At 37.2% G+C, this 144179-nt stretch overlaps 5 protein-coding genes across 11 annotated transcripts; 2 read left to right on the top strand and 3 right to left on the bottom strand.

The window, feature by feature from the left end:
- Positions 1-7956: 7956 nt before the first annotated feature.
- LOC131352425 (WD repeat-containing protein 49-like) lies at positions 7957-53594 on the bottom strand. Its single transcript, XM_058388564.1, has 20 exons — positions 53368-53594; positions 49872-49997; positions 48478-48918; positions 47266-47442; positions 46091-46262; positions 37789-37956; positions 35536-35684; positions 34792-35025; positions 34475-34639; positions 32654-32769; positions 29187-29317; positions 27088-27180; positions 25426-25542; positions 25050-25237; positions 19690-19887; positions 18487-18674; positions 15859-15977; positions 15346-15492; positions 13344-13473; positions 7957-12420 (listed from the first exon to the last, which is right to left on the bottom strand). Exons 2-20 carry the CDS (start codon positions 49950-49952, stop codon positions 12378-12380), a joined length of 3057 nt encoding a protein of 1018 aa, XP_058244547.1. The 5' UTR covers positions 49953-49997; positions 53368-53594; the 3' UTR covers positions 7957-12377.
- A 7385-nt stretch (positions 53595-60979) lies between these two features.
- Positions 60980-76971, bottom strand: LOC131352100 (programmed cell death protein 10-like). 4 transcript variants are annotated; one of them, XM_058387994.1, is made up of 8 exons: positions 76799-76971; positions 70038-70207; positions 67961-68014; positions 67703-67820; positions 65599-65725; positions 64364-64442; positions 63867-63949; positions 60980-61151 (listed from the first exon to the last, which is right to left on the bottom strand). In XM_058387994.1, the coding sequence occupies exons 2-8, from the start codon at positions 70125-70127 to the stop codon at positions 61070-61072; spliced, it is 633 nt and encodes a 210-aa protein (XP_058243977.1). In that variant the 5' UTR covers positions 70128-70207; positions 76799-76971; the 3' UTR covers positions 60980-61069. The 4 variants fall into 4 exon arrangements, with proteins under 4 accessions (XP_058243977.1, XP_058243976.1, XP_058243978.1 ...); XM_058387993.1 differs by having other exon boundaries at positions 70038-70206; positions 76793-76970; XM_058387995.1 differs by lacking the exon at positions 76799-76971 and adding an exon at positions 75850-76070 and having other exon boundaries at positions 70038-70206.
- Positions 76972-77317: 346 nt separating this feature from the next.
- serpini1 (serpin peptidase inhibitor, clade I (neuroserpin), member 1) lies at positions 77318-97335 on the top strand. Its single transcript, XM_058387991.1, has 9 exons — positions 77318-77475; positions 88664-88941; positions 89089-89319; positions 89499-89693; positions 91169-91373; positions 94388-94497; positions 94804-94890; positions 96039-96128; positions 96653-97335. Exons 1-9 carry the CDS (start codon positions 77414-77416, stop codon positions 96727-96729), a joined length of 1335 nt encoding a protein of 444 aa, XP_058243974.1. The 5' UTR covers positions 77318-77413; the 3' UTR covers positions 96730-97335.
- A 4342-nt stretch (positions 97336-101677) lies between these two features.
- LOC131351732 (protein tilB homolog) lies at positions 101678-109023 on the top strand. The gene is made up of 7 exons (XM_058387243.1): positions 101678-101872; positions 103736-103865; positions 105127-105220; positions 105932-106059; positions 107166-107308; positions 107841-108038; positions 108742-109023. Exons 1-7 carry the CDS (start codon positions 101862-101864, stop codon positions 108851-108853), a joined length of 816 nt encoding a protein of 271 aa, XP_058243226.1. The 5' UTR covers positions 101678-101861; the 3' UTR covers positions 108854-109023.
- A 3415-nt stretch (positions 109024-112438) lies between these two features.
- Positions 112439-140814, bottom strand: golim4a (golgi integral membrane protein 4a). Of its 4 annotated transcripts, XM_058387402.1 has the most exons (17): positions 140666-140814; positions 140162-140527; positions 133395-133469; positions 130009-130058; positions 128674-128727; positions 127665-127815; positions 126598-126680; positions 125107-125190; positions 124014-124139; positions 121126-121320; positions 120555-120880; positions 119844-119896; positions 118814-118878; positions 118487-118672; positions 117723-117791; positions 117423-117509; positions 112439-115185 (listed from the first exon to the last, which is right to left on the bottom strand). In XM_058387402.1, exons 2-17 carry the CDS (start codon positions 140364-140366, stop codon positions 115057-115059), a joined length of 1938 nt encoding a protein of 645 aa, XP_058243385.1. In that variant the 5' UTR covers positions 140367-140527; positions 140666-140814; the 3' UTR covers positions 112439-115056. The 4 variants fall into 4 exon arrangements, with proteins under 4 accessions (XP_058243385.1, XP_058243386.1, XP_058243387.1 ...); XM_058387403.1 differs by lacking the exon at positions 125107-125190; XM_058387404.1 differs by lacking the exon at positions 121126-121320.
- Between the last annotated feature and the right edge of the window lie 3365 nt (positions 140815-144179).

Raw genomic sequence — 144179 nt, forward strand, 5'->3', positions numbered from 1 at the left:
AAAGACAGACTGTATTACTGGGAGCAATTTAGAACTGCATATGAGTCCTGAATCAACACAAATGCAGGGGAACAAAGTGAACTAAACATGCCATCTGCTGAGAGATATGAGCTGATGAACTGAGCCACAAGGCACAATTAAATACAACCAGTCCTGCTACTGCACCATCCATTGCGGTAGCTAGCTTGGCCTATATCACTACAAATGCTGAAGCAAATGAGCTAGATGCTAATACACATGATTTACCAGCAACTAGTCTACAGCAGAAACATGCATGTAATTTAGAGGGGAGATTCAGAGCAATTCAGGGAATTAATGGAATTAATGGAAATGAGAACATATCAGCACTACAACAAATTGAGAGGAAACTGCAGTCAATATTTTGGAACGTTGGTGTTAGTTCTCCAATTGTCCCTAATTTTACTGACTACCAGCTCTCTTTTTCAAACTGCCAAAGATTAAACATGAGCTTAGTTCAACAATGGCTCAGAACAGGCTATATTCATAAGCTCATTCTTATATAGAAACTGCCTATATACATAGACAGATATAGACACTCAAAAGTTGGAGTGTATGTTAGTTACATTGCATCATTGATGCTACTGTTGCTGTTTTTGTTGAAGATGGTTATTATTTAAATAATCAAAGGTTTCTACAAATCTCTGTGGGATTATGTGCTAAACAACTCACAATTTCACTTGCCTACAGCCTTCACCTGGTTTCAGTGAAACACTGCACAAAGGCCAATATACTGTAGGTCCTTTCAGGATTAGCACACTAGCACAAATATGTGTTTGTTTCTTGGTTTTTTTTTTCTGAGCATGTCTGTCACCATGATATATAATATTTAGCATACCAAGAATGTGGCAACACGAAAATGTATGATCCATAGCCAGTGTAAAGATTAATTTATATTCCTGTGTTTCTGACTCCACAGCGGTTTTAATGATATTGTGTAGGATGATAAATTTGTTACATTCCTCTTTGCCATAATTGCCATAATCTTCAACTCAGGCATGTGTTTTTTACTTCTGGAAAAGGTCCATTATGTGCCAGTTCAAGCCAGGCATATGTGGTGACGTTTGGCTGCGTAGCCCAATGAGACATTTTGTCTGCAGTCTCTATTCTTGGTCTGAAAGGAAATGGGAACCTCATGATTTGATATCCCACAGTCAATAAAATGTGATACTTAACATTAAAATATTAGCTCAGTGATATCTCAGTTAATTAGATTTAGTTGCTTGAATAAGCCAAGATTCATAATTAATCATAGTAATCATACTTAAAATATGTTTGTATTGTTTGTATTTTTTATAACTGGTGAAATAAATTCGGTTCTCAGTTCTGGATACTGACCTTCGGGACTGACTGCAAATCCTTTCTGTAAAATATGTCAGACAACACACTATCACTTTAAGATCATGTGACAGGTGGTCATCAGCATTATTCTCTGTACGTCAGACCCTCTCCCAGCTGTCAGAGTGATGGAAATACCTGGTGCTAGGTTTTGTGTGTGTGTGTGTGCAGCATCCACTCCATTACCATGTAAAAGGCATGATGGACAGCTGTCAGGAAAGGTAAATGGGCTGATGGAGAAGAAAGGGAGTTTTGTGTGTGTGTGTGTGTGTGTGTCATTATATTGTGTGTTGTTGTAATGAGCCCTCTGAGGCTGACCAGAGGGCTCCTTTTAGAGGCATTGCATCATTAGAAAGCTGTGGATTCCCTGTAGAAAACATGCATATGACAAATAATACACAGTCACATATGCACACACTTTCCATATATATTCATGTTATTATTCTTGTAAAGACCATTGACATAATTAATAACACAAATAATAACAGAATTAATTGAATCCTACACCTAAATCTAACCCTAAGCTCAGTAAACTAAAGAAAACCATTTGGATAGGTTTGTTTTGTTAAAAGCTTATTTTTAGAAATATATATAAAGCAGCTTTCCTTTATGGGGAGCATCCAAATTTACCCACAATGTCAAGAAAATCATATATTTCAATTTTTGTGGGGACATTTGATACAAGATTTAAACACTACACAAACATTAACACAACTTCTGACGGACCATATACACTGATTTCGAAATACCAGCATACTGTGTGTGTGTGTGTGTGTGTGTGTGTGTGCGTGTGTGTCTGTGTATTAGACTACCCATCATTTTCCATTGGAGCAGACACTGAGGAGCAAGAATTTCAGGTATGTGTGACAAAACTGACCAGGTGTTATAGAAAAACATACAATTTTCCATTCCAATATACAATAATCCTCATTTATTAAGCCGGATACAAACAGATTTGTTTGTAAATTGTTTGTACGCACATTTACCTATGAAATTTAGTATTGTTAAAATTCTTGATTTTCTTAATTTTTTTAAAAACTTTCATATCCTACTCATGCTTCTGAGTGGGAGTAAATTTATGCATAACAAAACTAATTAATGTAAACTCTTATTTCCAGTTCATATCGGTCATTTATATTATTGCCATTAATTAAAGAACTTGAAGAAAGAAATGAGTTCTGTTTGCCACATCTTTTTTTAACTCTTTGCAACTTTAGAAATTCAGCTGAAACACTTTCCTGTATGATGTGCTCGGTGTGCATGATCAACTAAGTGCCATGTATTTCTATTTTTCACCTTAACTTACCAACCATGTTATAAGAAACACCTGTATACCTGCCAAGTTTTTTAGTCAGCCAATGTGCCAGCTGCACAATGTATAAAATCATTCAGACACAGGTGGAAGGCATTAGTTTATTTTCACATCAGACTTCAGATTGGGGAAAAATCACTGTGACTTTAACTCTGGCATGGCTGTTGGTGCCAGATTGGTTGGTTTGAGTATTTCTCAAAAACCAATACTACTGACCTCCTAGGAATTTCACACACAACGTCACTTGAATATACAGAGAATGGTGCAAAAAAAACATCAAATCAATTCAAATAAACCTTCTGCATGAGGGCTAATCTGCAGGCTAAACATCTTGTTGCTGAAAGCAAACAGAGGAGAAAGACCAGATCAGTCTGAGCTAAATGGAAGCCTAGTAACTATTGTAACTCAAATAAGCACTCTTTACAAGAGAATCACCTCAGAATTCAGAATATATATCAGACCTTGAGACCACATCAGGATCTACTCCTGTCAGCCAAGAACAATGATCTGAGACTATCAAGGGCACTCACCAAACTGGACAGTTGAAAACTGGAAAAAGTAAAGGCGATATTTTTTCTTATCTCCAACTAGTCTAGTTCATGTGAGCCTGTGCACATTATACCCTCAGTTCATGAGTGTCACCCACAGAACTGACACTCACACATTTTTTGCACCATTCTGAGTAAACTCTAGTGACTGTTGTGTGTGAAATTCCCAGGAGACCAGCAGTTTCTGAAATGCTCACACCATCCCATCTGGCCCTAACAACCATGCCACAGCTATACCAAAATTTTCCCCATTCTGATGATTGATTAACTAAAGCTCTTGGCCTGTATCTGCATGATTGTATGAACTGTGCTTCTGCCACATGATGTTTTAAGAAATACTAAGTATATTAGACTATTCAAAAAATTTCCACTTGATTATTTTACAGTAGAGAGAGGGAGAAAGAGACAATGATAGAGAGAGATTTAATGGTATCTCCTGCACTGAATAAGAGAAGTCTGATTATCACTTGCCCACAAGCACCCACACATACATAAACACATAACCTACAGGAAAAGTCACACTAGTGGACCAAAGAAGTTTGAGAACACTGTTGAATGAGTGAAAGTGGAATGACAGATGAGAAACAAAAAGAAAAGACAGCGCATTAGCAAGGCGTCAGGAGAGACGTGTTGTTCCCACCTCTTGTCATTGCTGCTGAGTGGAAGTAATGAGATCTGAGGGCTTCTCCAGTCCCTCTTTAAGCATTTTTCTCCTCTCTCTCTCTTTATCGGCTGAGATAAATGAAGGATCCTGGTGCTTCAAAGAAATAAACACTCTGAAAGCAAATTGGATCTGAAGAGAAATTCGTTCAGGAGGCTTTAGTGTGGAAGAAGGGGGTATGTCAAGTGCACTCCTGTACTCTCCTGTCTACATCTCAATGCAGAAGAATGAGAGGATTGGGCTGTAGTTACTGGCTATAAGAATAAAACCAAAAGTAAATTACTTCCCCAACGGAGTTTTCAGGATAAATGTGTTCACTATTCTTTTCAGTGCTGTTATGTCCCTTTGCCCGAGGCTCTCTCTTTAAATTTCATAGCATCATACTGCAATATTCATATCAGAATACCAAATCTAGCTGCCCTTTATATTGTTGGAAATTGAGGAAATTAAATTATACTCACATAAGTGGTTCTGATTGTTTACAAATTCCAGTTATTTTTTTGAAGAAACTTTTTTTATTTCATCTTGTTACTTTGAATGAAAGGTTACCTAAGCATTATTCATGCTTCATAAATATGATCTTGATTGTGGTCATAAGAGCCATGCCTCTCAAAGTGGGGTAAAGCATACAGTGTTGGTTGTTGTTGTTGTTGTTGTTGTTGTTGTTTATAGTGGTGGAAATCACAATCTATCATTATCCATTTTATCCCAGCATTGATCATTAATTATACAATATATGGCCAAAAGAATGTGGACAACTAACTATCCAGGCCTTCCTTAAACTGTTGCCTCAAAGATAGAAGCACATAATTGTCTAGTATGTCTTTGTATGTTGTAGATTTCCCTTCACTGGAACAAAGGAAAGAACAAAAGTGCTTGACATCAGTAATGCTCTTTGGTATGAATGGACAAATCCCAACAGCCAGGTTCCAAAATCTTGTGGAAAGCCTTTGCAGAAGAGTACAGGCTGTTATGGCAGCAAAGGTTTATCAGCTCAATATTAATATTCATTAAGGAATGTGATGTTCAGAAAAAACTTATAGATATGATGGTCATGCGTCTGCATACTTATATACTTACAGACCATACAATGTATAGCAGCACTTCTGAACCTAGGGGATGAAACTCTGTGGTGGTTGCAAAGCAGTAGCAGGGAGGGCTCAGGAAAACTTTTATAAAAACGCTCACCTAATGGCAACACTTACCGGCAACATGATATAACTTATTATTTGCTGTTTGAAAGATATCATGTGGACTTAGAAATTCATGGTTTATAGTCATCGTTGCTGGACTGCTCATTTCGTGTCATGATTTCACACTGATTTCAGTGATTTTGTATCAAGAACAAGTTTAGTGCCAGACTCATGGTTGCAAAAAGTTATCCTCAGCTCTACATAGTCACGAATGAACTGCCTCGCATCCTCTCTCCAAGGCCAACAATCCCACTGAGTGAGTATTCCAAAACACTGAAGTTACAGTTATTAATCTATATTTGATTAATGTTTGAAAATATTTGAAAATGAGTCACCAGGAAAAGAATTGATGTTTGAGGATGATTAATAGGCTGTCCTTGAGTTTTCAGTATTTTTACTGAACTGGAGGTAAATTAATAAAGTGAAATAGTACATCTCACTTGTAAAGGACATTTTAAGAACAAACAAGTATATTTATATATCTTGGCATGTGATCACAAATCGCACAAAGGATATTGACAATGTTGCCAGTTTTCTTACTGAGCTGAGCTATTTTTTACTTGTTGCTGTGGGAGTTTTTGTTCCTCCAACTTGTGACATACTGGATACATTGCGTAAATATCTTATTGTTTTGTGCCTTTTGTAAACAGTAAATGTTAATTATACATGTGTGTAGGTTGTGATAAATAAATTGTAGTAAATCCACAAGTAATATAAAAATAATTGCCAATTGGGTGTTCATGTTGTGCATCAGTAAATTGGTTCACTCATTCTCAGGTATCCTAGGCATTCATTTGTGACGGTATATGTAATTTGAGACAATTTGATGAAAGAGGAAATGATTTGGAAAAATTCAGGGTTTGGCAACACTGCTTTGGTAAAAATGTATGATGTTGATTTGTATGTGAATATATCCTAACGAGATAACAGGAGTCTCAAATTCATTCAACAATATGCAGCATAGCATGCTGCCAACTGAAAGGTGCTCCAAAATGCAGGTGTATCACCTAGAGCATTTTCACTGAAGTAAAAATGTGACTCTTCATTTTCAGTAATTCCCTGCAATCTTCACTGATTTACTCCAAAGAAAATATTTCAGCTGTTAGTTCTTAACACAGTTTTCTCTCCATGTGTGAAGGACATGGACAAGGCTGGTTAAGTGGAGGAACTAAGTTGAAAAGAAAGATGAGGAGAAAGTGCCCAGATCATTCATAAAACCACTGAAAGAGTAAATATTACACAAATAAATGATGGCTGGCTTCACTGCTTTTTTAAAAGTGAAGGGCATTCTGTTTCGTGTTTGTTGTTGCTTCTTGCAAACTTTCTCTTAGATGGCACCAAAAGTCTTAAAGTTGTAGCAAATCATAATAGTTGCAACTGATTGTCCTTTGTAATTACAGTTTATAGTAATAATTGCACTATTTTACTGCTGGTGTCTGCAGGAGATCCAAAAGATGAATGTCAGTGATACATAAGAACACTTGCAAAAAAGCCCCTTTTATTAAGCTGGAGAAAAGCATCAAACTGTATGTTATGCCATAAATGCATTACTTTGAATGGTATATGAACAGAAATGGACACCCAAGCAAATGTGTTATAGCCATGAACAGCAAGTAGCCCACTGTGTAGAACACAAAAATAGAATTATTTCTTAGATAACTTTTATATATGATACTTTTAGTATTCTTAAATTACTATTCTTAATTAGTTTCTCAAATACTCTAAATTAAAAGCTTTTGGGAGCATTTGCACTTTGGGGTTTGCTATCAGGGTTAAAATTTGCCCTTGGAAGGTAGAAAGACCATCACATACACTGACTGTCCATTTTATTGGAAGCATCTATACTGCACATTCATGCAGATTTCTTATTTTGTATTAATCGCTATACAAATTTAATTGATTGAATTATGCATTTTCCAGCTGTCACATGATCACATTAGATAACTGCAGAAATAAAAAGTACATGTGTTCCTATTTAAGTGGAAGGTAAGCATGTATATGCATGTGCAGTACAATCTTTACACCATTAGTTTCTTGCAGGGGGAAAATAGCTTTAATCCATTAATCAAGCTGAATGCAGCTTTCCTCTTTTCTGTATGTATGTGTGTGTCTGAGTGTGTTTTTTCTCCAAATGCAATCTGCATAAATTTCAGTCACCCCTGCTTTCCCTTTCTAATTTAAACCAAAATTCAATTAAACTTGTGTAATACCAACAACAATAGCATCATATCTGCCTTTGCTAAGAAGGAGGAGAGAGAGTGAGAGAAAAACAGGGAGAGGGGAATAGAGAAACGGAGAGTGAGGGAATTAAAATCATATTTCATTTCAGCTTCACTTATTAATCTCTGAAAACATGAAATCTCATTTTAGTTTGTGCTAAAATGCAGCAACTCTGTGTGGCTTGCAGAATTAAGGAGCTGCTTGTGTAACACAAAGTTTACATACAGTATTTATCATTGATGATCTAAAATGAGCCATGGCTGTTCATCGCTTCAGGTTGTGAACTGGTGATCAGTTTTTAACCTTTAATCCTGTTCAATTCTGTGTTTATTCTGTTTCATGTCTTAATTATAAATCTCTCTGGATAAACAATATATGAAATTGTTTCAAATGCAAATGTGAACATATTAAAATCTTTAATTGCACATTTCTGTGTTTACCTATTATCAGTATAATTAAAATAGGTTTCTAATAACAGTTTTTAGGAATTAGGCTCAATCAAAATGTTTCAATAATGACAGTGGAAATAACAATGACAGTGTCTCTCATCAAGAAGGTGTATTACATTTATTTATTTCATTTCATGTTATTTCATGTGTATCAAGATACTGTTATTACTTCATATTACATTACATTATATTATAATAAAATTACTATTCCCTTCTCGTATAGTGCACCAACCAAACAAGAAGAGTGAAGCAATTGCATAAATTTGTAAAGCCAGTCACTGCATCTTCTGAGGTGAATACTGACTATTTGGCCTGTCACACAAACACTGATGGTTGGCTAACATGTCTTTAAAACAACAAGAAACAAAAACTGTCATTCATCTAATCCAGACACCCTATGCATCCTTGGAAGTCTTAAAAAGTTGAAAAATGTTTTTCATAATAGCTTAGAATATAAAAACTACTACTGTTTGCTTAATACCTCACAAATATCATAATTAAGTTATGCAGATAGAAGCTTAAGAGAAAATGAGCAATTATAATATTTTGAGAAAGAATGTGAATTTCTATTTCTTTCTTTCTTTCTTTCTTTCTTTCTTTTACATTTTATGATATTTACAGAGCACAAAGTACCTTGTTGAAATTGCATAAACGTATCTTTTTTGAATTATCTTTTAACAAATGAAAATAACACAATGTGTATCACATAACTGTACAAAGAAGTATCTACAATGGAACCAGAAAGTCTATGCATATCTGTTGTCTCCATTTTTCTGATGTAAAAATGATTAAGTAAGATAAATACTGAGATCAAGAGACCTATGGCACCAGTAAAGGAGCTGTAGGAATATCGGGCAGGTACTGTGTCGATCACTAGCTGCTTGAGACAACAATCTCTTGTATTCTTCTCTTGTAATTCTTTACATGACTGGACTATGGGGTAGGGAGGCTAAAATAAAACACCATATACCCACAATGAAGCATGGGGGTGGCAGAATCTGGCTATGGAGCTGCTTTTCTTTAGCTGGGGTTAGGGATTAGTCAAGATAGAGTGAATTATGGATAGGGTTGCAAAATTCCGGGAATTTCACGGCTGGAAACCTTCCATGGGAATTAACAGGAATATATGGGAATTAATGGGAATATATGGGAATTAACGGGAATATATGGGAATTAACGGGAATATATGGGAGTAAACTGTTAATTTGCAAAATTGCAGGTTAGCTTATAACGGAACTTAAATGTAGTTGAAAAAAATATCTTGCAGCATAATCTTGTTTAAAACATCCAGATAAAACAACACTGTAAATTCCTCCATCACATGCACACAGGGCTATTGAGGCCACATCTCCACATGCACTGTGCATTCCTCCATAACATGCACTGATCATTTCTTGAATCCTGCACACAAAATAATTTCAAAACATGTCCATCTTGGTGGGTAGTCATGTTAATTACCTAAATATTACATACATTTATATATAAAACAAAATTTTATTATTATAAAAACAAATACACTGACTGAACAAACATTTAGGTGAGATAATTAAAAAAAACTGTCTAAAAAAGACCATCCTACACACACACACACAAACACCAAATTTCTAAATAATTTAAATAAATTCCCATCAATTCCTGTAAATTCCCATCAATTCCTCTTAAGTTTCCAACTTGGAATATTTTTCCAAAATTCCCAAGATGAAGTTTCCATGGAAATTTTCCAATATTTTCCAGGAAACTTTTCATGCCCCTTTGCAACCCAAAACCCACAAAACCCACAGGCCTCTGTTAGACAGCTGAAGATGAATGAAAATTCTACCAGTATGATTACAACCCAAAGCACAAATAAAAAGTCACAAAGGAATTGCTAAACATTTTTTAAAGAAAACCTGTGGAACAACTGGAAGAGGGCTGTGCACAGATGATCCCTCTGTAAGGAAGAGTGAAATAAAAATTGCAAGAATAGCCAGTAAGGCTCTAAGTTGGTAGATTCTAACCCGAATAGACTATTCCTAATCTAAAGGGTAAACAACAACTACAACAATAATAATTATAATAATAATCATCATCATCATAATCATCATCATCATAATCATCATCATCATAATCATCATCATCATAATCATCATCATCATAATCGTCATCATCATTTCTCACTGTACTTACCTTTTAATGGGGTTTGGTTTCAAGGTATTCTAAGATCCTGACCTTTTCAACTAGCATGAAGCTGTGTTTTTGAGTTAATGGGCTAGCTGAGATGTAAATAGACACAAGTCTACAGAGCAGCATGCTAAGATGCAAGTAGCACAATGTCAATAGAGCAAAAGTGAGGTTTTAAACCTTAACCTTGTATTCCATAACTGTGGCACTCGCATTATTATTCTCACTTCTGTAATACTGATTAAATGACAACAGATAAGTATTCTTTGACTCATGAATACCTGGGGTCATCCCAAACGGCATAGTTAACTGTGTTTGTAACAGTTTGTAAGTACATTGTGGGTGTCAGTACAAATTAGGCACACTACTGTACTTATCATGTATTATGATGTTTGGGACACTGGCCAGAATGAAATGCCCACTATTTGTAAGAGAATACTAGTGAAAGTATTCTCATCAGAAAGCCAAAAATAATTACTGTAAGCTTAGCCTATAAACACATCATAAATAAAAAAAAAAATAGCAGCTGCAGAAGCAATTCTGCTTGTTTAACCATATGCCATAATTTAAAATTTTATTAAAGAACAGAACAGAACAAGCTTAAGGGCACACATGCTACAATAACAAAACAGTCTTTCGACTAAATTAAATTTTTTATTTCTTGTGAAGCAGCGTGCAGCACATTCTACTCAGCAATGCCTAGGAAGAATTTCAAGTAAGGGGTGTATTATTTCATTTATTTATTTATTTGTGTTTCTTGATGAGGATGGCACTGCTATTTGAGGCTCAGCAGGAGGCTCAGCACATCAGATTTTATTAACGATAATCACGTTTCACTCACCCATTAGCATCCATTGATGAGATTAGTTAGGTTGTTTGAGGAGAATTGCAGACAATCTTTAAACAAAATCACCATTTCTTTCCTTCTACGTCATCAGTACACAAAAAAAAAAAACCCAGAGTCAGGATATACACACTACGTCTCTTTATTAGAGTATAGAGTAGATTTTTGTTGTTGCTAATTACTTCATTATTCAATTGTGAACAAAAATAGCAGTGCTTCAGTAGTAAGGAAGAGAGGGGGGACAAAGGATTTACAGTTTCACACATGGCTTCAACTGACATACCAAACTGATTACTTAATTAAATCTTTAACAAAATCTATAGCAGCTGCCCAGTTATTAATTGTTCGAGGCGTTGCTGTGGCACGTTTCAAAATGAAAATATCTAAAAATTAGGAATGCTAGACAGATGACAGGTGAATATGTGGATCGGCATATAATTTTTTTTTAGTATTATTAATGAAATATTTAGCCCATGCAGATTCCTTTTGCATTAAAACTTTCTAACACCCAAATATAACTTTGCAGGTTCTGTAAAACTAATATATTGGTAATATATTTTGTTATAAGCATTTAAATAAATTTAGAGTTACAAAAATTATGGCAGGAGAGATTCAGAAGTAGAGGTTTCTTCATGCAGCATTAGACAAGATGATTGCCATCAGATAATTTAATGTGACATAAAATTGGTTTTCTGCTTTTCATCAGCCTTTCTCTAATTAATCAACCTTTGTGTCTAAAATAACTCCTCCAGCTTCCATGGCAACAAGATTTGCAGGTTTGATAGTAAGCCGTTCAGCACACATGTAAATTCTCATCTCCTGTTTATCAAATTTGATTTCTCTTCTCATAAAGTTAATTTTGAAACATCTTTGATGAAAGAAATAAACATAGCACTTAGGCAGATTATCATGGAGCACATAATGGCCTTATTTTTACGTTTTATATACACTTCAGTTAAGTTGTCAACAAGGTGTGAACAGTTGTGCTTTTCCATCAGCTACTGTTCTGTTGAATACTCTGAAGATTAGTGACAAGATTACATCAAGGAATGTCAACACAACCCGCAGCTGTGGAGAGACTGGAACACATACTCATTAACAGTGACAGCTTGTCGTGATATGAAATGGGAGGGTTAAAATCTAATATGGCTTGACAACAAAACCATTATCACAAGTCAATAATGCCCAACTGGATTATGCTGTGTTGCAGCTGAATACCAACTATATATAAATATACTGAATTCCCTTACATTCAACCTTTCAGTTCTGTTATTTGTCCTTTTGTGTCATTTGTATTCTAATTAGACAGTAAAACCTACTTTTAGTTTCTCCTCTGAAGAGAAACTTTTGGGGGTAAAAGTTTGGGGGTAAAATGGATGATTGACCATGTTCATGTTCATTATACCTACAAAATATTAGTATATTTAGAGACCATGTCACTCCCTGTAATCACTTGACATATGTCACTGATGAACCAGCATTTACACTTTTTATTTTACTTGTTGGTTGCTATATCACAATAAAGGTGGAAAAAGACATGATTTGTGTTGGTTATATTTTTACATTACAAAAACCTGCATTTTTTCATTTGTAGTAATAATAATACACAGTAAGAACCATTAGTGAAAGAATCTTCATTTGGCTTTGTTGACTCCAGAGGTACTGGCTTTGGCTTTCCTGTTATAACAAGAACATGAAAAGGGATCTTAAGCATATTTACTGACAATCTGAGATGGTTAACACTTATGAGCATTTGTTAGAAGAACATATGGGTTATCACTTTATCCTCAAATATGAAATATTGAGTTGCAAACTGCTAAATAATCTCACAGCATATGGCCAATCAACCGAATCCATGCACTTGCATTTGATTAGGGAAAGTACATAGCCCTTCAATGGTTTAACTGGTTATTTACCTGGGTTTGTGGTACATCAGAATCACTGGTGCTAACATCAACATTTTAGCCTTAAAATCTTTGAGCACTTTGATATCGGAGACACCTGAAAAAAGTCTAGTAACATTCACTTTCACTTAATCCTGGATTGGTCTTAGAGGTAAACTGTGAATTAGCAAACACTGGTCTTGTGAGCCTGTAGAAAAGAAGAAGGTGGGACTGTTGTCTCTTTAGTTAGTTAAAAACGGAGGAACTGATAATTATAATATAAGTAGTAAATTATTATGTCACATTTGTGTGTATCTGTATCAGAGTTGGAAAGTAAATATGGAAAGATTTGCACTTATGAACATGAATTCTGTACTAATTGCAATAAGTAAGCATATATACTTAGTTTGCTGCTTATAAATCCAGTCATAAATATCAGTTCTGCAGATTTCAGTAAAATATCAGATTAACCACATAAAGATTTATTATTTATGTTGTTATCATTAAGCTGCTATCATTCTGTCCACTGGCATATGCTAGTGTTTTTGCTCAAAAATTCTTTTGTCCCCCCTCTGTCTGCTAACATTTTCTTTTTAATAAGGTTGGCACCTCTGCAAATTAATTTTGATGCAGAGTAAATTGCATTTGCATGCTGCCTTCCACACATTAAAAATCTGCATCCAGCCTGAAAGAGTAAAGAGAAAGTTAAACACACACCCCATACTTCTGATGGCTCTCCCATAGTTTCTCATCATGGTAACTTTCTGTGTGTAATGCCGGGGCTTGTCCACCTGCTCCAGCACTTCTTTAGGAAACAAACTCTTTTCATCAAATGGTGCTTTTAAACCTGTTAGAGAGGAAGGGAAGTCCAAATCTGATTTTTGTGTGATTTAGTTTTTAAAGGTTTTTTTTTTTTTAGTTCTTTTTCTTTCGTCAACTCTCATAACCCTGCCTCTTTCCCTGCTACAAAGCCTAACAAAGAACTCATGCATCTGTGAGTTGCCATGACTACTCTGGGGCAAATGTACAGCTTTTCTACTTTCATATTTTCATTTACACCATCAAAGTTACTAATCTTTACAGTCTCCTGTCACCCGAGCAGAGACTAGACAACATAAAACAATCAACTGTGCTCAGTTTTGTATACAAACTTTTCAGTTTTAAGTATTCAGTCTGGTTGTTCAATCTAGAAATAAAGGATCAAGAACTGTGTGAAGAAGACATGAACACCATGTAATGTTGAGGTATGTTCATTTTTGCAAATTATGTCACTAATTTGCTAACATTAACTTGCTATATTTAATAATTCTATCTGTTTTCTTTGCTATTGTTCATTTAAACCAGCATCAATTCCAGTAGCTGACATAACTGTCTAGGCAGTAAGTTAAACTGTAGTAAATAGTATTTATGTATTTGGTTTAAAACATAAATCATCTGCAAGACTTCTCATGTTTCACATGAAAACATTAACTTAATTTCATCACATGAAAACGTTTATTATTTTAAATGCTGAATAGATTTAAAAGTAGCTTTATTAGCTTTTTAAGAAACATTCCCTTTTAATTGAGTAAACTTTTGACACGTTATCTATACTTTCACTTTCTCAGTACTTTGTATTGTACTATCTTACAAGTAGTCCCGCTAATCACAGTTGAAATAACAACGTTGAAAAACACTACAAATACAGATTTTGATCAGATCTATCATTTTTCAGATTTCTGGATTAATTGCATCTAAAAATGTCATCTCTGAAATTGTAGTACGTAAATACTAAGTAAATAAAATAAATAAATAAATAAATAAATAGATAGAGAAAAAAAAACCTTAAACTGTTTTAGTCTACTCTTGACTACAGCATTAATGGAAACTATAAGAGAGGAAATGGAAGAAGCTCTGCCTACTTGAGATTTACTGTACTATCATTTACTTCCTGTTATGTACAATTTATGATACCATATAGTGCCATATAGACCTGAGATGCTGATGTGCATGTAATTTTCTTTAGTCAACTTTTCTTTTATAACTTACAAGAGTGGAAATACATTAAGCCACATTATGTTTTAAAAAAGTTTTTTTCTATATTCAAAACCAAAAATCACCTTTTTTAAATGACTTGCATTCAAAAATTATTACATATTCATTTTTCCAAGTGACTGATGTGTTTCCACTTGAGTACTGAATTTATATTGAAAATAAATATTTGATTTTATACTGTAAAACAGCATTAATTATTTTCAATAACAGTACACCATATTTTCTTGATGACACTTCAACTTTTATTTCTCTTGAGAGTGATTTCACATTTAAGTAATTATTTTAATTCTAGCAACAATACGAGATTTGGTTTGTTAAATAAGCTAATTTATTTTAAGCATATTTAATAATATGAAGTCTCATTTGCTAAGATTGGTGCAAATAAATAAAAAAAAAACTGTACTCCAAAAAAACACTTATAATATCAACAATCAAATGGCTAAGATTGATTGTCGTATCTATTGTTTGTTGTTGCCATGTTTTTGCCTAGTTGTTGTTGATTATAATATCATATTCACCAGTAGGATCTTGCCTTAAATAGCTTTGTTTTTGGATTCTGTCTCACTTGTAAGTTGCCATAGATTAAAAAAGTCAGCCAAATAAATAAATAATTTGAATTGAAATGTAGATTAAACAAATTAAAGCACTGGTTAATTGTGTGTGTGTGTGTGTGTGTGTGTCCTACTTTCTCTAATCACAGGAAGAGGTGGAGGAGTTGGAGACGATGAATCCCACATTTTCCCAAAATATAAATGAGGATTGATGATGAAGTCAGGTTTGTTCAGCTCTTCTAGTGAGGCCAGTTCCTCCACTCTTAGTTTGCTGAATATTCCTGCAGATGTACAGAGTAATATTTAGGCAAGTATTACATGAGAAAGAAAGAAAACAATAAATCTCAGTAAATCTTTAAGCTCTCTTAATTAACTCAGTGTAAGAAAGGAAATCATTATCAATGGCCTAATAATAAACATAGATTATTAATTACAGTCTGATTGATGATTAATAGTTTATATTATTTATATTAACTGAATTCTATTTTATATTGCTAATCAAATAAATCTGGTCATCTTTGTGGAAGCAATTGTACTTCAAATGAATCCAACTACTATTTCAGCATTTATACAGTAATGAATGGGAAGTATGCTGAGTGTAACAATGCAAACAGAAAAAAAAAAACTGAGAATAAATTGTGACTGACCAGTACTGCAGACACTGTTAACGTTTTGATGCTGTGTGCTTTCATTGTGGTGCCTCAAAGCTCTGTGAATTCTTCTGGATCTCTGTCTTGTGGTGTCATCATCAAGGGTATGAAGTTGTCTAAAACACAAGATATAAGATGATAAAGAGCTGGTGGTGCATTCCATTAAATTTGACTGCTACTTTGACCATGGACTATTCTGAGCCGCAACTGCCCTCACTGGGATGCCAGTCCATAACAGGGCTCTACAAAACACAATTTCACACACTGATTCACACCTAGGTGCAATTTTTAATAGGTGAAAAGAAACCTGGAGGAATCCCACATGGACATGGGGAGGATATGCACAACTCCAGGATTATAACTGAACACAGTATTGTATTTTAGACTGCGATTTAATATAATTATTTCCTGATACTTTCGTATGCCTGTTAAAGACAAGCAAAAACAAACACACTTTTGAAGGCCATATTTATTATGACTTACATACATCATGTTATAATGCATTTAAAAGAAATTATACACATTATAACTATTTATGAAAAGGCATTACAGTTTGTAGTATTGTTTATTATTTGTTACAAAAAATATATAAGTATTACATGTAACACCTTATGCTTTACGTATTTGTTGCTTGGTGACTTTTAATGCATCCTGTTAAATATTAATAATTGTATAATAAGAAAATAGGCATAATTAATTATAACAATGCATATTATGCCTTATGAATGTATTATAACATGATATTAACATAGCACCACATGTCTGAAGCTACTTTTACTGTAATATTTAGCTCCATTAAGTTATGCAAATTTATGTCTTTCATGACAAGTTCAATTTAAAGTAATCCACAGTCTTGACTATTGTGAGTTTAAAAAGAAAGGTTATTTTCAGGTTGAAATTATTCATATTTTTAGGCAGTACATGACCTTTCATTTTACCATCTTGAAATGTTGTTGGATATGATTATCATCAGGTCAGATGATGCCCAAAATTTAAAGAAGAAACTTTAGAGTTTCATTTTAGAGTTTAGAGTTTTCAAGAAGTTCATTTTCAGGTAGGTTTAAAAGGGTAGGATTGCTATTATAAAATATATAGTATCAGATAAAATGGTTTTCTGTAGTGTAAAAAAAATGATCAAAACATTAGAATGCAAAAGGGGTGTAATAGATGATTAATGTTGAATTATTAAGCAGTAGCCTGGCTGATACATTTTTTATAATGACATGACACTGTGTAGCACTGAAGCCAAATTATCTGGGCTTAATTCTGCCAAAATGGCATGAGGCTACTGAGTTCATGAAACAAAAGATGGGACAAAGTGCTGAATTTCGAATACTTATTAAAGTTCTGAAGCTGAAGTAATACATTTGGCTGGTAATTCTAAACTTAACTTCCAGCTGCTTTATTAAAGAACATGGCAGCTTTCCATCAGAGAGTTTAGCCAATGTGCAGCAAAGAGATTATAGTGATCTTCTGTTTATCGCTAAGAACATGTTATGAAATAGATAATTAATCACACTCAATCAAGTACTTCAAAAGATGGGCGGAAAATTAATGAAACTCCTATTATGTCAATTTTTTTTAGAAAAGCGCATGTTAAAAACATTGACAGTAATGTCAGTTTTGAGCAGATGAGTGTGAAACCGTGAATGGAATTACACACATGCAAACACACAGATTTTTGATTGGATTTTCCATAACCAGCATCAACTCTGCACTAATCAAACCAGAACTGATGCTAACAGTGACAGACAGAGAAGGAAAGACTACTTTATTTCCTTTATCAATCACCCAGATGTGAAAACATTAATGAGCTTGCAGGGGAATCATGGAATAAAAGCTCTCAAGTGGAAATGAGCCATCTGCTGGCATTTACCCAACATCTGTCCTCGTCCAATTTATTCAGTATTAAATAAAAGAAAGGATAGAGTGAGAACTTGCTGGCTGGATAGTAAATGAGATAAAGAGAAATTAAGGTATGAGGGAGGGAGAAAGAAAGGTAGAGGAAACAGAAAAGGAGAAATAGAGCAGAGAGAAGGATAAACATTAAGAAGCAGTGAGGAAAGAGCCAGGAGAGGTAGAAACTAACATCACATAGATAGATGGATAGACTATGTGGAAGACACGATACTGGAAAGAGATAAAAGAGATAAAGGAAAGTATAGAGAGATAAAGAGGTATAGAAAAGAAAAAAAAATTAAAGACAGTAGGAAGAGATGAAATCAGGAGAGATATAGAGCCAGGGTACAAAGAAACAAATGGATAAATGGACAGATTGAAATGAAGGTGAAATGTGACAAGGACAGGAAAAGAAGGAGACAGAGAGAGAAGAGCAAACCACTGAGAAAAGGGATACATGGGGAAAGACAGGAAATAAGGAAGGACACAACTAAAGAAAAAGATGAAACTGAAATGTGAGAGTGCAGAGATGACGAATAAATGGATAGGGAGATGGAAAAAAAAGAAAGAAGGAGGTGCATGAGCAAGAGAAAAACTGGAGGGGTGCAGGGAAGAAAAGAACGGAGAGAAAGACATGGAGAGATGATTATGCTGTTGTTGGATTATACACTTCTTGTCACTACACAATCAACTACAAACACACACACACACACACACCTCACTCACAGTGTGTATTCTTTCTCTTCCTCAGCCTGTGCACTGCTCTCTGATCTCTCAGCATGTTGAGAGCTATGTTCAGGCTGTGTTTCCTGCAGATTTGTTTCTGTCCTGCTCTCTGTGGCAACCTCTGTGCTCACTTCCTGGTCTTTCTTCACAAACACTTCACTGATTCCTGCTAGGTTCCAGTGCACTTCCTGAAAGGAAACATGTCTGCATTAATACAAATTGTATTCATGTCACCAACAGGACTTAATATCCTAACAGTGGTCTCTTTGACCATAGATTATATTATAATGTCTATCTCATCTCTATAAGGTACAATAGAAAGGTACATTTTCAAATACTTGGTTGGTTTGTAAAGATCTTTTCTATTTCTTTTTTTTTTAAAGTACAAATAAACTCAACCAAAAGAAATTGAGCTGGTGGTATTTTCCTGAATGTATAAAAATATTTTAAAATCCATGTTGTTCCTGAACATTTTATTATGAACTGATATGGCAAACCAGTACAGTAGACCTGAACAGTACTTGTTTTGTGCCCTTACCTCTTTTTGTTGCTGGAGCATGCAGTATGTTCATCCTGGGTGATGATTGGCTGACAGATAGTAACTTAGAAAACTCACTTCTGAGTTCTAAGTTAATTTTGAAATTGAACACTTCATGAAAATAATGTCTTCCCCCATGATGAAGTTTATGCGGTTTTTATTTTCAACCAAAATGCTAGACAGAACCTTATTATACAGAATTCACCATAGCAAGAAACCAATAGCTAAGTAACTTAAGTTATTAAGATATTATTAAGATATAAGATTATGTAAATTATTTTAAAATAATTAAGAAGTGCTAGGAAAAGTTTAGTTTGGCAAAGTTCGGACAAGGTGACCCGTTTTTCCCATGCTTTCTGATATTTCCCAAAGTACTTTTCATGTTTCTTTGGTGTTTCAGACCGCAGTCTAAAGCCGTTGTAGGCTGATTGATATCTCTAAATTGTCTGTAGTTTGTGTGTGAGAGAGTGCGTGTCATGCGCCCCATCCAGGTTGTCCCCTGATTTGTGCCTTGAGTCCCCTGGGATGCTCCTGTGACCATGTGTACAATAATCAATAGAGGAAATGGATGAATGGATCTAGTTAATGTTAACTTACAACATGCCCCCTTTACTGGTACTGACAAATACGAAGGCTGTGCTTCTTTCGTACACAGTGAAACTAACCTGTCCAAATGTCCCTATAGTTCCTCCAGGCAGGAAGCTAAGAGCCAGACTGCAATCAGCCGAGGCGCTGAGGAGAAAGAGACGGCCACTGTGGACACATGTTTCCAAGTGAGTGATGCGATCAACATGAGGTTGGAGGCTCGATAGCATCTCTGGTGCCTGATTGATTACACTCTCAGATGGATGGAGACAATATTCCTGAAACAAAAAAAGAACCAGGAGAGATGTTTTTCATTACTGTTTTCAACACAATGTCTTTGACGTTAACTGGGTTCAAGTTAATTTGTATCATCTTTGTCATCCAAATCTGAAGAAGAGTGTGGAGTGCACTCTCAAAATCTGTAGGTAGAACAAATCTGAAGGGATTGCATCTCATGTATACACCCTCAGACTGACAAAAAATGTACACGCTGATTTAACAAGAGCTAAGATTGATTCTTTCATATGAGCAAAAAAAAAACCGTCTGTTTCATGTGTTTGTACTCCTAAATATGCAGTTGGGGTGTGCTACTAAATATGGCGTGTTCTGACCTAAAGGTGCAAAAACCTATGCAGATGGATTAATTTAGCACCTGTGATGTGATGTGAAAATTTGGCAGAAGCCAGTTTCTTTCAGTTGCAGACAAGATTGTACCATTTTAAGGTTTAATCATAAGAAAGACTGTTAGAATTTAATATAAAAAAAATAAATAAATACATTTTTTCTTAAATGTATGAATGGATTTTGGTAAAATTAGGGACTCAGTTTCTTCATGTTCTGCATGTAGCCAGCTCGCTAACCCACAAGCATGATAAAATAATGCAGCTCAATCTCCTGTCATGTATTGATTAATGTACAGTATATGAATTCAAAGACACATCCTACTAATGTGGCTAAGCAGTACCTGATGTTCAAATACATAAAATGATGCTTCAGTTTTTTTCATAGATATCCTGTCAGGTTACTCTTACCCAAGTGGCACATATTATCAGGAAAAATTATGAACAGTTATAAACTTGTCTTTAAAATCCACACTTGTCAACTTGAAACTTGTCAGGTTAGCCTACGTTAGCTATATGCCTAACAATGTATGAAAGCTGAAAACATGAAAGCTCATTATTTATTTTAAGACCAATTATGGACTGAAATTAAAAAAAAAAAAAAAGTGTGGCCTTGGAGGAATAAAAACTAAATCTGAACACAACTCAGAGTTAGAGTTTTGGAATATTACGTTATAAACAGCTTGCCATTTTGAAAAAGCAATTGCATCAGACTAAACCAATGACTTCTGGCAGTCTTGCCATGTGTATGTATTTTCCTGCATAGTTTGTTGTGGGATGGGCATTCTGAATACATTTAATGAATTATATCTGTATATTAAAACATATTTCCTTTGAAGTAGAACATGGCAAATCGTATACTATTACCGGCAATTACATCACATTTTAGATTGCATTTTTGTCTACCATTGTCATACCTATTCTATATTTATTACAATATATAACAAATCTAATCAGAGGTCAGAAGACGTTAATTTATTTCCTTTAACATGACTATGAAAATAGACCTGGATATTAAAAAAAAGCCTGCATATCACTGTTAAAATTGCAGGCTTCTGTGCTTTTCAAAAAAATAATAACAGTTTTTCCACATTCATTACCAGTCTCATTGAAACTCATGTGAAAAGTAATTATCAAGTCACCAGTGAAGCGATTCTGATTAACCCCAATTTAAACTTGTGTAAGATCTTTTTGATTTCACCTAACTGCTGAAGCCATGGTCCACTGGGAGCTTACAAAGCATATAAAGGATCTTAGTGGGGTATCAATCAGGAGAGGGGTACAAAAAATTTCCAAAAGATTATCAATCAACAAGTGGAGAAAATGGAGCACCACACTGAAACAACATAGAACAGGTTTGTCCCCTCCAAAAAAAAAAAAAATCACAGATGCTTCCAAGAGACCTGTGGCAACCTTACAGGAGCTGCAAGAATATCCAGCATGTACTGGTCACTCAATGCATGTAAAAACAATCTCTCATATTCTTCACATGTCTGGGGTATGGGATAGGGGCGGCTAGACAGAAGCTGTTTCTCATTAAAAAATGCCCACCTCAAATTGTGTTATGTACTGAAGAATCAAAGGTAGACCTTTTTCATCATAATTCTAAAAGCTATGTTTGGCACACAAAACAAGAGAGCTTATCAACCAAAGAACACTATACCCATGGTGAAGCATGGTGGTGGCAGTGTTGTCCTATGAGGCTGCTTCCTTTTAGCTAGGACTGAGGCTCTTCTCAAGAAAGAGGGAATCATGAATAGCACCAGATTCTAAATATCTATTTTTGAACAAAATGTGCAGGCTTCTGTTAGACAGCTGAAGATGCACAAAAAGCACAAATCCATGTTAACAACAAAATGGCTTCAGTTGGTTGCTATATCATATCAAAGGTGGACGGAAATCTTACATGATTTATCTTGGTCTAGGTTTTTTGGGGGTTTTTTTTTACATCACAAAAACCTGCAAAGGGTTTGTTGACTTTATCCACTGTGAACAGTTATTTCTGTACACATTTCTGTACCGAATGCAGCTAATAAATAATGTTAATATAAATGAATGAATGATAAAAAATGTGAATTAAAATTCACAAGCATTCTGCAAAGAGGCATTTATTTGACATTTCTAGAAGGAGTTTCCAATGTCAGTATTTTGTTTTCTGCCAAAAGAAAGTCTTCAGGACTTTGTGCTTCCCAGTTTCTCAGTAACATAAGCTGATGATTTGTGTATAAAAACTCACATTGTAACCCTTTAATTCCTTTAAACCCGATTAGCAATCTTCTCACTGAAGGTTTTAGTACATTCACAGTTAAAACAAATCAGTAGTTTGTGTCACAGCCACAGAGACAACATGTCAGCCTGTAAAGCAATTATATCTGACGAGCAGGCCCAAATGTGAGGCTACAAAATATCACGAGCTATTGAAGCAGTAAAATGAAAGCGAACACGTGATTTATCCTCATTGAGAAGAGCTGTTATACTTCATAGAAAGTTATGAGGAGTTGACAAACACCCTGCTCTCCCTTCATCAATCACGCTGGTTCTGCTGACAGGCTCCATTTGTGGCTCAAGGACAGAAACTTGTGTCCTTCAGACATGATGACTAGAGGAGGGAATGTTTCTCCTGCACAAAACATCACTGATGAATGTGCTATTAATATATATGTGTATAAATTTGCTATTAGAGATGTCTGCATGAAAGCTGAATCCGTGATTGCTCTCTAATGAGGTCAGTCTAGGACTTGTGGTTGTAATTTGGAGATACACAGTCTGAATAATTGTTGACTTTGTATCATCAGAATTTCTTCCCTTTCAAGTGGACTGGTTAATCTAGGGTCAGGCTTGTGTAAGCTTTTCTCATACAATTCACAAAGCTGGCATTTCCTGTGCCTCCAACATTGACAGAAAAACATAAATATTTCACCAAATCAATGTGGGAATGTTCTCATTTCATTTTTAATCTTTTCTAGGCCATGTTCTTGTAAAGATCACACTGAGTAAGAAACCAGAGGTGATAAAATGGTCATTCTATCTAAAGATGTGAAAACCCTTGATAGTTAAGTGTGATGTCCTCAGACATTGAACGTTTGGCTTTGATCACATTATTGGAGAGTTACTTGCTACATACATACAAGTTAGTTTGGAATCCTCAAAATGTCCATGATCCTGCACCTCAGTAAGGTTAGGATATTTCCAAATACACATATGCTTTTAATTTCAACCAATTTCTGGCACATTCACCTTGTTGATATAGTTCTTTTGGTAAGGTGTGAACACAGCAATCATACTCAGGTGCCAACCAAAATAATGAGAGAGTCAGTGTTGTCAATTTAGCTACTTTTCCACTAGTTTTGGTGAACTTACTAAGCGACTGTCAGTCCACAGCACAGCTGCTGGTTATACCAGTTATCACTTACCACCATTGTGTAAAGCCAACGGCCAATCACTGATCATCATTGTTCATCTCCTCCACACACTTCTTTGTTCTTCATTTTAAATACCATTCTTGGCTAAATTTATAGTCATAAAAACTTAGAAATGAGTAATAAAAGAGTGCTTCTATTTGTAACTATGTTCCTTCATGTGCATTTCTCATTGAACGAATTATTCATTCCCACTGCTTAATTGTCTGTGTTCTTAATAAAAATAGTAGCATTCTTTAATATTTATTTAATTTGTGATGCTAACTTCTTTCTGTAAAAGTTACAATTTATTATTTGCTATATGGTTAGTCTGTTCACTTTTATTCTAATTTGAGTGCCAGAAAATCTTCCTCAGATAACACGTTTCAATATGCAAATGGTCATGACAAATCAATGAACATGCAAATTAGTTGGCATTAGATGGCATTATCTAGTGACTTCTAGTGACTTTTGAATATAGCTGGGAACACTAATTTTGGTCTGCTTCCAAGTGAACCGTATTTTAATCATTTACTTAGCTCTGACTCCATGTTCTTCATGCCTAGTTGTTTTCCGTGCCAAAGATTTGTTATTTATTGTTATATTTCAAAGTACATTTTCAGTCCCACTCTGTCCAACATGACCCTCAGGAAATGTTATTTTTTGTTTGCTTTTTGTTTAATTAAGGGCCAAATTGCATCAAATCAAATACTGTATAAGCCACCATTTCAATCTGGTTTAAATTAAACAAACTCAGAATGCATGCTTTAATATTGTCATATTGTTCGAGTATGAGAAATGGTGAATACACACCCAGACAATTCATTAAGTTTTTGATTAAAAATGAAATTATACTAAACATACAGAATACATAAATTTTTAATATTTAATGCTATATTTCCTGGGACATTTGAGGTATAGCATATAATTGACTGCTATATTGCTTTCCTCTAAAGTCCAGCTTGACATTTCAGTTCAAAGACATAGGCCATAGGGTCAACTTTCTTGATTGCCACTCAGATAAAACTCATCACCACAGGCATGGTGAAGCAGCAAAGGTCAGAGGTCACCCCAGCTCTGATTTACTTTCAACATTTTGAAGGATTGCTAGAGCTGAGGGAGTTATTGCAAGATATTAAGTTCCATAATCATTCATACATCTTATGTAATGCTGCACTTATTTTATCAGCTATTCATACAATGCATTCTTTGAGAGCAAAGTATTTAAAAATGACAAATCATTTTAGTAGCCTTAATTGTAATGGTTGGGTTATTATTGACTAACACTCAGTATTGATAAACTCATTTGATATCATCCCTCATGCTTTGAGTCTGTAAGAACAAAATATTTTAATCGTTCTAGTGACCTGTATCAGTGTTCAATATCTCACTGAACAAAATTATTTTTGGAAATGCTCTAACCTTGATGTCCCACACTTTCAGCACTCCACCCATATCTGCTGTGATCAGGTAACAACCGGTGCCATCAACAGTCATTATAATGGAGTTTGATCCTTCATGTGCCAGAAACTTGCCAACTAATCGAGCATTTACTGTATTCCAGAAGCAAACAATGCCTGAACCACCACACGACACCACATCAGCTCCACCTCGAAGAAAATACACAACAAACATGTTTATTTATTATAATTATGCACAGGCCTGTTTAATATTTGTCTATTTGTTTGCTTGTTTCACTTTGTATTCATGTTGCATTTTGTAAGACATTCATTCTGTGTATTTAGGAGAGATTACTGCAATAAAAGATTTGTGAAAGATTTCCCTCTCTTTCCATTACCTGATGCAGCAACAATTTTTCGTCCTTCAAGAAAGGCCAGTCCGGTCACATCATAACTCTCCAAGTCATTTTCACTGGAATTTACACTTGCTTGTTTAGTGCTGCTACTAGTGTTATCTGTGACGAAGGACAATGACAGTTCAGTCTTACAGACATGAGAATAACTCATTCATCAGTCTATACATCTTCATATACTTCATATATATATATATATATATATATATATATATATATATATATATATATATATATATATATATAAACAGTTTAGCCAGTAAATGCGTACATTTGTATTTGTATATAATTGTCACATCAGCCAGGGGCATTACGCATCCCTATCAGCAGATATCCCATTCCCTGAGTTCTGAATAGTCTTTTCCAATGACATTTTCTTATTATCTGGACAAAAGACACCTATCTAATGTCTGTACAAAATTGTGTCCATTTGCATTGTACTGCCAATGCATACTATAGTTCCATCTGGACAGCAAATCTCAACAAATGATGAATAACTGCCGCAACCATTTTCTCCCTCAGATGTATGTTGCCGATAATTTTGAGCATTTTGTCCCTGTATTCATAAATCAGATTAATAGTAATGTATTTCAGCAGAAATGCATGTCACTGGATGCTGCTTTTCACACTCAAATGAATGTTCAATGTGCCCTCTTACACATGCAGTACAGTAGACTGAGACAGTGATAGCTCAAGTGGTTAAGTCTCTGAGCTGTTGGGGGGGAGGTCAGGGTTCAAGCCTCAGCCCTTAAGCCAATCCCTTAAATCTCTCTGCTCCAGGGGGGCTGTATCATGGCTGACCCTGTGCTACTTTAGTTCTTTTCTTTGTTGCTTAAATTACACTGCTGTAGTTTGCCCGAGCCTTACCTAATCATTTCATTGTACAAACTGTCACTGACATCTCTACAAATGACAAATAAAACATGAAACTTGATCTCAACCTCTATAGGAAAGAATTCACTGTGCCTTAATGTATATGTGGCAAAATGAAATAGAGGCTTCTTCTTTTACTTAAGCTCACAAATTTGCCCATGATTGTCTATTTACGCTATAATTTGCCATTTCATGTCTTCTGGATGGCTGTGGAATTATCAGGATTTGAGCTCTCAATCTCCAGACAATAGGGTGATAGCTTTTGTGTTGCAGTACTGAAGACAGCAAATTTTCAAAAGAGATGAAATTTTATGATTGACAGGCTTACTCCTACATTGCAGAGAGATACGAAATGATGGATGCTAAACATGTCTCGACTGATGGACAGTGTTTTAGGCAAATTGGTAAATTCCCTAAGAGATGTGTAATAAAACATTCACTTATTAATGCAATCATTTATCTATATTAAGCACTTTATCCCAGTGAGAGTTGTGCTCAATCCAGGGCCTATCTTCAGGACACTATGATCAAGAAGGGAATGCATTATTCGTTAGCAGGGCACACACACACAATTGTTCAGATGATCAATTTAGAATAGTCAATCCACCCACTGGCAGGGGGAGAACTTACAAAACAAAACTCTGCACAGAGTGTAAACCAAGCTCAGATCTGCACCAGAGACTCTGGAGCTGTGAAGTGGCAATGCTTTCTGCTACACTATTATAAAACAAATTGTTTCTATTTATGTTTATGATTTGAAAAAGAAAGACTAACCTGAGCAGTTTGCTTGTTGTGTGTATTTGTATAGTTTGCGTATGGCAGTTTCAGTGCTGTTGTTCCAGACTATGATCTCACCATCACTACCACCTACACAAAACATGATAAAAAATAAAGCAAAATGTCAACATATATTAGTCAAAGCACAGAAAAGCTAGAAAGAGAAGTGTTAAAACAATAATGCTAAAATATCATGGCGCCTGGTTCAGTGCTGATGAGACTATTCTGGATGTTCATTATTTATCCACCCAGCAGCCATGTTTATTCAACACTTCCTAACAACATCAGTTTTCATTTTCTCAGCACTATGATGCAGCCATTTTAAATCAGTGAAATTTTCCAAATGCTTTCTCATTCAGTAACAAAATATTCAAAAACCCAGGTGCTGTAGCAAGAGATATTTTACTTCATTGGTTACTAACACAACCAATACAACAATGTCAAATTATATTTAACAGGCAACATCACCTTATTCCTAAATCTCCTAAAGGCTATCTAATTAAAAAATTATCCTCAAAGACTGTATAATCAAAAGACATGACCTCCTAAAGACTGTCTCATTAAACAAATTATCTACAAAGACTGTCTAATTGGGGAAAAAATGACCTCCTAAAGACTGTCTAATAAATAAATTACCTCCTAAAGACAATATAATTAATTTAGGAAAAAAAACATGAAATCTTAAAGACTGACTAAAAAGGTGTGCTATTAGGTGCTGCCAACAATGAACTCCTTGTCCTTAGATGTTACAGCATTTAAACAGTATCTTTAATAGAGAGCGCAAGGGGCAGCCAGCAGCCAAGCATGCTGAGCAGGATCAGTGAGCATGGTCATTAAAAATGGCCGCAAGGTACCTTGACTTGTACCTTGACTCTTGAGCAAAGACTCAGTAATGTGTCAGTGCTCAAAGAGTTGAAGTGCTCTTATACATGCCAGTTTTTTTTTTTTTTCTGCAGGCCCACTTCATTGCTCCCAGCTCATGTTTCTTTTCATCAATTTTTAATGATCATATTTTAATGATATTGCTGCCACCTTGGCAGTCTCTATTAAAAATAGAGAAAGATGTTTCAATGGCATGCAATTTTTAATCAGGCTGTAGTTGCTTCTCAATTTGTGTCATCAGTTCATTAAGGCAACAACATATACTAGACATATGTCACACAGTATCACCTGATGTTGGTATCAGAGATGTACAAGTATATGTACCAGTAATACCTGATCTGCACACAAGTACACCGGTATCAATACCAGTATCAGTATTGACGCATCTCTAAAAAAAAAAAATTAAAGACTGTCCCAGGAAAGACATTCTGAAGGCTGCTGCCATCTGAAGATCCTTATTTTAGGCATCAATATTAATGGTGCACCAACTGTCAGTTTTTATGATGGGTTTATTAACTGTGGAAACTTGTAGCTAACTGAAGGCAAACAATGCTATTTAGCATACAGTAGACTTGATGTGCTGAACTAAAAAAGTATAGCTGCCACCATTAAATACAGTTCAGGATACATCCTCAGGGAAAGTTGATAAAGATGCTAAAAATGGCATCTTAGCAACTGATAATATTCTGAATCTAGTTAAATGTATCTACTATCTCTTATAATAAGATTTTTCAATTTCTTTTATTCTATTGGCAGAACATTTTGCTTCATTCTAGAAATAAACGCCTAAAATTAGCAAAACAATCTGCCAATAGAATAAGAAAATTAAAAGATAAAAAAAAATAGTAAAGTATATATATAAATGGGTTTAATTGTATTATATTTGGATTATTTTAACGTTATAATAGGAAATACTAGATCATTTTGACAGTATTCAAGATATTTTAACTAAGATGTCATTTTTTCAGTGCATTCATTTAAATGTTATATTAATATCACAATAAAACATTAAGACACTGTCATATGAGCATACTGAAAGGAGTCCAGAGTGCCTTTTTGGGTTAAAATTCTGCCCAATGACAGACGGACCTTGGAAGCAGCTTGAAACCACTAAAGCAGCTGTCTCCACAACCGAACACAGCAAGCATCTGCTAAATTAATAAATATAAATATGACAACCAGAGAATTAGAGGGCATGACAAGGAGGAGAGTACCAGTAACTAAGGTATGAGGGGCGTGAAATGCTGCGCACTTTATGTGCCCGCAATGTTGAACGCCTCCTTTCCACTCTGAAGGTTGTACGAAGAAGCGAGAGAACGAGTTCATCCTGAACACAGTGATCACCCTGCACAGAAAGACAGAGAAAGATTAGAGTGAAGAGAGGCAGAGAACGATGAAGGTCCAGTGATGAGAAATAGATGAGATATGACTGCAGAAGATTAGAAGTTCATCTCTAAATGTCAGAGCTAGTTTGTGTTTGAAAGATGGAAGAAAACAGGATGGCCACAATGTGTGTGCGCACACCCACCCACACACACACACACACACACACACGCACACAGTTTGAAATCTGAACACTTTTCAGGTGCTTTACAGAGGACAAATGAAAAGAAACATGATTACAAGAGACTAGAACTTGAGCCTTATAACAATATAGAATACATCTATAAATTTTAAAAAGAGTAATAAAAATGCAGGCAAAGTGAATAACATTGATTTACTATTTGCAGTGGCACCTGTCAAGGAGTGGGATATATTAGGCAGCAAGTGAATAGTCAGTTCTCAAAGTTGATGTGTTGGAAGTAGGAACAAATATAAGGGGCAAGTATATGGGTCTGAGCGACTTTGACAAGGGACAAATTGTGATGCCTAGATGACTGTGTCAGAGCATTTACAAAATGGCAGGTATTGTAGGGTGTTCTCGATACGCAGTAGTTAGTACCTACCCAAAGTGGCTCAAGGAAGAACAACCAGTGAACAGGACAAAGGGTCATGGGCATTCATGGGGGGAGTGAAGGATAGCCTGTCTGGGCTGATTTCACAGAAGAGCTACTGTAGCACAAATTGGTGCAAAAGTTAATGCTGGCCAGGAAAGAAAAGTGCCAGAACATAAATTGCATTGCAGCTTGCTCTGTATGGGACTGTGTAGCTGCAGAATGGTCACAGTGCCTATGCTGGCCCATGTCCATGCTTTAAGTACCTATAATGGCCATGTGACTATCAGAACTAGACCATGGAGGAATGGAAGAAGGTGGCTTTGTCTTAGGAATCACATTTTCTTTTGCATCATGTGGAAGGCCAAGGGTGTGTGTGTCCCTTATCTGGGGAAGAGATAGCACCAGGATGCACTATTGGAAGAAGACAAGCTGGCAGAGACAGTGTTCTGCTGGGCAACCTTGGGTCCTGGCATTCATGAGGATGTTACTTTGACACGTATCACCTACATAAATATTGCTGCAGAACAAGTACATCCCTTCATGGTATTCCTTAATGGTATTGGCAGGATATCAGCTGGATAATGCTTCCTGCCACACTGCACAAATTGTGCATGAATGCTTTGAGGAACATGACAAAGAGTTCAGGGAGTTATTTTGTCCTTTAAATTTCCAAGAACAAAGATATCTGTGGAAGGTGCTGAACAATAAATTCCGATCCATGGAGGGCCCACCTCGGATCTGCTGCTGAAGTTTGCTAAACGTCTTCATACCTACTTTGTTAGGGGTAGAACTTTGTTTTTTCATTTCATTCATTTTGAAAGACATGAATACTCCACGTGTGAAACAAATAACTGAACCCTGGTCTGCTAAAAAAAAAAAAATTAAATAAAAAAAAATAATAAAAATAAAATTCAGACAGCTCATGCAAGTGTTACCACAGAGAATGATGTAGTCTGGGTGAAATTCAGCATATGAGTCTTTGTTTAATATCAAAATATAAAAAGCACTATATTCCTTCAGAACACCCTGCATTTCAATCCACACTCACAGAAACAAATATTACAAAAAAGGTTATTTATAGTGATTCTGTAGAACTATCATTTGTTCCCTAAACTACCTTTAGCCATTATTTGTGGTTGTCACGGTAAATGGAATAATCATTTCTCACCACAAAGATCGTTCCACATAATTGAACTAATGACAGCCTGGGGAGTACTCATCCCCACTAGAGGACACTGGCTTCAGAGACCAAAACTGTTGTTTTTGTCCCGCTTACTTCTATATAAGCACATGGTTTATATGTTTGCAAAGTCTTTCCAACAGGGATGGAGGAAGGCATAAAAATTTTAGCGACTCATATCTGGCCCACTAATTTGATCATTTTATTGAACACGCAGCATAGTACTGATATTTAGCATACAATTCACAGTTTCATCATTCCACTTTTATTGCAATTCTAGACATAGTTTGGAAGCTAAATAATTAGATTGAAAAGCATTACTACACTCACTACAGGTTGTCAATCAATTGCACGGCAATAAGCAATGCTGTATTGAGCTGTGGCTTTGTTGGGAATTATTTTCGTTGACATAGCGAAATTGTCTGAAATTACTCAATTACTCTATATTAATTTCTTGTTTATAGAACTGTTGGATAAAAGCAATATCATGCTTGCAATACAGCTGTGATTACTTGCATTATTCAGCTTGCCACCTTGTGCCTACAGCTGAATCACAGCCATGCTGATTTTCAGTATATAAGCAGTAACTTTTGACAAAGAAGGTGTTTATAAATTTTTAGCCAATCAAGATTTCACTTGTTACAGTCTTGTTCCACTTGAAACATGACCATTAACCTGCTTAACTAGCACACAGAAAGCACAATTCCTGGCGAAGTAAAGAAGCACGAACAATATGCTACACTTAAAAAAGTAATATGCTACACTTAAAAAAAAAAAAAAGGTTTAAAAAATGTATTGATGAAAAGGTTACTTTAAAAATAAATTCAAACTGGTCTTTTGTGAAAACACTCTAAACTACATATTGTTTTAACACTACATTTATACAAGAGCATACCTGTGAATTTCCCTTAGGGAGGAATAAAGTATCTATCTATCTATCTATCTATCTATCTATCTATCTATCTATCTATCTATCTATCTATCTATCTATCTATCTATCTATCTATCTATCTATCTATCTATCTATCTATCTATCTATCTATCTATCTATCTACCTGCTTCCCCATTACACAATGGATATAAATCTGGGAAAGTAAAGTAATGGTTTCTTTTTAAACTTCCAGGCATCTCCTCTATCCTCACCAGGATTCAAACATTTGAGCCTCCAATGCATCAGCCACAGGCCATATGTCAATTTTACTGCTCAAGAGGTTTTAAACTATTTTTTAAAACTTTTGTTCAATAGTTATTTTATGAGTCAGGTCACCTTTATATATAGCACATATTAAGGCCAGTGTGGGCCGAACTGCCTACAATTCCCAGGGAATAAAAGTTATTGGAGAGACTAAAGTAATGCTAAAGCAAATTGTCGTTTTGAATATGTGGTTGCAAATCCTTTAGTTAAGGACTCTTTCAAGAATTCATAAATGATTTCTATGCTTAATGGTTTCCAGCACAGCCTAAAAACTAAATATAATTCTGTATATTTATATTTAATGATAGTGAAGATATTAGCATACTTCTTACGTCTTATACATTCTCTTACTATGCCGCTAACTCTCACCTGTCCCAGCCAAGCACCAACACTGTCCTCTTCAACACCAGTATCTGTGAGATGTCCACAGCTAGGTCACGGCATGCGTTCAGTCTGTGGTGACAGTGGCCATTGAAATCCCACACCTTTACATACATAAATACAGAAACATAACAGTTTTAGTTTGATGTACACGAATAAAGCTAGATATCAGTGTTGTCCATATAGTGATGTCACCCACTCCAACCACCCATGTAAACATATACACATACACCAATATTTCCTCAAAAAGAAAACGAATTCTATGGACAGTTGCCATATTTCGATTTTTATGAGTTTGAATATTGTATATGGTTGTTCAATTCAATTCTATTCTAATTGAATGTTTATATATAGTATACAGATAAAACATCATCTGGTTTTCAGTCCTAAATCATTATTTAGTTACCAAATAAATTTTAAAAATCAGCCCATATTTAAAAGCCATGTGTACACTTGTAAGTAGATCCTTGCTGCCTCCATATCAATCAACAAAATCATTTGCAGCAAGCTGATGCAGATCTCAGACCATCAACAGTTGCTACATATCAGTCTGGGGAGGGTTATAAGGCCATATGCAAACAATTTCAAATCCAATATTCTACACAGAAGAATTATAAAGAAAAAGAGAACAAGACTGTTGCCAATTTTCCCAAGAGTGGATAACCAGCAAATTCATCCGAAAGTCAAACCTTTTGATGATCAGATAAATTTCAAAGAAGAAAGAGTTATATCTAGGGATCTGCAGTCCTTAGTGAGGATATTACATGTTGACGTTTGTGACTCTGCTATCAGAAAACGACTTTTTATTGAAGTACTTTTTATCTAGGAGAAAGACTTTACTTTCAAGAACAATGGAACAATGTACTTTGGGCTGATGAGGAAAAGGTGGAGATGTTTGGTGACAATGAGCAGTGCTATATTTGGTGAAAACCAAAAAGGATATCAACACAAATACCTTGTGTCAACTGTCAAGCATGGTGGTGGAGGAGTAATGATTTGAAAGTGTTTGGCAGCTATGGTTTTAGGACACCATACATTTACTGAGTTAGTCATGAACTCTTCTATATACCTAACCATTCTGGAGATAATTGTGAGGTCACCTGTGCAGCAGCCAAACTGCATCATGCAACAGAACAATGATCCAAAGCACTCCTGCAAAACTACTGTATAGCTGAAAAAACAATTAAGGTTTTTGAATGACCAAGTCAAAATCCAGACTTCAACCACATCCATATGCTGTGTTGGAGCCTTAATACAAGCAAATTCCCTGAACTATCAATGAACTAAAATGAGGTTGCAAGGCAGAGTGAAAATTGCTCCAAGATGATGTGAGAGACTCATAAAGCAACTCATAAAAACTTCTACAGAAAATGTTGCTTTTAAATTGTTGTTGCTGAAGGTGCTTCAACAATCTACTGAGTGATTGAGCATGCTAACCTTTTTCACCCATGGCTTATACATGGCTGATTTTTTAGTCAATAAATAACACAGTGGACTCTGTTATATCTTGTTTGTTACTTTTAAAACACAATGATGGATTGTTTTTTCAGATGTCTGGCTATACTGTATAGTAAGCCATAGAATTAAAAAAAAAAAAAAAAAGGTTTGCTATTTTCAACACTGTACAACTGATAATTCCAGATTTATGTACATTACAAAATTCACCAGTCTATCAAACTTTCATGTGCATGGCGTTATTTAACCACAAGATTTAGATTTAGGACAAAATGTGGTTTCTTCAAATTCCTGATTTCCTCCTTTTAGAAAATAACCCATAATTGCTATAATAATCAGCCTGTGAACTCTGACCTTTACTGCTCCATCCATGCCAGCAGTGAAGAGTCTTGTCTGTGTTGCGTCCAGGGCCATGGTGGTGATCTCAGCATTGCCATGGCAACAGGGAAAGTGCTTGACCTTCTGTCCAGTGTCCATGAGCCAAATCTTCACACTGGAGTTTGCGTCACTGCTGATAACCTTAGAGGAGCACAACATCAAAGTGTTAGGGATTTGTAATATATGTGTGTGTGTGTGTGTGTGTGTGTGTGTGTGTACGTGTGTGTGTACGTGTGTGTGTGTAGGAAGTGTCTCTTAAGGAATGAAATTTTATGGGGTCAGAGCTCCCCCACCTGTCTAAAGAGAGAGTTGTAGAGAACGCAGGTAACGGCGTTCTCGTGACTCATCACTCTCTTTCGATCCTCTTTCTGCACTTCGAGGAAGAACAGAGTGCTGTTAAAGGAGAGGAAGAGGCGTGATCGCTCTTCGTGAAAGAATAGGAGCATTTTACACTCCTGAGTTTTAGGGAAAAGCCCCGCCACATGCTGGACACACAGATGAGTGGACACATCCCACACTCTCAAGACCTAAGACAGAGAGAGAGAGAGAGAGAGAGAGAGAGAGAGAGCACTGCAATAAAATAAATACATGAATATGCGTTAATATTATTTGAAATACTCCCTGTTAATTCCCTAATAGCTAGCAACTAGTTGCATTTGCATCACCATATTTTCAGTGATCTTTCCATAGTCAAACCTGTCAAAATATGTCACATACCTTTAAACTGTAAATAAAGGATTTCTAGATGGTCACAGTTACAGTATGGCAAGTTATTCCCACTACATCTGTGTCATTGTCCAAATAAAATAAAATCCATGTTTCTCAGAATGAATATAGTGACTTTAAACATAGAAATGGTGAAAGATTTATGCCTTGGGCTAACTCCATTTGAACATAGTATAACATATATATTCGGTTAACAGACTGACAGTTGATTCATAGTTATGTCAAAGCTTTGTGATACTGTAAGTCGACATGTCCATGAAATATAAAGGTGTATTTGTGCCATATTAATCTACCTAAAATGTCTTCCTCACCTTGTCTTTAGAGAAGCTAATCAGCTGTTTTTTTCCTAGCATAAATTGAACTGCCACTACACTGGTAACATGACCTTGAAGGACGCCAACAGGTTTAGAGACCAGGTAAGGGTTCCACAGACACACCTGGTTATTCAGACCTGCAGTAGCTATGGGAGAGAACAACATAATTCTCAAACAAGATTCTATCCTTCAGTAATACAAGTCCAAATGTGTGCGCCAATGACGGATTATAAAGTAGTTAAGATCTTATGAGGTAAATAATTATTAACTGTAGCCCATTTGATGTCTTGTCACCTCCCTCCAATGCTATCTACTGTATAAGTGGAATGAGCTAATATTATTTAGGTGGCTGACCACATAAAGTCACAGATGTGATACTGGTATGGTTGGAGCATATCAAGTGTAGCAGCGCTGTTAAATTTTAAACACCACACTTACTGGCCACTTTATCAGACTATAGCTTTCTAGTGCTCCTTGTAGGTGAACAGACTTTAGATAATCTTTACAATGCAGTTTGCCTTAATCAGTTTGTAGCCCTTCACTTTCTGACCATAGCACCGCATTTGGTTGAGGTTTGTTCCACAGCCTGTTCCTGACACTAAAGTGTTTTCATATAACAGTAATGCTGTTGTACCTGACACACTTGTATTGGACCAGTGCCACATCTGTAACCAGCTCATAGCTAAGAATAAAATTATTCGATATTTCTAAACATTTCAGAAAATCAAGGATACTAAATATTAGCTTTTTATGTCATTGAGATGGTACATATAAGGGTATAACTTTTGTGTAACACAATGCTTCTATCTATATCTCTATCTGTTTAATGCTTCAAATATGTGTTTCTGTATTTGGATTTAGACTTGCAGGATCCCAGTCCCAAAGCACAGCTCTAATCTCAGCCAGATGCCCTGTGAAACTTTCTGTCAAGAAAAAATAGTGCACCAGGAGGTTCATTTCTTTATTTGTGTCTCTATTCATTCTGAATAATGGGCCTCTTTTATTGGTCTTAAAGCTGTGTGTGAGTGTTTATGTGAGCCAAACTGAACTAAATTGTTCCAGATTTTCAAAGCTTTGGAAACACTGATTTTCTTTATACTTATACAGCCCATTTGCATCTAATGACATCCAAAAAACTCTTTGTTTCGTTAAAAGCCAAAAGTGGAAGTTATTTTGAGTCAGAAGAATGATGAAGGTAATGAGTAAAAGGCCAAGTGGAAGTTATAGCTTCTGTGCCAATAAAAATATTTAATAATATATGAATGCTTAGTTTTATTTTTCTTAATTTATGAGTTTGTGTTGGCTTGCTTCCTTTATTTTGCATATTCTTTATTGCTAATAAAATTAAATGACTAGTATTCACAAGATTTCAACATTCGCATCTCAGTTGTACTCTTAGTCCCTGACCCCATGAACCAGCATGAGGATGTGTTTTTGATAGAGACTCTAAATCACTTCTGCAGGTTGCTCTGCATAAGAGAATCTGCAAAATGCTGTAAACATAATAAAAATAAGCAATTTATACTCAGTAGTATATTAAATATATACAAGTGCAGTAAACTATGCAAAGTATAATAAGTCATGAAGTCAACCAGGTTTACATTGATTATGAGGTGTGCAATAATTATTCTTATGCATAAATCATACATTTAGACACACTCAGGAACACAGGTAAGATATGAAAGTACAGTATTTTCATGAATACTAAAATCTTTTGTGTAAACACACGTGAATGATTTAGCTGAATAAATTACGCCCAATGTATTCTTATTAAGTATTATTAATTACTTAATAACTTAATTACTTTTTCAGTACTACTTCTATTCAGTTATACTTTTTCAGTTATTTCTTACTCATACCTTTGTTAGGTATGTTTCACCTAGAAATATTCCTGTACAATTAAAGCTTCGCTCTAAAAATTAATTATGGACCATTTATGTACTTTAAATAATTTGAAAGGTATGTTTTAAAATATCCATTCATCCAGGTGAAAGTTACATACTGTATTAAAGTTACAAAAGGCGATAAGGAAAAGACCATCCATCTTATCCTAGACTGGATCACAGGGAGCCTAGAGCCTTATCCCAGGGGACACTCTGGACAGGGTGCCAACCCATCACAGGGCACAATCGCACACACAATCACACAGTATAGACAATTTAAAGATGCCACAACACACACTTCAACACTTAAAATGAGAAGTGAACTACAATCAGTTACTTTTATAAATGACAATTAATGACAATGTACCAATGAGGTTCAGTCCTGGATGATAGTCCAGATCCATAATGCCCTTCTCTGTGTGAAAAGCTGTGATTCGCAAAGGACGGGCCTCTGTTTCTCTCCATGCCAGCACCATGCTGCGCTGGGCAGAACCACTGCAGGAGACAAAAGCTTCCAGAGTGCCGAGGAAACGTACTAAACACAGAGAGAAACACAATGGGAAATTTAAACACACTCAAAACAGATCTTACAGATGGAAGGAAATGACAAGGGAATTCAAGGCCTAGCACAGAATATATAAGAAGAACATGCTAATTAGGAACACTAGTATGCTACAGAGAAAGAGCAAGGCAGTAGACCCAGGCCTTCAGAGGATTGAGGAAAGGCACTGAAGGGACAAATTACAATAAACATGATCTAAACACTGAAACAGTAACAAGTGTAGAAATGAAGATCTGAGTGCACAAGCACCAAAACAAAACACTGCTGCAAAGAGATGAAGGGTTTCACAGGGCTATGAAATTATACTGAGGCACAAAAACACACCAAGAATTAAAATGTAAAGAAACAAAACACCACAGATTAAAAACACAAGGTAAAAATGCATCATTATATTCAATCAAATCTATTCAGTGTTGTGTTGGTATATAATTCTTTATTGCACTTTGTGCTCTTTGCCATCAGCACCATAGTTATAGAGAATGCAGAAATGTTATCATGGATTGCAAGTACTGTTCTAACCCATAATCATAATACTCTCTCTCACCCACTCAGTGGTGACCCCAAACCCCCAGGCTACTACCTACTTCACAGTACTTTTAAACAATACCACATCAATGATGACCTCATTGTTGAACTCTGATCATGCCAGAGACAGCACTTGACAGCTTTCTGGCTTGCTTTGTGAATTTGTGCTACTGATAATTCTAAGTAAAGCATTTAAATAAAGATAATAAATGTGACTGCCAATAAAAGCCTTTAGCTGTTGTCTGGCCAACGAACCAAGTATGCTTTTGGTGTTATCATAAAGCGGATGATGAATCATTGCTGACAAGCAATGGCTTAACTGTACTGATGCCTTTCACCTCAGACAGCACTGAGACAGTTTCGATCCAGAATTTTACTACCTTTGGACACTCAACTCCCAACTGTTGCCAATCTTTTCAGGAGAAAGCAGCTAATGCATGTTCAAAAAGTTGTTAGAAGTCACCAGGTGATATCATCAATCATCAGGATCATCTGCATATTAAAACTTTTTATTAGAGGAAGGAAAACTTTTCTATTTAAGGCTATTTACAGAATTAAAAAACACTACAATTTCTACCAAGAGTACATAAAAATTAAAAAAAGAAGCAGTAGGAAATAGAGGCAAACTTATAGTTGGAATAATGTAGTTTTATAATTTGTAAATACAGCCAAAAATCAATGATAAATAAAGAAGTGCGGGGGTGGAACAAATAACTGACTGTATGATTGATTGTAAGGATCAGTGATTGGTCATTCCGAGCAATAGTGATAGTGATTCGTCATTGATACATAACATAGATACATTAAAACAAAACTCAGTCAGCTTATACATACTGGCACTGAGATGACTGAACTACACCAGATTTGATGTGAACTAGAGAGCTGTATCAAGCACAGGTCAGTTGATAATGCCACTACTAATTGCCTTCGGCTCTTTTCAAATGTAAATCATTGAAGAGGTCTCGTGACTCGAGTCTCTAGTTTGGTAACACTGCTCCCAATACATATGTATGAAAAACCCCAGTGCACCCTGGCTACAATTTATAGTGCATGGAGTTGAGTTTTATTACATGTCATTTCCTTCCATCTACCCCTTTTTTCACTAGCTCTTCAGTTCCTATACTATTGTTGTAGCATGAACATTAACCTTCTGTTATATAACTGTTATATTTTTTTCTGTGGTTGGTTAAAAAAAGCAACAAGTTTCAACTGAACGTGGGAAGGCTTTCCATTCAATTTTGCAATGTGGCTGTGGTGATTTGCACCCATTCTGCCACAAGAGCATTACTGAGGTCAGGTTTTGATGTCTAGTGAGGAGGCCTGGGGCACAGACTACATTCTAGTTTATCCCGAAGGTGTTCAGCAGGATTGACGTCTGGGCTCTCTGCAGGCCACTTGAGTTCTTTTTCTCCTGATCAACAGGCTTTTTAGTCTAGTTTAGGCTTTTTTTATCAACAGGCAGTTTGAGCCGCTTCTGTGATGTCTATAATGGCCTCCCTTTTTATTTGTGCCTCTGATATCTCTAAACCCTCTACAACCTACTTCAGTGGTCATGTATTAAGCTTTTTCACCAACTGCTGGTCCCAAGAACCATGTCTGTATATTTCTCTATAGAGACATTGTCACAAAGCAGCTTCACCAAAAGAAAAAACACCCTGATATAACATTGGGAAGTCTTGAGAGGAACCAGACTCTAATGGGAACCACCATATTCTCAGTAACAGCAGTTAATGAGGTTATAAATTGTTACAATATAAGGCTAAAGCAGTGTAAAATATACTTGAGAGAATATCTACTGAACAGCGCTGAGTCTAAACTTTTGGGACCAAATCTTTAAAGTAATAAAGTCACAGACGAATTGCTTTCTAGATAGAATTCATTTCACTAGTTGGCAAAATTTATGATAAGGGACGATCGAAGTATGGTTGACTACCATCTCATCCAGGGTGTATTCTTGCCTGGTGCCTAGTGCTCCTAGGTTATGCTCAGGATTTGACATGACCCTGATTATGATAAAGCACTTATATAAAATGGATGAATAATAGATATGACTTTGTTGTCACAGCATGCACACACACACACACACACACAAATACAAACACACACAGACAAACACAGTTAAATGTGTTTTTTCAACATGCTAAATAGAAACAAGTCAGTTAACAGCCAACTAGAACTAGCCCAGGAGCACCAATACTCACCTAACTTAAGAATCAGCACTTTCATACATTAGTGATTGTGTGCATGTTTGCTTATGGAACTATTTGCTAGACTATTTTCAAATTGATTTAACTGTGAAGTAATTCCATTACCATTTTTTGTTTACACAAACGTACCATGTCTACCAAATTTCAGATAGAGTCCAGTTGGATTTCCCATGTCTCACGAGTTATGACCCTGTCAAAATAACAATAGCAATTACACTGTTTGTATTTCACTTCCTTGGCATCTCATACAGAGCCTGCCAAAATTCAACTGGAATCGCAATTCCCTTTGCATTTCCGGTGTCTTACACAGACACCTGTCAAAGAGTGTTAGGGGTGGGACTATACTATGGGGCATGTTCTTTGGAAGTGACAGCAGTCACAGTCCACAGCCAGGAATGACGATGTGCTGAACAGATGACTACTGTGCTTTCGCATAGAGGTACTGTCTTAACAGCTTTATGGTAATTTAAATGAAGAATATTCTTGTTAGATATTTTAACCTCTCTTAAAAGTAATTACCCTCACTTTGTTTACCAATAAATATTTGTTTGATATTTCTGTCTAAATCCTTCACCAGTCTATTCCAGTAAATAATACAGTTTGGAATGGAAACAAAATCAGTTATGTCAAAATGAAGAACTCCAGGGAGAAACAAAGTTGTCCAAATGAGGTCAAGTAAATAAGAAACAGAAGGGGTGTTCAGCACATTTTCTTTTTTGGCCAATGACCACAAGGCACTCTGAAATGCAATGCTGAGGAAGTGAAATAGCAAACAGTGTAATTGCTATTGCTATTTTGAAATGACAGGGTAGTAACTCATAAGACATGGGAAATGCAATTGCAAATGGACTTTGCTTTTCCCTTTGAAATTTGGCAGACACGGTATGTTTGTGTAAACGAAAATGCAAACTGTGATATGCGATTTGCATTTTCATTTGAATTATGTCACAATTTATGCGTCCACAAATAGAGAAAGCAATTGCAAATACAGTCGCAATTAGTTTTGAAAATAGCCCAGAAAATGCTTCCATATTTGTGAGGCAGCATCGCACATGCCTTCAAATGTTAATCTGCTGACAAAGTGAATTACTAAACGCTGCAGAATTTGCTTCAGTATTGCTGAATAGGATGACTAAGGAAGCAGAACTATGATTCAACTCATGTCCTTCCAGTGTGCACTTGGTCTGTTTGTTTCAAATAGTCAGCTCACACACATCACTACATCAAACACACACTTACATTTGACACCAACTGACTCACCATCTTCTTTTTTATCTTTTTTACCATGAGAAATGTGAAAAGAAAGTGGACTACAGGAAACAAAGGCAAAGAGAAATCCCACTTGGAGGATCAAAAACCAGGCACTTCATACTCAAGAGGTCACAGATGCATTATGGTTAAGAGACAGATGACTTTAGTGGCTGCCAGACCCGAAGGCCAGCTCACACCCAAAAGAGTTGTTTCAGACAAACTCTCTCTCTCCCTCTCTCTCTCTCTCTCTCTCTTTCACACACACACACACACAGTGTCTAATCCCACAAAGACACTTCAAAAGGATCTAGCCTTCAGCGAGGGAAATGAAGCACACAGCAATGTTCAATTAACAAGTCCTTTTCATGTTTTCTTCTGTTCTCTTGTGTTTGTTGTTCTTGTTTACTTCAGCTCTTATTCTCTCTATCGTCACATCGGCACACACACAGTGCTATAGTGTCAACACTAACAATAACGCGCAGGCTTATCAGCCTATGAGGTCCTGTGTGGAATAAATTGCTCATGGTGTAAGTATAGGACAGGAGAAGACATGTGGGTTCAAGTAAGGACACGAGCAGGGGTGGAAAAATGGCTTAGAAATTATGCTAAATAGATAGATAGATAGATAGATAGATAGATAGATAGATAGATAGATAGATAGATAGATAGATAGATAGATAGATAGATAGATAGATAGATCGATCGATAGATAGAAAATCTTACTCAAAATCTGAATTATTTAGTGAATTAAAAAGTAAAAATAAAAAAAATTGATTACTTTTAACCTGTTCAATTATTAACTGATGATTTGTGATGTAAAAAATCATAAAACGGATGATTTTCACTTTAAAGAAACGTCACACTTTTGTCTATATACATCACATAAAATAAAAAAAGCTCGCTGGTCATTCTGTATGAGCAATGCCATGAAATTTGCTAATGAATGAATCGTAAGTGAAATAAGATGTAAATAAGGAATATATACATCTTACAAGAATTTGACTTGCTGCTTAGCCCGTTTATGGTGGCAACTGGAATCAATACTAGTTTGAAAATGAAACAGACTTGGTTCATTAAATATAGCCAGTTGAAGTTCTATAGTCAGTTTTAAATTAGATCGGGTTCATTCCTTCTGGGGATACAAGATTTTTTTTACTTGTCTTTGCTCTAGCATATCTAATCCAGGATTTTTGTAGAGGTATGGCCAGGGGTATGCATCAAGCCTGACAGTTCACTAAATTGTGTAGCATGAGACAATCACCTCACTTGATAAATTGGCATGATTCTTGATAGTTTCTTCTGTGCTGATTAATTTGGATTGATTTGGATGCTATAAACTAAAATGTCTGGATGCTAAACTGAGTCCAGTCTATAGTTATAGAACATCATTCGCTAGATGAGAGAAGAACAGAACTTTGTTACCATTTACAGCAAGTTAAAAATAAAAATGTATGGAGTAATAATACTTTAAGTAAGTAAAGTATAAATGCACAAAAATAATACTAAATTACATTAATGATATGATATTTTCAACCTAAGGCAGGAGAATATGTGTGAAGTAGAACATAGGTATGGACAGTGAACTATATTTTAGGAGCGATCAGTAATCTCGGTAATGAAGAGTTGATGGTAGGTCCACCTGGGACATTACCCCAGCTTTATTTTTTAATAGTGCACCTCCTTGTTTCTTTTATTTTCTTTTTATTTTCATTTCTTGTTGATTTAATTATGATTATTAATTTTGCATTTGCATTTCTTATTAGTGTATCATTTATCCTCTCTTTTTCTTCTAATTTTTTTTTTTCTTTTTTGGAGATTTGTCTCTAGATTTCTTCCCACTCTATTGGAGCCTCTGATCTCTTCTTCCTGGATCCCTCTGAGTGCATGTGAAGAAAGCTGGCAGACTTCCATCAATTTCTGGGTGACAGACTGAAGGAAGTAGGATCAAGGACTCAGCTAGAGTTCTGGGAAGTACCCTATCTTCAAGTAAACTTTGCGTTTACTTGCTAATCCCAGTGTGCAAGTTCTAAGCCTTGTGTACTGCTGCCTGTCTTTACTTCCTCTGTTCAACCTTTTTTCTATTTATTTGGATTACTCTCTGTATTTTTCTTTGGCTTTATTATATCCTAGCCACTCATGTTCTGACCATTGCCTCATCAGTTGGAACGTTCAATCAATGCTTAACTGGGTTTTCTCTGGAGTCTCTGGCTTCCTCCCACCTCTCAAACCATTCAGGTGGGTGGACTGGCAATAATTCTAAATTGCTCCTAGGTGTAAATGTGTGTATAAAAAAATGTACGGAAAGAACGGGTGTGTACAGGAGAGCGCAGGAGCCGGGCATGTACATATGATTATAGGCTAAAATAGGTATGTATAGATTGGAACAGGTGTCTAATGCTGGAGTCAGGGAAGGACAAATAAGATGTAACCACTGCAGTATGTTTCACACAGTTTTCATTAAATTTGTGAATGCAGTTGAAATGAAAACACTATATAAACTTGACAATGTGATCTGTAGATAAAATCACAGTAAAAACAAAACAAAACTGAAGCCTGTCAGTCAAGGTTCACTTGTCTAAAGTGATCTAAATGGATTTTTAAAATACTACTTGTGTAAATTACAAAAAAAAATAGTTGCTTAGATTTGTGCATATATTTACACTACATGCTGCGATCTAACATAGCCCATAGTGGAAGGAAACCAGAGAAACTCCCCATAATAACTCCAGCTAAGGATCAAAGCAGGAACCCTGGAGCTGTAAGAAGCCACTGTGCCACAGATCTCTGAATGTAATTAGTGTTAAACTAGTGCAGTTTCTCATGTAAGAGTAGATTTTCTGTGATCTATAGATAACAAGCACGTTGTTGATAAGACATACTCCTGTGAAATCGTCCTGTGATGATTTGATTACTTGTGTTTGAAATAATCTTCTCTGATATTGTCACCTCATGATTTCATACTGATAGTTCTTGGAAAGCTAGCAAATTATATCTTGTACTTTTTAGATAAGGGTAATTTAAATAATTCTTACTTTTTTCATTTTGAATGGGAATTTAATCTGTTTAGAATACTTGAAATCAATCGATGTTACTAGATATATTTGAGCATTATTTAGTTTGCATCATGTGTTAGGTTCAATATTGTACCTTCTGCACCAGAGGAAACATCCATTACACCCCTTTCTGTCTTCTTCAGTCCTGTGAGTGTTCTTGTGTCTTTATACACTGCAATACTAGCAGAGCTAGCACACAAATTGCTGTTTGATTGCATTTTCAGTGACATGGTAGATTCACAGTTTACCTACAAACAGTGAAAATAATGTGATGTGTATTTTTTTGTAAATTGGATAACCTCTCTGTTTTGGATAAGACCCTGATGACATCACTATACTTACTTGCAGACAGACACAGAAAATGGAAGTAAGATCCAGACCACGGCTGCGAAAAAAAAGCAAAAATTCTCTCTATTGTGAAAAAACTGGGGGGATATCAATGGTAAAGAATTCTTTTTGAACGCAATGTTGATCCTTCATGAATATTCAAGACTAGATCACTCGCTTATACTGACACTGATACAACAAAGACACCATAAAAGGTAAATTCTTCTGTTTCTTCAGCAATGTGTGGATTATTTCTGCACAATAAGCAGTTCCTGAGTTATGAAACTTGGAAGAGTAAACACAAAAATATGCACAAATGCATTCATCAGACTCAAAGTGTTTAGATTCATTGCATACGCTGCAAAATTTGAGACTATGCATCTCAGGGGATTTGGGGCACAGTGGCACATCCTATCACAGAGCACACTTTCATACACTTATTCACACACTACAGACAATTTAGAGATGCCATTCAACCTACAATGCATGTTTTAGGAGGAAACCCCCAAATCACATGGAAAACATGCAAAATCCAGGCACACAGGATGGTGGCACCTGCAGTGTTGATAAATGATGGCCTGGACCACTTAAGAGAAATAAGTTTAATTATAACTATGCTTCTGGAGACTGTTTGTCTCTGGTTGTGTACTGTAACTGTATGATTTTGCTACCTTGCCTTTAGGCTAGCAAGCAAGTTTTGCTTTTTCACCAACAGACAGAAAAGTCAGACAATGTGGTACTTACCGCTCCTGACCCAGTGTGCTTCATGTGCACTGTGTGTGACGGTGTAACAGCAGCGATGGCGGTTCTGCTGTAACTCACTCCACCTGATATTGATGGCAACATTTTGTTCCACACCTGCACTTGGCCTCTCAAACAGAGAGATCACCACTGACCTAAAACACATTGCAGTCACCTAAAAACACACATAAAATACACACAGTATAAAACTAATACATGGGAGCCCAAAGCAGACAGCAGGACATCAATGTTACCGATGAGGACAGGCATGCATATTTGAAAAGGACACGGAACATACAGTTCAGTAAAAGCAGCTGTAGCAGAAAACACTGATATATCTTGTAGCCTACTTCAGACATCTAACATATCTAAAAGGTCATGGTGATGCAACAATCTTGGCCATATACCACCCAGAGAATGCAGCAGTACTAGGGGAAATGCACACATATGCTTTTTTTATTGATGTTTTTGCCTTGGTATAGTCTAATGTAAAAAATACATTCGGTTTATCAAGTTGAAATGATGCAGTGTAAATGCAGTATTCTAGCTTTTTGCTAACTGGTCAGGTAGAGAGCAGAAAAGAACGATTTATCACAAAAACGTAGGATAACAATGCTCAGGCATGCCACATTAGTCATTACCTCTCTAGCTTATCCCCAAACTCCCCGGCCTTTGCAGATAATCAATACAAGAAGAAGCCTTTATTTGTCACCTATAGATTTCAGCATGGTGAAGGTCTTTTTTTGCATATCCCAGCTTGTTAGGAAGCTGGGGTTAGAGCACAATTGCAGGCATGATACAGCACCTCTTAAGCAGACAGGGTTGAGGGCTATGCTCAAGGGCCCAGCAGTGGCAGCTTGGCAGTGCTTGTGCTTTAACCCTGAACTACTGATCAGTAACCCAGAGCCTCATCCATTGAGCCATTGGGATCTTTATTTAAGAATATAATAAACACCTATCAGCTCATTTGAAAAAAATCATATACCGACATATAAATAACTGTGTATAACTTTCAATTGTAACATAATCATATCCACTCAATGTTTTCTATCTGTCAGTATGAATAATATAGTAGCCCACTCCATGCTCTGGACTGCTCCTCAGCAGGTTTCTGCACACAGGCAGTGTAGAAATAAGAGATGAAGGGAGCTGAACAGAAAAATAATTTCAAAGCTCACCTGTCCTGCAACATCTCCAAAGCTGAGCACAGCGTGTTCAGGTCTCTCAGCATCATACCAATAATGGAGGCAGATGGGAGTGTGATGCAGGCTATGAATTTTATACTGACAGCTGAACTCTTTCTTCGAGAGCAGATCATAAAAGCAGATCTCCTTACTGGTGAAGGAAACGGCAAGCTAATAAGGGATGAGAAGATAGGACAGACTTATTTCTTACACACGTACAAAATAATTCATACTGATATGCTGAAAATAAAAAGGGGCAACAAGAATATTTTATTGACATAACAGAAAACATAACCATATGCCATTCACTTAATAATTGCATTTAAATGCGTCAGTGGCAGCTTGGTGGTCCTGGGGCTTGAACCAACCTTTTGATCACTGGGAGCCTTAACCACTGAGCCATCATTTGCAGAGTTAATAAGCAGAGCTGCTGCTAATCAGAACAGAATTCTTCAATTTCTATTTTCATTGTGTACAACATGCATAAATAGACACAAATAGAAGAAGCAAAAGCATTGCAGCTATTAAACTTTCATAATAGCAAATGCATACATTGACAAAAAGGAGTGTATTACTTATACATTTGCATGTCTCCAGGTCTTTATAGCAATGTATACACTGATCAGGCATAACATTAAAACCACTGTCACATAAAGTGAATACAGTTTCTGCCAAGGGGTATGATATATTAGGCAGCACATGAGCAGTCAGTTCATGAAGTCTTGATGTGTTGCAAGCTGGAAAAAAGTGCAAGCATAAGGATCTGAGTGACTTTGACAAGGGCCAAATTGTGATGGCTAGATCACTGGAACAGAGCGTCTCCAAAACAACAGGTCATGTCGGGTGTACCTGGTATACAATGATTAGTATTTATTAAAAGTGTTTCTGGGAATGACAACCAGTGAACTGGCAACAGGATCATGGGTGTCCAAAGGTCCTGGCATTCAAGTAGATGTCACTTCATCACTTAAAAAGAATTGCCTCCAAATTCCACAGAATTTAATCCAATTCAGCATTGGTTAGATGTGTTGGACAAACAAGTCCAATCCCTGGAGGCCCACCTCACAAAATACAAGACTTGGTAAAGGATCTGCTGCTAACAGCAAAAAAAATTTTGCTGTTCCATTAAACTTTAATACCTAGCATCTTATACTTTAATAGCCAATAAATAGTTAATAAGTAGAGTGTCTCTGTCTATGTGTTTACCTTGTGGACGTTGGGGAGCACCACCATACCCGTAACCCATAGGTCTTTGGGTTTGACTGAATCATTGTGAAGTTTGTGGCTCTTGAGCAGTGTTAGATTCTCAGCCCATACAGCCAACACGCCTTCTTTACTCACACTCACATAGCGGCCTGTGCCCAGGTCTACTAGGCTCTGGATTTGCCCTCTATGAGGGGCAGTTAGAAGGTGAGGCGGGCACCAACGTGGCACTACAGACATTGTTGCTTGCTCTTGTTTCTCTGAAAGTCCCAGAAGAAGGTAAGATGATAGGCGATTCCAGTCCACCCAACCCTCCCTGGACACGTCCACACTGTCGAATAAATGCTCGTATTCCTCCCGTGAACCACGACCAATCATGGAGTAGAACTTGTCAATAAACTCCTCCCGCTGCATGGTCACTGAATCACTAGCGCCATTACATGACTGGAATTCAAATAAAAAAGTCAATGTGGTTCAGATACTGTATCTTAAGCAAACAAATATAAGAATAACTCCAGTAGGATATGAAGACTGAATATCAATATCATTTCCTTTAAATATTATTATTGCCAATTACTATTATTGTTGCCAAGTACAAAAGTTCAGTTTAAAATGGAATTTATTTAGATGCTCACTCTTAGCCTTCAGTATTTTATCAAAACACTACATTCTTTCTATTTAATGTGACACCTTGTATCCACAAATAAAATTTGAATGTAAGATTCTTATGTATATGTTAAAGTATAACTCATATATACTTTAATGTTGATGTTGATAATCACTATATACTTTGTTTATAATTACATTATGGGCTACTAGCTTTTATGGAATGCCATTTGTTTTTATATTACGTCAACAAAAATGATTAAATTAATTACCTGAAAAATAAATAAACCTGGAGAGTAGCCATTTGCTATAAACTGATATGCCTAATTAAACAAAAGTATCCTTGTTGCAAGGACGGTATAATGTATTTTTATTTTCTTTAAGGTATTTTTTAACATACTGGCCTCAACATTCTTTCTGAGAGTTTTCCAGATGGGACAATGTTTAACACCTTCTTACCAGCAATATGTTCATTAAAAGATATAAATTACATATTAATTATTAAAGTGTGTTTTATACTAAAACAGAGGTTTTCTATTTTATTGCCATTTTCACTATTTTTAATATATTGCATACTGCTGGAATTCGAACTCGAAAGTGAAATTCCATACCTGCTCTTCTAAACATAACACAGATGGGAAAAAAAAATAAAATTGAAAGATTAAGAACTCCCTAACCTCATAATCCAAGCTTCTTCACTCACTCAAACACACACATTCTGTGAAGTGCACACACACGCACACACATTAAAACACTGTCTCGTCTTCCCCTCTAAAGCTCACTGATCTCACCTGAAACAGACTCTGCATCTTGATGAAGTCCTCTATGCTCAGTCGACTCTCAAGCATCTCCTCCTCCCTTACTGTTGCCATGGTTTCAGCTGTCAGTCAGGCCTAGAGGACACAAGTGTACAACTCCTTTGGGGAAAAAATGCCACAAAGTTCATAAAGAGACCAACTCTGCTGCCTTGCATCAGATACAACACTAAGTTGAGAGCTAATAATTCAACACTGCTATGATGCTTTGATTAATGTTAAAATCATATTAATAATCTATCCATATTAAGGTTTTTTTCTGTAATTAAATTTTATTCATTTTTTTTTTTTAATTTAGCAAATAACAACAAATAGAACAGACAAAAAAAAAAAAAAAAAACCCTAAGAGATACACACTATGAAATCAGTCAAATCAGTCACTTTAGGCAAAAATTCCACAGTGGTAGCCCTATCCATCAAACGAAAATCTACAAAGAAACTTAAAAAGATGGACTTCAGAGAAGGAATAGGCTTTAATATGAAATTTGAGAACTGTCTTTTTAAAAGCAGTTGAGTAAGCCAGTAGTATTTTCTTGTGAAGTGGATTTAGATTGAAAGATCTAAGTCATCTCAGAGTAAGAATAATGCTGCGGATATAGGAAAATCTTTTTTCTGAAAGAGAGGACCTCAGCTCTGCAGCAGTTTCCCAAGGATGTCTAAATACATGGATGAAGTTGCCAATAGCAGTTGAGGATATATTTGCAACACAAATATTCAGCAGTACATTTCATTTGAAATTAAGGAGTTCTGTTCAATCCGTGTACAAATTTAGAATGAGTCAACTGGTGAGCAAAATATTTAGATGAAGCAAATACATTCTTCCGAAAGAAGATCCCAATCCAGTTCCCCATTAGCTTCATACAAATCCTAACACCATACCTCCACTATCTCATTCAAGCATGAGAGATAAACTTATTATAAATATTGAATGCAAAACTCCGGGAACATTAGCAGACTTAAAAAGATCAAAGGCTGGCTTTCTGTGGGAGTGTGCGGAAAGGGAAGAAGCAGGGATTGAATAAGAGTCTTTCAAGGCAAGAAACTGTGCCTTGTCATTAAAGATGTGCTCGAAAGTAAGAATACTTGCCTTAGATACACATATTCAGTTTTATCTCATTTTAATACCCATAAACTTAGAAAGTTGTCATTCTGGGACATATAGGAAGGTATATATCAGGAATCACTGAGGCTGTGTTGAAAATGGAATACTTTTATACCACATACTACACCAGTATATACTGTATACTGCAGACTATTCTTATTAATAGTATGAGCTATGGCATGTATTATGAAGTGTGAATGGGTAGTCTTCCCAATATCTGCAGTGTCATTATGCAATTTCTTTCTGCTTATCTATCTACCCATCCATCCATCCATCCATCTATTTGTCTAATCTATCATTCACAAGAATTTATGACCAAATGAATGTTTCATTAAAACTAATTACACAGAACATAATGAATGCACACTGTAACTGATTAAACCTTATACACATCATTTGTTGTGAGATTTTAATATGCCACTCTAGTGCAGGCAAGGCAACATCTGAAAAAGAAAACTTTTGCAAGCAAAACATATAGTCAGCTCTTCTCTGCACAACATGACATCCAGCGTGCACAACCTTGTTGTTGCTGATAATAATGGGAACTATTAAAATAACATTTAGCTAACATAACACAAGGCTGTTTATGGTGTCATTAGCGAAATTACACCATATTATCCTACCTCCTTCTGAGTACGTGTTTTATTTTTTTTTACTGTCCCCCGCTTTGACCAGCGATGCAAAACAGATTGCTGAGCAGCACTTCACTTCATCTTCAAAGCTTTGAAACGGAAGTAATCAAACATTGCTTAGGGCATTACCAACTTGTGCAGTGAAGGGGGGCTTTTTCAGTATTTTTATCTGATTTATTATGACAAACTCACAAATGATTAGGAACACCAGTAATGTTATAATTATCTTACTTGTACATATATTATATGGTATAAATACTAGGTGGATGTAATTGCTAGCACTGATTACCCCACCCCTTCCCGGCCTGGGAAACTATGCCTCTAGTATTATCGTTTATCAAGGATTATCATTTTGTGTGACTTTCTATCAGTCAATTATGCTTATAGACACAGTTCGATCAGACATACCTCATGCTGTTATGATTTAGCACAAAGAATTTCAAGTTACTGTGACTCAAATTGTCTTAATGTGCTCACATGTGGCTGAAAATTATGTACTGATGTGCCAAAAAAGATTTAGGAATTTAGGAACTGGAGTGCAAAGCAATTACAGTAATGTACTAGCACAACTATGATAAACAGCTCATTTTCATCACCATATGTGTACAGGGGTTTAACATTCTTATTATGTAATTTAAAACATAAAAAGTGTTTTTTGCTGTAGGTAGTTGTATAACATTGTTTATATAAGCAAAAAAAACCAGTTCCAACTTATATTAAACATGCAGTTAAACAGGTGCTGATGCTGATTTTATGTTTCGTTTAATCCCCACCATTTTCTGAAAGTGTAGCCATATATTAGCTTGTTAGAGAAAATAACCCAAACATTTTCTAAAATATATATATATATATATATATATATATATATATATATATATATATATATATATATATATTCACACTCTTACATTTTTCAAAATGACTCCTCTGTGATGCAACTCTCATATCCAGGCAATTAGAAATTAAAAATAGCACTAGCATAATGTTTTTCCTGCAAGCCTGGATGCTTACGTTCCACACGGCAATATGAAATTTTATTTACAGAAAATTACATGATATTGTGGCATATGCGAACATAAAGTGAGGTTTTATAAAAGCTGTAGCTGTCATTTAAATCAGCCTGCAGGATCACGCTTTTTGGTTATTTCTCTCTCTCTCTCTTTTTTTTTTTTTTATAACAGGCTGTAAAGTACATGTTAAAACAATTTCAATCCATCCATCATTCTGTGATTACTGGGAGTGTTTCTGAAGCTGATTTTCTCAGAGTCGTGCTCATACAGGCGAGTGAAATGCTTTTATTTTTTAAGCTGGTGTTTCGTTGATTTTCCCCCCAGGACATTTCACATCGTTTCTGATATTAGATACTTAGCGTTAAAAGCCAAACTGAGATCAAGAAAATAGTTGTGAAATACATTAACACAACCAATTTATAAATGTTTTAACAATGAGTTTAATCAGCAAAAGGAGGCTAGAGGAACAGGAATGTGAAAAAAAAACAAAAAAACATTGCCATGTAGGATTACACAACAAATATCACCATAACACCAGGGTCATAAAGTAAAGAGCCACACAAGTGTTTCTCAAAGCTCTAATAAACAGAACCAAATTATGCATTTTGTTCACTGTTATAAAATCTACACAACAAATAATCAGCTACTAACACAGAATATCTAAATGTTAATGTTATACACCTGATTTTTCTAAAGTGGCATAAAAAGACTAGAAAAAAATTCCCTACCTATCACTGTTTGTGTGAAGTGAGTCCAGGACATGAAAGCTTGTCGCAAGGCTCTTTAGCAATGAAGCTCAAAAAAGTTTGAGTGTTGGGCATATGGGAATATAAACTCCTTGAAATTTTCACAATGCTAAGTGCAGTTCTAAGAAACAAACAGAGCAAAAGTCCTCAAAGAACAAGGGAAGCTGCCACCAGTTGTAGCGCTGCTGGTGGTGAATCCAAACACACACCACACACATACACACAACACTTTTCTTTTATGATCCCTCTCTTTTAAAGCCCGTCCAGGTCTCCAGGCAACAAGGGAGCGAGACGGGGACGTGTTTATGCGTCCAAGCCATTCCTCTTTTCACAGATTGGACACTAGAGAGAAGCTTATCTGAGCCTGGGGCACATTTTTCCCCAACACACATACACACACACACATTGGAAAGAAGCAATGGGGGAAAGAGTTTTATTACAGTTTCCACATCCCTTGCTTCCACAGCTCTCAAGGGTTTTAAACAATTGTTGTCCAGGGCTTTGGTGAGAACAAAAGCTTTATTTTCTTTCTCTCTCTAACTCATATTTACACATACACATACACACACACACACACACACACACACAAACACCACAAAAAACCATCACCCTGGGAACCCAATAATGCTGCATTCATATCCAGAAAGCTCTGTTTTTTAAATACTTCTTTTAAGCAACACACAGGTTCCAGTCCTACAGTCTTTACTCAATCTGCTATTACACATTGCTTTAAAGATTCCCTAAGTTTAGCCTTATCCAGTGTGTGGAAAATCCTAGCATGAAATTGAGATCTACAATATGTATCCTGTTTAGAAACTGCTCACTTCTTTTTGACACCATATAACTCATCCAAACAGCTACATATCGACACGACTGCTGCTGTTTTCCAATTTATACTCAACATACTTTTACTTTACACACAGTGGCACAGCAGCTTACAGCTTCAGAGTCCCTCATTCAATCCTGAGCTCAGATTACTAGCTGTGTAATGTTACCAATGTCCTTTCATTGTTCACATGGGTTTTTTTCAAGATCTTCAGCTTCCTCCCAACCCCCAAAAAGATGCCAGCAGGTGGACTGGCTATGCTAAATTGCCTCTGTGTGTGTGTGTGTGTGCGCGTGTGTGTGTGTGAGTATGTGTGTGCATTGTACCTCCCATTCTAAGTGGCACCCAATCTAGAGTATATTCCAGTTTTATGCCCAGTTTTCCTGGATAGACTCCAGATCCACCGTGAACCTAATCAAGATAAAGCGAATACTGAAGAGGAATGAATAAATTATGCAAGAGGTGCAATTTTTTACACCAAACATACTGAGGGCTAAGAAGTAGAAAGTTAGAAGGGTAACGCAGAAGAAAATAATGAACTGCCTTTGGTGGTTGAAAGATGTTGCAATGTTAAATGCTGAAATGAACAGAAATTTGAGAAATATATAAAATTATCTGATGGTACATAAAAAAATATGCTCTTGTTAAAAGTAAGAGGTTCTGTTTAGTACCATACTACAGTATTTTACCACACTATATAGTACCATGTTTGTCTGTACAACAATTTTGTCATTACTGTCTGTCTAAATGTGTACACTCACACCAGTGAGATTAATGCAAGGGCAAGAGAACGATAAAGCATATTCTCTACAACTTTACAAAATGTCTGGGCACATGCAGAAAATTAAGTTTTTCTACCAGAGATGGAAAACATACAGCTGCAATAAACCTAAAAAAAATAGATATTTTATTACATTTTTGATTATAACATTCTAATATTTTTGATATTTTAATTAATATATAATTAAAATGTTTGTGTCTTCCTAGCTCTGTCTTTTTTATTTAATGTACATTTCAAATATACTAGCAAGTTAGTGTCTTATTCACTGCAGGGATTTTTACTTAAATGCCAAAAAAAAAAAAGGGAATACACGAACTGTCATAATAAATCATTATTCCCTGGTGAGGCACTTTATTTCTGCTACAAGATTTTCAAAGTGTTTCTAAAATCAAAGAAATATGGAAAAGTATGGAATGTGTTTTAATGTTGTTTTGATATTAAATCCTCAATATCCAATATTCATTCCCATTAATTATACACTCACAATTATACATGCAAAACAGAGTTCTACACATACCATGAATCATTAAAAATTCTCAAAATGGGTTGGATAAGTATTATAGCACTGACATAACATGCATTTACAAAGCTAATGTTAATTGTTGTTTTCTTTCAATAACACCTGATATTGACTCAGTCAACAGTTTGTCCAGGGATGATGAATTCTTGTTGTTCAGTTGTGAACCCAGTGTTCTGGACCCAGCGGTGTCTTCTTATGAAACGTACATTACAAAGAGAGCAACAGAGCTGAAATAATTCATTTTCTCATGGCTCTTACCCTGAGGGATCATTTATGTTTCTGATTTCTACACATTACTTAATGGCCCGAGATAATAATAATTAGCTGATCAGCGCTTTCATGCATGAAGATAGGGTTTAAAATCAGGTCACGGTCATTTAAGTCAATATCCATTTCAAAACAGAAGCGTTTTGGCAATTAAAAAATTAAGATAGGGAATTCCTTGAGGAATCACTATCAAATCCTTTGGGTAAAAGGCTAAGATGTCAGGCTTGAAGTCACTCTAGACTATGAGAGGCAGCTCTTTAAATTCTCTGTTTTTGTACATGTAGCAGGCATTTTCACTTTCCCAGAGTGTTTGTACTCTAAAACACCTATTGATTTAGTCTAGGTTAGAATTTGTCATATTATTGTCTTAGGAGTCTAACTGTTACCTGAGCCTTAAAGCCTTAAAGTTCTGGAGCTGCAGTATCCTATTATATCAGATTAATAACCATGACAACTACAGGTAGGTGTTTAAAACAAAAGCTATGTACAGAATAACAATTCAGAAGTTAATAAAAAAAAAAAGGTTACAGTGTTTAGCAGATCCATTATCTAAAGTAACTTAAAGAAGTTCTTTCTTATCTTAAATCCAGATAGAGTCCAGAAGATTAAGAAAGCATACTAACTTGACAAAAAAAATGTATCCTTACTTCTGGATAATATAATTCTATTATATATCTATATTTTTTACTATAGTTAAAGACACCTATCCTAGATAAGATATTGTTATTCCTAATGTGAGACAGGATTTCCTTTTGTATAAATTTGTTTAAAAAAAAAAAAAAACTGAACACCGTCAGTATGAATTGGAACATTGACTGTGCACCAGGCCTTCTCTTTTGACATCAGTGTCTGCTCTCAGTAAAGCTCTTGTGGCTGTTTAACAAGAGCATATGGATATTATGGCTGTGGGTATGATCGCTTCTGGCAGGTCTGCCTCTAAACGCCATTCAAATTATTCAGAATGCAGCTGTTCAACATGATTTCAAGTTCCTAAGTTCTCCCACACCACCCCATTGCTACACTCCTTTTGGATTCCTGTAGCTGCTAACAACATATTTAAAACACTGATGCTTGCCTGATACTAAGCCTTAAACAGACCAGAACCCACTTACCATAAAGCAGTTATCACACCCTGCACTGCACCACACTTCCTCTGATCCTCTAGCAATGCTTAACTGATCCCACCATCTCTTAGGGTATAGGGAAGGCATGAATCAAGATTCTACCCTGTTCTGGTGACTAGTTGGAGGAATAAACTTCCCTTAGATGTCAAAGCAGCCAAGTCACTGGCAGGCTTCAAACAACGTCTAAAAATGTCTTTGTGCTGTTCTTGCTGTATTACCCCCCCTTAACAGGGCTTTTATACTGATGGTATTCTTAGTCCGTAACATGCTGAACCAGTATCCTAATGCATTTATTGAAAGAGACTTCAAAGCATTTTGTAAGTCGTTCTGGATAAGGGCATCTGCCAAATGCCATAAATGTAAAGATGGTCTGGTGTGCATATACCTTCGGTCATATAGTGTAGGTTACTAAAGGTAGCACTGTAGCAGTGTGTAAGGAAGAAATTTGTAAATATAAAGTGACATGTTTTTCTAGTTGCCTTGTAGAGTGTTCCAGTGTTCTGAGGCATAATAGTATGGTTAATGTGCAAAAAATAATAATATAAAATTTTGGTCCAAACCATACCAATGTCTGGGTTTAAATCTGAAAACTGATACAAATATTCTGAGCACTAAACAGATGCAAATACAAATACAGATAATAGCATTTCATTAGTATGCACTTTGCCATGCTACTGCACCAAGTGTAAAATCATGACAGCTACTATACCCAGCTTTAAATAAATCTTCTGGATTTATTACTATGATTGGTTCACCTATGACTCCACAGAACTCAATCAAATCCTAGATACTGTTGCACTTAGTATAATGATCTCACTTGTAATTTAAAACAGACCACTTGAATGCAAATGGTGTCAGACTAAACTGGTAGACTTCCAAATCACATTGAAGGCATGCCTTCTTAACTACAGAAAAGCTGCTATTGCTAAAAATGTCTAAAAACTAAATAATTACCTATTTTTTGGAACAATACAATCTCATCAGTAGAGTGAATAAAATTCTTTACCCCATCAGGACTGATTTGCTTCTCTGAACTAGATTCAATACATACAGTATGCATTTTCTAAACAGAAAGTACCAGAGGCAAACTAGGCTGTCAAAATGAAAACCAATATCAAGCATTCCCAGTATCATTAAGATCCAATAAAAAGTTGTAGTTCAGCAAATAATACTAGTACAGGAATCACAGTCTCTTTTATTGGTGGTGAGATATTTCAGGCAGGATTTAATGGTGGTGGAAAGAATACAAAACGCTCTGACTTGCAAAAAAAAAAAAAAAAAGTACAACTACTCTAGTAGTAACTCACTTGGGTAAAAAAAATAACAATAGACGGTCACAAAGATTACCTAAGAGTCATCTGGTGAAAATCTACATCAGTAATTACTTATGAAATTTACATTTTCATGTCTAAACTGACACAAAATGTTTAATTTTGCTTTAAACTAACCAAATGAGCTACGCTAAAGTGGACAGCAACCACGATTAGCAAAGGTATTTAAACGTAGCCAAATGCTGTTGGTGGTTTAAATATTTTGCAAGGTTTGTTAGCTAGCTCATGCTATTTCATGCATTTTTTTCTAGCTACAGCAAAGCTCCATCATTTATATCAGTCTTTCAACAACCTTAATAAAATATAAAATCTTCATTCACATGCGTTCTGTTAAATTCTAATTTTGTTTCTAATTGACAGATCTTTCAAAGATGTTGTATAAACATGGGGCAGCATGTACGCAGCATGTTTGTCTCATAATTGGGAAGCACATATTCCATATGGATCACAGTTGAACAATCTAAATGCATTCACACAAGCTGCTAGACTGTATGTATGTTGTCAACTTTCAACTTCCTGTTAGGTGATTACTCTAAAACGTTACTAGATAATCCACTACAGCGTAAGAGACAGCCTCTTAATGAATAATGAATTAATGCATGAATAATGACCAGCTTATGTGCATGTTTGTTAGTTAATTAATTAGTTAATTAACACATAGGAGTAAATCAAGCCTGCTTCATAACAAATATGAATCGAATGTACATAATTGCAAATTGTTTATATAATTTGCCATAGGCAGATGACAGAATGGTGTCACAATTTATATTGATCCTATTTATCAAACGGAGAAAGATGTACTAATAATAAACAGCAATAATTTCATCTCAATCCATTTTGCACCATCCTCCATCCATTTCTCTTCAAATCCCACTGTAGTACTATTACATGCTCTGAGTGGTTTGGGTCTGGTGCACTTCTCCTCTGCCCACAAGACTGAAATGAACAAAGTAACATGTATTCATTTGGAGGATGGTATTAATTATTAACATTTAAAGCCAGGGTTCTATAACAATATTTATTTTTGCTTTAGTCCTATATCTCCCCTTATTTAATTTAACTGCTATCTATCTATGTCAATCATTTCTCCCAGCTTTAAACCACTCATGTTTTGGGCCACTGGCCATCTTCAAAATGTCTGTGCACGTTTATATTCTTTATATCACATACACACTGACCAGGCATAACATCATGACCACCTGCCTAATATTGTGTTTGGTCTCCTTTTTGCTGCCAAAACAGCCCTGACACATGATGCACTGTGTATTCTTCAGCAATTTGAGCAACAGTAGCTCGTCTGTTGGTTCGGATCAAATGGATCACCATGACCCTGTTGCCAGTTCACCACTGTTCCTTCCTTGGGCCACTTTTGATAGATACTGACCAATGCAGACCAGGAACACCCCACAAGAGCTGCAGTTTTGGAGATACTCTGATCCAATCTTCTAGCCATCAAAATTTAGCCCTCGTCAAACTCGCTCAAATCCTTACGCCTGCCCATTTTTCCGCACTAACAGGTGCCATGTTGAGGAGATAATCAGTGTTATTCACCTCACCTGTCAGTGCTCAGAATGTTATTCCTGATCGGTGTACATATGTATACATACGTATGAATGTATAGAAAATAACCAAAAAGGTTCCCATAAACCAACGCTCATGCCTTCCTCGTTGGATAACATACTCTGTATCTGAGAACTGCTGTTGTAATTGAATTGTACTGAATATGCTTGCAAGATAAAACCTGTCCCAAACACAGAAAAATGCTCATTACATAGGCAGCATTCTCTTAAACAGAAGCTAACGATTTTAGGCAATCACTACAGCAGTAATTGCAAAAGCTCAATTTAGCTGTCAATACTATAACTGACTGTTATGAATATGGTCCACAGATATCTCCATATCCCCCACAACCCAAAGCAAGATAAAGCTCTTCCTCCCAATTCCTGAATGAATTGAATTTTCTGTGCAACTTAAAGTCTATAAATGCCACAAAATACAAATAATACAATAAATACATATGAGGCAGAAGCATTGTAGACAAGATGCAGTCTATTTATTTGAATATTTCCGCTACCAAATATTTATTAAATATACAATCTCCCATTTTCCTGTTCTCTTTCTCTGCAGTTTAGAGTATTAGACAGGACAGGAAGAGTCCGGCAGAACGTCGACTGTTCTTTCCACTAATGTCTGTAAATGGTTTCCTTTAAAACAATAAAATGGAGACTTGGAATGAAGGATGATGGAGAGAGAGAGAGAGAGAGAGAGAGAGAGAAAGAAAGAAAGAAAGAAAGAAAGAAAGAAAGACAGAAAGACAGAAAGACAGAAAGACAGAAAGAAAGAAAGAAAGAAAGAGAGAGAGAGAGAGAGAGAGAGAGTGAGAAAGAAAGAGAGAGAGAGAGAGAGAGAGAGAAAGAAAGACAGAAAGAAAGAAAGAAAGAAAGACAGAAAGAAAGAAGAAAGAAAGAAAGAAAGAAAGAAAGAAAGACAGAAAGAAAGAAAGAAAGAAAGAAAGAAAGAAAGAAAGAAAGAAAGAAAGAAAGAAAGAAAGAAAGAAAGAAAGAAAGAAAGAAAGAAAGAAAGAAAGAAAGAAAGAAAGAAAGAAAGAAAAAGAAAAAAATGACATGAAAAATTCTTGGCTCTTAACCCAGCTATTAAAGGAAATTAGAAATCAGACAAGAAGAAAGGAATGAATATCCCAAAGTAATTGGCCCACAAGATTAATAAATTACACAGTCCCCAACATTTTTCCATGTTCATGTGAAGGTTATATTGTAATTTAAAAAAAAAAAAAAAGAAAGAATGAAAGAAAGAAATGAAGGCAGAATCAATCTCCTATGCAACCATCTTGAAGGTCTGGAGGATCAGGTTGGTTTGGTGGATGAGCCGGTTGGCACTGAGAAAGACATTTATTGCCCTAGGAGGCAAAAAACAAAAAGAGAGAGAGATGAGGAAATGAAACAAAACAAAACATTGTGACCCCATTTACGATTAAAAAAATCAAGGATGTATTTATTCATACTATACAAATGTTTTCCCTAAGCCACCCAGTACAACCAAAAGTAATAAATACTGCATTATATCATTCATGCATTCAAGTTGGTGCATTTAAAAGACATTTTTTTTTAAATGGCATACAAATTCAACCTTTAATTTTTTAAATGTGTGTATAATCCAGATATAAGAACACAAACAATCAGGGGGGTGTAGGGCCAGAGGATTTCCTTTATTCATAAACAAGTTCAATTTTTAAGTTCATGTTCAACCCAATATAAGCATGTACATTTTTTGAGATCTTGGTGACTGCGTAAGCTATCAAATGATTTACATAATTTTCAACCTCATCAAGCTATTCCGTTTCCATTCCTGTGGATGGGGATATTTGGTCTCATTTATCAAGCTGGATATGAACAGATTTATTCTATCCTATAAATTGAGGAAGAGTTAGTGTGTATATGGCAGCTGACATGCTGATCTGCATTACTGGAAGATTTAGTGCTCTCCGTGCTTTCCTCATTTAGTCATCGTTTTGTCATTTTCAGCTCTGTAAGCTCTGCCTTGGAATTTTATAGCTGTCACTAAATGCAATTTGGTTGTGCAATGAACACACATGGTGGGGGATTTATGGGGGACTCACATTTATTAATATCTGATTCCTCTTAATATGAATTTTAATAGTATAACCCCAAACAATGCTAGACTGGTTAGTTAACAAATTGTCCTTTGAGCAATGCTAGACCTCAGTTACTGCCTTTCAAATCCTGATTGATTCAAAATACATTTTAAAGTGATACTTGTACGTGGCATGTTTTGTTACAGCATTTAAATCTATATGCACTGTTTGGGAATATAAGAATATCAATCCATAACCAAAAGAGGCATCATCAGCTATCTAATGCTTGACTGAGTATCAACACTCACCAACTTCATTAGGCATACTTGTACACCCACACAGCTTTGAAATGATCTAGTCGGCCAATCATGTCGCATAAAAATGCATCCAATCTGGACATGATGCAGATATGCAGATAATGGATGAGAGCTTCAGTTAATGTTCACATCAAACAATCAGAAAGGTAAAAAAAAAAAAAATCTCAGTGATCACAGTGACTCTGATTGTGGTGTTGCTGTCAGACAGGCAGCTTTAAGTATTTCAGAACCTACTGACCTCCTGAAATTCTCTAGAGTTTGATTGGGAGTAGGAGTGGGACTCCAGTGAGTGACAGCTCTGTAGGCTGAAAAGCCTTGCTAATGAGAGAGTAATTACAGGAGAATGGTCAGACTGGTTTCAGCTGACAAGAAGGCTAAGGCAACTACTCTGCAACCATAATGCGCGCAGAAAAGCTTCCTGGAACAATCAACATGTCAAACCTTGAGCCAGATGGGCTTCAACAGCAGAGGACCATGTCAGGTTTCACTCCTGTCAGCCGAGAAATGGGAATCTGCGGCTACAGTGGGCTGTAGTTTGACCTAAACTGGACTGGATTGGGGGGAAAAAAAACTTGAACTGTCCAGCTTGTGTGAGCCTGTGCCCACGATAGCCTCAGATTCCTGTTCTGTCTCAGGAGAATAGCAATTTCTGAAATACTCAAATCAGCCCATCTGGCACCAACAACTATTTCACTGTCAAAGTCAATGAGATCACATTTCCACCACCACCCCCACCCCCAACTTTCTGATGTTCGATGTGAAAACGAACCGAAGCTGTTGATCTGTAAATTATGATTTTCTGCATTATGCTTCTGCGCTCCACCGTGCTGTAGATGACTGGATATTTGCAAGAATGAGAAGTTGTACAAGTGTTCCTAATAAACAATAAACGGTAGGTTCCTAATGAACACTGAATTTCTATTACACATTTTAGGACATGCATTCCTCTACTGGTCAATGTGACAAGAAAATACTTTCACAGAAAGCATTTGTCTTGACTTTTAAGCAGCCCAGAATAAAAAATCTGCAGTGTGTTGTCTGACATTACAATAACCCTTATATTCCCATTATTTGAATTTTAGGCCCCTCTGATTTAGCAGCCTATTATATTGCCAGTCTACTATAATGGCTTGGTATTGTTTGCCGCTGCTTGTTTTTTTTTGGTTTTTTTATTTTATTTTATGAGGTTGCATAACAGCACTTGTGAGTTTGATGGCATAAATAAGACTGCTTTTATTGTGATGTTATAGATGATGAGCACGGTATTGGCTGCATGATTTGAACTTTTTCTAAGGACATTTCTTTCTGACAGATTATTTTATATTCATTTTGTGATGCAAATAAGATGCACTCTAGTGCTTAGCCTGCAATGGGCTGCTAGGTCATACAGACAACATAAGGTCATTCATCATCCGAAGCAAGTCAGCCTTTAAATCCCCTCTAATGTTTTATTCAACAATATTATTTACAAAAATATCATGCTGTACCCTTTATTATACAGCCACTGAAGATCCTCACTCGAACCCTGTAGTTAGTGGAACACTCTAACTATTAGAACAAACTTAATACAAAAGCACCAAATGAATCAGCTCAATCAAATGGATTCTGTGCTGTTTCTGCTCTGGCTAGAGAAAAAAAATATATGACAGAATTTGTATTCATGTACAAGATATCTTATAAAGAAGAAGCAGGACTTGCTTACTTTCCATCTTTGAAGTATGTTTTCAGAGTGTCGCTGAAGCTTTTGGAGTATTTCACAAACTCTTTCTTCTGGTGCTCCAGTGCCTGAAAAGCACACAACTTTTTGTTAATGATCAGTCCCATACCACATAGACTGAATTACTGAACTGGGGATAAAACAAGCCAAGAGTGGGGGGGAAATGCCAGTTATTTTTTATTATTATTTAGCAATGGATTAAAGAAAGAATTAAAAGCAGCATGCAACACATACAGATCTGTTTCTTTGGATTTTTAAACAGGCAGACAGGTCGTGTAAATTTGTTCCATTTTTAATTTCATGGACTTCCACAGATGATGACAGGCTGTAAAAATGTGTTTGAATATGAAAAGAGTCTTAATTTTACATGATCCGCAACCCGCTTGTGGTGTAAAGAACCAATTTAGTGTTAAAATGAATCATTTTTTGCCCCACGGAGTATCATCTCGTTCAATTTACAGAGTAACTATTCATCAACTCACCCTTCGGTTCTGATACTGGTATTTCTTAAAGACGCTGTTGACCGTATCCAGCAGCTCTTTAATGGCACTGGCAATGTCTCTGTGTGTGGTAAAAAAGTGCCGATTAGTCATACATAATAGGTCTTTAGCTTGGAAATGTCATGTACAAAAGACACTATGCAATCACACCTTTTTGACCCAAGATGCTCGTTTCACTGCCTCCAAAGATATCTTTTGTAATTTTATATGTCAAATGTATGTTCTTGATATATAGATTGTGTGTTTAACGTTGCAGTTAAATCATCATTAAACCACTACCTATAAGTGTGTGCGTTACTGTCTTTACTACTCCACTTTAAACACACTGTCTGAGTGGTAAATTCACTGTTATCAGCCTGGTGCTAACATAACATTACAAACCCTTCAGCCATCCCAGAAGGAATTAGCATAATCATAGTGGCAGTGTCTAGATAAACAAAAGCCTCTTAGATGACAATGCTTCAGTATGAAACACTGCTATATTATGATGTTTTGATAAGTCTGGATTTACAGACATTTTCCAACAAAGCAATGTGTTTATTTTTTCCTCAAACAAACGGGTATAATTAGGATTTTGTGCATACCATTACTTTAGTACAAAACATACTATATGTAATACACGAAGGTGTCTTTTAAGAACATTTGAATTTTTCGAGTTTTAATCTTCTGAGGAACAAAGATAATAGTTATCATCAGACTTCAGTCTGGAACTGGTTATGGTTGAAGGTTTCTTCCCACTCATCTGAATTGTGACTTGCTTTCACATTTGAATAAGTTTTTGAAACATAATGGCACATTGTGGAAGCTTGGTTTGATTATTCCTTCAAGAATCCAAGACAAACAAAACTGTTTGATAATTAATATGGTCCTTTGTGAGGCTAAAACATCACGTTATATCATTACACATATCTTGACAGTCCGAATTTTAAGTTATACTGAATTTTTAACCATACCACCCACTAGTGTTATTATGCAACCTAAAAAATACTGCAAACTTAATAAACTGACAGACAGAATCTCTCTCTCTCTCGCTCTCTAAATAGAAACGGGGCCTGAAAACTCAATACACACTCCTATGAGGAACAAAAGTTCTGACAGATTTATTGACTATTTCAAAAAAAATCACAAAAGGTGACTCAATATTGTAAAATAAGGCTGTATAGACAGAGCCGTCATATTGTGTGTGTCGTATTGTGTGTGTGTGTGTGTGTGCGTACTTGATAGTCTGCAGGAAGCGGACTCTGTCGTTAATCTCGTCCGGGATTTTGCTGAGGATCTGTTTCAATGCTCGAGCTCTCTCGTTCAGCTCCTGAAACTCTCGCTCCGGCCTGTCAATCATGTACTCTGAGGACACAAAACACACCCATACATCACTTTAATAACACCTGACATAACATCATAACTTTGCACTAAACTCAAAAACTATTTCTGACAGCCCTTTTTAGAGGCAGTGAAAAATGAGACTGCTCTGTACTAGCAAGGCACAAATCAGTCTCACTTGAGGGAACAAAAAAAAAAAAAAAAAAGTCTCTACTTTTCACCTTGTTTCTTCACAGACTGGTGGGTGTCAGAAATCCATCATGATTTCTGATTAAAAACAGTAGGTACGTAATGCACAGAGGGCTACAGGAACTGGAGAGAAACCAGTGATATTTTGTCCATGCACGAATTTTTCCTGCACTCCCTTTTCAAATCTTTTCCAATTTAGTGAAGCTGACACATTGTGAGGGTTAATCAAGTTCATTTTATATTTTTGGTTAAGTGCACTGAATGAAATAACTAAAACATTGAATAAGGATTGCTCCTGTGTAAACACTGCCCTGCTTCTCGCTCACAAACATCAGCTATTTACTGAGCCACTAAATCTGTTTCAGTCACATCAAAGCAGGAACAACTGGATCATTTTGGTTGAAGAAAAGACAAACTCTGACATGAATACTGCTTAATTTACAAAGCTGATATTTTATTGTTTCAAATTACGTTTTTTTGTGGGCGGAATAAACCGCCATATTGTTATACTATCATGTTGAATTTTGTCCCCGTTATACTGATGCTTAAAATTCACCCTATTTGCAATTTAATAGAAAAGCTGAAATGTATGAAATATTAAGCACCTTTGCTATGATGGAAATAATTGAAAACTTGCGAAAAGACACAAACAGGGTGATTAAAAAAGCTGCACGGGCTGACCGGACTGGCACGCCGCTCGTTGTTATGGTAATGTTGACCCCCAAGCCCCGCTCACTACATGCACATAACTTTGGCTTGTCTGTAACATGCATATAAATGAAGATTTTCTACAGAGTGTCTGGTTGAGGGCACATATAAACCGTTCGCTGGAATTCTGCAAATCAGAATAAATTCATTCGGACTGCCGAAATTTTTTGCATGTAAATCTAGTTTGATGAAGACTATGAATTGGGTGCAGTAAGATTCTTCTGCACGGATTCTTTATATTGAAGCATATTATAGTGTATGTACAGTAAAACTAATAAGAAAGGTATTAGAGCTGGGCCTGTAAGCCTGGCCCCTTGGATGGCTAGGTGAGAAAACACAAGCCATAGAAAATGAGTTTCCAATATTGTTGGATTACCAGCACCCTGGAGAATGTATACAGAGTGGAGAGCAATCCTCTGTGTGTGTGTGTGTGTGTGTCTCTTTTCCTCAAATGCTCATAGGAGAGTAAATTCACTCTCGCGGGCTTCAGCTATTGTTATGGCTGCTTTATTATTTTCCATGCCCCATATAAGCATGTTTATTTTCTCCCTGTAGCTTTGCGAATGTAATGATTGGTCCAATTAAAGCGAAAAAAAATAAATAAATAAACAGGTGGAAAAAGAGAGAGCTCATTTGTGGAGAAAGCTTTTCAGGATGAACTGTCCAGGCTGAATTTAGCAATGAATGTAGTACCACATAAAGAATAAACAGTACACGTGACAAGTTTAGCAAAGGAGGCCTCCATATTTCAATAAACAAATCAATGCTAGAACACACACGGACACAAACACACTGAAACAAACACACAATGTGTAGAAAAGGATTACAAAAATGAGATTAAGGTATGAAAATGGGCCTGGCTTAAGGATGGAGGAAAATTTCACATTCAAACACAAGTGTGCCTGTGAATTCATTACTGGCATGAATCTGAAGATGTGACAAAAATGTGTCGCGGAGAGCAGGAAATTAAATTATGACGAGGGAAAAAATATTACCATAATACATGGGTTTTGGATATGCTATCTGTAGGGAAACAGCTCCACCTAGAGGACATGCATGAAACTGGAAGCAGGCTGGAACGCAAGCACATACACGCAAACACACCTTTGACATCGTCTGCAGCCATGCGTAACAAAGACTCCGAGAAGTTGAGCTCTACGTTCTTCTTCTCCAAGATCTTCATGATGATCTCCTGTGTGAGACCTGGGTTCTCCTTCTCTGCCTGTGGGAGGATTAAGATTTAATTTGTAATCGGATTTTTTTTCCTCCGGCATAGACGACTTTGCGAAGCACAAAATAAAAAATGCACAGTATACAGTAGGGCTGATGGATGCATACGGACACAAAGTGTGCTTTTCTTACCTTTATGAAAGCAGCCCTTAGGGTTTGTGCTGCAGACAGATTCACTCTCTCCAACTGCAATAGCAAACAAAAATGCTCTGTGAACATGTTCCTGGTTAACCAGTGAAGAGTGAAAGAGCTACATTTACAGGCTGCCTAAATAATCTGATCGTTGGATGGGAATAAAAAACATTCACGTAAACACCTCATTTGGAATCGAGGCAATCGACTGAGGCGTCTTCTCTCTTCTTCTCGCTGTCTGCTTAATAATCACACTATTTGCTGAAACGGAAATCATTTACAGCTCCAGGGTGGCGTTCTAAATAAATAAATAAACAAACAAACAAACAAGCTCGCCCCATTGTCAGGAAATCGAGAATTTGAATCCTGACTATGTCACAGCCATCCGCTGGCCTAGAGCCAAGGAAGCTATATAAACATTTCATTAGAAATCCGCAAAGCCAAACTGGCAGAAATCTTTTAACGCAAACATAGCCACTGAGTCTTTAGAGATTTGCTGAATAATTAGGAAAAAAATCCTGTTCCTGCCAAAGTGTCTAAAGATTTACTCTCATTCTAATTTATCTAAGAACAGTCAGTTCCAGCTTCTGGACCTGTAATAATATTGACATTTCTCCACTCATCTGAGGGAGTTTATCAGTCTTCTTCCTTTGTCAAGGTGACTTAAGTATAATTAAATGATTATACATTTATGAGTCGAGATGATTAGCATCAAATGGCCTTGACTTACTAGGGCTGAAGAAAAGAAGTCAAGATTAAGAGAAGAAGGGAAGAGGCAGCAAAGAAGGCTGGAAGGATGACCTGCAGGGCTGTATGAAAGGAGTGTGGCTTGTAATGAGCTGTATAAATTATGAGCCGGTGTAATTGTGTATGCACAAGTACGTGTGTATGTAAATGACTAAGTGATTTAGTATACATGCATGACCATATGACACCTATACGTGCTCGTTGAACATCTCATTCCAAAACCACGGACATTAATATGAAGCTGGCTCCACTTCGGTGTTGTAATAACTTTCGCTCATCTGGGAAGGCTTTTCGCTAGAGTTTGGAGCCTGGCTGTGGGGATTTGCTCATTCGGCCACGAAAGCATTAGTGAGGTCAGGCACTGATGTCGGGCGAGGAGGCCTGGTGTGTCGTCAGCGATTCAATTTATTCCAAAAGTGTCAAAGCATAGCCACGAAAGCATTAGTGAGGTCAGGTTTCTTTGCAAGACGCATGAGTTCTTCCACACCAACCTTGGTAAACCATGTCTTAATGGACCTCGCTTCGTGCACAGGGGTATTGTCATGCTCCAGAGTTCAAAGCCAGGGCAGGGGTGGCTCAAGGGTTAAGGTTCTGGGTTAGTGATAACAGGCTTAGGGGTTCAAGCTGCCATTGTCAGTCCCTTGAGCAAGGCCCTCTGCTCTGCTGTAATGTAAATATATCTAAATCAAAGCTGCTGTTTCTTCTTTTTCTTCATTCCAGTTAAATGTGTACTTCCACCTTTGTGGTAACAGTTTACTGAACATTATACAAGTGTGATGGTGTCCACAAACTTTTGGACATATAGTGTAGTATACGCAAATGTGTGCAGGTAAATAAGTACGGAAATGTGCATGTTTGGGAGACAGGGAGCATGTAACACTCACACTACCTTGAACATACACTCACTGACCATTTTTTAGGTTCACCAACATACAGGTCACTTTGTTCTTCCCCTTCTATAAATGGAGAGAAGTCACAATAAAACCAGTGCTGATTTTTCCTAAACAGTGGATCACTGATAAGACATGCATGTTGCGTGGACAATCTTCCTCTGCTTTCTGTTTGTGACTAAACGCAGAAGGCAGCTGTACTCATTTGCATAAGATTTTGCTTTTGCCGTCACATGGTGAGTCAAGTTGCAGTTAGAATTGTCATTTTAGCGTCACTGCTGTGCTGGGAATAATCCGGTAACCAGAAATAGCCCTAATATCAAGTCCCTAACTGTAACCCATAGCAACAAGGTAGGTATGTCTAGTGAAGTGACCACTGAGTGCATGGACGCAAGTAAGTATGTATGAGTTAATATGCATCTGTCCATTTCCCTTTGTACCTCATTAAACACGGGGTACATCACGGCGTAGAGCGACATGGAAACCACTGGGGCCGTCTCTGCTTCGTTCTTAATCTCTTCCATTGTCATCGTTGTCGTGGCAATGTGAGAATGGGCGGGGATTCATTCACTCCTGAGCGTGCTCAGTTCAAGCTTGCACCGTCTGCAACTGAAAGGACAGGGGGAGAAAAAAAAAAACAGTCATTATTAGTGCTTTCGGCCTAAAAGTATCAATTAGATATCCACGAAAGGGAGAGAGAGAGAGGGGAAAAAGCGTATTTAATATGGTGTAATCATGTATCATTTTCTACCGCAATTAAACATTTCCCCTGTCTGTGGAGGCACATGTTTCAGTGTCTGACACTACAGATATAATACAGAGGGAAAAAATGTACAAAAAAAAAAAACCCTTGTCAGCTCACTAAAATGTCAGCTCGCTGAATCCAGTTGGAAAAAGACCAGGTGACATTTTTCCAATTACCAGATGGCCGGTTTTAGTGACTCTTTAGCCTGGTATTCCTGTCCTTGTCTAACAGGAGTGAAACCTGATACAGACTTGTCTTGTGGAAGCCCATTCGTGTCAAGGTTTAGCATCTTGTGCTTTCTGAAATGAGATGCAGCACTGTCACTTGTTTGTTTGTTTTCCCTCAAATTCCGTGCAAATTCTAGAGACTCTACAAACATATTATCGGCTGATTGGATAATTAAATGAATGAGCATGAGTACAAGCCTTGCTAATAAACTGGTCAGTGAGCATATATATTTTCAGATCATGTTTACTGAAGCAGATAATGAAGACACAGAAATGAATGCTTCAGGATGGGATATAAAATAAGCACAATCCACCTGGTACTGGATTTCTGCTGTAGTTTAATCACTGTTTACCGAGTACGTTACTGGAAACGTTTTCTCTCTTGACCACCTGCACCAGTTATCTTTGTGGGGTTGTTGGATTTTTTTTTGGCAGAAAACTGCTTGAATTGGCGAAATTGCAAGCAAAGGATTCTTGTTTTAAACCTACACATATATAATGACTTTGTGTGATAGCTGTGCTCATGTATGATGCACATAAATAAAAGAGGGCTTTGGTTAAATGTGTGTTTTGATGACATGATCAGACATGTCTTGGAACAAATCTGCAGTAAATTGTAAAACGCTCATTCGAAGAGTTTGTTGGATTCTGTGTCCATTTCAATTGCAAACTAGCAAAATCCTGGCAGGACTGAATAATCATTTCATTAGTCACATATTATCATCTCATAAGGTAAGCTGGATATTTGAATGCCAGAGCTCAATCCTATTAAACATGATTTATTTGTTTCATGATTTGTTCCTCAAAGGTAATTCTCTGAGCATAATAAGTATTGTAAATAACATTTATATTATAATCAAATAAGAAGCTGCTGTTCGGACATTCAAATATACATCTTATCAAAAATTGTGTATTCCCCTCCTTTATAACACTGATTCTAATTGACTGATGTTGCCATGGTAGAAATTCTTCAGGAGGATACCACACGGTACTGTTTTCCCGAGCTAATACTTTCACCACATTGACCACATCCTTGTGTCAGCATCTTGTTCTGTATCGAACATTAAAAGATCCAGTGCCGTTTTAATATAATCTGCCATCAGGAGTGATCACGCTAATGTGAAAAGACCGAAAGCAGGGACGAGCTTCCAACCATTAAAAAAAAAAAAAAAAAAAAAAAAAAAGAGAGAGAGAGAGAGACATTATTACACTGTTAAATTATATCCGCTCGTCTGCAAGGAGCCATTTCATTAAGCGCCGGGCTGTTTCACGCAGTCAGAAATCCTTTATTACATTGTTTAAATTAAGTGGCCTGTTGCAAACCGTTAAATCTCATTTTATGTCCTCTCAGGATTTCATAACTCACATTAATTATAAATGAGGAGAGAGAACGGGGTTGGCTCCAAGTCCTGATACCATAAAGGCACAAAAGGCTTTGGAAGGAAATGTCTCAGGGAATGCCAGACAACGTCTCCACAAGACAACCTTCTCTACTCTCTCTCTTTTTTTTTTTTTTTTTTTTTTTTATTTGCATACTTCATTAGACTACAAAATAGTGACTGAAGTGGACAATAAATATCCCAGGACCAAGGTAGAGAGCCTGTTGGAGACATTTAGACTAATTTATTATTGACATTGGTGGTGTAAATGAAATCAGCCGTGCAAGTTAATTACCATCTAGGTGCTTGATTCATTTACTGTCATATAGGTTCAGGGCTTAGCCTGTACTCCATAACAGCAGCTCATTATTAGTTTTCACCCCATCGTCAGCAGATGCACAAGTTCAAGGAAAACCCCTGGGTACTGTCCAAAACTGGGTGGGAAAGATGGCATGTTCTCTCTCATGTCAATCACAGAGACACTAGCCAATTGTGAGGACCTGTGAGCTCGTGTATGTGGATATATATATAGCAAACAGGCAAACAGAGAATGGTCCACATGAGAAATATTGGTAAAGTGAAAGCCGTCATGCGGCACAGTGGTACCAAACCCACTACCTGTAAGAGGAGGTCCGAGTTCTGTTAGAATAGAGTGTGCTGGCATTCCCGGTACTCGGGTCCGCACTTGTTCGGGAAGTAAAGTAACCTGCCGGTGTGTTTAAGCCGATGATCACATCATTAGTTTCCTCATCTCATCTCTGGGACACAGTAGAGATGTGCTGCACACAACAGCACCGAAATAAAAAGCAAAACACATTGTGTTGTGTTGTTTTCATCATACACGTTTCTGATGATGTAAGATAAATGCAAAAGCCCTAGGGTTTGATAGAATCAAATTAGTCTAAAAGCAAACCAAGAAAGCAGGGGTGCCAGGAACAAATCACACTCCGATTCGGACGACAGAAAGGATGCACAGTGTGAAAACCACCTCGGTTATATTAATATTAATGATTAAAAAGCACTCTGACTTATTATTAGATCTGAAAATCAGAACAGTATAAAATAATAGGTCTTTCCATACCAAACTATGTTTCAGGCAACTGTGCTTTTCTGTAAGAAATCGACAAAAAATAAAAAATGATGAGGAAAAGGTCCAGGGTGAACGCTACTTTATAATGAGCTATAATTATCTTTTTTTTTTTTTTTTTTTTTTTTTTACAGGCGGAAAACCTCACAGTCCTGCAGTCTATGGATTGTGAATTCATGGGTCAAAGTTCACCTAGATAAAGTCAGTGCAGAGTGAAAGTAATTGCAGGATGATTTTTTTTATTCATATTTAATCTGAGCACTGCTTTAGCTGAAAAAGCAGGAAAAAAGATGTGAAAGTGGATAGAACTTTCTCATAGAGTTGGTTCAACAATCATTCTGGTTCGGATTTTAAAACTAAATAATCTCTTACACAGATAACTTGTTTAGAGAAACAGATTTTCTTTCCCACTCCTATTCTGTAGTTTTCTTTGGAGCGAGTATGTAATGACATTCGCATGCAGTTTGTAATATTCATCCTATATTTCAGCTTCATTAGCTTTTTAGATCCAGCACAAATTTAGGTTAAGAGCACAATCGCTACTGTGAAGCATGGGGGTGGCAGCATCATGTTATGAACTGGTGCACTATACAGAAAAAGGATGGACTGGCTAAAAAGTGAAAAAAAATGAGCAGTTTAGCTCCTTCTCCCATGCTTGTCAACTTCAAGAAGGATGATATTATGCCGTACGTTTTCGATTAGTTTGAGGTAGCAACATCTCGGTACTGAACAGCCCTAAAGTGTTAAACACTCTCTTCCATGAAGAAACTCCAAACATTTCTATCAACCAAGGGACAGTTGGAAAAGGGAACACACATAGCCAAATACTCACTGTGTGTACTTCTAATTCTACATTTCACACATACCACAATTTTATCGCTGCAAGTCTTCAGGCGCTGTACAATAAAGTCACCATTAGGCAGTGGCGGGCTGTGCATTTCACACCTAGGCCTTTACTGGTGTCCTTCCTGAATTAATCCACCTCTATATCATCATTATGATGCCACCACGGGCGTCGCTAGGCCATTTTCTACTCATCAAATTGCGATTCTCCATAAACTGTAAACAAATTGGTGATCGCCTCAGATTTCATATGAAAACGGCGGCAGACTTCGGCTCTTCCACGTCTTTCAGCGCGTTCTTCAATCTGCAGACCGCGGTGTCGCAGAGCGAGGATCAGAGGACAAGTGTGTGTGTGTGTGATCAGGAAGACTCGTATTTGGCTTGTTCAGTACTCAAATGTTATACACATCTATGCAATACAGTGGAATGCTGCAATAAGCAGCATTCCCTGCTACCCTGTTAAACCTTTATTTTATTTATTTATTTTTTACTATTATACCCTCACTTAAATGAAAATTCTAGAATCGCCCCTGGACAATAGATACTAACCAACCGTTAAATAGCAAAGTAAAAAAGAAATTAGTCTACAGCATTTCACACCTCACAAGGAATAGTCAAAATTATCACGGTTACTTTTCTCAAAAAAGACATTCTTGATGCCGTATGCAGCAAACTGCAATCTCCGGAGGACGCAGCATCCGAAATGAGCCGCAGAGAATACAGAAACAATGGTCGCTGCCTCTGACTACTCCAATTATCCAATCAAAGGACGGGAAATTGCTGACATAATCGTATGCCTGCTAGATGGCCCCAGTGACGCCAACTCGAAATCATAACATATAGAAATCATAACATATCGTATATCGTATCGTAGTAACATATCGTATGTTTATAAGTGAGGTGCAACTAGCATACAAAATAAAGTTTGCTGCTAAAATGAAACATTGTAGAGGGAGATTTGGTGTTGGAGTATATGCATGCATATATGCATCATATCGTACGTGATGAAGGAGAAGCAGTATGCTCTTTTACTTTCCTTCGCCGCACCAAGTCGGCCAATATTTGCATAGAGTTCAACTTTTCTTACGTCACTGGACACTCCCACGCCTAGTCACCAACAGTCGCCGTCACTCATGTTGTGAAAAAACACCAGCTGTCACTGACAACGAATGACCTTCAGTTGCTATAGAAACTGTGAGCTGCTATATGTGTGAACGTATCATAACAAGACATTGATGACATATACTCTGTAGAGAGCATTCAATTGGTCGACCACGAGATTAACACAGTATGAGCATCAAAAACGTGATAACTATTTTCACAGAAGGGACTATAAAGTCAAAATGATAACAACGCCAACAATTTTATTAGTGTGACCCCAGCTTAATTTCTAGTTCATATATTGTAATGAATTTGGTGGATTTGCATAAAGTTAAACTTTTTTTTTTTTTTCACTGGACACTCCAACGCCTAGTCACCAAAAGTCGCTGTCACTCATGTCATCAAAAAAAAAAAACAAACACCAGCTGTCACTGAAAATGAACGATCTCTGGTTGCTATAGAAACTGTGAGCTGCTGTATGTGTGAAGGTATCATAACAAGACATCGATGTAGAACAAGCCACGCCCACAGGGGCGGGACATAGACATTCGTAGAGAGCATTTAATTGGTCGAGCAGGAGATTAGTACAGTATGAGCATCAAAAATATGATAACTATTTTTACGGAAGTTAAAATGATTTTTTTTTTTAGTTTAACGATGACTCGAGAATAAACATTCACGCCACATGAACGCCGAATTTCGTAGAGTTACTCCTTTAAAACGATCTTGAATAATAAAACAAGTGACCACTTAACCACACAGGGTAGCTTATATGTTTCAAAACAGTAATAAACATTACAAACGTATTCAATATTTTTCTTATATTTATATATATTTAAAAAAAAAAAGAATCAGCAAACTAATACCTACCTCACTCGCTTACATTCCTTAGCTAACTACATGATTGTAATTTAGTTTCAGATGGGTGTTTATTCAGATTAAACTATCTTTATGGCTCTGATCATTAAAAAAAGAGGATTGTTACAGCCAGGGGCTTCTTTTTAAGCTTCTGAATTTGCATTCATTACAACGTACTGCGTTGGTGAGACTAAATTAGCTTCCTAAACAAAGCTATGTAAACGCTAGCTACGCTAACTATGTAGCCGGTGGCGTGCCATATCCTGGTTCTCCCGGCGCTGCCTGCATCCCAAGGACCCTTTGGTATCTTCGCGAGGGCCTGATCGTAACCTTGTGAACTCGTACGCACTACATCTGCTAATATACTTTTTAGATTTATTCATTCTCAGCACCAATAGCATCGGCTACATGCAAATAAACGTGTGAAAACGAATATTGATATAAATATGCTAGTAAATATTTAGTATATTTAGCTAGCCGACTACTGCATAGATTTAACCTGAATAGAATTACTAAATAAAATTGCAATTATTTACAGCAACAACAAAAAAACGTTTACGATGTAAATAAACTTTGTATAAGGCACATCAAGTATCTACATAGGCGGTTGGTAGACCACCCTGGGTCCTCAGATTCATCCAATAAGCTTGTGACCGGACAACACAGGCGCGCAGAATGTGCAGGAAGTGTAGGATATGGCACCACACCTGCTAGTTAGCTAAGCTAACAGTTTCGAGCTAACTAGGGCTGAATAAAAATGTATCTCTATTCCCTTGGTGTGTCCACTTGATAGGGTTTGATTATATCAATTTCTACAGACTTGGTAGAACACTCCAAGTCCAACAGAAAAACATTTGCAAGACAGTTCTTTAAGTCGAGGCTAAACCGTACTTTAACTCACGTTACTATTAGAACTGAGTTATTAACATTAAGTTAAATGACGTTAATCCCATACCTGTTGTGTTAACACATAAAGAGTTGATTTAGGGAATTTAAAGTTGTATCTTCCCGGATCCCTGTCCGCTGAATAATCTTCCGAAATGTTCAGGCTGGAAGACGGAAGTTTTTTTTTTTTTTTTAAGCCCAAAATCCACAAAATCTAGGTGAGGTTTTTCTGCTTTCAACAGCAGATGATTCGCAAAGGTGTGGACACAGAATTTGTAGTCTTTTCAAAGCGTTGATATAATGGAGAAGGTGCGCCGGGGTTCAAATACAGAACTACATTTCCCAGGGAGCTCGTCTGATTAGCCGTTGCCTGTTCGGGGTTTGACTTCCGGGTTTTCTAAATAACTAACGTTTTTATCGCTGTCGTCTGTCTTTCTGCGTATTAACAACGACCCCGTCGCATTATATAACATAATACAAAAATATATATATTTTTTAATAATCATAATAATAAAAGTTGCATTGGTCTAGGTGTTTTCTGTGGTGGAATAGGAATTGACCAATCACAGACGAGAGGGGCGGAGCCAGTGCTGAATATGTATATTTATATATACAGCAGTCAGAGCAACCTGCCTCCGTGTAGCGAAGGACGAACGTGTGTGTTTGTGTGTGTGTCTGTGTGCATGTGTGTATGTGGGAGAGAGACACCACGATAACTGCATCCATTTCGACTTCATCATCTTTAAACAGACGGTAAGGTTACATAAATTCGAATATACCGAGAACATGTGATTAAAATATATAAGAGATGTACACGATGGATAACCTGATGGGCTTTTTTTTTTACTCTCACTGTGGGCAGATGGTGCTTTAAACGATAAACAACATGATCATGCCTTTACATAAGATCAGGATTGGAATCTACTTATACACACACACACACAATAGTAAATATTTTACATTTACTATTCTATATAATATTGTATCACCTGATATTTCAAATATAATATGCATGAGTTGCTTAGTATTTAGTATGTGTCCATTTTGCATTAATGATAGTGTGCATTCGAGTGGACATGAAGTCCACAAGTTTGTGTAAAACCATTTTGTTTTAAATCTAGTGTGGCTCAGCACGTGCTTCAGTAGAAGAGATTAGGCCTTGAGGAAGCACTTACCATGGTCAATATCACACATCTGCTTACATTTAAATAGGGACCTAGAAATAGTGTAGAATTTTATTATTATTATTATTATTATTATTTAGTTGTTTATTTTGTTGTACCTTTAATTAACAATGTCAAGAAAAGACACAACAATCACACACACACACACACACACACGTGTGTATGTAATTGACATATCTATAGCTATATATCTGGATAGATAGATGAGATATTGACCATTTACTTTCCTTATAAGTTGAATTTATTCCAGTTTCCAAGAGTTTCAGTGTGAACTCAGAATTTCGAATCACAATGGCCATATGTATTTTATGTATTTTATATAGTAATAGGTAAATGTTTTGTTATGTATCAAAAACATTTTTTAAAACAACATCTTGGCACTTTAATCCTAATTTTTTTTTTTTTAAGATTTATTTTATTTATTTTATGTTTTTCATTTAAATTACATTTGTCTATTGCACTGACAAAAACTAGTGCTAGTGTTACTTCTCACAATGCATCAGGAGAGTTTCTGCTACAGGAAAGTGATTTGTTTTCTTGAAGCAGAGGGAAGAGGGAAAGTGGTGGTGTCATGATGGTATATTTCTGGCATTGGCTCATTGTGGAATCAGAGAGGAAGATGATTTGAGCAGACAGAGGTGTGAAAGTGTTGCTCCAGAAAATCTTGTTTTCATGCTTCTGTAAATAAGATTTGTAGAAATGTCTTGTCCTCCATAAGTGTGACCATTTTAAATGGCAGCAGCTTAAGAGAGAGAAACACTGGAATCAGCTCTGTGTGAGAGAGAGAGAGAGAGAGAGAGAGAGAGAGAGAGAAGAAAAAAAAGTAAGAGTGAGACCATAAGGGGATGGAAAGAGAACAGGATATAAATAAATAAATATTATGAAGATGAAGAGGAATTGAGCTAGAGAGAGACAAGCACAGTATATATATGAGAGAGAGCTTGTACAATGTGCATTATATCACTGGCTAATTGTGATAATTGGTCCTTTCATTAGTGAAATTGCATTAGGCTGCAATGTGAAAATGAGCCTTTCAAACAACCACTTAATATTTTGGTTCTGTTCTGCAGGGTAAAACACAACCTGCACACAATCTAGCGAATGTTAACTCGGGTTGCATTTCCTTTAGCAAAACCTGCAGCTGATGAAATATACTGTTTTCAAAAACCTAAGTGGGAATATTTAAGGTTCAAAATTGAGATTGTGAAAGAAAGAAACAACCAAAGAAAGATGGAAGTGGAGGAAATGAAGGAAGTGATGCAAGAAAGGAAAGGGATGAGAAGGAAAAATGAAGGGAGGGGAAAGAAGGCAGGCAGGAAGGAAGAATGGGGAGAAGAAGGAAGGAAGGAATGAAGGAAGGTAGGTGGAGGAGAAGGAAGGGGAGGAGAGGGAATTGAATGAAGGAAGGTAGGGGAGAAGGGAGAAGGAAGGAAGGAAGGTAGGGGAGAAGAAGGGAGAAGGAAGGAAGGAAGGAAGAAATAGGAGGAAGGAAGGTAGGTGATAAATTGAAAAGGAAAATAGTTTTTAAAAAACACTACATCATATGATATATAATAAATTGTTAATAAAATATAACCTTCATGTTTTTCAAATATTAATTTCAAAGTGTTTTTTCTAGTAATAATTAATGGTGTTTTTTTCTAGTATTAATGTTATTTCTAGCACTAAATTATTTTTTTCTAGTGGTGTTGTGTTATTATGGGATCACATCACACAGGAATATTTTTTTAATGCAATACCATCAAACAGTTACACACTAAAAAAAAAAAAAAAAACTCCTGGTCACTCTAGGGTATAACATCATTGAGATCCTGCCATGGTGTCTAGCCAAAGGTAATGCAGTAAAAGCATATTTCTGCTTTACACATTTTATCTAATTTAAAACTGAAGTCTTGATTTAAGTGAATACAAGACTTCTAATCAGTGTCTGTAGCTGGAGTTAAAATACAGGCAGGAAACATCACACAAGGACAGTCTGTATTCAGAAAGTGCATGAAATACATGATGATCAAAACCAGGAAGTACAAACACACAAAACTCAGATTTGTAGTAACAAAAGCCTTGACAAGACATATCAAATCAGTAACACAGAATGGTGAACACAATCAGGTAACAAACCAATCAGAGGATGTGTAAGAAAGGGAAAAAGAGACCAGAAATTGTATATTTTATTTTAACAACATAAAATGCGGTAACAAAAGCATGTGATTAATCATGCAGTCTTGCCTCCTATTTGTCCGTGTCAGGTCTGCACTTGGGCTGCTGCCAGATGATTACTTCTAAATAAATCAATAACTATTCTTTCGAAGGGCACCTATAACCGGCACAAAGGGACCTGACAACAGTTTCTACTTTGACTCTGAATCCTGGCAAAGATCTACAAGCGCAGTTTAACCCTCATGGGTACACCCAAAGGTTATGCCTGGTTATAAGGCACATATAATTGGACCTTAAGGATCAGTGAGTTAAAATGTCCACGTTAAAGATACTAAAGGTACAAAAGATGTTCACCACTAAAGGTTAGAAGCATAGGTACAATTTAGTATTTTTTTTCTGGAAAGTTCCTGTGAAATTCGACTGTGGTTCACTTGCAACTTTGGTAGATTAGGACTAGTCTTCAAAATGTGTGGTTGTGTCTGATGAAACAATGAAAGAAGAATTGATACCAGGTTTTCTTGGCAGCCGAGAACATGGTTTATTGTCTCCAATCCTCTGAATTTTCAGTACAGAATCTGGTTGAACTACTCTGAGGAGGGTTAACAAGTGAGAGTTGCTTCATGTGAAGGAGAAATAATGCGGGCGTTACTTCTAATGTCTTTCTTGCATGCAACAGAACATAAGTGCCAGTTCTCAGAGAATATTTTTGGAGAGGATTCAGAAGGCTAAGAATACCAGGTAGTGGGTGTCATAATGCAAGATGACTATGATGTAATTGTGCCCTCAGGCCAAACAAGTCAGCTCCCTAATTAAATCCATACCCATATACTTATTCAAAGGCCGTGTCTATGCTAGATGTCATCTTTGGAGTGGAATAAGGGGAGACCAAGAGGTTACTTCCAATGGCAGGTGGATGGAGCCGGCCATTAATTAATAGATATTTCTGATTAATAGAATGTTATATCCTGAGCCGACAGAGTTTTAGAGCTTTTTTCTGGCTCTTGATAATATTTCATCTGATAAAACGAAATAGAATGTAGAAATAGATTTTATTTGACGAATAAAAAATTTCTGAATTTCGAAAAAGGATTAATTCAGTTATATAATTCATTACTAATTCAGCCACATTTAGTCAAAAATTAATTAATTTAATATGCAGATGAACAGTATCCGATATCAGTAAAACAAACAGTAATAATAATAACCAGTTACAAATTTTTGTAAAAAAAAAAAAAAAAGCTATTCAGTATTCATTCATGCAAGACAATAAAATAAAGGGAATACCATCCTGCATTACCTTCAATGCAAAAATCATTAATTCAGATCATTTTTATCCTTATATCATAATGATGTTTTGGAAACACAGAAGTGGAAGTGTCCAAACAAGTACAAATGTCTATTCAGGATGCCACATAAAGTATGTAGCTAATGTTCTTCAAATCTCCAATTTTAGATATCCATCCATTCTCTACATCACTTATCCTACTGGGTCGCAGGGGACCTGGAGCCTATCCCAGTAGACTCAGGGTACACTCTGGACATGATGCTAGGCACTGGGTTTAGACAGACATGCCAAAAAGTTAACAACCATTCAGAAACCATGTGTGAAAAAGTGTACCCTTCCTACATCTACAATCATTAAAGGTCAGGTGCTACTAAAGAAATGCACAAGAATAGTCATAAAGAGGATTGGTTAATCATCAAGAAGCTTATTTTCTGGATATTGGTTTTTTTTTTTTGGGGTGACTGTGTATTAAAATCTTTGTTGTCACCTGAGGTTATGACTATAATTATGGTCCTCATGACTAAAAAGATATAAGTGAAGGCTTCCTTTATCGAATGACTGTACTGTTTCATATGTGTGATGTTTGTATGCTTTTGTATGTGTCTTCTTGCTCTCAAAGAGATGTTCAGGATGCATATATAACTATTTTTATTGAAATGTCTGGCTATAGATAAACAGTGCTATTTCTCTTATGCAAGGGAAGTTAAACTTCATGCGAATAATCAAAATTTATTTAGTTCCAGATTAGTAAAAGATTTTATGCCATGCATGGTTGGAGTGTGTAAACACATTTAATCCAATACATTTAGTGGCTATAGTCTGACCATTTAAAACTTGAGCACAATATGTTTCACCTGATGGGGGGAAAATAGGTTGAATTGCATTGTTCTATAGACCCACATTGTTCTAGAGGCTATTCCGAAGTGAATTTTTGACCAGTGCAGCTTATGACATTGAGAACATTGTGGTGATGACATAACTTCTGTTTTTGTGTGTGTGTTAGTTATTTTTTGATGTGTGACTTGACTCCAGATGGAGATGTGGAGGAGGTGGATGTGTAGGTGTGCAGTCAGAGTTCGACAGAGTGCCTTTCACACTCTAGTGTTAAAAATAACGGTCTTTACAATCTGAACAATTTGAAGCCACTTAGGAGCATGGTGACAGTAAACTACCCAGGAGAAAACCCAGGGGTGTACTGCAAAGTTTATGACTGCTAAATAAAACTAGAAACTGTAAGCAGAGGTTTAGCTGTAGCATTTGTAGCATCCATTCCTATGGTGATATGGGAGAAACTATACCTTTTTTTTTTGGTTTGTCAGGAAAAGTTGCTTCCAGACGAAACCCAAATAAGATTAACATTCAGAAAATGCTGATTTATGTGAATGGGAAATGATGGCAAAATTTATTTGTGGTGGTGGTTACTTTCTATTTAGGAAATTGGCTACATAGCTATTTAACCCCCTGCATTCCTATAAAAATCAGATGGGTTTTAGTATACATACTAATCTTATTACATGATCTAGGTATACTGTAATGTTGTGTTAAGTTACAGGTATCTCTGTACCAACATAAGAGCTTTAAGAAAGAATTAAAGTTTAACGTAAAGAGAATTAATGTTAATAGGCCAAAAAGCACTGCTTCCCAAGAAACATAACAAGAAAAAATTCATCCTAAAGAGTCTAATGTAGAGGAAAATGTACTGTCCTTTAAAAGATGTTAAATGTCTCCTTATCAACAATTATTTTTCTTTGTTAATTAAAATCTTGTGTATGTGTGTGTATATATATACACTATATTGCCAAAAGTATTCGCTCACCTGCCTTGACTCGCATATGAACTTAAGTGACATCCCATTCCTAATCCATAGGGTTCAATATTACGTCGGTCCACCCTTTGCAGCTATAACAGCTTCAACTCTTCTGGGAAGGCTGTCCACAAGGTTTAGGAGTGTGTTTATGGGAATTTTTGACCATTCTTCCAGAAGCGCATTTGTGAGGTCAGGTACTGATGTTGGACGAGAAGTCCTGGCTCTCAGTCTCCGCTCTAATTCATCCCAAAGGTGTTCTATTGGGTTGAGGTCAGGACTCTGTGCAGGCCAGTCAAGTTCATCCACACCAGACTCTGTCATCCATGTCTTTATGGACCTTGCTTTGTGCACTGGTGCACAGTCATGTTGGAAGAGGAAGGGGCCAGCTCCAAACTGTTCCCACAAAGTTGGGAGCATGGAATTGTCCAAAATGTCTTGGTATGCTGAAGCATTCAGAGTTCCTTTCACTGGAACTAAGGGGCCAAGCCCAGCTCCTGAAAAACAACCCCACACCATAATCCCCCCTCCACCAAACTTTACACTTGGCACAATGCAGTCAGACAAGTACCGTTCTCCTGACAACCGCCAAACTAAGACTCGTCCATCAGATTGCCAGATGGAGAAGCGCGATTCGTCACTCCAGAGAACGCGTCTCCACTGCTCTAGAGTCCAGTGGCGGCGTGCTTTACACCACTGCATGCGACGCTTTGCATTGCACTTGGTGATGTATGGCTTGGATGCAGCTGCTCGGCCATGGAACCCCATTCCATGAAGCTCTCTGCGCACTGTTCTTGAGCTAATCTGAAGGCCACATGAAGTTTGGAGGTCTGTAGGGATTGACTGCAGAAAGTTGGCGACCTCTTCGCACTATGCGCCTCAGCATCCGCTGACCCCGCTCCGTCAGTTTACGTGGCCTACCACTTGGTGGCTGAGTTGCTGTCGTTCCCAAACACTTCCACGTTCTTATAATACAGCTGACAGTTGACTGTGGAATATTTAGGAGCGAGGAAATTTCACGACTGGATTTGTTGCACAGGTGGCATCCTATCACAGTTCCACGCTGGAATTCACTGAGCTCCTGAGAGCGACCCATTCTTTCACAAATGTTTGTAAAAACAGTCTGCATGCCTAGGTGCTTGATTTTATACACCTGTGGCCATGGAAGTGATTGGAACACCTGATTCTGATTATTTGGATGGGTGAGCAAATACTTTTGGCAATATAGTGTATATATATATATATATATATGAGATTTTAGACACAGAGATTTTATATACATATATATATATATATATATATATATATATATATATATATATATATATATATATATATATATATATATATATATATATATAAAATCTCTGTTTGTTATTAAACCCAGATTATGTGGATTGTCTGCCATATAATTGTACTGTGAATCAGCTGTGACTATAGAAATGATAGCATTTTAAAATGAGCACATTCATTTAAATTACAGCCAGGTCAGTATAGAAAATGAACCAACATCCTCTGACCAGTCAGATTTGATAATGCAACAGATGCTATAGATGTAATATTCATTTTAGATAATCTAATAGGTTAACCAGTTTGTCCTGTAATTGTACTGTTATTATTTTTTATTTTATTTTATTTTATTTTTTTTTGCATTTTAATATTATGTATTATGTAATGTAATATAATATATAATGTGTGTGTGTGTGTGTATATAAAAAAAAGAGTAGTTTATACTGGGCAGTGTGGGTCAGTTGAAGGAACTTAAAAAAAGTAACCTTGTAACAGGTTTTAACTGACTGGGTCAAATTAACTTAAGCTTCCCGCTCTTAAGCTTAAGCTTTAATTAAATAAATGGTGCTTGTTACTAATATAGATCAGTGTAAGATTTTCTGATGCAAGGTTTTCTGTTGAGAAACCAAGCTTTGAGCCTAAAGCCACCGAGTTTAACCGAGTTCCAGCATCGTCTGGAGTTCCCCTATTTGGCTTGTTCGGTTTCTCCCTGGTGGCTGGATGGCTTTTATTCACAACTCAGCCTTGCTTGAAGGAAAAAAGGTCACTGGATCTGCTGTTTTCAGGCGTCTTTTCTCCTCCGTTCACAAGCGAGTGTCTGTTTTCATCGCAGCTCCAGTTAGGCCTTTGCGCTGTAAGAAACTCGGGCGTCTCATGGCTCCTGGAACAAAAAGGAATACCTTATACCTAGGTGCATATTTAACTAATGTGCTTGAAGGAGTTATGTTGTGTTTTGTCACACCAGAGGTGAACTGGAATACTATTTAGTACGGGAATATGCAGTCCAAGTCCAGTATTCATGACTATAAATAAATGTTTGCCATTATGGTGTTACCGTAGTGTTGTGAGAAGATGAGACGTGTACAGTCTTATTAGGATAAAAAATAAACCTTACTTTCAGACTGCTGAAGGTTCAGAATGGTCAGATCTTCACTCTATTGGTGATGTATAGACAGAGAAAATATTATCTATTATTTATCAGAATGTTTGCTTGACTTCTTGACAGTAAAAAAAAAAATAGATCACAAAAAAATGTCAAATTAAAATATCTTTTCATTAATGCTAATTTTATTTCACACAGGGTCAGTGGTTCAGCCTTGTTGGGCTGCTGATCACAAGGCTGTGAGTTCAAATCCCCATGCTGGGTTCTTGAACAAGACCTCAATTATTGAGATTGATTATGTCTCAATCATACGCTGGTTTTCATAAAAGCAAATGCAAATGTAATTTTTTTCCCCCAATTTCTGGGAAAATTTCAGTAAAAATTAGAACTTATTAGAACTTCATAGTGGATAGAGACTGTGTTTGTAGAATTAAATGAAATTAATTATCCTGATATAGACAGACATGTGTACATTGATGTGCTAGTAGCTTTAACTTTTAATTATTATTATTAATAATAATAATAATAATAATAATAATAATGTTATCTAATTGACATTCACTCAAGTTGATCCTGATTTATTTAACGACAAGACAGCTCCAGCGTTTATTGGTTTTATTGAAATTCGGGATACACAGATGCATACGATTTCATTTCTTTCTCTTTTTCACACATACACATATTTTGTGCTACACTTAAATTTCTAGCATTTGGCAGACACCCTTATCCAGCGCAACGTACAGAAGTGAATCTTTTTTTACACAGCCGAGTAACTGAGGGTTAAGGGCCATGCTCAAGAGCCCAGCAGTGACAGCTTGGTGGTTCAGTGACAGCTTGGAGATTTGAGACAAGTCTCACACACACACACACACACACACACACAGAAACTCGGCACATCTCTGCTCATACAAAATATATTTGTATCTCTCTCTCTGCGCCATAAACAATGTTGCCCAGCAACGTGAAAGTCAGAATTGGAGAGAGGATTAGGATATGGATTGTGTGTGTGTGTGTGTGTGTGTGTGTGTGTGTGTGTGTAGGCAAGAGAGTATGCAGCAGTGTTCTGAATAATCAATCATTCGTGGCACATACACACTGCGCACAGGATGGAGTCTGAAAATCACTTTCAGTTCCTGAAAATGTAGCTGACTCAATCCAGCAGAATATTGTCTTTCCTCTTATGCAGAAATCTCTCTCTCTCTCTCTCTCTCTCTCTCTCTCTCTCTCTCTTTCTTTCTCTTTCTCTCTCTCTCTCACTCTCACTCTCTCTCTCTTGCTCTCTGTCCTTCTTTCTCTTTTCGATCGTCTCTACCTTTTACCTTGTCTCCAGCATGTTTTTCTTTCTCTCTTTTGAATGATAAACCCTGTTGTCAAAAAAGTGCACATAAATTGTGTACATCAGCACGCTTCACTACACTGATGGACTAAAAATAAGCATTCTAGGCATCAACTAGACTTCCATCTTTCACTAAAAGCTCTAGAAGGAGTGTCTGTTTTGAATGTGTGTCCAGTTGCTGCATCTGCATCACAATGCAGCAATAATCAAGAAAAGAAGTCAAGGAGTGATACTGTAGTCTAAATGGTGAAAGGGTGTGCATGGACAATGGTTTATTGCACACAATATCATAAATCTGCAAAATAATTTTTGACATCAGAAATTTGGAAATGTTTCATAAAAATAAACGTCTACCTCTGCCGTGAAGATTTCCATATTGGAGGAAAAAGTGCACCTCCGCCTCAGTGAACATACTGTCTCTCCTCGCTGGGCAGTCAGAATCTACTGTAGTGCCTTTTCAATGGGAAGTCTCTGGGCACTGAGCCTGTACTTGGTCAGGATTTATCTCAGACTGTGAACAGATACTCTGCCAGTTTGTACTCTCTGTTTGGGGCCTGATAGCGCTGTAATCATGACCGGGTGTGGGAGTCGTCTCGGTTCCAAATAGATTGTTTGGATCAGACTGATAATCTGGTTTACAGTGATTAGACTGGAGTTTGCAGTGCTTGTCTAAGCCTGCTAGGTGTTTTTCTTTACACTTTTTATATTTCTACAAAATTCCACTAGTTTGTCCACTCAGTGTAAGCTTGTGCATATTGTGGACCTTAGATCTCATCTGCATACAGCTCAATAGGTGTATTAATCTAGTCAATAAATTCTGCACCAAATTTTAATTGGGATGCCTGTTTTCATTTAATAGATATATCTAAATCCAGAAGTCCACAAAGACATGCTTTTGCCAGTGTTGGTTTGGAAGTCCCCACTGAACACCTTTGGGTTGAACCGGAACACTGACTGCACCCCAGTCCTCTATGCACAACATCAGTACCTGATCTCCCTAATAGTCTTTTGGATAAATGACCATAAATCTCCATATCACACTCCAAATTATAGTGGAAAGCTTTTCCAGAAGAGTGGAGGTTTTTATATAACAGCAGAAGGGGAATACTATAGATCTTTATTAGGATGTTCAGCAAGCACATATGGGTTTGATGGTCAGTTGTCCACAAACGTTTGACTAGTGGCTGCCTGAATTGCAGTTAAGAAATCTAGAATTTGTTTGCAATTGAATTGGTGTAGAGAGCACAAAATCTGCGGTGGAACATGTAATATGATCTGGGGAGTTTTCTGAGGATCATGATGGTATGGGCAGCCTAGTCCTGGAAATCATTCCAGGGTCCAGTGATTGCCTTGCAAGGTCGTATACCTGCCAGCAAATAGAAGGCAATTTTACAGAACCAGTTACATCATATGCTTTCCTGATGATGTTCCCATACTGCTACCATTATTCAAGACTGGTCTGATGAAACAGCTGGATGAAATGTAGTGCTGCCCAAGGATGAGCTGAAACACTATGCCACCGCCCAAAATGAAGATGATAGATTTTTTTTTTTTTAAGAAGGGTCCAACATCCTAGTAAAACATTCAGAATATTTTCATTTTCTTTCCTTGTTTATTTTTTCTTGTAAACTCTAACACTTCTTCGTCTTCTTACTGTCCATATGTCTCTCCCTGTCTTTCTTCCCACCTCGATCCTGTCCTATCATTCTCATTTTGACTCTTGTCCATCTTTGACTATTTGTTTTTCTCTCCCTTCATTCTTTCTCATCATTTCTCTCTCCAGCTCTAGTCCTCTGTCGCCCACCATGTTGGCTGTTGGACTCTTCGTGCCCCTGCTGTTGCTACGAGTTGGCTGTTGCCGGGCGACCGAAGTTTCAGAGGATGCAAGTGCCGAGTTCTGGGTCAGACTGTACCATCAGCTCCAGATGGCAGGGGCCGATGACAACATCATCTTCTCTCCGCTGAGCGTGGCACTGGCGCTGGGCATGGTAGAGCTCGGTGCTCGAGGGTCCTCACTGCAGCAGATCAGACAGGCTGTGGGTTACACAAACTACAGAGAAGGTAAAGAAGCCTAATAGCTCAGATATATCAATAACCACACAATTGGGTTTGGGTAATTCCAATGAGCAAAACATTCAGAATTAAGAACTTTAAAGTTTTATTGATAATATAGAAAGACAAGCGTGTGTACTGTATGTGCTCACACAGATGAGGAGTTCGCTGTCCTCAAGAACCTAACCCAGGCTCTGATTGGAGACGAGACCCAGTACGTGGTGCATTTGGCGAACTCTCTCTTCCTGCAGACCGGCGTTCACTTTAGCCCTGAATTCCTGAAGCTCATTAAGCATTATTTCCATGCTGAAGCAGAAACAGTGGACTTTAACGAGTCAGCTGCTGTGGCTCAACACATCAATGCCTGGGTCCAGAATCACACTGCAAGTAAGTACCCAGCCACTGAGATTATTTCATTTAGGATCCTTTTCAGTAAGAAAGAAAGCCCTTCAGAGCACAGAGTCTTATATCCAGACAGGTCTTATGATTAAAACACAAGGCAATACAGACCACTAAGTCTAAAGCTTTTTATATTCTGCTTTTATCCCCCTTTCTATCCTGTGCAGGTAAGATTCATGACCTGGTTTCGGCAGAGGATTTCAGCAGCTTGACGAGAATAACACTGATTAACGCAGTTTATTTCCGAGGCAGCTGGAAGAATCAGTTTCGACCTGAAAACACAAGAACGTTTTCCTTTAGTAAAGATGATGGCAGTGAGGTGCAAACGCTGATGATGTACCAACAGGGTGACTTTTACTATGGTGAGGAATACATGCAGATCTGAATGAACGTTAATTTTTCATTTTGTTTGTTGGAAACCAGTCTTTGTACAAATATTTTCTCAAAGGACACTCCTATCCTTGGTTCATGTTGTTATAGGGAAGTAATCAACCACCTTTAAATCATTTTAGAGGAATAAAAGTGCTTTGTTCCTCTTATACCACAGCAATTTGCCAATGCTAAATTTATTTATGAATGACACCGCATACATTTTAAGCTTTTACTAATCTGTTCTTATGATTGATGGATGGCCAAAAAAAATTAACAATTGTGCTATAGCATCTAAAAACATTCACTTGCCAGTCTCTCTTTTTTTTTCCTCTCTCTCTCTTGATATGACAAGCTTACTGGAAAAAGTCTTGAAGACTTCAAAAAAAATTCAAGGAGCAACCTTGTCATGCTGATGGTTACAAAATGCTAATCATGGAACAATTCCTTCCTAGAATGCTAAATAATTCCCTGTGAAAGATTTTACTGTAGAAAAGATAATCTGCCCATTTTATCCTAATAATCTTGTGATCAGTCAGAATCAGAACTTTCACAACATTGTCTTAGAAATGAAATTAATACCCATCTACCTGACAAATGCAAGTACAAATTGGTTCCTGCTAAGCAAACGTTTTTACTGCCGATCTTTTTGCCAGTATTTCTCCATACAGCTACACATTTGTTTGTCAGGCTACTAAAAATGGTAACTTTATAAATAGACAACTGGCAACTGTATTCTATCGGTTTACATACAGAATGTTTCAGCCCACAAATCCTGTCCAACTGTGGAAAGGCTTAGAAACCAAACACTGCTGAACAAACAGAGGATGACTAACACTAACCTGACAACTCTAACTTAAATTATCTCTACACCCACAAGGTGCATGATCAACTTGGGTGTTGGCCTCAGCATGCATAATGTAGATGACAATATTCCCACTGCCTTCCACAAATAATGGGACATAACGTGGCAAAGTGATTGTTGGCACATTGCAAAAGGCTAAATTTTTCCATGGGTGAAATTTCAGTAGCGCCATCTACAGTACTGGAGAACTGGTATGCGATGACCAGTATTAAACCACGTAGAGTTTACTATTTGAGCTTGTAAGCTTGTAAAAATGATTTCATTTTAATTTTCAATTCTCACAGACATTGTCTGTCTCAATAAAGAAATCTAATGTTAGTAGATCTAATATTCTTAATTAGTGCATAAACAGTGCACAACAGGCATAAATAATTGTTTAGGGTTATATTTAAATAAGCAAGAAATGATGCATTTTAAGTCATAATTAAACTAATAATTACATAAAAGGAATTATTTACTTCTACAAAATGTTCAAAGTCAGATATAGAAGGAGATTTCTGTACAGTTCACATGTCACTGTGTTGCTCACTTTTCAGAATATCAGCTTAACAGTAGCTGATAGAAACACACAACCCTTCACTTTCTCTTCACCCCCTTGTGCAGGTGAGTTCAGCGATGGCAGCACAGAGGCAGGAGGAGTGTATCAGGTGTTGGAGATGCCATATGAAGGTGAAGACATGAGCATGATGATCGTTTTGCCAAGACAGGAAGTTCCACTGGCCTCATTAGAACCGATCATCAAAGCATCACTGATTGAGGACTGGGCTACCAACGTCAAGAAGCAGAAAGTGGAGGTTTACCTGCCCAGGTGATTATTAAATGTAATTTAAGTACATATATGTAAGGATTAGAAATAAAGGCTACATTTAGAACAAGTTATTTGTCTTTAGACTTTCAGAGAAGGATAGCTACATGAATTCTACTGGATTCTCAAGGTGCAGGAATGTTTTTGATAATAACTGCAGGGGTGGACTTGGCCTAGGAGATAGAGGGATGTAATCAGATACTGGCAGTGACTAACACATGGCCGGATGCTGATGTCTGACAGTCAGTAATCCTCAGTCAGCTCCCTAGGTGGTGAATCAGTATATGTACACGAGTTTGGGCACTGCTTAGAACCCTGGCTCACTACACCCTGGGGCACTGATGACTAAATTTCCGGCAACACAAGTACATATGCTCTAAAAAGTCACCACAGGCTACGATGCTCCATGGTTTTTACAGTGCAATATGGGAGCACTGCAAAGATTTTGTACAGTATATGTACACGAGTTTGGGAACTGCTAAGAACCCTGGCTCACTACACCCTGGGGCACTGATGACTAAATTTCCAGCAGCATAACTACATACTCACGCTCTAAAAAGTCACCACAGGCTACGATGCTCCATGGTTTTTACGGGAGCACTGCAAAGATTTTGTGATCGAAACAGCCATTGAAGGCCCTGTATTATATATTGTCCCTGTTGCCAGACTACTGAACTAGGGAGCTGATTGAGACGCACCCAGTAACATTTTTGCATGGAAAAGCACTGCCTGGAGCAGGTGTTTTGTTGCTATGAAAATGGCTTGTGCCACAGCACAATGTCACCATAATAACACAACATGATGCCCATTGAAAATGACAATGAAAAGAAATGCTGGTTGCTTTGCTTTTTCAAAAGCTACACATTAAATTAGATTAATAAGGCAGCTTAGTATTGAACTGTAATATATTTCCTAACCAAGATTGTTTAAAAGGGTGATTTGTGACTGGGTGAGCCATCGGGCGACTGCAGAACAATTTCTTTTTGTCTGAGAAAAGTGTTATCTGTGTAGAGTTTGAATAGGTTGTTAAATTATAGGAGAATATAATACTCCCTGTGAGTGTGCTTGTAACCTTGTAGGCTGTCTTTTTATGCTTCTTCTGATAAATTGAATAGGCATTATGTTTTGGGGCTGTCCGTCCAGGATTCTCATTAGTGCAATATCTCGAGAACAAGTAGTTGAATGTTTATAGGGTTTATTCAGAGTGATCACTGTAACCAGCAGAAGAACTGACCAGATTTCTGAACCGAACCAAACAGGATCATGTGCACAACAAGGTCAAATGTCTAAAACAGCTTTGCTTTAATAGCATCCTTCTTGTTGGAAGTTTACTTTTAAGGGTATTTCAGGAATACAAATTAGTAACAAGAAGAATTCAACTTCAGGGCAGAGCATCCCCATTGACCACACTGGCATCAAGTTCTATTTGTTTTTGTATTTTGTTGACTCATGCAAAGCTAGGTCCAAGAGGCACAAATTGTATAAAATGACTGCTTGGCTTTCAGAGCAGAGATTGATAGCTTTGGGTTAATCCTCCTGTTCTCCTCTTTTATCTGGTTTAAAAACCTAAAATACTGTTAAATGGAAAGTGCGAGGGGAATGAAGGTATGGTATATATTATTGATTATTACATTATTTTAATAAGGAAATAATTATTTTTAGATATTGCTCTAAGGTGTATTGATTAGCTTGAGTCCCCAAAAAATAGTAGATTGTGGACTATTCGTGTTGTATTCATAGTTGCTTGACATACAGATACATTTAGTAGGTTAGTAGTGGTGCCAAAGCACTTGTCTTTCTCTTGTCCACTGAAAAACACCCTGTTGAATGTAGCTGAAATATTTGGTCATGTGGTTTATGAAGTGGGACACTGCCTTGTCATCTGCTGCAGTGCACACATCAATAAAGATTGCATTCTGATCGTTTGTGAAAATGGTTACAAACCCGAGCAAAACAGAACAGTAAACAAATGTCGTACCGCATTTCTCACAATATGTCATCCAAAAACAGATATTTCAAAGATATTATCAGGAGTGGACTATGGATAAGGTCTATGGCTGCACAGAATCATCTCATTTATCTGGAATTTGAGTATTCGCTTATTTTATATAGTCACAATTATTGCATTTGATCATAATAACCAGAGAGATAACCAGATCATCATATTAAGTTAATGTTTTTTTCTAGTGAGGCTGCTTTCTGGATAGCCATCACATGAGGTTAGGAAGCACATCATGGCTTTGACTTTAACTAATAATGATGCAATTTCTATTTCCTGCTGATTTTTTTTATGCTATTCTCACTTTCTAACACACTGCAAAAAGGTGCTCTACTGGATTCAGAGCAGGTGACTGGGAAGGCCACTGAAGAACAATGAACTCTTATTTTCATGAAACCATGTTGCGATGTTTTGTGACATGGTGCATTATCATGCTGAAAGCAGCCATTAGAAGATGGTAAATTGTGGCCATGAAGGGACATCAGCAACAGTACTTAAATAAAAAGGCTGTAGCATTCAAGCAAAGTGTGTCAACAAAAAGTGATCCAAGAAAACATTTGGAAAACAAATGGATTTATGCTGCTTGCACTAAACTGTCACCCTAACATCCATGTGCCTCAGCAGAAATCAAGATTCTGTCAGCTCTAACCAGTCTGACCATTATCCTTTTAATCACTCTCATCACAAGGCATTTCTAGTGCTGACAGGATGTTTTTTATTTATTGCACCATTCTGAGTAAACCCTTGAGACCGTTGTGTGTGAAAATCCCAGGAGCTCAACATTACTCAAGCTCATCTGGCACTAGCAATCATAACAGGGTCAAAAACAAGGACATTTTTTCCTCTTTTTTTTTTTATAGAGAATGCGAACATGATTTTCTGCAGTGCTCTGCTGCCACATGATTGCCTGATTAGATTTCATGAATGAGAGAGTGTTCCTAATAAACTGCTCAGTAAGGGTATGTTCTTTACACTGTGCAAAATTAAATTTTTTTGATTTATTTGAATGATGATGTAGGTTTAAGGTGGAGCAGACGGTTGACCTGAAAGAAGCATTACAGCAGCTTGGCATCAAGAATATCTTCACCAAAGAAGCAGACCTGTCGGCCATGACAGCTGAGACAGAAGGTGTGTGTGTTTCTCAGAATCATCATTTTCATTTCCAGCTCCCTGCGTTTCATTTATTCATATATTTCTCTCTGTTCTTCTCCTCTGTCTGTTATATAATCCTTGCATCCTTCTCCCTATCAAATTTTCTCACTTACTTTCATCCTTTGTATTTTCTGTTTCACTACACCCCTTTTTTTTGGTCTTTCACGTACTCTCTCCTTCCTTCTTCTCCACCATGTCCTGTTTGTTTGACCTACCTTTCATCCCTCTGTCTGTTTTTTTCCCTCCTTCCTTTTACACCTTTCTCTCTGTTCTGATCTGCAGAAGGGATAAATCTGTTCATCGGGAAAGCTGTGCAAAAGTCTTACCTGGAGGTGACAGAGGAGGGAGCGGAGGGAGCTGCCGGATCAGGTGCGCTCATTTGTTTTATCTCTCGTTCTCTTTCTCCCTTTATTATATTCTCTAATATAATTACACGCAACAGTGACGCAGAGACACTGTCTTCTCATTTCTCACTTCATTTGTCTTCTTATATTCCCCTTTTCATTTCTCTGCTTCCCTTTTCATTTCTCCATCATACATTAGTCTCGGTATCAACCAAATCACATTAAAATTGAAGCTAGGGGGTGTTTCAGGGTTGAATTTATTGCTAATTGCTATAATTTCACTGGAAGCAGATAGTGCCAGTAGGTTATTGTTACATGTATGTGCTGATAGGTTTGCATCACTTTTACAACACAAAACATCAAGTTGCTGTCAGGTGAACACACTGTGTAATAGTTTTACTCTACATTCTCTCATCCTGTCCTCCCACAGTACATGTCTTTCTCTCCATACTTTATTATTCCTACCACTCTCACCCTCGTCAGAGTGGATTGAAAACTTTTAAATATTCATTCATCTGTAAGAGCACCCTCTGGTGTTCAGTCACTGTTCCAGTTTTGAGGAATATTCTGCTCCTAACTGTATCTGCCTCCAAATTAGATTATTCCAATATATAATTAACAAGACCACACTTCATTTACTAGTTCATACCTACTATTCTGGAGTCCACACATTCTTCTGTGGCACAGGCACAGAGGACATGCCTTTTCCTCTTGGACAGACTGCCGCAGAGGCCACGCCTCTTTCTCTTGGACAGACTGCCGCAGAGGCCACGCCTCTTTCTCTTGGACAGACTGCCGCAGAGGCCATGCCTCTTTCTCTTGGACAGACTGCCACAGAAACCAAGCCTATTCCTCTTGTACAGACTGTCACAAGGCAGCGCCTCTATCTCTGGGACAGACAGTCACAGAGACCACACCTTCTTCAATGGGATAGACTGGTACAGAGGCAATGCCTCTTTCTGTATGACAGACTGACACAGAGGACAAGCCTCTTTACTGGGACAGACTGACACAAGCTACACCTTCTTTACTAAGACTGACTGTTGTCAGACTACTTTATCATAGATAAATGTAGATTTGGTCTTCAATGCCACCAAATCTACACAATTCAAGCTGTTTTATAAGATCTTGCACCAGCTCAAATGAGTTGATGGGATCTGTTTTCTTCCACAGGAATGATTGCTCTGACCAGGACCATGGTGTTATACCCTCAGGTCATGGCTGATCATCCCTTCTTCTTTATCATCCGGAACAGGAAGACTGGTATAATATACCTGCAATCATATCTGTTTTCTGTTTAATAAATATCTACTTTGTAAAAACAAGACGTGTCTGCCTGAGCCTCCAGATTAGAAAATGTCAAACTTTGGCTCAGTGTTGAAATTTTAATATAAGAACAGGTTCATATAGTAGCAGAGTAACTCTGTATTAAAATGTAATATGCAAACCAATTTTTCATCCAGTTTTGTCATATTGTGAAAATCTGAGGCTCAGGCTTGCATTAAGGCACACCAAACTGTATGTTGAGGAAGAAAGTGATTCTGGTTACTGTTTCTTGTCCCTTTTCTAGATAACATTGTCGCACAGTGCCGCACAAGTCTGTGTGACATAATAAATAATTCTACAAACAGTTTAAAGCAGTTATGTGTAGAGTTAGACATGTAGTTTTTTTAAATTTAATACTCTGGCTTGTTTCTGTGACAGATTTAGAGTTAGGGGAAAAAACTGCTTATTTCATTGTTGACTAAACTGTTCTTTTAATATTAAACATGTGTGTTTTCTCACAGGTTCGATCCTTTTCATGGGCCGAGTCATGAACCCAGAGGTCATCGATCCCTTCGATCCTGACTTGGATTCTGTTTAACGCACCAGTAATCGAAAGTAACAAGGCCCAAAGAGCGCCATTGCCATTTTTTTTCCCTTTTCTACAGGGAGATCCCTGCATACACAAATTATACTCTACATCATATGTGATTGTATTTTGATACTCTCAGCTTTAACCACAGGAGCAGATGTTGTAAATATATCTGAGTTAACGGTCTCCGTGGCCATGATGGTAAAAGCAGCACATGCATTTATACGTATTTATTGAGATAATTAACTGCATTTCTTTCTCACCAGCCTCAGAGTATGCACTCTTCATTACTGTAAATTTGCTATTGTGTTTTCATAGTAGATATTTATTGAATATAAACGTGCAGTTCCCTCTCATGTCTTTCTCCGTCTGGCTTTCTATCTTTTTCCGCACTGTCCTGAATCTTAGTATTTTTAATCTTCTATGTGGCTGAAGTACTGCTGAAATATTGACATGCCTTATAAAATGAGTTTTCAATTTCATGAATGTACAGTTAAGGAAGCAGGGTTACCATGGTGACTCAGTGTGCAGACCATCTGTTTGGTGTACAGGGATTTGAATAAGAGACACACCAGCTGTATTCTTGATTTCTGAAATAAATATGAATGTGGAAAAGCTGTCTTTTTAATTCACAATTGTAATTTAATTGTAATGAACATATCTACTGCAGATAATTTATAAATTACATAGAGGAAGATACCGCTCACACACTGTGTGACTGAAAATACCATCATTTTATTTATATATATATATTATATTATATTATATTATATTATATTATATTATATTATATATGCTGTGGATGTTTATGATTATTATTAACCTTCTTGTTTGTTTGTTGTGAAAAAGTAAACTAGGTTCTTCAGGGTTGTTTTTTCTTATATCCTGCCATATGGAATTATTCTATCATTGGCTTCGGGCATCGATTCAGGATTCTTTTATTGATAGTAGCTGAGATCAGTCAACACTACGCTAAATATTAATAATTAAGTGCAGGGCAAGACAACAAGAATAGGCAAGACGTGCAGAGTTAATGTTGAGTGAGTAACAGAAGAATAAGTGCAAATGTTTCAGTAGTACAGACAGAATGAATCTTAGTCTTTTACCCACCTATGACATTATAATTATATTAGTAATATAGTACGATGCATAACTACTATCAGAAATAGGGGTGCAGATTTAATAAAGTATAGTCTGTTCAAATTTTACTGAAGTTAAATCACAGCTGGATGTCAATATTACTGATAAGTATAGTCAACTTTCAAAGCATAATGGCACTGTATTGGTCAACTTGAAACCTGAGTATAAGCTTGCTAATGATTTAGCCAGTTACCACATAGCCACACATTTTTAATACATAATGTAAGACCACTGGAATTATTAAAACTTTCCAAACATATGACTTAAGTAAGCTCAGTATGCACAGGACCTCTGTATAAGTCTTCTCAAAACAAGTCCTGTGCATATTGTAAAAACATCTCATTTTAAACCAAACCAATTGTTTCAACTTTTGTTATAACAGCTTGTGTAGTTCACATAATCTTAACATGTATGTAGAAAATGGCAGGTTGTTCCAATGACACTTAGGTATGTTTACATGCTCCCATTTTCATCAATACATTCATATGTACCCTAAACACTTCAGTCTGATTTAAATATTCATTTATGTCTGCATTTCGTATATTCCAAACTAAACTTCAGCATAAGTACAAAGCGTCTGTCATCACGTTCATGCTACTGTGGTCACACCATTACAAAACATACAATAGTCAGTGGAGTGGACATTATATTAAAAATGAAAAGAACAGAACAAGAGGGCACCTTCCTAAAACACAATAATACCATAATGGTAGCCTATTCATAATACTCAAAAGTTTAAATAAAATGTGAGTTGCTGTTGTTGTAGTCCTTCAGCTGCTCCCTGTTCAGGGTTGACACAGTGGATCATCTGATCCACATATTTTGATTTGGCACAGGTTTTACACCGGATACCCTTCCTGACGCAAGCCTCCTGTTTTATCCGGGCTTGGGACCAGCACTGAGAATTAACCCCTCAGGGGCTGGGTTGGTTCCCTGCCCAGGAATGAAACCCAGGGCCCTGCTGCTGGACCACCAGGGAATCATTTTTCTATCACATATTTGAGTTGGAAAAATATCCAAAACCTTAGTAGCCATGATATAAGCATTGCCCACTAATATATCTAAACTTACATTTACATTTATATTACAGAGAGGCTTTGAAGTCTTTATCAATAAATACATTGATACTGGTTCGCACTTTGCATTGTGTTGTTCCTCACCTTCACACTTTGTTGGCCATTATCTATTAAGTATCATGTCTGTATCGGGTTTCCGCCAGTGCTCCGAGCTCTGATACTGGAAAAATGAAACTTTAATGTATGTCCTGGATACTTAATTTAATGAAGCATATCCTGTAAAAAATGCCTGACTGCAACTGCTAATTTAATCAGTGATGTTTAATGAGAGGAATTTGGCTATGCACTGCCAGTCAGCTGTAGCAAGTTAGTGACACATCATTAAGTCACACTGCTACAGTGTTTTTGATTTCAGGAATAAGCAAAGTGCCATTTTATATGCCGTCTGTGAGAAAAGGAAGATGTTGTTTAGCATATAGAAACACAAATTATGCACGCATTACCTAATTACTTACTTTAAAGTCACCCGAATAATCCATTACATTTCTAAAAAAACCAATGCTTAATGACAGAATCCTGCCTTATCCTGCCTTAGAGTCTTAAATTTGAAGGTCAGAGGATTTAATCATTTCCAGGGACACATCATAAGAAACAGCACCATCTGTTATCAGGGAGCGTCACTGAAGCTGACAGAACTGAAATGCTCTATTTGTCCCTGATATGCTGCAGGATGTCAAAGAAAATGAAGCAAACAATTTTCAATCTATCATAAATGTAGATGATTAGTTAAGGAAGATTAAAAGCTGAAGGACATGAGCTTTTGTATGTTGTGAGGTTGAAGGACGTGCAGTGAAGTCTAATCTCTGATGGCATTGTCATGCTTTGCAGATACAAACATGCAGATAATTGAACATTTTCATTATCATTCATTTTAAAGCCTTGACTTAGTTATTATTATAACTAATTAATTTAGATGATTCAATTCAGTGGCACAGTGTTTTTCTAGTCCTTTCTTGGATGTATTATTGCTAATCACACGTCATACAGGACAGAACCATCGGTTATCAGAAAGGCACTGAGCACTGATATCTGAGAAGCTGTATTTGTTTGAATTGTGCTGCAGGATGTCAATGCAGCTTTTAAGCTATTGTTTGACAAATGGAATAGACTGAAATATGCAAGGCCAAAGAAAAAAGGATGACGTGCACGAGCTTGGAGTGGGTGAAGCAGGACATGTTCAAGGATAAATGATAAAGTGTGCAACATTGAAGAAAGAAGGACCAAGTGCATGAGAGGAAAAAAGATGACGTACATAAAACTGAAGGATGAAGTTTGCAAGGATGAAGAAAATTGTTGCTGATGTTGTATAGGTGGTAATAAGTTGTTATTACAGTTTAACAAGATTTTAGAACATGACTTGCTTGTCTTTAATTAGCTGAATAACACAGAATGAAAACAGAATACATGGATTAGGGAAACTGCAGCACTATTTTGAAGGAACTGTTTTTACAGCTTTCCATATGCACAGAGCATGACATTAAAAACATGGTTCAGGAAACTTCGCAATAGAATAGACACAGTAGTAGATAACTGTTGTCTCCTGTTCAAGAGCTATGCTGTGTCATGCTGCAGCACGCCATGAGTGCACAAGCAGAATAAAGGACACCAACACAGGGACAAAGTACTACACAGGAATTCTAATTACTTGGCCACAGGAATCATAAAACCATGGACCATCATCTGTAGTAACTGACAAGTCGAGTTAAGTGCTGTCCATCTGCATCTGCCTGATTACAGCAATGTGTTAGAACTACTGTGACAGAGGGATGATCCTCTCAGCCCAGGAAAAAACCTACTAATTAGTGCTGGTGTCTACAGGGGTCATATCATGCAGAATTAACCAATATACTCATTTCAGCTGATTTCTGGACAAATAGTTGATCAGCTGTTAGCAAAAGTTCCCCTGCAGGAAGTTTAATCCAAATTGCAAACCCTTCAGCATCAATTTACATTTAAATTTACATCTATTAGCATCTGATATACACCGATCAGGCATAACATTATGAGCACTGAGAGGTGAAGTGAATAACACTGATTATCTCCTCATCATGGCACCTGTTAGTGGGTGAGATATATTAGGCAGCAAGTGAACTTTTTGTCCTCAAAGTTGATGTGTTAGAAGCAGGAAAAATGGGCAAGCATAAGGATTTAAACGAGTTTGACAAGGGCCAAATTGTGATGGCTAGATGACTGGATCAGCGCATCTCCAAAACTGCAGTTCTTGTGGGGAGTTCCCGGTCTGCAGTGGTCAGTATCTATCAAAAATGGTCCAAGGAAGGAACAGTGGTGAACCGGCAACAGGGTCATGGGCAGCCAAGGCTCACTGATGCACATGGTGAGCGATGGCTGGCCCGTGTAATCCGATCCAAAACACGAGCTATTGTTTCAATTGTCAAATTGTCAAATTGCTGAAGAAGTTAATGCTGGTTCTGATAGAAAGGTGTCAGAATACACAGTGCATGACGGGTCAGGGCAGTAAAAGGAGGACCAACACAATATTAGGCAGGTGGTCATAATGTTATGCCTGGCCAGTGTATCTAATACTTCTCAGTACAGAATCTCTCCACTGTCTAGGGGAGAAAAAAAAAACCAGAGAGGGTTGCATTGTTTATTTGTTAATTAATTAGTTATTTCGAGTACTGAACTGTGGAGGAGAAGTGCACGGACACCATACTTCCATAACCATACTATAGAGTCAAGCAGGTAATCTAGCACGCGCAGCCGGGGTCACTCTCCAGCCATGACCTGAATCTCGTGGACTCACACAAATGAACAGTCGCCTAGCAACCAGCACGCGCTCCAGGCGCCATTTCGCGGTTTGAGCTGCAGCTCTTCAGTCCCAATGGGAAAGCAAAGACATTCCGCGTTAAACAAAGATTTTCTGCGCGTTTTAAATGCCAAAGAGATTCACAACGACTGTCGGACATGTCCGAAAGGTAAGTCATTTTTACTTTTTACTATTTGTGTTTTAGAATAATTTTTTTTAAGCGTTTGTGACCGTTTCACTGAGCCAGCTATTGTGGCTAAAGTAATTAGTGAAGTTTATATGGGATTTAAAAGCCTATGAGTCGAGTGAAAATAATGTAGGAATAATAGAAATAAATGAGACAAAATGAAGGCACCTGCCTCATTGTTAATATGGGCTTTAATCAGGTGAAGGAGTCAGAGGTCAGGGTAACCTAAACCTTAAAGAAGGAGGTCAGAATTTCAATCTAGTGGCGTCCCGTTACACAGGGATTACACCTGATGCTCAAAGGCGCGTGCAAGATCCCTGCTGAAGATAGTGCACTGAGTTTCATGCTGCATGCATTGTAATTAATGGCATAATCTGCATTATAATGACTCTAGGTTCATGCAGCTGTCATGTTATTTATTATCTCTTCTTTGCATGCTGGAACTTCAGCGTCTTTAATACACCAGCATGCACACGGTTTATACAGTTATTCATTAATAATAAATATCTAATCTCTATAAAGAAATAATTGACCATGGCAGACATGGATAGAAAATGTAACAAGAGAATTTCATTGCATTTATTGCATGTAAGCTTGCATTCACTGATTCAATCATGGATCCATTAATGAATTAAAATAATATACAGAATATAAACAACTTAACGTATTGCTGGAAGTCACCAGAGATCTGACTATTTGCCTATCTAAACATGTTACAGGATGGTTTTTTAAAGACAATTACAGAATTTAAAAAAAAAAAAAAAAAAAAAAAGAATAGAAGTGAGGGTTTTTAATATTAGAATAAAATAGATTTTTTATTAGAATAGTAAATGTTAGAATTGAACTGAGATTCAACATTATAGTAAATATTACATATTAGAATAGTTTTATCAGGAATGAAAATAGGCCTGTTAAATATTACAATAGAAAGTAGTTGATCAGAATTAGAGTACATCACATATCTTCAATTTATTTATAAGATTCATTAGCAGACCAGATATTTGAAACACTAGTACACAAGATTTTTTTTTTTTTATAAGGTATGGCACATTTTTGACATGAAAAAGATTCATTTAATAACAAAAAAAATTAATATCTGAATTTGTTTATACTCTCTCAGTGTGAAACCTGGGCTCTCTCATTCACTATCGTTGTTTTTTATTAAAGTTGCCTTGTCATGAATTAACAAGGTCATTATTGCACTACCTACTGACATGGAGGAGTATTTCCATTACTCTGCCACTCACTACATCACATGCACATTATATGTAGTAACTAAATAATCGATTATTTTGGACCAATTAAATGTAATTGGAAAATTTCCCACGGCACACCTGACGATCTGTCGTGGCAGACTTGTGTGCCTCGGCACAGTGGTTGAAAATCACTGACATAGGCGTACCTGGATAAATGTGCGTGACACCTCTAGTGTAATCACGTGTAAAATCCAATCACAGGTGGTCACCTAAGACCAGTTCAAATTTCCAAGTGTAAACAGCTATGTGTTTGGTCAGTTGTTGGTGGTTAGGTACAATGGTAATCAGTAATTAGTTGCTGTGAACAATGGTGATCAGCAATTGGTCAACAAGAAAAATAGTGATTAGTGATTGTTTGTAGGAATAATGGTGATAAGTGATTGGACGTTGAAGGCAAGTGCAAGTGCAAGTGCATAGGCAAGTGCAACTTCGTAAAAAGAGTTCTAAAATAGTCCCCGAGTCCCTAGGAACTGAAGCACATCACATATTTTTCAGGTTAAATTAGCATTTGAAAGAAGAAGAAAAAACCTTGTGTTACATTTGCTCAGCTGTTCCACTTATATTCTGCTGTTTTTTCTCCCCAATTCAGTTCATCGGGAGTGAACACCAGCAGTGGCAGTTTCCCCAAATTGCACTCTTCACATTACTCTGAACTCAGTGAAACACACACTCCTCTCTCAGTGGAGCACACAACAGACTCCGGCATTGTCGCCACTCCAGTAAGCCACTACACTTAAAGGGGCTAAAGGGCTGCACAAATTATCACTCGTTAATTGTCACTGAGTTACTATGAGCTCCTATGATCGTTATGCAATATGTAACTGAGCACGTAATGTTAGATTTATTCTTAGATTCTCTAGATGAGTGTCACTGTGTGTTTGGAAATATTGTACCATTCACACACAGAAAATGTGTTGCAGTTCAAGTGATTTGTTGAAAAGCATGTAAGTCTGAACAATCCCGAAAATGATGGTGGGTTAGAAGTTGTAGAATCTGTTAATACGTGCTCTTGGCACAAGAAAAGACATGTTGTTATGTTTGCCAAATTTTGAGAACTCCACTTTTAGGGATATGGTAAATATGGAAACTGAGTATAAGCTAGCTAATAGACAACTGGTTAATGGCTTCTATATGAACAGTGTAAAAAATACAAGGCCAGAGGAAAACCAGTGACATTGGATTTACTTAATCCAATATTATTAGTCTTCGATTAGAGCATCCAGCATACAAGCTCCTGTGAATGTTTTGTTATATTATATTAGAATGAGCACATCTGTATAAAGCTGTAATTTATGTTAGAGCTCGAACTACTGTCATAACAGAAATCATTGCAAATACCAAAGTGTAAAACAATTACCTTTTTAACCAATTTATTTTAGTGAAAATATAATGCACAAAAGCACATATTTAGCTACAGTTGATTATTTAACAATTATCCAAATGCCCTTGTGCACATTTGTTTAATTTGGGTGCAGTGCCATGCTATTTTAAGGGGTTATGTAAAGGGTCATCTATGTGGATCAGGTTACTGGATTCACGAATACAGCCTCACCATGAATGTGAAGGTGATCCCTCCCTAGAATAGGTTCACCCAGTTCATAGCCATTTTATCATTAATAATCAAAGGTAGCAAATTGACAGCCTGAATGGACCTGCTTTACAATCCCTTTTATAACACTCCCTCATCCACTTACCCATGAGAGGAATGAGGAGGGTTGGCAGTGCTATGGTTAATAATTTTCTCCATGCTACAGTATATTTTTATACAGTTAGTAGGGATACCAGACACAGTTTACAAGGACATTAATTATAAATGGATTGAGAGGGTATATTGTAGCTGCATCAAGTCTGTCCTGAGTGTATAAATCTTCAAGGAGATCACTAGGCACCGTGCAAACAGTATTCCAGCACATTGTAAGATTTTCACTCATTTGTCTGTTATCGTCACTTTCTGTCATTATTTCGTTTGATTCAATTCAGCTGCCATCCAGTCGATTCCGATTCACCTCATGGCATCAGATCGAGGAAACCGATGTTTGTGGAGACCAGCTGGCCTGTCCAAGAGTTAGAGAGGGTGAGGTCAATATGTCATTACTATTTGGATATTGACAAAGTTTTTATTTTAGCTTTCTCCTACAGTTTATTGGGCTTGAAAGTAAATCATGAATGATTAGGTTTAATTTAACTGTACCTCCAAATCAAGTGAATAATAACTTCTGAAAAATTACACACAATCTTTTTATGTAAAATAAAATCTTTTTATGTTTGATCTTTTTATGTAAAATAAATTATATGGTTATAATTATAGAATGAGTGCAGATTGAGTGGTTCATCTGAACTGTCTGCAGGCTATGAACAGAAAGCTCTGCCAGCATATTATACATATAATATGTATATTTATTAGACATTAAAAGCATATTAGATCAGTATATGCAGTTGTGATCAGTGGATCTTTAAATGCAGTTTTCTCCTTTCTTTTGTGGCTAAGCAGACTTTAAAATGCTATAAACTTTATGGTTTAATCCACACATAAGAAAAAGATCGATTTTCAGAACTTTGTATTGAAGAAAATGTCAACATGTGGCCATGGAAAGGGATTTTTCCAAGCTGCCACAAGTTTTCTCTTCCTCCAGAAAGTAGACTATTGTTCTGTGCAGTTCACAAAGTTAATAGCAATACAAATATTACATTCTTAACAAAATATTAAATATGTGATTTCTTACATACGGTATAATACAGTCTGATACAGTATATTAAGAGATCAGTCTATGATCTTTTCAATCAGGTCCAGTAGAAGATGACCATGCTCTTAGGAATGAGCAGATCTTTAACAAGAATAGCAGGAGGAAGAGGAGAGAAAATGATGAGCAAACGTGGGAGGAGAGGCTGCAAGAGAACTGGGAGAACTGCACGGTGAGATGTTCAAACACACACACACACACACACACGCACATTTGCATTCTCTTGTGCTTACACCATCATTTTTTTCAAGCATGTGTCATTAAATGCTGTATATAATTGCACACCTAATAAGCCCAAAATGACTTAATGTATTACATATTTCTAATATTTACTTTTCATACAAATATACCAGATACCTTGGTGCTATCTAATCTCTATTTCATTATTATGTAAGTAGAGATCGTTGGTAAACAGCAGTGAGAGTACACAACCTTATCAGTTATCATTTTATATATAAAAAACACTCATTCAGATGAATGGTCACAGAAGAACATTTAACAACACTGGGGTAAAATATCTACCTGATCTGGTCATATGACCCCTGTACACATACACACAACACTTACTGTGTAGATTTTGGTTGCACAGCTCAAGAGAGAAATAAATGTTCATCTACTGCATGTTTGCTGATAAGTAATAATGATACGTATTTGGATCGAATGCATCTTGCTGCCTTTGTTATTGATTGCTCTGCTCTGGTTATTGATAGTCCGGTGCAGCCAGAGCTTCAGACTGATGGTAGAAGGTCTGAACATCACAGTAGATTTTAGTGCCCAAGAAGGCATCTAAAGCAACATGTAAAGCAACCAGTCACAGTTGTTTTATTCAGCATCATGTTTAGGTACATAAAAAATGTATGAAAAGTCATGTATGAAAATACAGTGACAAGTCAAATGAAAAGTCATTGCCCCAACGAAAAACAGACCAGCGTGCAACCATAGATCGCTCTTTTAAGAAATTTGTGCAAATTAATGAATCCTCACAAGCGCTGATTGTCACAGTAGTAAACATGACAGCTTCCTTCTTATAAGAAAAAAAGCTAGAAATGGCTTTGTTTCCAGACAGACTGTTAAAAAACACAGCACAGGTCTCCAGCCCTTTTCAATATCTGACCTAGTGAAACATCATTTATACGCATTCTATTTTATCTACATTTACTTTCTCTTTTCACTGAATTCCTATATTATTATGAGATTGTCTCTGCTGTTTTGTAGTTGAACATGACTAGCAGCCAGTTGTACTTTGAAAAGTTGAGTTCAATTTGATTATGTTTGTAGGAACTGAATCTGTCCTACCAGGATCTGGGAGATTCGTACCAGCTGGAAAATTTCAGGCGAATCCTGAGAAGGCTGATCCGAGTGGAGCGCCTGCAGCTGATGGACAATGCACTCTATGACCTCAGTTCCATCCGACTGCCAAGGTGTGTTTGTGATGCTGCGTTCAGCTTACATCACAAGTGGATGCTCAAGAATTTTTACCTCTGTGTATTCAAGCTATATAGAGAGGAAAACATGGCTGCCTCACTGTTTGTTTTTTGTTAGCAACTATTATTTTAGTTAATTAATTAATTAAAATAAACATTTGACTAACAGGGTATGATGGTTAACTTATTGCAGCATTCCACTGTATGGCATAGATGTGTATAACATTTGAGAACTGAACAAGCCAAAGATCTTCCTGATCACACACACACACACACACACTTGTCCTCTGACCCTCGCTCTGCGATGCTGCGGTCTGCGGATTGAAGAACGCGCTGAAAGACGGGGAAAAGCCGAAGTCTGCCGCTGTTTTCATATGAAATATAAAGGTGACTGAGGCCATCACCAATTTGTGTACAGTTTATGGAAAATCACATAATTTTAGGGGGGGCTGAGTAGAAATGTCCTAAAAATGGCCTAGCGACGCCCATGGCCCACACTGAATATCATTGATCATTTTGTCCTCTGTAGATGTAAAAGCCTGAACCTGCACCGGAATCACTTGAAGTCTCTCGCTCAGCTGCCAAAGATCCCTGCAATTGAGCACCTGTGTGTGTCTGAGAACAACATCAGCAGTCTGGCAGAGCTGAAGCTGCTGGAACACACACCGCTGCACACACTCACACTCAGACATAACCCCTGTGAGTTCTTGGAAGACTACCGCTCACGGTAAGAGAGAGAAAGAGAGAGACAGGGAACTCTCATTAATTCTTCTAATTTTGGACCAACACAATATTAGGCAGGTGGTCATAATGTTATGCCTGGTCAGAGTATGTTAGTTATTACTATAGAAAAATAAATTATTAAAATGTGTGCATATAATACACTATACAGCCAAAGATTCTGTGGATACCTGACCGTCACATCCATATAAGTTGAATATCCTGTGTATCTGTTAAGCACATACACATGTCTACAAATTTTTGATCTCCAGTTTGGCTTGGAGACAGAAATTCTTTCATAGCTGCTTTTTACTGAAAATGAATCAACACCTTCTGACCAGAAACAAGCAGAATCCTGAAACAGATTTGAGAATTCAACAGCAATATGCAATAGTACATACTTCCCTTAAGAGGTCTTATTTGGCTTGTGATACTGGTTGTATTATACATTAATAGATTTATTTTCACAAAAATAGTAGGATTAATTATTAAATCCAATAAGAAATATACAAATATACATCTTCGTTTACTTGTAAATATTAGTCTCATAGCTCCAGTGCAAACCTAAAAAAGGAAATTTTAGCAACCCCAAATGTACTGATAGGCTTTTAGTGAAGGGCTGGTACTGTGTATGTTATTTTTTCTTCACAAATTGTTATGGATAAAACTGAGATAATAATATAATCTGATTTTGCTTTTGTCCTCCACAGTGTGTTCTCCTATTTGCCAAAACTCAAAGTCCTGGATGGCATCCCAAAGCTGCCAGAAGATTCTGTGCCTCCCCGTTTCCCAGAATCCTCCAGGCTTTGCATCATTCTGTGATGTTGGCCGATCTCACACAGGATCTCCAGCCTAAAGCACAGAAAGCAGCAAAAGCCATGATCTCTTCTAATGTACTGTAGCAGAAATGAGAATGCTCCGTTTCTGAAATGCACTATTTGTATAGAATTTGTCAGTTTGTATTGCAAATTAAAGCAGTCTATTTTTTGTTACTGCCTGCATCCTGTCATATTCCAGTTCAAAGTAAAGTATATTTATCAGAGATACCATCCTTCAGTAATAGAAGTCCAAGCCATGTGTTAGGTATAGCTAAAGACATGATCATATCTACAGTAATCATTTCAGTACTGTGTTTATCTTTAAGAAGCAACAGCAGCAGTACGTTGGGTGCTGACTAGATGTGGGTGTGTGGCAAAGTTGAGAAGTTTAACTTTGCACAAATATGAAGCGACATGGTGCAGCGAATACCAGTATGAGTGTAGACAGTAGAAGACACGTGATCCATGGCAAAGAGCACACGCAGCTTCTCCTTCATCTCATATATGATATGATTCATATATACACTGCTGGATTCTATACACAAATGCCAGAATGTTTCTAGTTGTGTCACCGACTGTGAAACATTATCACTATGGCAACCACTTGTTAGAAAACCTCCTGGTGACTTCATGGTACAATGACCTACAATTTGCAGCGATAAAATCCCTGCATGTGTGAATATAGCCTGACAAGTAGAACTGATGCCTACGGCGTACATGGGAATCCTCCACCACAAGTCTAACAGGAAAGACATATGAACCTGACCTTGAACCTGTGTGGATCAACTCCAAAATCTAATCAGTTTTATCAGAGAACTTCAAGTGTGTGTGTGTGTGGAGCCCAAGTATGACTTGGAAAAAAAGGCAGAAAGAGTCACATATGTCAGTATGCTGTATCCTTCCAAACATCTTGTCCCTACAAAGGTGGTGTCTAATAGTACATTCTGAAGCTCTGATCTTTTGCTTCTCCATCACAAGAGATCAGTCTTGACCCTGGACGTACATTCAAATCAATACAGAAATGGTCAAAAAATTTTGCACTGGTTTCGGGCCTTGCTTCAAGCCTAAGAATATAAAAGCACTTTAAATGTTCTGCACGGAAGGAAGAGTGGATCAGGATTTCACAAGAGTCTCCAATCTTGTTCGGTATCACAGAAAGAAGCTCAGAAGCTTATCCTTGTCGTGCGAATGTGTTCGAAAGTCTCCGCACAATGGAGCAGCGGGCCTTTCATGACAGCAGCTTCATCCTTTCAGCGGCGCTTCATTAATTCATACGCACTTCAGCGTTTCAGTCTGAAATTCGCCATCGATATCAGTTCCACTGAAACATGAGCCGAGGACCCAGGACAATTTAGGACACCGAGGACGCTGAGAGAAAGGATAGATGCATTCACACCCACACGCTTCTACTTTCTCTGTACAATCTAAGGTCAAGCTGATGAATGAATTAGATTTTTTTTTAATTTAGCAATAATGCAGGAACAGGGATTGGAAGTTCTTTGGCAACGGATGAAGCAAAGAGACACACTATATTGCCAAAAGTTTTGGGACAGCCCTCCAAATGATTGAATGCAGGTGTTGTTTTTCAGGGGTTGGGCTCGGCCCCTTAGTTCCAGTTAAAGGAACTCTTAATGCTTCAGCATACCAAGACATTTTGGACAATTTCATGCTTCCAACTTTGTGGGAACAGTTTGGGGATGGCCCCTTCCTGTTCCAGCATGACTGCACACCAGTGTACAAAGCAAGGTCCATAAAGACACGGATGAGTGAGTTTGGTGTGGAGGAACTTGACTGGCCTGCACAGAGTCCTGACCTCAACCTGATAGAACACCTTTGGGATGAATTAGAGCGGAGACTGGGACCCAGGCCTTCTCGTCCAACATCAGTGCCTGACCTCACAAATGTGCTTCTAGGGGAATGGACAAGACGTCCCATAAACACACTCCTAAACCTTGTGGAAAGCCTTCCTAGAAGACTTGAAGCTGTTGTAGCTGCAAAGGGCGGGCCAACTCCATATTACATTCATGTGCATGTAAAGGTAGACATCCCAAAACTTTTGGCAGTATAGTGTATATTGCCACTATAGACTTACTTTTTGGTTCATTATGTACAGACTAACAAACTAATCATAGGGAAAAATATTAATGCACCACAGCAGCTTCAGTGTGTCTTGACAGAGATTACACAAGTCTCTGGAACAGTACACACTGTGTACTGTAGGGATAAATCCTGTTCTTTAAAAATAAATATTCCCTCAGCTGGTGTTTGGATGATGGTGACAAGAAGTTCTTTTTAACATGTCACACAGTTCTCAAGATTTTATTGAGATCTAGTGACTTACTTCTGTCATTTTCTTATTCCTCAAAACATTCAGTTAGCCATCATTCTTTGTGGATGGAGGCGGAGTCATCCTGAAAGAGGCCACGCCCATCAGAATAGACATGTTTTCTCTCTAGCATTTGACTTACCTCAGAAACAGAAAGTTGGTGTTTGGAATGTTTTTAACTTCTTCCATGTCTATCTTCGTTAGCAACCAACTAGCAAGCTAACTGTGATGAGCGATGTACATTTTCCTGCTCAAAACAGCAATCTGTATAATCAAAGTTATATATTCACTGTCCACTTTAATAGGAACATCTGCACATTCATGCAGTTATCTAATCATGGCCACTGAGTTTCTGGTCCATGTTGTCATGCGACTGCATCATCAGAATTTTTTAGGCTGCACTTTCTGTGAATTTCCTTTTGTACCTCATCACAAAAGTAGGAAGGACATTGAAGAAAACTTATTATCATGTTCATGAAACCAGTTTGAGGTGACCTTTGCTTTGTGACATGGTGCATTATCATGCTGGAAGCTGCCATTAGAAGATGGTCATGAAGGGATGCACATGGTCAGTTACAATACTCAGGGTACCAAGAAAACATTTCTCACACCATTACACCACCTCCACCAGCCTCGACTGTTGACACAAGGCAGGTTGGGTCACTGGATTCATGCTGTGGCTCTAGCATCTGTGTGCCTCAGCAGAACCTGAGATTCATAAGGTCCAGACTGTCCAGTTTTGGATCAGTATCTGCATGATTTTATGATGTGCACCGCACATCTGCCATATGATTGGCTGATTAGATAATGAGTGGGTGTCTTTATTATTGTTCCTAATAAAGTGCTCAATGACAGTATAAGCTGTATACTTAATTAAAAAGAAACACGTCGAGGAAGCTGAGAAAGGAACTCGTTACCACTGACAAACAAGAATCTATTCACTTTTTTAAAGTTGCGCTGAATAAACTGGGAATTAACTTGAGTTATAGAGGCAGAGGCTTAGCGTAAACAGCTACAACTATGTAGTATGTGTGTGCGTGTGTGTGTGTGCGTGTGGGTGGGTGTAAAAGAAATGAACACACTTTCTACTTTATACATAAAGTGTCATTCTTTAATACAGTGTATTAAACACATTAACCTTTACCTAAAAGATTGTTCTCGCAACATTACAACTATTACAAACGTGGCAGATTCATGAGGGCGAAATATTATACACCATAAAGTAAATAAGCATTCTGTCAATGAAGGGGGTGGGGGGTGGGGTTTGTTCATAATATCAATAATAACATTTGGCAAAATAAATACAATTATTTGTAGTGACACATTCAAAAGCCTAAATACATCAGAAACATCTTCACGATAACAGTAAGATGGGTTCAGTATTCAGTTGAATAAACTACAGCAAAAAAAAAAAAAAAAATAATAATAATAATAATAATAATAATCAGAGAAGTTATGGTATGATTTGGCATTGTTGGTTCTTTTTTTATTTTTGGAAATAGGTTTCAAATATCTGTGCAGAGTTATCTCTCAGGTACCTTAAGTGTTATTATTACTCACTCCATGTTATTATCTACAGGATGTAAGACATGTCACATGATGCACTTCACCATAAGATCATCTAACGTCTACAATATTGGGTTATTAATTCTCCAGAGAAATTCTGTCACGTTCAGAAAGCAACATAAAGACAAGGCCTTGCATCTTATTCTGGAGGAATTTAAGTGCAGGAGCACTGCATGTGGCAGACAGAAGTGTCACTCTGACTAGGGAATACTTCTCTAGTGATGGATTATTTTTAGATATATTATTATACTGTGACATTGTGACTTATAAATATGTAATGTTGGCACACACCTGTCGTTATACTGAAGCAAAAGCAGAAAACCTCTAGTTTGGCCAAAAATGTAAATATTCCTTTGGCCAAGATTGGTTTAGACAGATTTGCTATCTAAAGTCTAACTGCTAGTTGATTCAGTCATATTCAGTAACCGGTAACTTGGACTGTCTGGATATAAAACCTGGACTGAGAAGACTGAGCGCAAGGAAGAGATACAGCCAGAACAGGACACCAGTCCACCCCAGACCTCTACTACAGCAGCGGAAATATTCCTCAGTACATCTATTTCCCCATTGTGAGACTAGAAATAAAGCTGTAATTGAACACAAAATATCACAGCTTTGATAACACCTGCAAAAACAGATGCAGGCTGCTAACAGAGTCGACGCAAGAGTAAATCTAACGACTCAAAGACTCTCGTTTAGACTGATCTTAGCTGGAAAGAAAGAACTCAGAAAGACAAAGAACTCATCCCGGCGAGAATTGAGATCTTCCTGTTGTGCAGTGGACTGGGAATGAATTCGTCTCTTGAATACTCCATGGTTATTAGATCTACTGTTGACCAGCTGATTGACCAAACTTTAGTAAAACACGTTTAAATGTTGCATGTAAGTTTACTGCTTGCAACTGCAACCTCATATTTAACTAAAAACTAAGCTAACAAGTTTGTGGAACCTGCCGTGGCTTCATGATATTTCTGAGGAATAAATGTGACCTTTTAGTAACCTCATATATAGCTCAAACTTAATCATATATGAAAATTATTCTCTTTATATTATTGTCTCTTAAAAGACGTATGGGTCAGGTTGTATTGCTGCAGTGATTTCTGGGACTTTAAGGAGGCTCACATCTGCACCTGATGCATCCTTAAGGACATATCAAGGACAACTCCCGGGAATTTCATGTGTATTCGAGAGGATGATGATGGAGAACAAGTACGATAACGCAAGATATCATAAGAAAGCGTATTGAGAAACGGCTTGAGTCTTTGATATGTTTATGAATATTCATATGCATTGTGGCGCGCAATATTTAGCAAAGCTCCGGGAGTGGTAGTTGCATGAGCAGATTAATAAAGCATTATCTTTTGCAAAAATCCATTTTCGTCATTTCCATACCAGTTATGAGGTTAATAATGAGAATTACTATGCTTCAGTATCTCATAAAAGATCAAAATGGTTATGTAATATATTACTGCACTAAAGCTGGTTTCATATCACACTTTTTAACACCTCTGATTATGTGTGAATGCATTTAAACTGAATCAGGGGGCCTGAGGGTTTCAGCATCATCATGAACACAACATGTTCTCATGAGCTTTACATTTCAATTCATGACTTCTATTTCCAAGTGGAGGCTTGACTGGGCTCATTGCACAGTAACTAGATTCACGTTCGGCACGAGAGCCGAATCCAACGTTCAACACAATATGAAAGGAAAAAATCCCACAAAAATCTGACATTCAAACATTGACACAAAAGCCACATTTGAAAGATCTCAGATCTGAGTTGCTCTACTTTAGTTTGTAGCAGCTAAATACAGTTTCTTTATATGTCTTCACCCCCAAAAAATATTCAACACTTCTAACGATAAAATAAAATATGATCATTAGCAACTTTCATCTGCCCACAAATAATAAACATTCATGTAGTGACACTGACAGTATTCTTAAAAACATCCAGCCATATAAAAAGCTTAAAAAAGACAGAAGACAATTAACATATATATATATATATATATATATGGTAAACATTAAATATTTTAAATTCTTTAAATGGCACTCTGATCATAAACATTCTGTCTACAGCATAGTTCTGCTTAGAATGCTCAGGTCTCTAATTATTGAATCTATCCATTTACAAATTAGCAAAATAAAGGCACAGTGAACAGAAATATATATTTATCCAGATCAGCAGATTTCGTTCAGTCTAAGTCCAGCTCGAGGAAGTCTTACCGCAAAAGAAGATGATAGTTCCAGTGGACTCGCTGCTTCACACAGTTCAATCCCGCTACAGTAACGAAAGGACACAAAGAAAAGGTTTCACATCTCTGCCCGCTGATGGGCCTCTTCCTCTGGCTCCTCCTCTTCCTCTTCATAGTTCTCCTCCTCGTTAGGTTCTTTGGCGGGATGTTTCTCGGGCCCTGTGTCCTCCTGCTCTCTGGCATCATCCTACACACATACACACACACACGTGTAAGCACAAGCACAGGGACATTTACAGTATCAAGTATGTGCAGTAGATATAAAAGATCCATCTGTCTACCTATCCATCCATCCATCTATCCTCTACACCGCTTATCCTACTGGGTTGTGGGGAACCAGGAGACTCAGGGTACACCCTGATACCAGTCTATAGTCTATAGCAGTCTAGATAGAGATACCAGTCTATCACAAGGCACAATCTCACACACACTCACACACCTATTCACACACTACAAACAATTTTAGAGATTCCAATCAGCCTACAATGCATGTCTTTGGACTGAAGGAGGAAACCGGAGTACCGGGAGGAAACCCCTGAGGCACTTGCAAACTCCACACACACACATAGCAGAGGGTATATAAAATACACACACCTGTTAAAATTGCAGGGTTTTCTAATGTACAAAAGGAAACCAGGACAAACCCTTTTCACCTATTATGTGACACTTAACAACAATAATCTGGTTGCCTAAGTGTGCACACCCTTTAACTACTACTTGCTTTGTAGAGGAGCCGTTATTAAATTACTAGTTATTATGTTTTGTAGATTTCAATGATCAGGACCATGCATGATGTCACCAGTTCACAGCTAGTCTGAAGTAGGCTTCTGTATCTTGAAACAGCATTTTGTGCTGAAATAATTGAAATGACAGAGTCCCTGAGATAGGCTCCCAGTGACCCGAGTATAGATCAGATAAGCGGTACAGACAATGAAAATAATTGAAATGACCTGTTCTTTATTTTCCAGATGGATGAATGATCGATTTTGTTGATCTTGTTGGTGGTTATTTGGTAAAAATCCAAGAAATATGCTTCTTAAAAAAAGTAATGCTTGTAATACAGCACTCAGTCTTATTGTCTTATTAAGTAAAAGCCTAACAGCGTAGCAGATCTTGACTTGGCAATTCCATTCTTCCTTTGAAACATCAAGACACGGTTTTGATGACAAAAATCCAAATCATCTTCTGAAACTGTTCCTTCGTTTATTTGGATTTGTGCTTTGGATCTTTATCATGCTTGAAGGTGAAATTTTTCTCCGTTTTCAGTTGTCTAACAGAGGATTGGAGGTTTTTGTGACTGGTATTTTGTACAGGAAGGCTAGCTGTAACTCCCTCTATCTTGACTCCTCCAGCTCTAGCTGAAGAGAAGCATGCAGAGCATGATGCTGCCACCACCATAGCATATATAAAAATATATTTATTAGAATTATACACAAAAGGTTTTTACCTTGTTCTCATCAGACCATAGCACATTATGACACAAGGTTTAGGGTTGATTTATAAACAGCATTTTTCTAGCTACCTTAACCCATATTTTAATTTCAAGTCAATTTACATTATATGTATAAATGTGGAAATGTATCTTTTATGGACTTATTGTAAGTCATGAAAAGAATAAATGTGGGTGTTCTTTTTTTTTCTTTTTTACCTCATACAGATACACTATATTGCCAAAAGTTTTGGGACACCCCTCCAAATCATTGAATGCAGGTGTTGTTTTTCAGGGGTTGGGCTCGGCCCCTTAGTTCCAGTAAAAGGAACTCTTAATGCTTCAGCATACCAAGACATTTTGGACAATTTCATGCTCCCAACTTTGTGGGAACAGTTTGGGGATGACCCCATCTTTTAATTTATAGCTGAATGTTGTTAAGGAATCTTAAAGGTAAATAATTACCAAATGTAGATATTCAAACTTAATTATAGTATAAAAAGCTGATGATGTCTTGGGTGTGTCACTTGTATAATAAATCAAAAGGGGTACAAAGGTTTTACTGATAAAATAAGGAGAGGGAGAGGGAGAGTGGAATGAGAGAGCAGTAGACAGACACCTCAGACAAAAACCTTGTGATCTCCCATCCTGGGTCTACAGTTAGAATTTCACAGTAAGAACAATTACAAACAAATTCTCATCAATATTTCAAAGTCATCCCAAAAGAAATGTTAAGAACAATACATGTGAACTCCTACAGTGTACAGTTACTTAAGCAAAAACCTCTGAGAACCAATCAGAACACAGAATAAGATAAATAATTTAAAGGGTAAGGCCGGAGGAATAGCTGTTAACGGTTCAAATAAGGCTTAAATCTGTCATACAAATCAATGAAAACGTTCATTTAGGTTTAGATTCGGTTCAAGCTTACAAAAGAGTGCTGGTGTCACAAGAAGAAGTAAATAATGTATGAATGAAAGGATGAGAGAGCATACCTGTTCTCCGTTCTCTTCATTGTAAGGATCTGCCTCTTCTTCTCCTCTCTCTTCTTGTTTCTGCTCCACAGCCAAATCTTCCTGAGCCTGAGAGAAAAGACACGATTGCAGAAAAAGATTACTTATAAGGTATATGAGAGAGAGAGAGAGAGAGACAGACAGACAGGCAGGCAGGCAGACAGACAGACAGACAGACAGACAGACAGTTAGACAGATAGATAGATAGATAGATAGATAGATAGATAGATAGATAGATAGATAGATAGATAGATAGATAGATAGATAGATAGATAGATAGACCTCATCTTCTCCTTCTTCCTGATATTGCTCCTCCAAATTGTCTTCCTGCTGGTCTGGGTTTCCTGCCATCTGCACAAACACACAACACAGTTTAGTCTTTTTATTTTTGTACACTGCAAATATTAACTCATCTTTATTTCTAGAGAACAAAAAGCCTGATTTTCTTCATGAGGTCTTAAACATTCAGCCTGAAACTGGGTCATACTGTAAACATCAGTTTATTAACCCCAGTAAACCAACCGACTATCATTATAATAATCCATGAGCTAACTGAATCCCATTAAACATGGTAACCATAAACTAGCATTATAGTAAAGAAGCTAAAGAACACCTATTATTATTAAACTAGATACATTTCCACTTGTATTACAGCAAACTAACATGCTAAACATCCAACTAGCATTCATTTAGCAGGTGCCAGTACATTAGCATTATTGCAAACAGGATAAAAGCACAAACTATTATAATCTTAATGCTAATTAAGGTAATCATAGATTAGTATTATACTAAAGAATATAACACACAAACTAGCTTTATAGTAAACAGGCTGAATATGAATTAGCATATTTATGAATAAGGATATAATAACAAAACACAAAGTAACATTATAATACGCAAGTCAACAGCCATAAACTAGCATTAACAGTATTAAGGTTGTTAAAAGGCAACAAAACAGTGTCCAAATGAAAACAGTTTTTGTGCAGATATGATATGTTAGAAAAAGATCAAATCCATGACACTCTTCCACTCTGTACTGGACTCACCACCAGCTGTTCATCAGCAGGAGCCTGCTGCTGATTCCCCTTGATCAAGTGTGTGTCAGGGTGTCCAGGAGGCACCGGCTCTTCTTCCTCCTCTTCCTCGTGGACCTGCTGTTCAGCTTCCTCAAACTCGTCCTCTCCTTGATTGTTGGGATCGTCCGCGGGATCGATGTCCGCTTCCATGGTTTGCTAAGTGCGGTGAGAAATCATGACCATCACACATGTGAGAAAATGCTACACTATACTGTGTACGCGTTTGACGTTATACGTGTGCGTTGGTATTAATTTGTGTCTTTTATTTGTCTGTTTCATTGAAAGAGACACCCCTACCTCTTCATGATGCAAATGTGTGTCTTCCTTTTGCCCCTGCACTTCCTCATGGTGGATATTATTCTCTTTAAAACGAAAGACAAGACAATGATCATAACTGGAGACATACTGACTTTGAGAATTTCTCAATTCCAGCAGCACATGCACAGTAGGTCTGTGCATTTCTACTCATGAGTTGAGGAGTTAATTCTCATAGGGTTCACCAAAAAAGATGTATAACCTTCTGGGATGATTTTAATACATGTTTATTAATATTCATTATTAGTCAGCGTTTGAGAAGAGGGTGCTACTTTGATTCGAGATGTTCTGAAAGAACAGCTCGAAGTTGACTTTTCCAGTATTTATCATGCTGTCATTTAAGAAGAATGATACAGTGGTGGTGAGGAAAGGCTGTTCACTAAACCATCAATTAGTCAATCAATCAATAACCAAACAAATAATCTAATGTGTCAGTGTGCTTTTGCTCTAGCAGTGGTGAATTACACAGCTAAAGAGTTTTCAGTGCAGTCATATCCTCTGCACAGAGAAAACCAGGTTTTTGATGTGGTATGATTTAGTAGGATTCCAGATGAAAGCGGTTGAAAAATACCACTAGAGTAAGGAGGAAATGAATGGGTGGAGGTTAATAGACGTGAAAACAATTTATTCTGTGCTTTGAAGAAGGCAGCAGTGAGCTCAGTGGCTGATCATACACTGCGACACCATAACAGCAAACACACCCTACAAGCAAAGCCTGCTGTGATCGTTCTATAACTAGGTAGCTTTGTAGATGTGGAGTTAAACTGCATGTGTTTGAAATTAGCTGCTTTAGCATGCTTAAAGAAGCTTCTCACATCAAACATGCTCATTTGAATATTAGGCCATGCCCCCAGGCGAGTCTAGTCTTATGTTTGATGCCCATATTGTTTTCTTTACTTGAACTTTGTGTAATATTTCACATAACTATGTCGGTGAACTTTTTTTTAATAATAAATCTTTCAGGAAGAGAACTCGTAGTGTATAATAAAATATATGTTTAACAATCACTTACGTTCATCAGGGTGGGCAACTTCAGGCTCCATATTTTCATACAGTGATTTTTTCCTGAACGAGACATACAAATACATTCATTAGAAAGTTATTTATTTAACTTCAGCAACTGATTCATTCTTGTAATGGTCATGAAACATCCAGAGCCTGTTCCAGGGACACTAGGCAGGATACACCCTGGATGAGATGCTACTCCTACACAGGAAATCTCACTGACTTTAATAAAGGGTTTGAGGTCAGCTGAGCTGAAAGAGCAGAGCGGTATGACAGAGTGTGATCATTAAAATGAATTGAAATTCTCTCACTTTCGTGTCACAGTTTCTCTGGATGCTCAGTTCGCTGCTCTATGCTCACAATACCCACATCACAAATTACAATTCATGGCAAATATAATGGCCGTCCTTGTTGGATCTGCTCTGTGTGCTCAGGTTTTTCATTCTCTATTAAAGATATTTTTAAAAGGCCATAAAGATATTTCATCAGGTTACTTGTATTGTATTGTAACGGGATGATAGTCACTCCTCTTAATAACAGACATTTTGCTTTGTTTTGATTTACAATTATTAATCAAGTATATCCAGATCCCTGCCCTTTCATCTCATCTATTTATTAGTGCAACAAAAAAAAACGGTACCATCATGTGGTATCACATACTATGAAATGTATGAGTAATTGTATCGTATCCCTTGTATGCATGTGTACTGTGTAGAACCTGAGCTGTTCCTGGTGCGACTGTTCATGGAGTTGCCTGTTCTGCTGCTCTTCTCGCTGTCTTCTCTCCTCCTTCTCTCTTTCCATCCGTTCTCTCTCCTCCCTCTCCCTCTCCAGCCGTTCATTCTCCTCCTTTTCCTTTTCCAGCCGTTCTTTCTCCTCCCTCTGTCTCTCCATTCGCTCTCTCTCCTCCCGCTCCCTCTGCAGTTCCTCCTGTCTTTGCAGCAGCTGCCGCTGTTCCTCCTCTAACCGTGCAGCTAAACGCCGCTGCTCTTCCTGCTGCTGCTCGTAGGCAGATTTGATGTGGTTTCCCTGAGAAGAACTCACCTGAAAACACATACACACAGACATCATTACTACAACATTTACTCCCTCCCTGTTGTCCTTTTGGCCAGACCACATACAATAACTGTAAAGTGTATAAAGTAGTGAAACATCTAAAAAAAAAAAAAAAAACCCTTATGCAGAACAGAGCCCTGAAACCCAAATTCCCTGCTCAGGACTTGTCTTGATGGCAGGTGGAAGTGGAAATAACAAATGGACAGATAAGACAGTAACTAAAATCAGCTGACCGGCTGTGAAATGTGACTCTCGCTCTCTAAAGCATTTTCATCAGGAAGGTTTTGTTCTGGTTCTTTCTCTTCTTCTTCTTCTTCATGGGGAAGGCCATCATGCTGTTTTGTTGTATGAGGCTGATCCAAGCCTTCATGCCTCATCTCTTCTTCCTGTACTCCTTCCACCTCTCTCTCATCTCGTTTCTGCCCCTGCTGCTCCATGGTGATAAGGAAAATGGAACATTTCGAAATATGGACAGAATTAATGGTCAGGACACTATTTATGGACAGAGACACCAAGGAGACATGAGCTCCAAAATCAACTATATGTATGAATGCAAGTGGATTGATTATGACAAGGAATGCAAAAAAAGTAATACAATGACATCAGCAGTGAAATCATTTATGTTATCATTTTTGTTAGAGATCACAATATAGAAAGTAGTATTTTGTTTGTGTTTGTTGCAGAATATTGTATTTTAATCTATATATTTGTATCAGAATTTAATTTCGAGAATGTTGGGTTTTTAACTGGTGTTTATTGGAGTGTTGCTTTTTTTTGTCTTTGTGTTGGGTTTATACTGTTATTTGCTGGATAGTGTTGTAAATGGTATTTGTTGGAGGTTGGCTTTTTACTGGTGTTTGTTGGAGTGTGTTGGGCTTTTAACTGGAGTTTGCTGGGAAGTGATAGATTTTTTTACTGGTGTTTGTTAGATAGTATTGGGTTTTTATAGGTACAGGGTGGGGCACAGAAACTTCACTTTTTTGAAGGCGAATGAAAGAAAAATTGTGGCTGATAAACCAAATTTATTTATTTTTTTGATAATGAAAGAACATAATTTCAATTTTCAAATTATGCTGTTTTAAACAAAATATCTTGAAGGTGGTGGCCACGGTTCTCTATATGTTCTTTCATTATCAAAAAATAAATTTTGTTTATCAGCCACAATTTTTCTTTCATTCGCCTTCAAAAAAGGGAAGTCTTTGCACCCCACCCTGTATTTATTGGTGTGTGATAGATTTGTACCTGGAGTTTGCTGGAGAGTGTTGGGTCTAGACTGGTGTTTGTTGGGTAGTATTGGGTTCTATAGGTATTTACTGGTGTATGATGGAATTTTAACTGGAGTTTGCTGGAGAGTGTTGGGTCTAGACTGGTGTTTGTTGGATAGTATTGGGTTTTATAGGTATTTGTTTGAGTGTGATGGATTTTTAACTGGAGTTTGCTGTAGAGTGTTGGGTTTATACTGGTGTTTGTTGGGTAGTATTGGGTTCTATAGGTATTTACTGGTGTATGATGGAATTTTAACTGGAGTTTGCTGTAGAGTGTTGGGTTTATACTGGTGTTTGTTGGGTAGTATTGGGTTCTATAGGTATTTACTGGTGTATGATGGAATTTTAACTGGAGTTTGCTGGAGAGTGTTGGGTCTATACTGGTGTTTGTTGGATAGTATTGGGTTTTATAGGTATTTACTGGTGTATGATGGAATTTTAACTGGAGTTTGCTGGAGAGTGTTGGGTCTAGACTGGTGTTTGTTGGGTAGTATTGGGTTCTATAGGTATTTACTGGTGTATGATGGAATTTTAACTGGAGTTTGCTGGAGAGTGTTGGGTCTAGACTGGTCATTGTTGGATAGTATTGGGTTTTATAGGTATTTGTTTGAGTGTGATGGATTTTTAACTGGAGTTTGCTGTAGAGTGTTGGGTTTATACTGGTGTTTGTTGGGTAGTATTGGGTTCTATAGGTATTTACTGGTGTATGATGGAATTTTAACTGGAGTTTGCTGTAGAGTGTTGGGTTTATACTGGTGTTTGTTGGGTAGTATTGGGTTCTATAGGTATTTACTGGTGTATGATGGAATTTTAACTGGAGTTTGCTGGAGAGTGTTGGGTCTATACTGGTGTTTGTTGGATAGTATTGGGTTTTATAGGTATTTACTGGTGTATGATGGAATTTTAACTGGAGTTTGCTGGAGAGTGTTGGGTCTATACTGGTGTTTGTTGGATAGTATTGGGTTTTATAGGTATTTACTGGTGTATGATGGAATTTTAACTGGAGTTTGCTGGAGAGTGTTGGGTCTAGACTGGTGTTTGTTGGGTAGTATTGGGTTCTATAGGTATTTACTGGTGTATGATGGAATTTTAACTGGAGTTTGCTGGAGAGTGTTGGGTCTAGACTGGTCATTGTTGGATAGTATTGGGTTTTATAGGTATTTGTTTGAGTGTGATGGATTTTTAACTGGAGTTTGCTGGAGAGTGTTGGGTTTATACTGGTGTTTGTTGGGTAGTATTGGGTTCTATAGGTATTTACTGGTGTATGATGGAATTTTAACTGGAGTTTGCTGGAGAGTGTTGGGTCTAGACTGGTGTTTGTTGGATAGTATTGGGTTTTATAGGTATTTGTTTGAGTGTGATGGATTTTTAACTGGAGTTTGCTGTAGAGTGTTGGGTTTATACTGGTGTTTGTTGGGTAGTATTGGGTTCTATAGGCATTTACTGGTGTGTGCTGGAATTTTAACTGGAGTTTGCTGGATAGTGTTGGGTTTATACTGGTGTTTGTTGGATTGTATTGGGGTTTATAGGTATTTGTGTGAGTGTGATGGATTTTTAAGTGGAGTTTGCTAAAGAGTGTTGGGTTTATACTGGTGTTTGTTGGATAGTGTTGGGTTTTATAGGTATTTATTGGGGAGTGTCGTTTTCTTATTGTTGTTTGTTAGACTATGCTGGGTTTTTAACTAGTGTTTGCTGGAGAGTGTCAGGTTTTTAGCTACAATTTTTTGGAGTGTTGAGTATTTTATTGGTGTTTGATGGAAAGTGTTGGGATTTTAATGCTGTTTCCTTGTGCTTCTGTGTTGCTTATTGATTGTTAAGAACTAGGCTTGTTGCACTCTGTTGTGTGAGTGTGTTACCTCTGTATTCTGGTGCTGCTCTGCTTGTTTGCTCTCAACCGCAGCAGGCTGAGCTTCTTCAGGCTTCTTCAGGCTCGGCATTTTATTCAGAGTTTCCTTCAGCTGCTTATACTCATCCACCTGGACCTACAAGCCACAAAGAGGCATGTCAAACACTAACACCCCTACAGCTATGTTACTCTCATATATGCTCTTTGGAGACAAGTACACGTTAACTACAGTACAACATAAGTTGGTTTGGAACCTATAAAGTAAATAGTAAGGATGTTATATATAATATTAAAGACTCAAACTTATGTGATTAGTATAGTTATTTGAAGGGTTCATTATGAAGAAGTAAAAACTAGGATGGATGACTTATTAGTTCATGATAACTGTGTGAATTGAATAAGCAACAATATGTACAGTATGTAACATTCACTGACTTCTCCACACAAAAATCATAAGGCTAATAATGAGCCATTGTTAAATGTGGTGACGCTGGTGACAGGTTACTGGCCTGACAGGACAATGGGGGAAAAAACAGACAAAAGACAAATTCTATTTGCAGTAAAAGGATATTTGAGATTTGGCTAAACCGTTAGGCAGATCAAAAAAAAAATCAGTGTCTGAAACAAAAATACATGGCACTTATCTCCATAGAAACTAGCAGTAGTGCTTGGGGCTTTATCGAAATGTCACATCCTGTTTGATTGACAGCCAAACGTAAACCTTTCAAGCTTTTTAGAAGTTCACTTCCGAAAGAGAAACACAAATCGATGCCATTTCTGTAGAAAAAGGAGGCGACAACTATCCACAATTTAATGAAACTACTTCAAATTGTTGATGCCATTTATGCTATTATTGCTCAATTATTACTGATACTGATTTGTTTTTGTTTCCGGTGCTATATTACAGGTAAATAATGCTATCCTGATCTGAAGAAAGAAAAAGAAAGAAAGGATGTGAAATGAAAAAACGAGCTAAAAGCAGTAAAGCTGTGCCAGGATATGTAAAAGTGCCATTAGCAGGATTAAGAGCAGCATCCATTTGAAGAGTACCACAGTGTCTCCTTCCAGTGGACACACACACACACGCACGCACACACACACACCTGAGCCACCGCTAGTGCACTCTTGTGGTCCTCCAGGGTCAGTGCAAGCTGATCGTGGGCTGCTTTTAAGTCCTTGTGCTGTTGCTAAAGAGAGGATCAGCACAAGTCAACCAGCCTCATGCCATTTCACACAACACTTGATTTCAGTCACCACAGTTAGACAAGTCACACATCAGACAATACCTGTGTAACATAAAGCGATGGAGAACATGCAGTGATGACCATTTGTCAGTAAATGGGATGGAATTAGACATTAAAATGTATGTAACACAGAGAACATTCGATAAGTTTGAGAAAGAAAATTCAAAGCAAACTAAAAAATCTATGTACACTATATTGCCAAACGTTTTGGGCCACCCATATGGGTGTTGGGCTTGGCACCTTATTTCCAGTGAAAAGAACTCTTAATGCTTCAGCAAACGAAGACATTTTGGACAATTTCATGTGGTGGCTCAGAACAGTTTGGAGATAGCTCATCCATAAGCTCATCCATGTTTTTATGGACCTTGTTTTGTGCACTGGTGTGCAGTCATGTTGAAACAGGAAGGGGTCATCCCCAAAATGTTCCCACAAAGTTGGGAGCATGAAATTGTCCAAAATGTCTTGGTATGTTGAAGCATTAAAAGTTCTAAGGGGAACTAAGGGGTGTCCCAAAACTTTTGGCAATATAGTGTATATTTCCAATCAAAAGTTTGGGCCTAAGAGGGAATATATTTTTCATCATTTTTATATTAAACATTTGATAGTATGTAGTTGGAATTTTGTCACTAATACAAATATAAATAGTGAATTTAAGGTCAGTTTGTTGTATTGGAATTTTAAGTTTTTATTTAATTTAATTTAATTTTATTTATTTATTTATTTACTTATTTTACAGGTAATATGCTCATCAATAAACAGAGACAAAATCATAAATGAGCGAGATTTTTTCCTCTCCTCCCTGGCCATTTCTTATATTGGGCTAGAATCTAAGGGTAAAATTATATACGGATTAAAAAACAACCAAATAGTAAAAGTAGCACAGAAAAAAAATTGACAAATTAAAAGTACAGAACAATCTATATTGTAGAGATTATGTGCTTTGCAAATGTAAAAAGTATCTGCAGTTAAAAAAATAAGTGATTATATAATATAAATTAAATGATTTTCCTGCAATAACCAGTTTTCATTTAGTTAATGGGAAAAATTTGGGGAAAAATCTCCCTGCTGGTTGTTAAGAGTATAAAGTATATATATCTTCTTATATATCTTGGTCTTCATATAATTCCATGTGTTCTTTAATAACAATTATATCTTCATTCTAATTTTAAAAATAATAGAAAATAGTGCATTTCAAGAAAACCTATCCATGAGCATGTCTAAATGTTTGACTGGTAGAGGGAAAATTAGATGTCTGTTATTTAAGAATGATGTAAAAGTTGGAAAATCTTGCAAGTTATGCAGCAAAATCTGAACACAAACTACATTACCCCCACTGCCTTAAGGCCATACCCTTGTATCCTGAAGCTGCACATGGATCTCCTGATGAGCCTTCCTCAGCTGCCTGTTCTCCTCCCGCAGGTTATAAATACTTTCTATAGGGGACATAGTCAACACTGCTTAATGGACATCACATTACATAGAGAAGCAGACAGACTTGCATAAAAACAACACAATTTATTACAGTGCAGCAATGCATTCCGGGTAAAGGGTGCTAATGAAGTTTGAGGTCATCTCCCTCATCTAAAGCTCATTTAATGAACTTCTCTCAAGCTGACTGTAAAGACTTTCAAGGCAAAGTGGACAGGGGAAGTTAACAAGGGAGCAAGATCAAAATAGCTTTATAACAAATAGTGTGTAATGCTTGGGTTCTCAAACGTAGGGTTGTGACTCCATCTCTGGTCATTTGATGATTTAGTTTACAACTATAAAGAGCCATTTTGTGTGCTGCCATTTTGAAGGTCACAGACTCCTAAAAGAACACCTTTAAATTAAAGGTGCACATGCTATTTCAGTTTTTTTGCCATTCTAAATTGTTGTATTAAATAGAATTGAGCAATAAAAATGGACAAATATCTCTGCCCATCCTCTATTATATCCCCAATACCTCTATTAGCCCCTGAACAACACAGTGACTCTGACTCTGTGGAAATGCAGAAACATTGAGTACTTAAATTATAATCTATATAATCTATTTGATTCATGAATTAAAATGTTATTGAGTTCTACTAACAAGGTATTAAGAGTAATAATGCTGCTCTGTACACCAGAGATGGGTACTCAAGTCCAAGTCCCACTTAAATTGCATCAACTTTAGACTTGGCATGTAATTTGCTTTTTGACACAGTGTGTTTTACAGAAAAAGAATTTTAATATGCATGTGTGGCTATTGAGTAAGACTAGCAATTCATTTCATATGCTTAAGGTTCCTTTATGTGTGTAAAAAGTGTACTGTCAAAACAGATTCTGTTGACTTAGGACTTGACTTAAAGACTCTAAAGACTCAGGACTTGACTTGGACTTGCCTTTTATTACTCATGTATGTAATGGGAGAGAGAAAGTGGCAGTGATGGTGATACCTTTGAGTTTAGAGATCTCAGTCTCTTTAGTCTGCTGTAATCGGTCGTATCTCTGCTGGTGTTCATCCAGAACCTTATTGTGGTCTTCACCCTGAGCGTGATGCTGCTCCTGCAGCTCATAGAACTGCTTCTTCAGCTCCTCATGCTGATTCTATAAACACAAGGTCACACAAAATCTATTATACCGCAACACTGTTGAAGATGTGGGGATGTGCTGTGGTTGGGACATAATCAACTTTGGGGTTGTAGCAGTACTTCTGCTTTGTGAGGGGCCAAAAAAACACCACCACTAAGATACAGCTCTGGAAAAAAAAATGAGACCACTGCAAAATAATCAGTTTCTTATGTTTTTTTCTTACAGGTGCATGTATTGGTGAGATGAACAGTATTGTTTCATTTTTTGTGAACTGCTGACAATATACTGTATCTCCTAAATTCAAAATATAACTATTGTTATTTAGAGTGTATAATTAAAGGAAATGACAACACATCAAAATAACCCAAGATCATGCAGTATTTGCAGAGCTGTAATAACTCAATAAAACAAAATGCAAATAATTTGTAAACATATTGTGTTAATGCTTTGGCTAAATAACATTAAGAAATCAGTATTTGGTGGAATAACCCCGATTTGCATGCGTTTTGGCTCCATGCTCTCCACCAGTTTATCACATTGCTGTTGGGTAACTATATACCACTCTTTTTGCAAAAAGTAAACAGCTCAGCTTTGCTTGATGGTTTGTGACCATCCATCTTCCTCTTGATGACATTCCAGAGGTTTTCAATAGGGTACAAATCTGGAGATTGGGCAGTGGTGTCTTATTTGTTTCCAGAGTTATGGATGGATGGATGGATGGATGGATGGATGGATGGATGGATGGATAGATAGATAGATAGATAGATAGATAGATAGATAGATAGATAGATAGATAGATAGATAGATAGATAGATAGATAGATAGATAGAAGACAGACAGACAGGCGGATAGATAGACAGACAGAGCACTGACCTTCAGCATTTGGTGCTGTGAGTAGACAGAGTTAAACCTGCTGCTGGCATCTTGCTGTAGGGGAAAAACACCAAGCACATATTAAGAACACTGTGCTTTTTACCTAGAGCAACAGCAAGCTGGCAAGACAAACACACTCACAAACACACACACACCCTATCTTTCAGTTTCTCTGGTTAATATTTACATCTCCTTAACAAGCCTTTGACTTGTACAAATAAATCTACAAACAAATCTGTCCAAACAAACTTGAGTCACTGAACACACCCTGAAATGCTATTATTACCATCATACAAATGCTTGTGTACATTAACTCGTTCATCTTGATTTACCTCTTACCAGGGCGTGGGAAGCTCCTATATTCATGTAATGTATCTTAAATCCCGCTGCAAGTAGGAAGCTCCGGCTAATATTTTGTCTGTGTCATGTCTCTATAGCAACCCTGATCACTGCACAGGGGACAGTGTGTCCGAGAACACACACTGATGAAAAGTAAAACTAGCAAACACCGAATGTGCGATATGGAACAATGAATTTGGAGAGCACCAGAAAATATTCAGACACGTGTGCTGTACATACACAGCCATTAAAGCATCCAGTATCTCCAGCATCACCCACTAGTAAGATTTTTGTCTTGTATGCTGCCACACCATCACTCTCTGCATGTCATCATTGTTAAAGATAGTCGGTGTAGGTTAGGGTCTGAGTGCTGTTGCCTTCTCCAATCTAATTTTTCAGAAATTTATCAGTGTTCTAATTAATCTTTTCTATGGTAAAAACCTCCAGTAAGAGATTCTGGTAGTTTAAGTTGTTTCATGGACAATACGCAACATTAAATATAACTACACAATGATTTGTGTAAATGAATAAATTAGTATTAGCAAATTGCTATGGTATAAGTGGAATAAAACAATTAATAACAATTAATCGCAGAGGATTTATCAGATTTTTTTTAAGCCAAAATCATTTGAAGCAATTTTTTTACTCACCATGTTTTACTTCTTAAAAACATTACTTCTTATTTAAAACATAGTGAGCAAAATGTTTAGGGACGTAAACAACAATAAAACGGTTTAATTCTTACATTAAAGTAAAAATAAATAATTTGTTAAATTGCCCTTTGTTTTTTTTTTTTTTTACATGTCTACGATTTCCTGACTTCTTAAAACCCAACGCTGTCGATGAACTCTTTTGCAAAATGTTGAGAAAAAAATATTCCTAATCTCACAGCAACCCCAATTTAGTCATGCAGATGCAGCTGACACATCCTATACGAGCCAAAAAGATGAAACATGCAGCGACTCTATTATTTACACAATGACATTAATGCCTCACCTTCTCCTTATTCAGTGACTGCTGTGCCTCCAGTTTATAAACCAGATAATCTAAAAAAAAAAAAAAAAAGAAAAGAAAAAAAAAGGAAAACAGACAGAAAGTATAAAATGTCACACAAGTTGAAAGACTTTCAAAAATATTAATAAAATGAAAAAAAAAACATTTTCTACAATAATAATTTATTAAAATTGTATTTAAATAATTTAATTTAAATATGTTGAAATAATATCTTAAAGAGAAGACTTGCTGTGATTATGCTATATTTAAAAGTAATAAAGCTTAATGGAGCATAACATAAATATAACAATATAACAGGACACTAAACAAGGACCAATCTTTATATAACTGGGTGCCACGTGATGTACAAAATCTCCGTCTCCCTCATTTTGCTGTATACTACATTGTTTTTTTGAATCAGAAAGTGTGCCTACATTTTTCTGTCCCTTGAAGTAAATTAATAGTTCCAAAGAACCTCCACAGTTTGCCATGTTACTGATAAACGTCTCTATCCTGAATATGTTCCTGTGTTGGGATTGAGTGCGTACAGTCCTTCCATAAATGTTACATAAACATCTACTAATAAAAAATGGCACCAGACCAATGATTCCATGCATTTCTTTCAATAAACAACAAGATTATTTAACCAATTATTAGGCTTAGATTATGTGGGGTTTCCGACATACAGAACTCTCAATACACTGAGATTTGCACAGAACTCATAAACACGCAGTTTTTGCACATAACAGTTTTTGCACATCGAATCGGTCTGTAACCTTAAACACTTGTCTTCCACATTACTTGTTTTTCATCTAATTCTCCATATTTATTCCTAAATCTCCGTATTTAGTATTTTTCTTATATATTTTCTTATATTGTTATATTCTGCTATATTTTGTAATATTTTATATTTTGTTATTTGATATATTTTTTGTTATATTTTTGTACCCTAATTTGGGTATTTTAGTATTTTTGTTAAATTCCTTCCTATTTTATCTATTACCTGTGTTTGTGGATACTGCTGGATTTCCCTTTGGGATGAATAAAGTATCTATCTATCTATCTATCTATCTATCTATCTATCTATCTATCTATCTATCTATCTATCTATCTATCTATCTATCTATCTATCTATCTATCTATCTATCTATCTATCTATCTATCTATCTATCTATCTATCTATCTATCTAATAGCTAGTCGTTTCTTCACTATTGTTTTCTTCTGTCTCTTGATCTCTCTCTCTCTCACACACTTTCTCTTTCTCTATCTGTCTCTTTCTCTCATTCTCTCTGCAGCTTGTTATTTTACCAAAGCCCAAATTCCTGTCCTGTGACTTTCCTGTTGGAAACTTTGCAAATCACTGTGACTGACACATCCAGGACTAAATAATTTAAATAAATCTTTCCTTTCCTTTGTTTATTTTAATTCAGTTTATTATCAGTCTTCTATTACTTGTAGCATCCTTTTAAAAAGCTGCATTCCTGTATTAGAACATTAATACACAAACACCTGTCATTTCCTTTACAGCCGGAACTACTTTCCCTTATCCAAAAATAATGCACTGCTTCTGACCAATCAGATTTGAGATTTCAACCAAGCTGTGGCTTAATATAATATATTATATAACTGATTATCTGTGATGTTCAAGATGATCTTGTGTATAACTTGGCACCAAGTCGTATCAAGAAGCCGGTGAAGAGAATTCTTTTATAACACCATAGTGACAGGAGCTAACTTTCTCATGGACATTCCATAACATTAAATTTAACCACACACAGTTAAGAAGCTGGTGTGGCATCACCTTATACCACTAATCTTTGTGATATAAAGGGGACTCGCACATGCATATGAATCATTTTCACATAACAGCATGGTCTGTCACGTTTCATTCCTTTCATATTCAAGTGCTATGTTTGTAATGCGTCCGTTTCAAACTGTCACTGCTATCATGGTGTTTTATCCAGAAGTAGTCTGTGTATGTAGGTGGATGTATTTCAGTTCAATTATATTCATCATTTTGGGACACCTCGGGAAACACAATTGCATGTGTCCTCCTGTAATTCTGTACAGTGTGATTGTGTAACACAATTGTAGTGCAATTGTGACGGAGAAAAGAAAGTACACCCTATTCAATTCCATGGTTCAGGGTCTAAATAACAATTGTGTGGTCCTCATCAACTTATAAACCAACAAATAGCCTCTATATTTCAATATGTAATATGGAAATCAATAATTAAGGCAACATTCAGAAACCAGGTGGGAGAAAAAATAATTAGCAAGAATAATTTGAAGTAGATGCTTCCTGCAGGAGTATCACTTTCTCAAGAAATTTGGCCCGCTCTTCTTTACAACATTGCTTCAGTTCATTGATGTTGGAGAGGTCTGGTAACGCACAGCTCTTTTGAGATCCTGCCACAGCATCCCAATGATGTCTGGACTTTGACTTGGGATGTTTTTGGGATGGTCATTATGTTGCATGTCGCTATTATGGCCCCACATTTATCACATGAGTATATTGGTATAAAGTCGAGTTCAAGCCTCTACAAGCTACAAGCCTCCAGATCCTGTTGCTGCAAAACAAGCCCAAATCTTCACCATTCCATGCTTGACAGTTGGTATGGGGTGATTGTGATTATTTGGTTTTTGCCAAACATTACAGTGTACATGATGGCCAAACATCTCACCTTGGTGTCATCGTTGCAGAGGATTCTGTGCCAGAACTTTTTTAGTTTGTTCAGATGCAATGTTGCATAAGTTCGCCATGCTGCCATGTTCTTTTTGGAGAAAAGGTCTTTTTCCTATCCACCCTTCCCTACAATCCACACTTAAATTCAGTCTGTCCTCAGACTGAATTTGCTAAGATGTCTAAGATGACTCCTTGCAAGACTGACAACTTTCTTAAAGGCAGTACACAATCCTTCTATATAAACAGTGAATTTCAAACTGGTTGGAAATGGCCAAGGCTGATGACATTTATTCTTTGACTGAGGTAGACACCCATGAGTGGTCCAGACATCTTATGCATTTCATTACTAACACCTAACTGCTGATTACTCTCTAAATGTTTGAAAAACTGTACTTATTTTTTTTCCCTACCTGGTTTCTGAATGTTGTTTTCCTGGTTTTTGGCAAAATGACTACATCTGTTTTTAATTGTCACCTGAGGTTATTTGCTCGTTTACAGAAGCTGGTCAGGACGACCCGATTATTATTTAATAGACTATATATTATTTATAGACTGAATACAAGAATGGTGTACTTACTTACTTTGAAGCTGTTGCACAGACTGATGAATTGCTTTCAGTGTATCGACATGTGGAAGTAGTTTGATATATTGCAATTTTTTAATAACATTGTGACATTAAGTGAATAACATGCAAACATATACCTTCTTTGGACTTTTTGTGCTCCTGTCGTTCTTTCTGGAGCGATTTCTCCAGCCTGGACCGATGCTCATACACCACTACAGGAAGAGAAAGATGGAGAAACACAGTATAAACATTCTAGCAGAATACACACACACACACACACAGATATACAGTAGCTGTAGACATTCCAGTCTGGGCTTAACACAGCAGCTAGATGGGTAATGTGAGTTGGGCTATTTTTAAGGAAACACACACACACACACACACACACACACTACACTTCTGATAGGCTCCTCCATTACTTTTTCGTCTGTGCACAGATATAAAGGCCTAAATGTGAACTTTTTGTGCTCCTCATTTAGATCAACATGAGGAATAAGTAACTGTTATGAAACTGTTATGCAAGTGTAGGAGGCTGTTAAAAGTCAGTATTACCCTCTTCTTCATTCCTTGGTTTAAAATTGCATTGTTGAAATGATCAACAAATCTGAAAATAATGATCATGGTATTTCCTTATTTAAACATAATGAGCGCTGATAATACAGTCCTGAAATTGTGCTAATTAAAGAAATAAAACTGTTGTGAAATAAAGCACACTATCTTTGAATGAACCGGTGCATACACTGATGATTAGAGTAGTGTGTCAGGCATTACATCAGCCATTTGGCACGATGTTTGTTTCAACCAAATGAAAGAGAAGAACAGAGGGAGCCACCCAAAGCTATTTGGATACTTTGCAGGAAAAAAAAAGCATGACACGCACACTCTCGAAACTTAGCCACGTCCATGACCAAGCACTAATCATATTCAAGTAGCACAATATTAGTTAATGCTATAAACTTCACACTCAGTCAAGTATTTGGTCTAAATTCTTTTTTACAACACATCTGATCTCTCCGAAAACTTAAGCTATGAGCTTAGAATATTCCTCAGACCGGTGAATTTTCTGCAAGGCAGAAGCCTAAAAGCTCTACTCTAGCCTAACGAATTAACTGGTCACAATCCATCCTTTTAAATATCCTTTATGAATAACATTAACAGGAAATAGGCTATATTGCAGATTACTATTAATCTGACCTACTAATTCAAGGTCAGTTGAATTCAGAATGCAACAGCCTTTAAAAAGCACTACAACCAGCATTGTCTGTCATGGTTACAGTGGGTGTGTCATGTTGTTATAGTCGCAGTGTATAACATTATGAGCACTGAGAGGTGAAGTGAATAACACTGATTATCTCCTCATCATGGCACCTGTTAGTGGGTGGGATATATTAGGCAGCAAGTGAACATTTTGTCCTCAAAGTTGATGTGTTAGAAGCAGGAAAAATGGGCAAGCGTAAAGATTTGAGCCAGTTTGACGAGGGCCAAATTGTGATGGCTAGACAACTGGATCAGAGCATCTCCAAAACTGCAGCACTTGTGGGGTGTTCCCGGTTTCCAGTGGTCAGTATTCATCAAAAGTGGTCCAAGAAAGGAACAGTGGTGAAACGGAGACAGGGTCATGGGCGGCCAAGGCTCACTGATGCACATGGGGAGTGAAGGCTGGACCGTGTGATCCGATCCAACAGACGAGCTACTGTTGCTCAAATTGCTGATAGAAAGTGTCAGAATACACACAATACGCAGTGCATGACAGGTCAGGGCTGTTTTGGCAGCAAAAGGGAGACCAACACAATATTAGGTAGTTGGTCATTATGTTATGCCCTGGTTGATGTAGATCAACACTAAACTTGCTCCATGAAGCACATTTCATGGAAATACGCTACCATCAACATTAGAACTTTTTCCACCCTGCAGCACGGGCAATAACCACGTGTTGAACCTCAGGTTGCTGGTCATTCAGCACTGATATCTGATTAAATCTCACATTCCCCAAGCCTAGTGTATTGTTAGCGTTAGAGTTGGGAAACTGCATTTACAGGTCCGGATACACTGCATTCTTTTCCATTTCACTTCATTTTTGTTTCTTGCCATGCAGTAAAATGAATTCATTTTGTCTTACAATTATTTCGAAAAAGGTCAAACAAAACTGACTGATATCGACTTGTTTGACCACACAATATCCAACATTAAATATCCCAATATGGAAAAAAATGCACATGTTGGAAAAGAAATGCTAAACTGGAAGTACAGGCTATTTTAGAGACTGTTCTATGGTTATGATGTGTAGTCTGGAACCTTATTCCGTAATCATAAAGCATATGATTAAGAACCTGTGCAGATATCCGAAAGAAACTTTTAACACCAAATTTCAAACACAGAAACTAAATAAGCCACGGTGGGGAAAAAAAGGAAAAAAAACAATGAGCCGTAGTTAACATTTCAACTGGGGCACACTGAACTCAGACAGACAGACAGACAAACAAACAGGCAGAAAGATCTTCAGACAGATTCCGTTTCGTGTAACACTAGTGGATTTCTGCTGCATCCTTAGATAGACAGATAGAATAGAATAACAAAACACAATCCATTTCTCCACTACTGAACATATGGCTGTAAAACCAGTCTAGCCAGACTATGCACAAAAACCTCCGTCGTCACAAAGAAATTTCAACAATGATACCTTTACACACAAGACGATATAAGAGTAATGGCTGAATACAGGACAAAGCCACATATAGCATTCTCACACCGCCCATATACACTATTTTAGCTCAGGTAACAGAAATCTAAGGAGTGTATCTGCAAACCCTAAACAAAACGTTGAGACTGTTGATATCAGTTATCAAAGAGATGAGATTTTATTAGCAATATTGTGTGTCTGGGAGTGAGGGGCTATATGTAACACAGTGTGCTAGCTGTGACAAAACAGTCACTCAGGTATGTTGCTAATTAATGTTGCACTATTTCCTTTCCTTTAGTCTGGTATTTTTGTTAAGTGTTTTTTAGAGGATATTTTCCTGTAAAAATTATTTCTTTCAGCTGTAAGAAGTCCATTCAGTGATGGCAGAGCACTGAGTGAGTGTGCTTGCTAATGAACGGTTGCTAACACAGCTAACAAACGCTAGAAATAAGCTCTGCTCTCCTGAAGTAAATTTCCTTTCTGACTGGGAAAAAAACATGAAAATTGCTCTTTAATTTCAAACTTGGAAAGTCAGGAAGATGTCCTCAACCCTGAGTTCCTCAACCTCGAGTTGCTCAACCGCAAGTCCAGCATATGATGTAAAATCAACAACTCTCTACTTTTAAATGAAATTACAGTATTATTTGCTTTAGCTTAATCAACATGCATACAGATAAGCTGGCCCAGTCTTATCTACTGACCACACAGTCTGCTGTTTTGAGACAGTAATAATGTAAAACCTTAAAAATCACTCCTATTATTATGATTAGCTGGCTAGATTGTTGTTCTCCCAACCTTTTTTTCTATTTCTTTTTACATATGAAGACCAGGTTTGTGTCTTAGTATTGTGTCAAAAGAAATACAACACTGTGTAAGTATTAATTGCTATGTACAAGTTTAGATGCAACCACTAACTTGGGTTAATGCCACTATTAAGGTTAGTATCATATCACAGAGTATATTTAAATATATGTATATTAGGTGCCATCTATTTTTAAAATAATATACTAAATGATTTTATCTTCAGAAAACAGAAAGCTTAAAAAAAGACAGAAAAGTTCATTTATTTATTTTCGGTGAAGCCATTTTAAAATAATTTTCATGCAATTTTTTAATGGTGTCGCAAATAGTGCTAAATATAATATTAATGAATTTTAAAAATAATAATATATAATACTTATATATAATGTATGTTTCTTTCGGCTGCTCCCTGTTCGGGGTCGCCACCGTGGGTCATTTGGTCCACATGTTTCGATTTGGCCCAGGTTTTTACGACAGATGCCCTTCTTGACGCAACCTTCCCATTGTACTCCGGGCTTGTGACTGGCACTAAGAATTCATTCTTCAGTGGCTGGGTTAGCGCCCTGCATGGGAAACGAACCCGGGCCACAGCAATGACAGCATGGGATCCTGCCACTGGACCACTAAGAGGCACTTATATACTATGTATAATATAGTAATATACACTCACCACATCACCTGTACAACTACACCTTCACATAATTATCTTATCTGCCAATCATGTGTAAACAGCGGAATGATACAAATCATGCAGATAAAGGTCAAGAGATAAAGGTTTGTTCCCATCAAACTGACTGAGGGTGTCTAGATTGGGCAACTCTGTCTCCATAAGTCTCAGATCCTTTGGTTTTTGGCTACCAGGAGTGAAACCTTGTGTGGTTTTCTGCTATTGTAGCCCATGTTGTGTGTTCTAAGATGCTTTTCTGCTTATCACGGTTGTAAACAGTGTTTATTTGAGTTACTATACACTCCCTGTCAGGTAAGACCTGTCTGCTCATTCTCCTGTGATCTCACCCATCAACGAGGTGTTTCCACCTACAGAATGGCTGCTCATGCAATATACCATTCTCTATAAACTCCAGATACTGTTTTTGTGTGAAAATCCCAGGTGATCAGCAGTTAATGAAATACTTAAACCAGCCAACATCTGATACCAACTGATACCAATCAGATGTGAACATTAACTGAAGCTCTTGATGTGTCAGGATTTCTTGCCAGTGTGCTACTGACACATGATTGGCTGATTAGATAACTTCATAAGCAAGTGTACAGGTGTTCCTAATAAAATGAATGATGAGTGTATACTTGAATAGACATTTTTCAGTCAATTTTATTTCATATTAATGAGTTCTAAACATTCTCCATTTACTGTGACAGAAAGTGAGTGAGCCTTGTAAGTCCACCCTGAATGTTGTTGTTGATGTCCTTCGGGTGCTCCCTGTTCAGGGTTGCCACAGAGGATTATCCGATCCGCAACCTTCCCATGTTATCTGGGCTTGGAATCGGCACCGAGAGTTAACCCCTCAGTGACTAGGTTGGTTCCCTGCTCAGGAAGTAAGTTTTTAAACTTACTCTGGTCTGCTATCACTCTGATTAACAGTTGCCTTTCTTATGTGCAATGCAATTCATTTACATCTTCTGACAGCGGTGCCAGTGAGAATCAGCCCTTACATTATCTTTACCTAAAGCGACTGATTTAGCAGCACTTTAGTCCTTCAGTCTGTCCATCTCTCCGTTATCTCCAGAAACACTGAGTGCTAAGCAGCACCAGCATTGTCTGTCATGGTTACAGTGGGTGTGTCATGTTGTTATAGTTACAGTGTATAACATTATGAGCAGTGACAGGTGAAGTGAATAACACTGATATCTCCTCATCATGGCACCGGTTAGTGGGTGGGATATATTAGGCAGCAAGTGAACATTTTGTCCTCAAAGTTGATGTGTTAGAAGCAGGAAATATGGGCAAGCGTAAAGATTTGAGCGAGTTTGACAAGGGCCAAATTGTGATGGCTAGACGACTGCTCAGGAAGTAAGCTCCAGAAAGTTAGCTACAGAAACACTGAGTGCTAAGCAGGGTGGAGTTTTCTCTTTAATAGTAATCAAACTTCTAGTCATCGAATGAGGGAATGAAAGAGAACTTGATTTCCTTTAAACCAAGTAGGTGTGCAGCTGGCAGATTTGGAAACCAAGGCTAATAATTATCTTTCAGCTCTTACTTATGTAAAGTATTGTGTACTTGTATGCTTCTTATTGATATCTAGTGCCAGTAAATGTGTGAGCCTGATCCCATGAAAAAGCAGATTACAGAAACAATCCTATTAAATTCTAGAGATTACATGTTCTTCATTGTTTGTATTCCTCCTCCACAGTAATGTTACTACACAATTACTATAATATAAGTAGAATTTGTTATATATATATATATATATATATATATATATATATATATATATATATATATATATATATATATATATATATATATATATATATATATATATAAAAGCATTGTGATGTGTTTTCCCTAATACATAACCTCTTCCAAAGACAATCACATAATGGTAAGCATACCCTGCATATGGGGATGTGGTAGCGGTCCCTGAACCATATGTATGGCGATGTGGTTAAGGTGTTGGACTACTGATTGGTAGGTTGTGAGTTTGAATCCCAAGTCCACTAAGCTGCCACTGCTGGGCCCCTAAGCAAGGCTCTTAATTGCTCAGTTGTGTAAAATGGATACGAGTGTCTGCCATATGTTGTAAATGTAAGTACCCCACTATCAATTTTCTGTACATAAACACACGATTACCACATATTCCTGATTTAGATCTAAGCTCAGGTTACTCTCTGTGTGGAGTTCTCCTCACGGGCATGTCAGCGCCTTCCATGTTCATGAATTGCTCCTAGATGTGGATGTGTGCAATATGTGTATGATGCCCTGAGAAGATGAACACACACCACATCTCACTTAACACCCTATGTTTTCAAGATAATCTCCAGATCGGTCGCAACCCTGACTAGAAAAAATTGGTTACAGAAGATGAAAGGATGGTCGCATGGATTAAGTGTGGCCTCATGCTTTATCTATTAGAAAATAAACAAAAGTTACCAGCTATATTTCTGTTGCAAACTATGCTGTTTGTCTCACTTGCCCTATGCACCTAGAGCAATGGGTTAGTTATAATTCAAGAGCTGGAAAAAGACGGTCGTATGTTTCTAAATATTTTTGGAGGAAAAACTACCTATTGATAAACTATTTATAAAGTGTATCATGTAAGTGGTTATGGAAATCATTCATGTTAAAGCATGGTAAAGTCCACTGATCCGTTTTGAAGTATAAACAAGAGCAAAATAAACACCCCTGGCTTTGCAAACACTTTCAGAGGTCTTGAAATCTCCTGATCTTGTGAAAATGATGAATACCTTGTAGTTGGGCTGAGAGAGACTCCTGGTGCTGCTGGTATTTCAGAGCCAGAGCTTCTGTCCTCTTCAGCTGCTGGTGCATTTCATACCAAATCATTCCTCCATAAATGAGGACAAACACCACAGTGGTGAGAAGCAACGACTGGAAGATTTTCCTTTGCTTTCTGGAGCAAACCCCACTGCCCATGTTCTCCGCAGTGAACATATACAACAACTTTCTCCAAAACTTTGCCCTCTTATGGGCTTTACATTCCAAAAAGAGTTGTCTATTAAAGCAGGGCTTTCCGGTTCAGACAGCAGCAGATCCTCGGGTGCGGAATATCCATTCCCAGGATGGAGGAAAACTTTCCCATACAACTCTGTTTACTTTCAGGGAAAAAAAGACAAAGTGAACAAAAAGATCCAACAGGCGATTTTATCTAGCAAACAAACAGAAGTAGTTCTAAGCTAGTTTTTCTGCCAAGTTTACAACAAATATGAATTACATTATATATAAAAACAGACCTTTCAGCTTTGCACGACACCTTTAGCTTTAGTTACGTGTCACCAAGTTGCAGAGGACCTGAAGGAAGTCCCTCCCTGCTTATTGCCCGTCCTGGGGCAGCTGCTATTGGTGTGTGTGCTGCTCCGTCAGAGGACAGTGTGTATGGGCGTGTTTGTTTGCGTGTATTCTTAGTATTAGTGCGCTTATGTTAAAACTGGCATATAACCCCTTTATAGGCGTTGTGTTTGTGTTTTTTTGTTTGTTTGTTAATATAATTTTTTTGCTCTAGCTTGTCAGCAATAGCAATTAGTCCTTCAGTAAAATCTGATTGGTGGATTGCTTGCCTGTGCGAACTTTTAACCTATCAAAACCCAGAAACATAATATTATCAGCCAATCGTAGCGCGGAAGGCGGGATCTTATTTTAATATGTTCGAAGTAGCTTTGGATTCTCAGTTACGTACACTGTATTGGCAAAGGTTTTGGGACACCCCTCCAAATCATTCAATTCATGTGGTGTTTTTCAGGGGTTGGGCTCGGCCCCTTAGTCCCAGTAAAAGGAACGCTTAATGCTTCAGCATACCGAGACATTTTGGACAATTTCATGCTCCCAATATTGTGGGAACAGTTTGGGGGTGACCCCTTCCTGATCCAACATGACTGCACACCAGTGTACAAAGCAAGGTTCATAAAGACATGGATGAGTGAGTCTGACCTCAGTCCTGACCTCAACCCGATAGAACACCTTTGGGATGAATTGGAGTGGAGACTGCGAGCCAGGCCTTCTCGTCCAACATCAGTGCCTGACCTCACCAATGCGCTAGTAGAGGAATGGTCAAAAATTCCCATAAACACACTCCTAAACCTTGTGGAAAGCCTTCCCAGATGAGTTGAAGTTGTTATAGTTGCAAAGGGCAGGCCAAGTCCATATTACATCCATGTGCATGTGAAGGCAGATGTCCCAAACCTTTGCCAATATAGTGTATGTATAAAAATGCAAAGGGATGGAGTGGCAAAATAACTAAGATGGAAATTTCAGGGAAACAAATCGGAAGAAACATAATATCTGTAAGACAGAATTGATGAAATATAGTTTGGAAGATGACATTGCTGAGTGTTCAGAGAATTTGAGCACAATATTAGTCAGAGCAGCAGAAGACTCCTGTAGAGAAAGGAAAATGGAGTGAAGAAGGTTCTAATACAATTAAATATAAAAAATAAAGCATTAAGAGTATTGATTTGAACATAGACACCAGAGGAAATGCAAAAATATCAGAAGGAAAGAGCACAGGCTAGGAGAAAATTCTTTCATGGGTAAAGAAATGGGTGAGGTATGAGGTGTGTTAAAGAAGATGATAGGGATCTATAAAACCAGAAATATACTGGTACCCTTAGAAGAAGGAAGAAAAACTATTGCAGGATTGGACAAGGCAGAAATATTAGTTCAAACCTTTCAAAACACTCATAGTAAAGAAAAACGTGATGAGAGCTATATATTTTTCTGCAACGTCAATATATTTATTATTAAAAAAAACTGCTGTGAGAGGAGCATTAGAAGCTTCATTTGAGATACGGGAACTTATATCGAATCGGACACACAGCACCAAGAGAAGACAAAATGTTTTATTATGCTCAAACATGCAGATAATAGTAAACTTAAAGGGTCAGTAATTGATTTATTTAATAAATATATTATGATCATAATAATTGCGTTAGCTAAGCTGAGGAAAAGGCTCAGCAATACCTGGGAATTATAGGCCAATAGCACTTACATCTAATTTATGTAAGCTGATGGAGAAAACAGTTGTAAATAGGCTGTATTGTGTATTTGGGAGTAAGGGATTTGTTAGTGTCTTATCAAAATGGTTTTAAAAAAGGTTGTTTAACATTGGATGCTTTAATAAAGCCGAAAACAGATGCCAAGGAAGCTAAACCAATGAAAGAGTTTAGTGACAGTTTATTTTTTCAATTCAATTCAATTTTATTTGTATAGCGCTTTCAGCAATGGACAATTGTCTCAAATCAGCTTTACAGAACATAAGAAACATAGTACAAAGATTAATATTAGACAAAATCATCCCTAGTGAGCAAGCCCGAGGTGACTGTGGCAGGGAAAAACTCCCTTAGATGGTATGAGAAAGAAACTTTGAGAGGAACCAGACCCAAAAGGGAACCCATCCTCATTTGGGTGACTGTGATTATAATTTATTATATAATTTATTGTGATTTATTTTGAGAAGGCATATGATATATCAAAGGAATGTTTAGTACTAAAATTACAGAAAGTTGGAATAGATGGAAGAATTTGTAACTGGTTTGATGAGCACAGTGAGTTTGAGGTGTTGACTTGGCCTTCAAATTCCCCAGATCTCAATCCAATTGAGCATCTGTGGCATGTGCTGGACAAACAAGTCTGATCCATGGAGGTCCCACCTCGCAGCATACAGGACTTAAAGGATCTGCTGCTAACATCTTGGTGCCAGATTCCACAGCACACCATGTGGAGTCCATGCCTCAATGGGTCAGGGCTGTTTTGGCAGCAAAAGGGGGACCAACACAATATTAAGCAGATGGTCATAATGTTATGCCTGATCGGTGAATACAGCACGATATGTATAAAAAATCTATATTTATATATGTCTGTGCATTACATACATTGTATGTACACCAGTAACCAAGATAATATACACTATATTGCCAAAAGTATTCGCTCACCTGCCTTGACTCGCATATGAACTTAAGTGACATCCCATTCCTAATCCATAGGGTTCAATATGACGTCGGTCCACCCTTTGCAGCTATAACAGCTTCAAATCTTCTGGGAAGGCTGTCCACAAGGTTTAGGAGTGTGTTTATGGGAATTTTTGACCATTCTTCCAGAAGCGCATTTGTGAGGTCACACACTGATGTTGGACGAGAAGGCCTGGCTCTCAGTCTCCGCTCTAATTCATCCCAAAGGTGTTCTATCGGGTTGAGGTCAGGACTCTGTGCAGGCCAGTCAAGTTCATCCACACCAGACTCTGTCATCCATGTCTTTATGGACCTTGCTTTGTGCACTGGTGCACAGTCATGTTGGAAGAGGAAGGGGCCAGCTCCAAACTGTTCCCACAAAGTTGGGAGCATGGAATTGTCCAAAATGTCTTGGTATGCTGAAGCATTCAGAGTTCCTTTCACTGGAACTAAGGGGCCAAGCCCAGATCCTGAAAAACAACCCCACACCATAATCCCCCCTCCACCAAACTTTACACTTGGCACAATGCAGTCAGACAAGTACCGTTCTCCTGGCAACCGCCAAACCCAGACTCGTCCATCAGATTGCCAGATGGAGAAGCGCGATTCGTCACTCCAGAGAACGCGTCTCCACTGCTCTAGAGTCCAGTGGCGGCGTGCTTTACACCACTGCATCCGACGCTTTGCATTGCACTTGGTGATGTATGGCTTGGATGCAGCTGCTCGGCCATGGAAACCCATTCCATGAAGCTCTCTGCGCACTGTTCTTGAGCTAATCTGAAGGCCACATGAAGTTTGGAGGTCT

This window comes from Hemibagrus wyckioides, linkage group LG04, assembly GCF_019097595.1.
Source record: "Hemibagrus wyckioides isolate EC202008001 linkage group LG04, SWU_Hwy_1.0, whole genome shotgun sequence".
Classification (NCBI taxonomy): Eukaryota; Metazoa; Chordata; class Actinopteri; order Siluriformes; family Bagridae; genus Hemibagrus; species Hemibagrus wyckioides.

Coding starts and splice junctions, on each gene's coding strand:
- LOC131352425 (XM_058388564.1), bottom strand. CDS start 49,952: ATGGCAACAGTAAGGGAGGAGGAGATGCTTGAGAGTCGACTGAGCATA. Junction 32,770..34,474: donor GCATGGATGGAGCAGTAAAG/GTCAGAGTTCAC, acceptor ATGTATGTAAAG/GTGTGGGATTTCAATGGCCA. Junction 19,888..25,049: donor TGAAAGTGTGGGACATCAAG/GTTAGAGCATTT, acceptor TTTTTGTTTCAG/GAATATTGTCTCCATCCATC.
- LOC131352100 (XM_058387992.1), bottom strand. CDS start 68,237: ATGATTTCCGTTTCAGCAAATAGTGTGATTATTAAGCAGACAGCGAGA. Junction 67,821..67,960: donor TAAGGGCTGCTTTCATAAAG/GTAAGAAAAGCA, acceptor ATCCTCCCACAG/GCAGAGAAGGAGAACCCAGG. Junction 64,443..65,598: donor CGCTTCCTGCAGACTATCAA/GTACGCACACAC, acceptor TACCACACACAG/AGACATTGCCAGTGCCATTA.
- serpini1 (XM_058387991.1), top strand. CDS start 77,414: ATGTGGGAGAGAGACACCACGATAACTGCATCCATTTCGACTTCATCA. Junction 94,498..94,803: donor CATGACAGCTGAGACAGAAG/GTGTGTGTGTTT, acceptor TCTGATCTGCAG/AAGGGATAAATCTGTTCATC. Junction 94,891..96,038: donor GGAGGGAGCTGCCGGATCAG/GTGCGCTCATTT, acceptor TTTCTTCCACAG/GAATGATTGCTCTGACCAGG.
- LOC131351732 (XM_058387243.1), top strand. Junction 107,309..107,840: donor AGTTCCATCCGACTGCCAAG/GTGTGTTTGTGA, acceptor TGTCCTCTGTAG/ATGTAAAAGCCTGAACCTGC. Junction 108,039..108,741: donor TTGGAAGACTACCGCTCACG/GTAAGAGAGAGA, acceptor TGTCCTCCACAG/TGTGTTCTCCTATTTGCCAA.
- golim4a (XM_058387402.1), bottom strand. CDS start 140,366: ATGTTCACTGCGGAGAACATGGGCAGTGGGGTTTGCTCCAGAAAGCAA. Junction 125,191..126,597: donor TGCAGCTTCAGGATACAAGG/GTATGGCCTTAA, acceptor TCCTCTCTTTAG/CAACAGCACAAGGACTTAAA. Junction 119,897..120,554: donor TCGCACCAGGAACAGCTCAG/GTTCTACACAGT, acceptor TGTCTCGTTCAG/GAAAAAATCACTGTATGAAA.